Below are 133,417 nucleotides of genomic sequence, written 5' to 3'. Positions count from 1 at the left end.
CTCACAGCATTGGATTGCTTATGCGCCTGAAGTATTGCCAGAGCAGAAAGAGCACTTCATTTGTGAACCACACATTTTTCGGTTCTGAATTCAACTACCATTCAAGGGAGCCATTCTAAACAAATCATATATCTTAAGTGAATTGGCAGCTTAATTATTATTGTTGTTGGCAAAAAAATATGGAAACAATTCTTGTCGAGACTGTCGGTAAAGCAAAAAGTCTGCCCCTCGAAAAAAGTGAATCAGCGAAAATATGGTCATTTCTATATGCAGGATCAAATTCTAAACTGAAACTGTGTTCTGTCCGATTCAGGGTTCTTCACCCAGTCTTCTTTGGAAAGTCTGCTCTCATTTTCTCTCTGTAGTGCAATTTGTATAGGCCTCATTTAGAAGTTTATATAAACAGCAAGATGGTACCTGGTATATTAAATGCTGCCATTGCAAATTATGCAACGCTTCAAACATAATGATGAACTTGTCTTCACCATAACGTTCTGGCTAGTGCCATTGATATTGTGGCTATTCTCTAGATAGGCTGATCACCAACAATCACAGGAATCTTTCCAGGGTTCAAAACAGACACAATATCACTAGCTTTATCTATAACAAGTCTGATTGTGATTGTGGGCAAAAATGTTCATGCTCGGTTACGGATTCAATGATACCGATCTTTTGTAACCATTCATATTATGGCTGAAGTTGTAAAGATGAAACTGAAACAGGAACTTTCAAGGCTTGGATGTTTTTCAGTGAAAAAAACCCAGTGGTATGTTGGTAAATGAGTCAGGTAGTTCAGGAACTTTTTTAGCTTTCAAATGTAATGGGAATTTCTTCTGCACCTCACCTTTGTTATCCAATGTTAAATGCTGATAGGCGGAAGTACTAGTCCATGTACTTGTACATCCCACACTGTCTGTTCAAAAAATCATCCTCAACTGGATAAGCATATATGGGGCACCAAAGAGATGGATAACGGAGGAGAATTAAATAATGATAAAGTTGGAGACATGTGTGCAACTCTTCAACATGGAGGTGACAACAACAGCAGAATATTATCCATGGTCCAATGTTTTGTTGGAAATACAATCAATATAATGAGAAAACTCAAGCTAGATAGGAACCAAGATTGGGAAGCTACATTGAAGTGAGCACTGATGGGCAAAAATAGTTTTAGCGCGTATCAACTTTATGGAAGGAATCCAAATTGCCATTCACGCTAATAAGCCATTTTTCGCAAGCTGCGAGATCACGCGTGACCACGGTTTAAGCACCTTAGCAACCGATTGAGTCACGTGATACAGGTCAATATGGTAGCAACTACATTGTCCTACGTGTTGTAAACCTCATCTCAAAACAATATCTTTCCCAATGAGAGTCAGACAGCGCGCTTACGGCGAATGTAAGAGTGATCCTCGCTTTCAGTACAAAAATGACATGAATACTGTTTTTGGGGTTTTTTTTGTTGCGATTCCCGAAACCAAAAGCGCAGTCTGAAAAGTGCAGTGCCTGTTCTCAGACAGACAATTTTGGTCGACACAGAACCATCCAGGACATGTATGTATTTGTGTGGATGTTTGTGCGTATCATGGAGTGTCGACAGATTCCTGTTATCCATATGAACTACATGTAATATGTAAATCATGCATTATTTGCTGTTTCCCGTTATTTGTGAGGAAAAGCTGTTCACGCTAGTAATGGTGAAAGTAGCGGTAATATGAAGTATGTGCCTTTAGCATGTGATGCCAGTACACAGACAGATATTACATTTGAACATACTCATCGCCAAACAACTTAAAATCTTCGCACGATTTTTGAGCCCTGAGCTTTTTCCGGTCATAGATAACACATTAAATCATCGGACAGACCGAATAGTTTCAAAGAATCGATGAAATTGCAACCAAGTTTGCTAAGTCTTGAAGCGACGTATTTTTTTAGGATCATGGCGTAAAAAATCGGGGTCTTCCTTGAGCTCCAAATCGTGTGCAGCTTTAGCGATTACAAGAAGAATATTCTCTTTATAGTTTACGCAGGAAGTCTTTGAGCTGTGGCATGGCCATTCTGTTGAAGTCAGCCATGGTCGAAAAAGTGAAACTAATTGCAGCAATGAATCACTCGGAAATGTAACGCACAACACTAGGTATACGCACGATTTAGCGCTATTTTTGTTCAAAGCTTGACCTGTATCACATGACTAGCAACCGGTTGCTAGGTAAATGTAACGGTCTCACGAGATCTCGACCGAAGTGGAAAATAGCCTATCGATGAACCTTCAGCATTAGAAGGAACCACAAGAGCAAAGAGGTAGCCAAACACATTACTGCCCTATATGAAGCTAGAAAAGCTTTCACTGCTTAAATGCTCGGAACGAATTAGGAGAGATTTGGAAACAGACACGTTCAACAACAGACCCGTACACCACTGATGACAAGGTATATTACAAACGTCCTGATAACCCAGAATGGAAGGGGCCTGGAACGGTGATTGATCAAGAAGGAGCAGTAGTGTTTGTGAGACATTGGAGAACAATGGTTCGGGTACACCAATGCAGACTGCAGAATATCAGACAAACAAGAGAAATAGACACCAAAGAAAACCTGCAAGTGGACGCTACTAGTCGTACCAAAGATGTTGATGCTGAAGACAGCGAAATAAGTGAGAAGTTAAGTAAAACAGAAAGCGATGAATGTTGAAGAGCAACATCAAGCGTAGATACCAAGCGTGGAGAACAGTTTAGCAATCAACATACTGATGCAGATAATTCCTCAATCATAAGTAATTTTGAATCGCTGAGACTGATGCCAGGTATTGTGGTGAATTGTAAACATAAAAAAAATATCAACAGTTATTGATTCTATTAGATCCAAATTCAATATTAGAAAAGAGGACTGTGATGCGTTTCAGTATGTAGGCTCGGGTCTTGCAAGTAGTGAAGATCACGTCTACCTCGATCAGGATAATTATGTAGCCAATTTGACGCCTATTCAGTTTCATAAAAGCAGGGTGGAGCGGAAAGAAAAAAATCTGACAGTTAAATAGACAAAGTTACTGACGTGGGCAGATTCTTTGGGTTGCACATCAAAGCAGTCCTGGTATTCTTTTTGACGCAATGAACTTAGGTGCAAGTATCAAGAATTGAAAAGTGAGAGATCTTCTGGATTCAAATAAATTCATCAGAAAGGTGAAGTCAGAAAATCTACTTCTAAAGTTTCAACACTCAGATGATGACAAGTTATCCCTGTTTGTATTCAGTGATGCCTCTCTGGGCAATTTACCTGATGGAGCGAGTCAGGATGGTTATCTGTTTTTTTAGTGGATAAGGAAGGACGATTCTAACCGATATGTCGGAACTCAGAAGAGTGGTTCATAGTACCTTAGCTAGTGAGGCATTTGCGAAATTTATACCATCCGGTGTAACAATTGTCCCATTACCCTTGGCTCGGCTATCCCGCGCTGACACATCATGTCCATTCAGGTGTTGCTACCTTATTAATATTACTTTACTGCCTTTAATATAATAATTAGTAGGGCTTCATAGGGTAGCATTTGAAACAATTTACATTACAAAAAATAGTAAAACTAATATTGGATCCCACGCTGAGTTTAACAGCAGTGACATCACCAGTATGTCCTGGTTGTGCCTTCGACTGTCACTCTTTTAAATAAATATCTCTTGATGATTAAAACAGTACACAATACTCATCAATAATGAATAAGCAGTGTTTCATTCAATTAGGAACAAAAGCACAAAACAAATTATTGGATACTGAACACTTACTCTAGATTTGTGGGGGCTATTTTCATAATGTAACTATTCACAAATGTATTTCATCATGTTTGGAAGACAACATAATCATGAATTCCGAAAATATTAAAAACAGAGATCATTTTTAACAAACGATCAAAGAAGGAATATGCAATATTTTGGTGTAGACTGTCGGCATCTTGAAAAATGGCCGTCATATTGATGTTTTCGTCGGGTGACTAACGTGCTTGCATCACCAACCAAAATATCTTTCCATATATAGACTTAATCTGCTGGGGTATCATGTACACAGTACACGTTTATTTTGATATGTTAATGTTTTAATAACATAACAGTTATATATACGTTTGAAGAGACCCTGTGTCTTACCACTTGGGCGTGGTAAACCTTAACTTTCCCCTTAGTGACCATTGTCACTGAGCAAATAGAACAGTATATAACACGTAGTTGACTCTGCACAAGAGCCACCACGACATTAAAAATTACAATATCTCTAAAAAAATATGAGAATAGAACATATAACAGTTTTTACTCATAATAGCATATTCAATATGAATTGTATGAATTGCAATTAACGTGATGATGCAAATAAGGCCATAATTGTGAAATACACCGTCCCTTATTTATTATCTTCGATGAATAAAAAATACAGAACCTCAATTTCAAAATAAAGCATGAATTACATATATATATGAATAACAATACTATTATAAATACAAAACCAATAAATTGTATATACCAGTGTTTGCAATGGGTTGTGATAAGTGTCAAATAGTCTAATAGGTAGTCTAATCTTTAGCACTAAATTGGAAGCAGAGTATCACAAAAGATAGATTATGCCATTAATTTATCACTCTAAAATATTATATATTTGCTGATCAGTAAACAAATACAATGCGAAATGTAATATTTTAAAAATATTTTATGTAACTATAAGCCAAGGTTTTACACCTGTGATTTTACATGCAAGACAACACTAATGCAAATGTGTATTTAATACTACTGTACTCTCAAACTACAAACAATACGTGATTGAACATTGTTCAATAACCACGCGTTCAGTGTTATATAGTATGCTAGACTGTGACGTCATTAACAAACATAGGTTATTCTTCACTGTGAATTTCCGGTTCCGATGACGGGATCGGGTTATCCAGTTCCGAGTTAGGGGTTGCAGGGCCATCATATGCAAAGACAAAGGGCGCCCCTGATTGTTCAATCTTCTCCGCCTCTGGGACCGGGTTTGGGGTCATGTACATTCCGCGCTGGGGGGCATACACAAACTCTGTATCACCTGTATTTAAATAAACAAATACTCCTTCACCAATTAATCAAATAGACAGTCCGTTGGTAACTATGCATATAAACAGTCTGTATATAAATAAATCGTCATAATTATGGACATACAGTGCGTCGCTAATTCTGCAAATAATAAATATGCATATAAACAGCGAATATGCATATACACATTCTATCGCTAATTGTGCATATAAAAAAGGTTGTTACTAATCATGCATGTTAACAGTCCGTTCCTAATTGTACATGTAAACAGTCCGTTCCTAATTGTACATGTAAACAGCCCGTTCCTAATTGTACATGTAAACAGTCCGTTCCTAATTGTACATGTAAACAGTCCGTTCCTAATTGTACATGTAAACAGTCCGTTCCTAATTGTACATGTAAACAGTCCGTTCCTAATTGTACATGTAAGCAGTCCGTTCCTAATTGTACATGTAAACAGCCCGTTCCTAATTGTACATGTAAACAGTCCGTTCCTAATTGTACATGTAAGCAGTCCGTTCCTAATTGTACATGTAAGCAGTCCGTTCCTAATTGTACATGTAAGCAGTCCGTTCCTAATTGTACATGTAAGCAGACCTTTCCTAATTGTACATGTAAACAGTCCGTTCCTAATTGTACATGTAAACAGACCTTTCCTTATTGTACATGTAAACAGTCCGTTCCTAATTGTACATGTAAACAGTCCGGTCCTAATTGTACATGTAAACAGTCCGGTCCTAATTGTACATGTAAACAGTCCGTTCCTAATTGTACATGTAAGCAGACCTTTCCTAATTGTACATGTAAACAGTCCGTTCCTAATTGTACATGTAAACAGTTCGTTCCTAATTGTACATGTAAGCAGTCCGTTCCTAATTGTACATGTAAACAGACCTTTCCTAGGTGTACATGTAAACAGTCTGTTCCTAATTGTACATGTAAGCAGTCCGTTCCTAATTGTAGATGTAAACAGTCCGTTCCTAATTGTACATGTAAACAGTCCGTTCTTAGTTTTACATGTAAGCAGTCCGTTCCTAATTGTACATGTAAGCAGTCCGTTCCTAATTGTACATGTAAGCAGTCCGTTCCTAATTGTACATGTAAGCAGTCCGTTCCTAATTGTACATGTAAGCAGACCTTTTCTAATTGTACATGTAAACAGTCCGTTCCTAATTGTACATGTAAACAGACCTTTCCTAATTGTACATGTAAACAGTCCGTTCCTAATTGTACATGTAAACAGTTCGGTCCTAATTGTACATGTAAACAGTCCGTTCCTAATTGTACATGTAAACAGTCCGTTCCTAATTGTACGTGTAAGCAGACCTTTTCTAATTGTACATGTAAACAGTCCGTTCCTAATTGTACATGTAAACAGACCTTTCCTAATTGTACATGTAAACAGTCCGTTCCTAATTGTACATGTAAACAGTCCGGTCCTAATTGTACATGTAAACAGTCCGTTCCTAATTGTACATGTAAACAGTCCGTTCCTAATTGTACATGTAAACAGTCCGTTCCTAATTGTACATGTAAACAGTTCGTTCCTAATTGTACATGTAAGCAGTCCGTTCCTAATTGTACATGTAAACAGACCTTTCCTAATTGTACATATAAACAGTCCGTTCCTGATTGTGCATGTAAACAGACCTTTCCTAATTGTACATATAAACAGACCGTTCCTATTTTGCATATAAACATACCGTTCCTAATTATGCATATAAGACCATTCTAATTATGCATATACATAGACCTTTTTAATTCAGGCGTTTGTCCCCTAATTATTCATATAAATAGTTCTTCTCTAATTATGCATATAAATAGTCCGTCTCTATTTATGTATAAACGCAACCCGTAAGCATAATTTTAAATCGAAAATAAATAAAACTAAACGTGGGAATATTGTAACTTACTGTTGCCGTAAGATGGCGGTGGTTGTGGCACTCCAGGTTCAACTGAACCAGGATACTCGAAATCAGGTCCTTCCATTACCGTCACAGGGACTTCAGCCTGAAATAGTAATGTTGTAGTAATATTCAGTATAATGCAGTCATTACTTGAGAGTTAAAATATGAATATAATAAAAGTAATATACTCTATTGCTTTGAAAATATATAGATTTATTTCAAAACAGCACTGTCTGTGATTGGTCAATAATATACATATATATATATATATTTCAATTAATATATATATTTATTAATATATATATTTATTAATATATATATATTCAATTAATATATATATTAATATATATATTTCAATTAATATTTATTCAGGATGATGAGTCAATTTCAAAATTCTCATAACTCGTCTATTATATATACCCATTTTAAGAGTTATCAGTCTATATCAGCAAATCGTCAAATGCCCAACCCAAAGTAAGTGTTTCTGGCTGACATTACCTGTTCTTCGGATCTTGCGTAGCTACACAGTCCGATGCACGACATGGTGTCACGCGAAACACCCACTATAATAACCCGCTTAACTCTACAATTCAGCTCCTAAACTGGTAGCATAGAGAACATCAGTGCCTAGCTCAGCCGCTGCAACAGTTTCCATGTATTGGTGTATGACAGATAGTGAAGGCGTGGACATTACCACTATAAAGGAAAATTCAGCAAACACAATCAAAAGACAAATATGGTATATTGTTTACGTGAGAGACTGTGGAGCAAATCCTACGTAGTATTGGAATTAATAGAAAAAAATAACTCATGACGAGTAATCCCCTACCAATACTATTAAAATACTATTCAAAAATATAAAACAAACGCCCAGATGTAATGATTTTTACAAAACATGCAAGAATCGATCGTTGTTAATATCACCAGAAACAGTATTGTCATGTAATGGAAATATTGAGATATTTAAATTGAAAAAAAAGTGAATGCTAAATGACACGTCACATTTAGCATCGAGTGCGGACAGTCCGGATTCTGGTGTTGGTATACGGTATTCTAGTTTCCATAAGATACAAACACATTATAAACAAGTGTATAGGCAACCCAAATTATTACTCAGCTACTACATTTGTGTTGTTGTAATATAATAATGTGACCCCCCCCCCCAAATAGAGTTACGGTAGAAAACGTCGCATCATACCTTCTCGCTGGCGAATTTATATCCCTTTGCCATCGCTAGTGGTGCTCTATATATATAATCCTGCGATGTGAATGTGGAATTTATGATTATCACATCTCACTGCTGTTACGCATGCTATGATTGGTTGACTCGGTCACATGACATGGAATAAAAATGGATATTACATGGTATATTGCCCGCCAAGTGGATATTACATGGGTATATCACATGGATGACGTCACTGAAACTACTGCGCAACGATACTGCGCATAACAAATTGTCGTTCGCTGCACTGGTGCTGCTCTGGCCGCTGTTGCTTTCGGGGTTGCTTTCAGGGTTTTGAAGGAACTTTAGCCATCCGAAATAGACAGTGAACGTGCCAGAATGGATATTAAGTAAGATACTCTGTTTTGATGTATAGGGTATTTTTTATATGGAGCGAAAATGTACGGCAAAGCCGCCACTGAAACGTCGCAGCCGGGGTCGCTGCAGCGCGTTCTACGCGAAAACGCTCTAAACAAAGCTGTGTGGCTTGTAGGTGTGGTACGTTCGTGAGAAGGTAATTTCAGTCACTTCCATGGCACTCTGACATTTTTTATCTGTATAGTGATCAAATAACTTGCGTTTGAGAATTTCTCAGTTCATTTCAAAAATGTTATTCTCGATAATTTGAGTGATCCACACTGCTGAAACACGGTTCAAATAAATAGACTATACATGGCTGAAAATAACATTTACTGAGTGTATTTCGTTGTTTTTTCAGCAAACAATGTATGTATGTTATTAAGTAATGTGAAACTTGTTATAATAGATAAAATAAAATATTGCATACTTCAATATAAGAGTTGTTATTTTGTGGGAGAGCGGGTGTGAGTGATGTATGGTAGCTGTGATTGTCATGGTGGATGTCTGTTCGATGTGATAAAATAAATAACACATGGTTATTCGGGCAATATCACGATTTGTTGTCTGCCTTCGGGCTGTTGATCATGACCATAATTGATGATGCCCTCGCCGATATTACCCTCACAAGCATGTGTTATTATTTAAATATCATTTCTTGTTCTGCGGTCGCCCCGCCTTTTGTCCCATGTGTCTGGCAATCTGCTTTGTATACGGACGATGTAACTTGCTAGGATCAGTTTTGTTCCAAGGATATTTTTGGAAATAGCCACATTGTAATGTGGTGCCAAATAAATACAAATCAAATAGTGTTATTACAGTATATAAATCTGTAGTCTGAAAGATGTAATATTGTTTGTTTTTTTCTCTGTACAAAAAATATCTCTAGCCGTTTGCATACTATTTACATTAGTGTCTGTCTAGCTGGTATTACATATTAGTACTATATGACGGAATAAAATAATTGCTCCAAAAGCGTCGTTTAATGTTGTTTACTTGTGGTTTCCGTGATGATAAATACATGTTCTTCTAAGCCATTGCTCTAAACGTCTAGCTATTTTGAATACCTACTACGATTACCATATAATGTCAATGATATAACAAATAAATATAAATAATCAGTTTCTATGCCTCGGACAACTTCCCGAATAATTTCTTTTTTTGGGATTATTGAATACTATAAAATACTTTTCACTGAATCAACCCTTCAGCGAAAATAAATTCCAAGCGGAAATAAAATATTTTACAGCATTGGCCGATAATGAGGTAACTATTTGTTTGTTACACACCGAACAATTAATTTGCAGCGCAAGTAATGAGAGACAAGTTAAGCCATGGTGTTACTTGTCATAATTCCCCACTGCAAACCTTAAAGAAGCTGACATGAAACTTTCCGTAGAAGTCGTGGAGAGGGTGGTTATATTTTAAGCAGCGAAGTCGTTGTTCCGAGATCACAACACCTTTCTATCCTTTGGTGTTCCCTACATTTGTTTTGAATCAAAATAATATAAATTGTTAACTATGAAATAATGAACACTTGTAAAGCATTTCATTTGTCTCGATTGTTTTCAAGTTAATTTCAATTACACTAGAATTAAACAAAACATTAATCAATACAGTTTAATAAAAGTTTGAATAGATTGATGATATTTTGTGAATAGATTGGTAATTGTTATACTGTCATATGGGGCGAGGGATCTAGGAAATTATTACTAGTATATGGACGCCACAATTTAACGTGTTCTCATGTGAGAATTCCTGTTTGTTTGATCCGAACCCAACCCTTATTCGTCAAACTGTATTAATCAATATTTAAGTCCATTGATCAAATCCCATCAATGAATTGAACGTCACACGTCTTAACTTAGATGGATGTAAAACATTGTGATCACGAGGTATACTCCTCAACAAACTCCATGAACTCGAACACTGACAGAAAGATGTTGGTGCCCAACATTCGGGATCATTGAATGATATAATTTTCATCGTGAGGATTATAATGACCGTTTACTGCCTCGCAGTTATAGAACACTGTCAAACATGATACTATGTCGTCTCCGTCACGTTATTCGTATTTTCACAGGCATGTACGTAACGCCCTCTACGATGATAGGGAGACAGAACGAGTGCTCCATCTGAATGATCGTCAGATGCTATTCCCAAGTGGGCGTAAAAAAAAAAGCTAAGAGAGTATGCCACTCATAATATTTATCTAAATCGCAGCACGATTGTGATTGTGACTCCAATTTGAAATAAATTGAATCCATCATGATGTTTTAGACATTTTCTTGTAGACGCGTACGTGTCTTGTAGGATTGCTACGTCGGAACAGACCCAGTCATATAGGTGATATATACACACGTGCATGACCTTATCAAATTTGAATATTTTTTTGAGTATCATATCAAAATATTCTACAGGTTAATATTATGTTTATTACAAATATTTTTAATATTGATAGTTAAAAATATCAACAATTATTAATTATTATTTTAAGTTAGTGAAGCGAAGTATAAATATTTTAAGTCCGTCTTAGTATAGAGTGTGCGAATGTACAAATTTCACCTTCCCGGCACTTTATGTTTTTCTCTGCAGTTCAATAAACAGTCTAGATATGGCGCCCTCTGTGGCACCAATCGATCTCTCCAGTCTAACAAAAACCAAACAGTACTGCACTATAAAAGAACTGCTGTGATTTCAGTCGAACGCCTCACAAAACGTCATTGAATTACTTTTCATACAGCGTTGTTTCGTTCGGGTTTGGCGTGGGCGTCGTCCAGATTGAAAGTAGCTGCCAAATCCAACTTCTGAAATATTAAAGCAGATGAAAAAATGTATCAGGTCATTGATTAATTAATTAATATTTTGAGCACCACTGTCAAATACGCTGTTAACTTACAAGTCATTCTTACGAACAACCTGATCGGAAGGAGATTAGCAGCAACTTCAGTCATACAAACATACGCATGGAGACTTAAAATATGTTAAAATATTCTACCCACAGGAGATTTCTTTGTGAGACTGCATGTATATTTCTTAATATATTGGGAAAATAATATGAGCCTGGCGTAGAATTCTCAGACACCGTAATACAAGACAGCTACGTCTGTAAACATCAGTTTTAAAATATTAAACAGCATAAACATATCAATAAAGTACCTCTTTCTCTAGCGGGGTATAACAGCAATCGATGAAGTCCAAATAGTTGAGAATACTTATGGTTGTTAACAATATTCCCGTGCAACCAGAACTCATGTACAGGATATATGCCATGTGGGCTTCTGGTAGATGTTTTCTCAGCACTAAAGCTCCCCATGCACCGTAGATAAATGTAAACACACCACCCAAGGAGACGACGCAATACGCGATGTGCATCACAAAGTACTGTGAAAAGATATGTTTGTGAGTTTCGTTTTTGTAGAATGACTGCGTCTAAATGTGTACTAGTATTTGCTTACCAAAACAAAACAAAACTATTATGTAATTGTCTTCTTAATAACACGTGATGTACATACACGATTCTGCAAATCACCCAGCATGTTAGCCTATACCATAGACCTTGGAATGATTCTAAAGAATCAGTTATAATCGAACCACATACTGATGTCTAGTCAGTCTGTGAGAAATATTGTTAGTTTAAAAAAAAGTGCACATGACATAGTAAGTACGAGGCATTGGTATTACTCGTCCATAATGCGTTGCGTTGTGTCTCGTCATTATCTGTGGTACGCGTGCAGTCGGCCAATGACGTTACTCGTTTCAAGGCAATGGTTCAATGAACTCACCTCAGGGCGATGTTCGTTTTTCTTTGCATGTGGACTCACAGCGATTCCAAGAATACCTGCAATAATGGCCTAGAAGTAACCAATGGCAATACCTTAGTTAATACACAAATACAATTAAACGATTATCAGAAACTATGAATGCATATAATACGTTTACTCCGCAATTACTAAAAATCATGAAAACTGATTTTAGTTATTAGCTATTCACCCAACTCAAAATCTGTTGAAATTCACGCCATGGATAATTACGATGTTTTGTCTACCATGATAAAAACTATTTCACTGAAAACTACCTGAAATTCATACGTGTGTTATTTCACTTTTAAAAGTTGCATTTTTGTTCAAATTCTAGCATATATAATACTAATCGAAAATGACCTTTGTGAAACCGAATGATCCTATATTGGGTAAATGTCAGGACATTGGTGCCATGGAAATAACACTATTTAGCTGATTATTTCCATGCCATTATAATAAATATACATCATGTTATATGAAATTATATCTGGTATCATGAAAGTAATATTTTACTTAGTCGTACGTAGATTTACAAAATCAATCTACAAATTGAACTACTCTTGTGAATTTTGTATCAGTGGGTGCGTGACCGCACTACTTGTTATTAGAGACGGACATTCAATTATGAAATACGATACATATGAGAAAGTGTTTTTACTATACAATTCAGTACAGTACAGTATTGCATAATGCAGAGCGATATTGTAGTTGTGTGAACTTACCGTACTTCCCGCCCAGAGCGGCGCAGCGATGTTCCTAGGCAAAGAACCTGGGCAGTACACGTAACATGGTGCGCTGACGCAGATTGTTAGCAGTCCAGTCAATATCAATACAATACTTAGATCATCGCGATGTATCATGGTGAGTGGGGATGATGTTGTCTTGTTCAAATAAATACCTGTAAAATACAGAACAATAACATACCTTTAAATTGCTTAGGTCACATGATCATAGTATTTACCAGTATATATTTATATTTATTAGTTTTACAGGTCAGTGATATGACGAATTGAATTATGACATTTTAAGAAATGTGGCACACGTTTATTCTGGGGACAGTTTCTGTAGAACAGAGTAAGGCTCACATATTTTCAAAACTCGGATTTGAATATATATAAAACGACAGTATACTGCCAGTCACGACATACATTTTGCTATAGCATCGCTGCATGTCACCACATCGTAATCATGCTTTTTCCCTCTTTTGAATTGGCTCATTCTTGAAATATATGGCACACCGAGACGACTGCCATTCAACCATGTTGGGACATCGTTGACGAATGAAATATACATTGTATTACTATTGATCATCACTGTATGCAAGCTAGGGTATGTCTGTTTGAAACACGTTTTGAGAGTGTACATTTCAAAGCACGTACATTCTTGCTGCAATAGAGTGGGCGCCTTGTAGCTGAGTAGAAAATGAGCCGCTACGTACACTCTAACAAGCGGAGACATATGAGATGGTGATCTGTACATAATTCATTGCCATAAACCCGAATCTATGATACATTCGATGATAAATTCTCTGTGTCGCGGTTATTAGTGAGTAATTAGTAAGCCAACTACGAACAAAATGTATATTCGAATATACATGCATAACTACAACAAAAACGATTTTTATGACAGTTGCCACACACCACAATGATTTTAAGCACTATTTCATTTTGAATATTTATTCTTTTCAATGGAGCCATTGAACACATTGCCCACTGAAAGCTCCACCGACGTCGACATTTTAAACTCAATGGAAAAAAAGAAGCCATCAGACAGTGTGTTAATAATGGTTATGGACATAAACCGCACTTTTCTGAATAAAGAAAAAAAAACAAATCATGATTGTTACGTCATGTGCCCAAGACTGCTTAAAAGTACGGCAATATTGAAATGTCGATAACAGCTGGATGCCATCAATTTTGTACACTTTTAGCTAAATTGTGGAATGATTGGCCAACATCATATAAGTACGTGCTCATCGAGAAACTCGTGAGTATTACGAATTGCAGCTCCATTACAACGGCACGATTTGGAATATACTCTCAAATAGTACAAGACTGATGTGGAGACATACATTGATAGGTTAACGAATCAAATGTCGTATACGTACTTGTTGCGATTGGGGTCTTCAAAAATAACGCATCAACATGGACGAACAAATTCTATTTTGAATTAATTTTTAAAAACAAAAATCATAAGATTTTTGTCTGATCTGTTTTAAGTGAATAAATGAATCGACTTATATTTCTTGTGTTTTACATTCAGAAATATTTTCTGATTTTTTTTAATTGGTGAGTATAATTAAAAAAAATAAGTTTGTGTCTGAAACATTTTATATATATTTTTTTCAAAAAAAAACCTTATTTTACTGAAAAATGTCTCCCTATATTTTTTTTGTACATTTAGAAATGTTATATTATTAAGTGAATTAATTAAGAAAAAAATAATAACTGTTGTGTCTGAAACATTTAGTAAACCAATAAATTCACATTTATTATATATTTTGTCTGCGTACTAGCTCAAAATATAATGAAGAGTCATCCCCCTCAATTAAGTATACTTCTCTATTTACTTGTTATTTTGTTGTAGCATAGACCCTCTAAAAAGAGGGTCTATGGTTGTAGTGACCTTTTTAACTAAGCTTAGAAAACCTTGGTGTTGTATCATAATATTTTGTTTATATGGGTGCAGCACCACAGACCCGGAAGGTACTCGAAACATTTGGCCTGGTATGCCTTTTATAGTCTTTCTTTCATCTATTGGCTATGAATTTTATTTAATACGTGTGTCAGTTGTACATGTGTTGTGTATTTTTTTGTGTTCAGTATGATATTTCTACTTTCGTGCCGAGTGAACGGTTAGTTAAAACGCAAACGCTTTGCGACAACTGAAAGTAATAATCCATACTCTACTTTAACCATAGACCCTGGGGTATATGCTTTGAAAAAAACACAAAAGTACATACACACTGAAATTCAATAATATGTACAACAGAAAATATGAGTCATTCATTGGTTAGACGAGCAACAGAAAATCCATATGTATAATATCTTTCGCTCTGCATCAAACTCCCATGCCAACTGAAATAAATAATATTTTAATACTTACTTTGAGGAAATTTAGCGTATGATCCTAAAGCGTCTCTATGGTAATAAGGCGGAAAATCCCAATAAACGTCGTTATTTCTGAAAATTCAACCTTGAAATATGAATATGTAGACCACGCCGAATGTTTATATGTGCCGCGCGTGCTCAAGGTGCAGCAATAACGGCGCGCCCACTCAGTGCGCGTGTGTTTTACAGCGCGTCGCTCCAGCAGTAGAGCGCGCCTAGATGACCGTTGGCGGTCCCGCACCCGGGCTACAAACACAAATTCTGTTAACTGAACTTAGAGTTACGCGCCACATAGATTTTTTTAATTTTGCTTAATAACTCGAATTTCTTTATCTGTTAATTAAAATTCGAGTTACTAAATTGGAACGTTAAACAAAACAACAAATCTGTTTTGCCTGTAACTCAATGTTCAGTTAAGGTAGAAGCCTACTCATAAATTATAAAACCCAGGATTTATTTATTTTGCAATAAATTGTACTCCAAGGCAATACTAGTATAAGGATATTGACCTAAAAAACAGTTGGGGGTCACCAGCCTTTTTTTTCGAGAAATTGATGGTTGTATTTTAGTAGAAAGTCGCCATTTCGACACTATTATAACACTTTTACCCTAGGTTCCTATGGCAGTGATATTATGCAATATCTCAAAATCTAGCCTGTTAATGATGGGGTACCTTTTGTTGTTCTGAATTATTACAAAAATCTGGGTTTTAATAAGTGTCAAAAAATGCAATTTTTCTTTAACATTATGTTCTATGGAATTGGTCTAAAAATAACATTTTTTAAGAAATATTGGGACACGTTTCTCAAAAGGCATAATTGTAACACACAAAATAATGCTATTTCATTGTACCATGGGACATTATCTTCATGATTGTACATAATAAACTAATTAACATTGTCATGCGATTTATGACCAATTTTGTCAAAAATTATGACTAGGCTTCTACCTTAACTGAAGACCCGGGACGAAACCGGGTTTAGTCGGGCTCTTGTTAGGTGTCAAACATTTGAAATTATGGGGGGCAGTGCATTGTTTTCGCGGTGTATTTCTTGTTTATACATTTTTACTTTTCTTGAATTTTGTAAACAATTGTTCCTGCAACACCTTGCATACATTCTCTATCTCTCGGTGTCAAATGATCAGATTTCTTTCTTGTTTATCCGTTTTATTCATAATGTTTTGAGGGTCAGTTGTATACAGAGTTACCATCCAGCTATGTTACGAGGCTGCGGTACGGAGTTAGGTACAGTCACAAACATATGACGAGACACGGTTGTCGGAAATCAAAATCACCTAGCTTGGTGAAAATTTTGGATTCGACCATAAACTTCTTTAATCACACGTTTTCCATATAGGGAAGAAATGTGTTAATATTGAATTTTGCAAAGAATTATGGGATATACATTTGACTGATAGAGGGCGTTTTTTTTGGGGGGGGGGTCATATCTTTTCCATACAGCCCTGTGCTAACATCAACTAGTACTGCAAACCTCTCTGTTTTCAAGCAACGCGTTAGTTGTTTTAATTGGATGGTTATATTGTTCGACCTTCCCGTAATTTCACTGGAAAAATTGTTTTGGAGATTTGTTCTTGGATTTTTTACTGTTTTTTTTTTTTGGCTGCAAACTGTTTAACTGTAGAAACCATGAAGACAGGTAAGTGTATCCGTTGAATAGGTAAGTGTATCACAGTTGACAAAATGTGCATCTATCTTGTTTACTAAAAAGCTCTTAGAAAAATTCACGTGCGTTTCATAAAGACGTGGAAAGAGTGCTTCATTTTAACTAAAATAAGTTTCGTGTTTAAGGACCGGACCAATTGATAGATAATATGTATGAAACGCTTCAGTTGTCATTTACAGCCAAAACAAGGTCAGCTTGGACGTTCATTTGCGAGACGTAACAAAAAAAAACAAAAAAACAAAAAACGCAGCCAGTGATACATTTTGAAATTAAAAATACAAAAATAAACGCAATCAGAGGCGCCGACCACGCGCGTTGGTAGTAAATAGAACGCGTTGTGACACAGTCTCACCAGCCTCTTTCACTGACGCAATATAATAGGTGATTTTCCGTACAATTGCGAGATCTCGCGAGATGCATGAAAGACGCGCGTCGAACGTCTGCCACAAAAATCGAACGATTTGATTTTGAACTAGAATTTCTTTATTTCGTAGCTTACATTGACCGGCCGATCTTCGACAGAGGAATATTGCTTCCGAATACCCTTACTTAATCGAAATTGCCTATCATCAAATGTGTACAGCACATTATTAAGCATGGAAATGTCCCCCCAAATACTTTCGCGTTTGTCGAATCCCACGCGATGTTTGACGCGACTACGACGCTATGACCTTTGTTTGTCCTGTTTTTACGTTCGATTTCACGCATAACGCGTGATTCTCGCAGTGAACGGAAAATGGTCTATTATGCTATTTCCCAACGCACTGACGAAAAACACCACAAGAAAAATGTAAATCAGGCTTGTAATTACTAGTAACTCAACTCGAACGTGTCACACGCAACGTAATATTACCGTAATTGGTATAGTACAGGTGTGATGGTTCAAATACCAAAATGGCAACAGTAACAGAAAGACTTCCCTGGCGGCGATGATAAAATACGAATACGGAGCCAACAGATGAGGTTTCAACTGGTACTGGTATTATTATACTCTGCAAACATGAAGTACAATAACGCGGTAAAACTCCACTACTCCAATATCTAGATACTTCAACTCCAATACAATTCAACGAGATCTCCGATCTGATCTCAGTGCTGAACAACTCTCCTATATATACCCACACTGTCTATAAATAGACCATTACATCAGCATAGATAATGAGTCTGGAACTTACTACCAATTTCTAGAATGTTCCATTACCTTCTATTGCCTCCTACAGTGTTCTATTACCTATTCAACCAGTTTCTAAACAAAATCTAGAATATTCCACCCAGACACAGTACGGTTCTAGAACATTCTCAGTGACACGGAAGTGGTACATAAGTCGTATGCGACATGCTTCCATCCCCTCTCAAGAGTATTATAAAATATAATATTACATGACTAGCAACGACATCAATAATACGAATACGATAACAATTTCAAATAAAACAACAATACAACATATCAAATCGAACTGAATAAAGCTTTGAATACATAAATTCGAAAATCACTTACAGTAGAATATAATAAAATATGAAATACAGTCATAAACGAATAACATTCTACTATACTGTTCAAAAGTTCCTCAGTCCATCAATCTACTCAGGTAGTCCGCTACCACATTGTCCCGTCCAGGAATATCCTCAACATGATAATTATATCCTTGCAGAGTCATCGCCCATCTCATCACTCGGTCATTTACAAACTTGGCTTTATCCAGGTAAGACAATGGTTTATGATCCGTCTGCAAAATGAACTCCACACTGGCTAAATATAGGCGAAATTTATTCACGCCCCATACAATGGCTAAACATTCCCTTTCTACAGTTGAATATTTCTTTTCTGCATCAGATAACTTCTTACTTGCATAAGCAACTGGATGAAGCTTCTCACCATGATTCTGCATAAGTACTGCTCCAATTCCTACCTGAGACGCGTCCGTCGGCAACACAAATGGTTTCTGTGGGTCTGGCAACTTCAAAATCGGTTTGCCCAATAAGTATTCCCGCAAAGTGTTATATGCTTTCTCCTGGGCCTCTCCCCATACAACTTTGTTGGGTTGTCCTTTCCTTAGTAGATCACTCAGGGGTGCTGCAATAGTTGCGAATAAGGGGATGTGGTCCCTGTAGTAATTGACCAGCCCAAAGATTGATCGGACACCTTTCTTGGTCGCTGGTCTTTGCGTTTCTCGAATTTTTTCCATGTTGTCGTGACTCGGACTCACCCAATTGTGTCCAATTTCATGACCCAGGAATTCTACTGATATTGCACCCAGAACACACTTGGATGGTCTATCTGTTATGTCCGCTGCCCTTAGTCTTCGTAACAACTCAGATAATACTTGAACATGCTCATCCCAGCAGCTTGAATAAACTATCAGGTCATCTATATAGCTTCCAACCCCCTCTATACCTGACAATAATTTCCTGATTCCCTGCACCAGAGTAGCTCCCGAATTCTTCATTCCAAATGGCATCTTTAAAAATTCATAAGTTCCATCGGGAGTAACAAATGCTGTCTTTGGTATATCTTCTTCAGCTACTGGTATCTGCCAATAACCCTTACTTAAATCAATTTTTGACAGGAACTTACTATTATGTAGCCTCTGAAATATATCCCTGTTGTTACCATTGGCTCAGGGTCGGTTACAGTGACCTTATTTAATTTTCTATAGTCTACACATATGCAATTCGATCCATCCTTCTTCTTTACAATCACCACTGGTGACGCATAGGGTGATGTGGACTTCCTGATTACTCCCATTTTTAACATATCTTCAATAACTTGCCTAAGGTTCTCCCTTATTGCATATGGTAGTGAGTATGGTTTGGTTCGTATTGGTGTATCATTTGTCAGGTCAATCTTATGACTGATTATCTTGGTCTTTCCTGGCAAGTCAGTAAACACCTTATCATAGGTATTGACTAAACCTACCAGTTCTTTCCTCTGGTGTTCTGCCAGGTCTGTACCAATTTGAACATCTTTACCTGACTCCTTAGGTTTACAAGTTCCTAACTCTAGAAGATCATCTTCGTCTACAGCATTCTCTTCATCTGACTCATTGCACCCCGCTGTAGCTGCGCGCACAGCATTCATCAAGTCTATGGCCGTATTTGGTGAGTAACTTTTCTCACTTCCATCTGATTGAGGTGACGTCTCCCGCTCAACATACAACTTTAACATATTTACATGATACGTCTTCACTTTGTCACCTACCCTCACTCGATAATCGTTTTCGCCTATTACCTGCTCCACCACATAAGGACCCTTCCACTGCATCAATAGCTTGTTGTTGTCAGTTGGCAGCAAAATTAACACCTCATCTCCTTCCTTAAGCACTCGCTTCTTCGTTTTACGATCATAGTAACACTTGTATCGGTTCTGTGCCTTCTGTAATTCCTCTCAAGCAATCTCTAAAGTCTGTTCTAACTGATCTCTCAACTCAAACACATACTGGTAACTATTAACTATCTCAGGAATATCGCTCTCTTGGGTCCATAACTCTTTAAGGATCTTCATTGGGCCTCTAACCGTTCAGCCATATAACAGCTCAAATGGGGAAAAACCAGTTGACTCCTGTGGTACCTCCCTATATGCGAAGAGTAAAGCACTAATATACCGATGCCATTGCCTTGGTTGTTCATGGCACAACCGCTTTAACATCTTCTTCAAAGTACCATTAAACTTTTCCACTAGTCCATTACAAATGGGGTGATAGGGCGTAGACGTCAGTCTCTTAATGCTGAGCAATCTTGATACTTCTTGCATGCATTCTGACACAAATTGAGACCCCATGTCACTTAGTACTTCTTCTGGAACCCCCAATCGGCTATAAAAGTCAATCAACGCCTCGGCTACAGTCTCCGTATCTATATTTTTAAGTGGAACCGCCTCTGGATACCGTGTAGCATAGTCCGCCATAGTTAAGATGTATAGATGACCCCCGTCACTGGCTGGCGTAATTGGTCCAACCAAATCTATAGCCACACGCTTGAATGGCATATCAATTAAAGGCATCTTACCTAATGGGGCCTTCACAACTGATCCCTTTGAAACAGTCTTCTGGCACACATCACACGACCTACAAAAACTGGTAACATCTTGATGTAGCCCAGGCCAATAAAAGCTAGTCACAATCCGGCCTTCTGTCTTCTTTATCCCCATGTGTCCACCAAATATTGAATCATGGGCAATCTCCATAACACGAGTCCTCAACAGTTTCGGCACAACCACTTGACGTACCGTCTTACCTCCTGGAACTGGAATTTTTTAAAAGATGGACATTCAATTCGTATTCATCCCAACTTATTTGAATATTCTTTCGGAAATTTGGGACTTTGTTCAAAAATCCTGTACAGTTATATGTCTGATGTCAACTGATAATACGCAATTATCCAGCCAGTACTAGAAATTATTGCTGATAGTAAACGTGTTTTGTATTGGGAAGTTGGATACTTGAACGTGTAGTTCCCGGGCACAGTCAGCTGGCACACACGTGATAATAAAATAGATACAATATTTACTATATGGGGGCCGCCATCTTGAATGACGCATACAACTAAAGAGACTCTTATCCCCCCCCCCCACTCAGGATCCATAGGGGGCCGCATGCGCGTTCCCATTTTCTCGGGAAAGAGGGTACTTTTTGACGATCTGTCTCGGGAACATTTTCCCGAGAAAATCGTAAAAAAGGGGGTATTTTTTGCTTGTTTTCCCGAGATTCTCAAAATAGGGGGTGTATTTCAAAACACTTCCCGAGATATACAAAAAAGGGGGGTTTAAAAGGAGTTCTAGACTGAAAAGTTCCCTAGATAGGGGGTGAAATTCATCGGAAAAGCCCGTGAAGGGGGGGGTTAAATTTTCTTCTTTTCCCTAGATAGGGGGGGGGGTCAAAAAAAATGAGGGAACAAGCATAGGCCCCCCCTGTGTTCCCGGGCGTGTAGTAGACGAGCTTAATCGTACTGTCACATGTTTTTCGTCTTAGCCTTGTCTTTTCGTCTTAACTGTCGCAGTCCGCTTCATTGATTGTTTAGTTTGATAATTTATAAACATATATTCAGTGTGAGACTGCTGCTTTCAAGTTGTGTTAATACAAAGATGATTTAAACTTGTCCCTTCCGTTACCAACGTATTCAATATACGGAAATAGCATGTGTGTGCGTTTGCGAGAGTGAAAAATGCAGGAGAGATTTTTCGTCGCAACGTGTTCTATTTATTTCCAACGCGCGTGGTCGGCGCCTTTGATTGCGTTTATTTTGTTCTTTCATACTCGAAATCTATCGCTGGCACCGTTTATTTTGTCATGTCTCACAACTGAACGTCCAAGCTGACTTTGTTTTGGCTGTAAATTGCCACTTACACAATTATTTAAAAAGTGTGTCTGGTCTTGGAAAGAGTACAAAAGTAGGATTTACAACAAAGTGCTTAGCTACAATTTCCAAAATCCAGTAACACATTGAATATCTCACGTTTTGTCCTGAGTGATCTCTGGCCCCTAGACCAATAACTCCAGTTGCGCATTGGTCTGCGCGTTTATACACTGGCAAGAAATCGCCCCGATTTTAGGCAGTTATAAATAGCTTTACATTAATAAAGTTAAGTACAGTACGAATTTTAATTCTCGAATACAGCTTTTTAGGTGCAGCCATTTGTACGAGTAACGATAATATATAAATAAAGCTGCAAGCAGCAATGCCAGGGTCCATGTAATCGTGATTGTGCTATACTATATACTACACGCGATATGTACAACTTAACGACTGCTAGATGATAAACACACCCTGTGCACACATTCCAGGCATGTAAAGTGATGGGAATGTTTCTGTTTGCCTTCAATCTAAAATAACGACCATGTGAACAATAGTGACTAGATTGTCGAATATTAATGTACTGATATTTACTGAATTGTAGATTGATTTTCCAGTGATACGTCATCAAATAAAAGCAAGATTACCTAGACTCCCAAAGGTATCAGAGCAAAGTTACAAATATTTATGTCGACCATGTTTTAACAAAGAAATGAAACTGTCAACTCTGGAAGAAAATCTCAGAAACTCTACTCGACTGATCATTCAAGAGTTGAACTGTGCAATTTTCGTGATTTGCCACTCCCTGTCCTCATTGCAACATATTAACCCATCTTTTCCAGGTAGTAATGCCTCAATTGCATGGTTTTGGTGATCGGTGAAGCTTTTTATCTTGAAAACTGCGTGATCTACTTTTTTTGGGGGGGGGGGGGGTCGCTATTTTAAAAAAACCTGCTCTACTGTGTTTTGATACACGATACTGAGCTGATTGGCTGTTTATTTTGTTCGCATCTCCCCTTCTTGTCGTTAAGGGCGTCTATTAAATACACACTGTAGTGGTTCAATCTGCCAAGGGTTAGTTTGGAGGGGTGACCCGAAACAAATGCTCCTTGGCTGACGCTCCTTCAAGCGTGTACAAAGTTTCGTCATATATGCAAGAAGATCATACTAAAATAATTATGGAAATTAGCTAATTAAAATAGTAACAGTGCTTGAGATATATTATAGTTGTGCTTAGTCGATTAATCATATATGGTCATCTGATGTGTAACTCATATTCCGACACCTTTTGTTTGATTGTCCCTACCAGCAACAATGATTGCGATGTTATGGATATATGCATATAAATGAAGTCCCATGACCATATATGGTCATCTGATGTGTAACTCATATTCCGACACCTTTTGTTTGATTGTCCCTACCAGCAACAATGATTGCGATGTTATAGATATATGCATATAAATGAAGTCCCATGACCATATATGGTCATCTGATGTGTAACTCATATTCCGACACCTTTTGTTTGATTGTTCCTACCAGCAACAATGATTGCGATGTTATAGATATATACATATAAATGAAGTCCCATGACCATATATGGTCATCTGATGTGTAACTCATATTCCGACACTTTTTTGTTTGATTGTCCCTACCAGCAACAATGATTGCGATGTTATAGATATATGCATATAAATGAAGTCCCATGACCATATATGGTCATCTGATGTGTAACTCATATTCCGACACCTTTTGTTTGATTGTCCCTACCAGCAACAATGATTGCGATGTTATAGATATATGCATATAAATGATGTCCTATGACCATCTGTCGTCCAGTGGAAAAGCCATGTAATTATTATAGAGCTAATCTTTGAGATGTACAATCAACTAGTATAATCAACTAGTGGTAATTTATGCAAACTAAATTATTAAAACCTAACTATTAACTAATAAGGTGTGTCATTATGTGCGTTATCCCAACGCATATATCATTGAAATTTACATAAGGTACTAGAGATCTGAAACAATTAAAAAAAATCAGTATTTATTATGTAAATGTAAGATCAGATAATTATTATGCACATTTTATCCCAAAAATCACATCAGCGTATATTTATCAAGTTTGATTGGAATACGATAGTCTGTTTTTGAGATAACAGTGGCAAAGTTAAAAATTGGTTACTCAAAACTAATAAGATCTATAAGGTGGAGATATTGTCCCAGAGCATCTGCTTACCAAGCTACATTGAAATGCAATGATTAGTTCTTGAGATATTGGTGGAACAGCCGTACATATACACAAACAAGGTAACATCTTCGCCAGCCAAGATTAATATATTTGGTGGTCGCCTGAGCATTGTACTTTAGCAGAACTCATTGTCGACAAACTGAAACACAACAACGGTGTGTGCTCTGGTGCGTTTTCAAGCGTTGTAACGTGTTTCCATCGGGAATGGAACACGGGTAAAAGCGTTGTAACGTGTTTCCATGGGCAATCAAACACGGAGTCAAGCGTGGTAACGTGTTTCCATGGGGAATCAAACACGGAGTCAAGCGTTGTAACGTGTTTCCATGGGGAATCGAACACGGAGTCAAGCGTTGTAACGTGTTTCCATGGTGATTGGAACCCGGAGTCAAGCGTTGTAACGTGTTTCCATGGAGAATCGAACACTGAGTGAAGCGTTGTAACGTGTTTCCATGGTGATTGGAACACGGAGTCAAGCGTTGTAACGTGTTTCCATGGGGAATCGAACACTGAGTGAAGCATTGTAACGTGTTTCCATGGTGATTGGAACACGGAGTCAAGCATTGTAACGTGTTTCCTAGGGGAATCGAACACTGAGTGAAGCGTTGTAACGTGTTTCCATGGTGATTGGAACATGGAGTCAAGCGTTGTAACGTGTTTCCATGGGGAATCGAACACTGAGTGAAGCATTGTAACGTGTTTCCATGGTGATTGGAACACGGAGTCAAGCATTGTAACGTGTTTCCTAGGGGAATTGAACACTGAGTGAAGCGTTGTAATGTGTTTCCATGGGGAATCAAATACGGAGTCAAGCGTTGTAACGTGTTTCCATGGGGAATCGAACACGAAGTCAAGCGTTGTAACGTGTTTCCATGGTGATTTGAACATGGAGTCAAGCATTGTAACGTGTTTCCATGGGAAATCGAACACTGAGTGAAGCGTTGTAATGTATTTCCATCGGGAATGGAACACAGAGTGAAGCATTGTAACGTGTTTCCATGGTGATTGGAACACGGAGTCAAGCGTTGTAACGTGTTTCCATGGGGAATCGAACACTGAGTGAAGCATTGTAACGTGTTTCCATGGTGATTGGAACACGGAGTCAAGCATTGTAACGTGTTTCCTAGGGGAATCGAACACTGAGTGAAGCGTTGTAATGTGTTTCCATGGTGATTGGAACACGGAGTCAAGCGTTGTAACGTGTTTCCATGGTGATTGGAACACGGAGTAAAGCATTGTAACGTGTTTCCATGGGGAATCAAATACAGAGTCAAGCGTTGTAACGTGTTTCCAAGGGAAATCGAACACTGAGTGAAGCGTTGTAATGTATTTCCATCGGGAATGGAACACAGAGTAAAGCGTTGTAACATGTTACCATGGGGAATCGAACACGGAGTCAAGCGTTGTAACGTGTTTCCATGGGGAATCAAACACGGAGTCAAGCGTTGTAACGTGTTTCCATGGGGAATCAAACACGGAGTCAAGCGTTGTTATGTATTTCCATGGAGAATCAAACACGGAGTCAAGCGTTGTAACGTGTTTCCATGGTGATTGGAACACGGAGTCAAGCGTTCTAACGTGTTTCCATGGAGAATCGAACACTGAGTGAAGCGTTGTAACGTGTTTCCATGGTGATTGGAACACAGAGTCAAGCGTTGTAACGTGTTTCCATGGGGAATCGAACACTGAGTGAAGCGTTGTAATGTGATTCCATGGTGATTAGATCACGGAGTCAAGCATTGTAACATGTTTTCTAGGGGAATCGAACACTGAGTGAAGCGTTGTAATGTGTTTCCATGGTGATTGGAACATGGAGTCAAGCATTGTAACGTGTTTCCATGGTGATTGGAACACGGTGTAAAGCGTTGTAATGTGTTTCCATGGGGAATCAAATATGGAGTCAAGCGTTATAACGTGTTTCCATGGTGATTTGAACACGGAGTCAAGCGTTGAAACGTTTTTCCGTGGGGAATCCAACACGGAGTCAAGCGTTGTAACATGTTTCCATGGTGATTGGAACACAGAGTCAAGCGTTGTAACGTGTTTCCATGGGGAATCGAACACTGAGTGAAGCGTTGTAATGTGTTTCCATGGTGATTGGAACATGGAGTCAAGCGTTGTAACGTGTTTCCATGGTGATTGGAACACGGAGTAAAGCATTGTAATGTGTTTCCATGGGGAATCAAATATGGAGTCAAGCGTTATAACGTGTTTCCATGGTGATTTGAACACGGAGTCAAGCGTTGAAACGTTTTTCCATGGTGATTGGAACACGGAGTCAAGCATTGTAACGTGTTTCCTAGGGGAATCGAACACTGAGTGAAGCGTTGTAACGTGTTTCCATGGTGATTGGAACATGGAGTCAAGCGTTGTAACGTGTTTCCATGGGGAATCGAACACTGAGTGAAGCATTGTAACGTGTTTCCATGGTGATTGGAACACGGAGTCAAGCATTGTAACGTGTTTCCTAGGGGAATTGAACACTGAGTGAAGCGTTGTAATGTGTTTCCATGGGGAATCAAATACGGAGTCAAGCGTTGTAACGTGTTTCCATGGGGAATCGAACACGAAGTCAAGCGTTGTAACGTGTTTCCATGGTGATTTGAACATGGAGTCAAGCATTGTAACGTGTTTCCATGGAAAATCGAACACTGAGTGAAGCGTTGTAATGTATTTCCATCGGGAATGGAACACAGAGTAAAGCGTTGTAACGTGTTTCCATCGGGAATGGAACACGGAGTAAAGCGTTGTAACGTGTTTCCATGGGCAATCAAACACGGAGTCAAGCGTTGTAACGTGTTTCCATGGGGAATCAAACACGGAGTCAAGCGTTGTAACGTGTTTCCATGGGGAATCAAACACGGAGTCAAGCGTTGTAACGTGTTTCCATGGTGATTGGAACCCGGAGTCAAGCATTGTAACGTGTTTCCATGGAGAATCGAACACTGAGTGAAGCATTGTAACGTGTTTCCATGGTGATTGGAACACGGAGTCAAGCGTTGTAACGTGTTTCCATGGGGAATCGAACACTGAGTGAAGCATTGTAACGTGTTTCCATGGTGATTGGAACACGGAGTCAAGCATTGTAACATGTTTTCTAGGGGAATCGAACACTGAGTGAAGCGTTGTAATGTGTTTCCATGGTGATTGGAACACGGAGTCAAGCATTGTAACGTGTTTCCATGGTGATTGGAACACGGAGTAAAGCGTTGTAATGTGTTTCCATGGGGAATCAAATACAGAGTCAAGCGTTGTAACGTGTTTCCATGGGGAATCGAACACGAAGTCAAGCGTTGTAACGTGTTTCCATGGTGATTTGAACACGGAGTCAAGCATTGTAACGTGTTTCCTTGGGAAATCGAACACTGAGTGAAGCGTTGTAATGTATTTCCATTGGGAATGGAACACAGAGTAAAGCGTTGTAACGTGTTACCATATGGAATCGAACACGGAGTCAAGCGTTGTAACGTGTTTCCATGGGGAATCAAACACGGAGTCAAGCGTTGTAACGTGTTTCCATGGTGATTGGAACACGGAGTCAAGCGTTGTAACGTGTTTCCATGGAGAATCGAACACTGAGTGAAGCGTTGTAACGTGTTTCCATGGTGATTGGAACACAGAGTCAAGCGTTGTAACGTGTTTCCATGGGGAATCGAACACTGAGTGAAGCGTTGTAATGTGATTCCATGGTGATTGGAACATAGAGTCAAGCATTGTAACGTGTTTCCATGGTGATTGGAACACGGAGTAAAGCGTTGTAATGTGTTTCCATGGGGAATCAAATATGGAGTCAAGCGTTATAATGTGTTTCCATGGTGATTTGAACACGGAGTCAAGCGTTGAAACGTTTTTCCATGGGGAATCCAACACGGAGTCAAGCGTTGTAACATGTTTCCATGGTGATTGGAACACAGAGTCAAGCGTTGTAACGTGTTTCCATGGGGAATCGAACACTGAGTGAAGCGTTGTAATGTGTTTCCATGGTGATTGGAACATGGAGTCAAGCGTTGTAACGTGTTTCCATGGTGATTGGAACACGGAGTAAAGCATTGTAATGTGTTTCCATGGGGAATCAAATATGGAGTCAAGCGTTATAACGTGTTTCCATGGTGATTTGAACACGGAGTCAAGCGTTGAAACGTTTTTCCATGGGGAATCCAACACGGAGTCAAGCGTTGTAACGTGTTTCCATGGTGATTGGAACACAGAGTCAAGCGTTGTAACGTGTTTCCATGGGGAATCGAACACTGAGTGAAGCGTTGTAATGTGATTTCATGGCGATTGGAACACGGAGTCAAGCGTTGTAACATGTTTCCATGGTGATTGGAACACGGAGTAAAGCGTTGTAATGTGTTTCCATGAGGAATCAAATACGGAGTCAAGCGATGTAACGTGTTTCCATGGGGAATCGAACACGAAGTCAAGCATTGTAACATGTTTCCATGGGAAATCGAACACTGAGTGAAGCGTTGTAATGTATTTCCATGGTGATTGGAACACAGAGTCAAGCATTGTAACGTGTTTTCATGGGGAATCAAACACGGAGTAAAGCGTTGTAACGTGTTTACATGGGGAATCAAATACGAAGTGAAGCGTTGTAACGTGTTTCCATGGGGAATCAAACACGGAGTCAAGCATTGTATTGTGTTTCCATGGGGAATCAAACACGGAGTCAAGCGTTGTAACGTGTTTCCATGGGGAATCAAACACGAAGTCAAGCATTGTAACGTGTTTACATGGGGAATCAAACACGGAGTCAAGCATTGTAATGTGTTTCCATGGGGAATCAAATACGAAGTGAAGCGTTGTAATGTGTTTCCATGGGGAATCGAACACTGAGTGAAGCGTTGTAATGTATTTCCATGGTGATTGATTGGAACACAGAGTCAAGCGTTGTAACATGTTTCCATGGGGAATCAAACACGAGTCAAGCGGTGTAACGTGTTTCCATGGGGAATCAATCACATAGTCAAGCGTTGTAACGTGTTTCCATGGGGAATCAAACACGAAGTGAAGCGTTGTAACGTGTTTCCATGGGGAATCGAACTCGGAGTCAAGCGTTGTAACGTGTTTCCATGGTGATTACAACACGGAGTCAAGCGTTGTAACGTGTTTCCATGGTGATTGCAACACAGAGTCAAGCGTTGTAACGTGTTTCCATAGGGAATCGAACACTGAGTGAAGCGTTGTAACATGTTTCCATGGGGATAGGAACACGGAGTCAAGCATTGTAACGTGTGTTTCCATGGTGATTACAACACGGAGTCAAGCGTTGTAACGTGTTTCCATGGTGATTGCAACACAGAGTCAAGCGTTGTAACGTGTTTCCATGGGGAATCGAACACTGAGTGAAGCGTTGTAACATGTTTCCATGGGGATAGGAACACGGAGTCAAGCATTGTAACGTGTTTCCTAGGGGAATCGAACACTGAGTGAAGCGTTGTAATGTGTTTCCATGGTGATTGGAACACGGAGTCACGTGTTGTAACGTGTTTCCATGGTGATTGGAACACGGAGTAAAGCGTTGTAATGTGTTTCTATGGGGAATCAAATACAGAGTCAAGCGTTGTAACGTGTTTCCATGGGGAATCGAACACGAAGTCAAGCATTGTAACATGTTTCCATGGGAAATCGAACACTGAGTGAAGCGTTGTAATGTATTTCCATGGTGATTGGAACACAGAGTCAAGCATTGTAACGTGTTTTCATGGGGAATCAAACACGGAGTAAAGCGTTGTAACGTGTTTACATGGGGAATCAAATACGAAGTGAAGCGTTGTAACGTGTTTCCATGGGGAATCAAACACGGAGTCAAGCATTGTATTGTGTTTCCATGGGGAATCAAACACGGAGTCAAGCGTTGTAACGTGTTTCCATGGGGAATCAAACACGAAGTCAAGCATTGTAACGTGTTTACATGGGGAATCAAACACGGAGTCAAGCGTTGTAATGTGTTTCCATGGGAAATCAAATACGAAGTGAAGCGTTGTAACGTGTTTCCATGGGGAATCGAACACTGAGTGAAGCGTTGTAATGTATTTCCATGGTGATTGATTGGAACACAGAGTCAAGCGTTGTAACATGTTTCCATGGGGAATCAAACACGAGTCAAGCGGTGTAACGTGTTTCCATGGGGAATCAATCACTGAGTCAAGCATTGTAACGTGTTTCCATGGGGAATCAAACACGAAGTGAAGCGTTGTAACGTGTTTCCATGGGGAATCGAACACGGAGTCAAGCGTTGTAACGTGTTTCCATGGTGATTACAACACGGAGTCAAGCGTTGTAACGTGTTTCCATGGTGATTGCAGCACAGAGTCAAGCGTTGTAACGTGTTTCCATAGGGAATCGAACACTGAGTGAAGCGTTGTAACATGTTTCCATGGGGATAGGAACACGGAGTCAACCATTGTAACGTGTTTCCATGGTGATTACAAGACGGAGTCAAGCGTTGTAACGTGTTTCCATGGTGATTGCAACACAGAGTCACGCATTGTAACGTGTTTCCATGGGGAATCAAACACTGAGTGAAGCGTTGTAACATGTTTCCATGGGGATAGGAACACGGAGTCAAGCATTGTAACGTGTTTCCTAGGGGAATCGAACACTGAGTGAAGCGTTGTAATGTGTTTCCATGGTGATTGGAACACGGAGTCACGTGTTGTAACGTGTTTCCATGGTGATTGGAACACGGAGTAAAGCGTTGTAATGTGTTTCTATGGGGAATCAAATACAGAGTCAAGCGTTGTAACATGTTTCCATGGGGAATCGAACACAAAGTCAAGCGCTGTAACGTGTTTCCATGGGAAATCGAATACTGAGTGAAGCGTTGTAATGTATTTCCATGGTGATTGGAACACAGAGTCAAGCGTTGTAACGTGTTTCCATGGAGAATCGAACACTGAGTGAAGCGTTGTAACGTGTTTCCATGGTGATTGGAACACAGAGTCAAGCGTTCTAACGTGTTTCCATGGAGAATCGAACACTGAGTGAAGCGTTGTAACGTGTTTCCATGGTGATTGGAACACAGAGTCAAGCGTTGTAACGTGTTTCCATGGGGAATCGAACACTGAGTGAAGCGTTGTAATGTGATTCCATGGTGATTAGAACACGGAGTCAAGCATTGTAACATGTTTTCTAGGGGAATCGAACACTGAGTGAAGCGTTGTAATGTGTTTCCATGGTGATTGGAACATGGAGTCAAGCATTGTAACGTGTTTCCATGGTGATTGGAACACGGTGTAAAGCGTTGTAATGTGTTTCCATGGGGAATCAAATATGGAGTCAAGCGTTATAACGTGTTTCCATGGTGATTTGAACACGGAGTCAAGCGTTGAAACGTTTTTCCGTGGGGAATCCAACACGGAGTCAAGCGTTGTAACATGTTTCCATGGTGATTGGAACACAGAGTCAAGCGTTGTAACGTGTTTCCATGGGGAATCGAACACTGAGTGAAGCGTTGTAATGTGTTTCCATGGTGATTGGAACATGGAGTCAAGCGTTGTAACGTGTTTCCATGGTGATTGGAACACGGAGTAAAGCATTGTAATGTGTTTCCATGGGGAATCAAATATGGAGTCAAGCGTTATAACGTGTTTCCATGGTGATTTGAACACGGAGTCAAGCGTTGAAACGTTTTTCCATGGTGATTGGAACACGGAGTCAAGCATTGTAACGTGTTTCCTAGGGGAATCGAACACTGAGTGAAGCGTTGTAACGTGTTTCCATGGTGATTGGAACATGGAGTCAAGCGTTGTAACGTGTTTCCATGGGGAATCGAACACTGAGTGAAGCATTGTAACGTGTTTCCATGGTGATTGGAACACGGAGTCAAGCATTGTAACGTGTTTCCTAGGGGAATTGAACACTGAGTGAAGCGTTGTAATGTGTTTCCATGGGGAATCAAATACGGAGTCAAGCGTTGTAACGTGTTTCCATGGGGAATCGAACACGAAGTCAAGCGTTGTAACGTGTTTCCATGGTGATTTGAACATGGAGTCAAGCATTGTAACGTGTTTCCATGGGAAATCGAACACTGAGTGAAGCGTTGTAATGTATTTCCATCGGGAATGGAACACAGAGTAAAGCGTTGTAACGTGTTTCCATCGGGAATGGAACACGGAGTAAAGCGTTGTAACGTGTTTCCATGGGCAATCAAACACGGAGTCAAGCGTTGTAACGTGTTTCCATGGGGAATCAAACACGGAGTCAAGCGTTGTAACGTGTTTCCATGGGGAATCAAACACGGAGTCAAGCGTTGTAACGTGTTTCCATGGTGATTGGAACCCGGAGTCAAGCATTGTAACGTGTTTCCATGGAGAATCGAACACTGAGTGAAGCATTGTAACGTGTTTCCATGGTGATTGGAACACGGAGTCAAGCGTTGTAACGTGTTTCCATGGGGAATCGAACACTGAGTGAAGCATTGTAACGTGTTTCCATGGTGATTGGAACACGGAGTCAAGCATTGTAACATGTTTTCTAGGGGAATCGAACACTGAGTGAAGCGTTGTAATGTGTTTCCATGGTGATTGGAACACGGAGTCAAGCATTGTAACGTGTTTCCATGGTGATTGGAACACGGAGTAAAGCGTTGTAATGTGTTTCCATGGGGAATCAAATACAGAGTCAAGCGTTGTAACGTGTTTCCATGGGGAATCGAACACGAAGTCAAGCGTTGTAACGTGTTTCCATGGTGATTTGAACACGGAGTCAAGCATTGTAACGTGTTTCCTTGGGAAATCGAACACTGAGTGAAGCGTTGTAATGTATTTCCATTGGGAATGGAACACAGAGTAAAGCGTTGTAACGTGTTACCATATGGAATCGAACACGGAGTCAAGCGTTGTAACGTGTTTCCATGGGGAATCAAACACGGAGTCAAGCGTTGTAACGTGTTTCCATGGTGATTGGAACACGGAGTCAAGCGTTGTAACGTGTTTCCATGGAGAATCGAACACTGAGTGAAGCGTTGTAACGTGTTTCCATGGTGATTGGAACACAGAGTCAAGCGTTGTAACGTGTTTCCATGGGGAATCGAACACTGAGTGAAGCGTTGTAATGTGATTCCATGGTGATTGGAACATAGAGTCAAGCATTGTAACGTGTTTCCATGGTGATTGGAACACGGAGTAAAGCGTTGTAATGTGTTTCCATGGGGAATCAAATATGGAGTCAAGCGTTATAATGTGTTTCCATGGTGATTTGAACACGGAGTCAAGCGTTGAAACGTTTTTCCATGGGGAATCCAACACGGAGTCAAGCGTTGTAACATGTTTCCATGGTGATTGGAACACAGAGTCAAGCGTTGTAACGTGTTTCCATGGGGAATCGAACACTGAGTGAAGCGTTGTAATGTGTTTCCATGGTGATTGGAACATGGAGTCAAGCGTTGTAACGTGTTTCCATGGTGATTGGAACACGGAGTAAAGCATTGTAATGTGTTTCCATGGGGAATCAAATATGGAGTCAAGCGTTATAACGTGTTTCCATGGTGATTTGAACACGGAGTCAAGCGTTGAAACGTTTTTCCATGGGGAATCCAACACGGAGTCAAGCGTTGTAACGTGTTTCCATGGTGATTGGAACACAGAGTCAAGCGTTGTAACGTGTTTCCATGGGGAATCGAACACTGAGTGAAGCGTTGTAATGTGATTTCATGGCGATTGGAACACGGAGTCAAGCGTTGTAACATGTTTCCATGGTGATTGGAACACGGAGTAAAGCGTTGTAATGTGTTTCCATGAGGAATCAAATACGGAGTCAAGCGATGTAACGTGTTTCCATGGGGAATCGAACACGAAGTCAAGCATTGTAACATGTTTCCATGGGAAATCGAACACTGAGTGAAGCGTTGTAATGTATTTCCATGGTGATTGGAACACAGAGTCAAGCATTGTAACGTGTTTTCATGGGGAATCAAACACGGAGTAAAGCGTTGTAACGTGTTTACATGGGGAATCAAATACGAAGTGAAGCGTTGTAACGTGTTTCCATGGGGAATCAAACACGGAGTCAAGCATTGTATTGTGTTTCCATGGGGAATCAAACACGGAGTCAAGCGTTGTAACGTGTTTCCATGGGGAATCAAACACGAAGTCAAGCATTGTAACGTGTTTACATGGGGAATCAAACACGGAGTCAAGCATTGTAATGTGTTTCCATGGGGAATCAAATACGAAGTGAAGCGTTGTAATGTGTTTCCATGGGGAATCGAACACTGAGTGAAGCGTTGTAATGTATTTCCATGGTGATTGATTGGAACACAGAGTCAAGCGTTGTAACATGTTTCCATGGGGAATCAAACACGAGTCAAGCGGTGTAACGTGTTTCCATGGGGAATCAATCACATAGTCAAGCGTTGTAACGTGTTTCCATGGGGAATCAAACACGAAGTGAAGCGTTGTAACGTGTTTCCATGGGGAATCGAACTCGGAGTCAAGCGTTGTAACGTGTTTCCATGGTGATTACAACACGGAGTCAAGCGTTGTAACGTGTTTCCATGGTGATTGCAACACAGAGTCAAGCGTTGTAACGTGTTTCCATAGGGAATCGAACACTGAGTGAAGCGTTGTAACATGTTTCCATGGGGATAGGAACACGGAGTCAAGCATTGTAACGTGTGTTTCCATGGTGATTACAACACGGAGTCAAGCGTTGTAACGTGTTTCCATGGTGATTGCAACACAGAGTCAAGCGTTGTAACGTGTTTCCATGGGGAATCGAACACTGAGTGAAGCGTTGTAACATGTTTCCATGGGGATAGGAACACGGAGTCAAGCATTGTAACGTGTTTCCTAGGGGAATCGAACACTGAGTGAAGCGTTGTAATGTGTTTCCATGGTGATTGGAACACGGAGTCACGTGTTGTAACGTGTTTCCATGGTGATTGGAACACGGAGTAAAGCGTTGTAATGTGTTTCTATGGGGAATCAAATACAGAGTCAAGCGTTGTAACGTGTTTCCATGGGGAATCGAACACGAAGTCAAGCATTGTAACATGTTTCCATGGGAAATCGAACACTGAGTGAAGCGTTGTAATGTATTTCCATGGTGATTGGAACACAGAGTCAAGCATTGTAACGTGTTTTCATGGGGAATCAAACACGGAGTAAAGCGTTGTAACGTGTTTACATGGGGAATCAAATACGAAGTGAAGCGTTGTAACGTGTTTCCATGGGGAATCAAACACGGAGTCAAGCATTGTATTGTGTTTCCATGGGGAATCAAACACGGAGTCAAGCGTTGTAACGTGTTTCCATGGGGAATCAAACACGAAGTCAAGCATTGTAACGTGTTTACATGGGGAATCAAACACGGAGTCAAGCGTTGTAATGTGTTTCCATGGGAAATCAAATACGAAGTGAAGCGTTGTAACGTGTTTCCATGGGGAATCGAACACTGAGTGAAGCGTTGTAATGTATTTCCATGGTGATTGATTGGAACACAGAGTCAAGCGTTGTAACATGTTTCCATGGGGAATCAAACACGAGTCAAGCGGTGTAACGTGTTTCCATGGGGAATCAATCACTGAGTCAAGCATTGTAACGTGTTTCCATGGGGAATCAAACACGAAGTGAAGCGTTGTAACGTGTTTCCATGGGGAATCGAACACGGAGTCAAGCGTTGTAACGTGTTTCCATGGTGATTACAACACGGAGTCAAGCGTTGTAACGTGTTTCCATGGTGATTGCAGCACAGAGTCAAGCGTTGTAACGTGTTTCCATAGGGAATCGAACACTGAGTGAAGCGTTGTAACATGTTTCCATGGGGATAGGAACACGGAGTCAACCATTGTAACGTGTTTCCATGGTGATTACAAGACGGAGTCAAGCGTTGTAACGTGTTTCCATGGTGATTGCAACACAGAGTCACGCATTGTAACGTGTTTCCATGGGGAATCAAACACTGAGTGAAGCGTTGTAACATGTTTCCATGGGGATAGGAACACGGAGTCAAGCATTGTAACGTGTTTCCTAGGGGAATCGAACACTGAGTGAAGCGTTGTAATGTGTTTCCATGGTGATTGGAACACGGAGTCACGTGTTGTAACGTGTTTCCATGGTGATTGGAACACGGAGTAAAGCGTTGTAATGTGTTTCTATGGGGAATCAAATACAGAGTCAAGCGTTGTAACATGTTTCCATGGGGAATCGAACACAAAGTCAAGCGCTGTAACGTGTTTCCATGGGAAATCGAATACTGAGTGAAGCGTTGTAATGTATTTCCATGGTGATTGGAACACAGAGTCAAGCGTTGTAACGTGTTTCCATGGAGAATCGAACACTGAGTGAAGCGTTGTAACGTGTTTCCATGGTGATTGGAACACAGAGTCAAGCGTTGTAACGTGTTTCCATGGTGATTGGAACATGGAGTCAAGCATTGTAACGTGTTTCCATGGTGATTGGAACACGGAGTAAAGCGTTGTAATGTGTTTCCATGGGGAATCAAATATGGAGTCAAGCGTTATAACGTGTTTCCATGGTGATTTGAACACGGAGTCAAGCGTTGAAACGTTTTTCCATGGGGAATCCAACACGGAGTCAAGCGTTGTAACATGTTTCCATGGTGATTGGAACACAGAGTCAAGCGTTGTAACGTGTTTCCATGGGGAATCAAACACTGAGTGAAGCGTTGTAATGTGATTTCATGGTGATTGGAACACGGAGTCAAGCGTTGAAACGTGTTTCCATGGGGAATCGAACACTGAGTGAAGCGTTGTAATGTGTTTCCATGGTGATTGGAACATGGAGTCAAGCGTTGTAACGTGTTTCCATGGTGATTGGAACACGGAGTAAAGCGTTGTAATGTGATTTCATGGCGATTGGAACACGGAGTCAAGCGTTGTAACATGTTTCCATGGTGATTGGAACAGGGAGTAAAGCGTTGTAATGTGTTTCCATGAGGAATCAAATACGGAGTCAAGCGTTGTAACGTGTTTCCATGGGGAATCGAACACGAAGTCAAGCATTGTAACATGTTTCCATGGGAAATCGAACACTGAGTGAAGCGTTGTAATGTATTTCCATGGTGATTGGAACACAGAGTCAAGCATTGTAACGTGTTTTCATGGGGACTCAAACACGGAGTAAAGCGTTGTAACGTGTTTACATGAGGAATCAAATATGAAGTGAAGCGTTGTAACGTGTTTCCATGGGGAATCAAACACGGAGACAAGCATTGTATTGTGTTTCCATGGGGAATCAAACACGGAGTCAAGCGTTGTAACGTGTTTCCATGGGGAATCAAACACGAAGTCAAGCATTGTAACGTGTTTACATGGGGAATCAAACACGGAGTCAAGCGTTGTAATGTGTTTCCATGGGGAATCAAATACGAAGTGAAGCGTTGTAACGTGTTTCCATGGGGAATCGAACACTGAGTGAAGCGTTGTAATGTATTTCCATGGTGATTGATTGGAACACAGAGTCAAGCGTTGTAACGTGTTTCCATGGGGAATCAAACACGAGTCAAGCGGTGTAACGTGTTTCCATGGGGAATCAATCACGGAGTCAAGCGTTGTAACGTGTTTCCATGGGGAATCAAACACGAAGTGAAGCGTTGTAACGTGTTTCCATGGGGAATCGAACACGGAGTCAAGCGTTGTAACGTGTTTCCATGGTGATTACAACACGGAGTCAAGCGTTGTAACGTGTTTCCATGGTAATTGCAACACAGAGTCAAGCGTTGTAACGTGTTTCCATAGGGAATCGAACACTGAGTGAAGCGTTGTAACAGGTTTCCATGGGGATAGGAACACGGAGTCAAGCATTGTAACGTGTTTCCATGGTGATTACAACACGGAGTCAAGCGTTGTAACGTGTTTCCATGGTGATTGCAACACAGAGTCAAGCGTTGTAACGTGTTTCCATGGGGAATCGAACACTGAGTGAAGCGTTGTAACATGTTTCCATGGGGATAGGAACACGGAGTCAAGCATTGTAACGTGTTTCCTAGGGGAATCGAACACTGCATGAAGCGTTGTAATGTGTTTCCATGGTGATTGGAACACGGAGTCACGTGTTGTAAAGTGTTTCCATGGTGATTGGAACACGGAGTAAAGCGTTGTAATGTGTTTCTATGGGGAATCAAATACAGAGTCAAGCGTTGTAACATGTTTCCATGGGGAATCGAACACGAAGTCAAGCGCTGTAACGTGTTTCCATGGTGATTTGAACACGGAGTCAAGCGTTGTAACGTGTTTCCATGGGAAATCGAACACTGAGTGAAGCGTTGTAATGTATTTCCATGGTGATTGGAACACAGAGTCAAGCGTTGTAACGTGTTTCCATGGAGAATCGAACACTGAGTGAAGCGTTGTAACGTGTTTCCATGGTGATTGGAACACAGAGTCAAGCGTTGTAACGTGTTTCCATGGAGAATCGAACACTGAGTGAAGCGTTGTAATGTGATTCCATGGTGATTAGAACACGGAGTCAAGCATTGTAACATGTTTTCTAGGGGAATCGAACACTGAGTGAAGCGTTGTAATGTGTTTCCATGGTGATTGGAACATGGAGTCAAGCATTGTAACGTGTTTCCATGGTGATTGGAACACGGAGTAAAGCGTTGTAATGTGTTTCCATGGGGAATCAAATATGGAGTCAAGCGTTATAACGTGTTTCCATGGTGATTTGAACACGGAGTCAAGCATTGAAACGTTTTTCCATGGGGAATCCAACACGGAGTCAAGCGTTGTAACATGTTTCCATGGTGATTGGAACACAGAGTCAAGCGTTGTAACGTGTTTCCATGGGGAATCGAACACTGAGTGAAGCGTTGTAATGTGATTTCATGGTGATTGGAACACGGAGTCAAGCGTTGTAACGTGTTTCCATGGGGAATCGAACACTGAGTGAAGCGTTGTAATGTGTTTCCATGGTGATTGGAACATGGAGTCAAGCGTTGTAACCTGTTTCCATGGTGATTGGAACACGGAGTAAAGCGTTGTAATGTGTTTCCATGGGGAATCAAATAGGGAGTCAAGCGTTATAACGTGTTTCCATGGTGATTTGAACACGGAGTCAAGCGTTGAAACGTTTTTCCATGGGGAATCCAACACGGAGTCAAGCGTTGTAACGTGTTTCCATGGGGAATCGAACACCAAGTCAAGCGCTGTAACGTGTTTCCATGGTGATTTGAACACGGAGTCAAGCGTTGTAACGTGTTTCCATGGGAAATCGAATACTGAGTGAAGCGTTGTAATGTATTTCCATGGTGATTGGAACACGGAGTCAAGCGTTGTAACGTGTTTCCATGGAGAATCGAACACTGAGTGAAGCGTTGTAACGTGTTTCCATGGTGATTGGAACACAGAGTCAAGCGTTGTAACGTGTTTCCATGGGAATCGAACACTGAGTGAAGCGTTGTAATGTGATTCCATGGTGATTAGAACACGGAGTCAAGCATTGTAACATGTTTTCTAGGGGAATCGAACACTGAGTGAAGCGTTGTAATGTGTTTCCATGGTGATTGGAACATGGAGTCAAGCATTGTAACGTGTTTCCATGGTGATTGGAACACGGAGTAAAGCGTTGTAATGTGTTTCCATGGGGAATCAAATATGGAGTCAAGCGTTATAACGTGTTTCCATGGTGATTTGAACACGGAGTCAAGCGTTGAAACGTTTTTCCATGGGGAATCCAACACGGAGTCAAGCGTTGTAACATGTTTCCATGGTGATTGGAACACAGAGTCAAGCGTTGTAACGTGTTTCCATGGGGAATCGAACACTGAGTCAAGTGTTGTAATGTGATTTCTTGGTGATTGGAACACGGAGTCAAGCGTTGTAACGTGTTTCCATGGGGAATCGAACACTGAGTGAAGCATTGTAATGTGTTTCCATGGTGATTGGAACATGGAGTCAAGCGTTGTAACGTGTTTCCATGGTGATTGGAACACGGAGTAAAGCGTTGTAATGTGTTTCCATGGGGAATCAAATATGGAGTCAAGCGTTATAACGTGTTTCCATGGTGATTTGAACACGGAGTCAAGCGTTGAAACGTTTTTCCATGGGGAATCCAACACGGAGTCAAGCGTTGTAACGTGTTTCCATGGTGATTGGAACACAGAGTCAAGCATTGTAACGTGTTTCCATGGGGAATCGAACACTGAGTGATGCGTTGTAATGTGATTTCATGGCGATTGGAACACGGAGTCAAGCGTTGTAACATGTTTCCATGGTGATTGGAACACGGAGTAAAGCGTTGTAATGTGTTTCCATGAGGAATCAAATACGGAGTCAAGCGTTGTAACGTGTTTCCATGGGGAATCGAACACGAAGTCAAGCATTGTAACATGTTTCCATGGGAAATCGAACACTGAGTGAAGCGTTGTAATGTATTTCCATGGTGATTGGAACACAGAGTCAAGCATTGTAACGTGTTTTCATGGGGAATCAAACACGGAGTAAAGCGTTGTAACGTGTTTACATGGGGAATCAAATACGAAGTGAAGCGTTGTAACGTGTTTCCATGGGGAATCAAACACGGAGTCAAGCATTGTATTGTGTTTCCATGGGGAATCAAACACGGAGTCAAGCGTTGTAACGTGTTTCCATGTGGAATCAAACACGGAGTCAAGCATTGTAACGTGTTTACATGGGGAATCAAACACGGAGTCAAGCATTGTAATGTGTTTCCATGGGGAATCAAATACGAAGTGAAGCGTTGTAACGTGTTTCCATGGGGAATCGAACACTGAGTGAAGCGTTGTAATGTATTTCCATGGTGATTGATTGGAACACAGAGTCAAGCGTTGTAACGTGTTTCCATGGGGAATCAAACACGAGTCAAGCGGTGTAACGTGTTTCCATGGGGAATCAATCACGGAGTCAAGCGTTGTAACGTGTTTCCATGGGGAATCAAACACGAAGTGAAGCGTTGTAACGTGTTTCCATGGGGAATCGAACACGGAGTCAAGCGTTGTAACGTGTTTACATGGTGATTACAACACGGAGTCAAGCGTTGTAACGTGTTTCCATGGTGATTGCAACACAGAGTCAAGCGTTGTAACGTGTTTCCATGGGAAATCGAACACTGAGTGAAGCGTTGTAACATGTTTCCATGGGGATAAGAACACGGAGTCAAGCATTGTAACGTGTTTCCATGGTGATTACAACACGGAGTCAAGCGTTGTAACGTGTTTCCATGGTGATTGCAACACAGAGTCAAGCGTTGTAACGTGTTTCCATGGGGAATCGAACACTGAGTGAAGCGTTGTAACATGTTTCCATGGGGATAGGAACACGGAGTCAAGCATTGTAACGTGTTTCCTAGGGGAATCGAACACTGAGTGAAGCGTTGTAATGTGTTTCCATGGTGATTGGAACACGGAGTCACGTGTTGTAACGTGTTTCCATGGTGATTGGAACACGGAGTAAAGCGTTGTAATATGTTTCTATGGGGAATCAAATACAGAGTCAAGCGTTGTAACATGTTTCCATGGGGAATCGAACACGAAGTCAAGCGGTGTAACGTGTTTCCATGGTGATTTGAACACGGAGTCAAGCGTTGTAACGTGTTTCCATGGGAAATCGAATACTGAGTGAAGCGTTGTAATGTATTTCCATGGTGATTGGAACACGAAGTCAAGCGTTGTAACGTGTTTCCATGGGGAATCAAACATGGAGTGAAGCGTTGTAACGTGTTTCCATGGGGAATCGAACACGGAGTCAAGTGTTGTAACGTGTTTCCATGGTGATTGGAACACGGAGTCAAGCGTTGTAACGTGTTTCCATGGGGAATCGAACACTGAGTGAAGCGTTGTAACGTGTTTCCATGGTGATTGGAACACGAAGTCAAGCGTTGTAACGTGTTTCCATGGTGATTGGAACACGGAGTCAAGCGTTGTTACGTGTTTTCATGGTGATTGGAACACGGAGTCAAGCGTTGTAACGTGTTTCCATGGGGAATCAAACACTGAGTGAAGCGTTGTAACGTGTTTCCATGGTGATTGGAACACTGAGTGAAGCATTGTAACGTGTTTCCTTGGTGGTTGGAACACTGAGTGAAGCGTTGTTACGTGTTTCCATGGTGATTGAAACACGGAGTCAAGCGTTGTTTCGTGTTTCCATGGTGATTGGAACATGGAGTCAAGCATTGTAACGTGTTTCCATGGTGATTGGAACACGGAGTAAAGCGTTGTAATGTGTTTCCATGGGGAATCAAATATGGAGTCAAGCGTTATAACGTGTTTCCATGGTGATTTGAACACGGAGTCAAGCATTGAAACGTTTTTCCATGGGGAATCCAACACGGAGTCAAGCGTTGTAACATGTTTCCATGGTGATTGGAACACAGAGTCAAGCATTGTAACGTGTTTCCATGGGGAATCGAACACTGAGTGAAGCGTTGTAATGTGATTTCATGGTGATTGGAACACGGAGTCAAGCGTTGTAACGTGTTTCCATGGGGAATCGAACACTGAGTGAAGCATTGTAATGTGTTTCCATGGTGATTGGAACATGGAGTCAAGCGTTGTAACCTGTTTCCATGGTGATTGGAACACGGAGTAAAGCGTTCTAATGTGTTTCCATGGGGAATCAAATAGGGAGTCAAGCGTTATAACGTGTTTCCATGGTGATTTGAACACGGAGTCAAGCGTTGAAACGTTTTTCCATGGGGAATCCAACACGGAGTCAAGCGTTGTAACGTGTTTCCATGGGGAATCGAACACCAAGTCAAGCGATGTAACGTGTTTCCATGGTGATTTGAACACGGAGTCAAGCATTGTAACGTGTTTCCATGGGAAATCGAATACTGAGTGAAGCGTTGTAATGTATTTCCATGGTGATTGGAACACGGAGTCAAGCGTTGTAACGTGTTTCCATGGAGAATCGAACACTGAGTGAAGCGTTGTAACGTGTTTCCATGGTGATTGGAACACAGAGTCAAGCGTTGTAACGTGTTTCCATGGGGAATCGAACACTGAGTGAAGCGTTGTAATGTGATTCCATGGTGATTAGAACACGGAGTCAAGCATTGTAACATGTTTTCTAGGGGAATCGAACACTGAGTGAAGCGTTGTAATGTGTTTCCATGGTGATTGGAACATGGAGTCAAGCATTGTAACGTGTTTCCATGGTGATTGGAACACGGAGTAAAGCGTTGTAATGTGTTTCCATGGGGAATCAAATATGGAGTCAAGCGTTATAACGTGTTTCCATGGTGATTTGAACACGGAGTCAAGCGTTGAAACGTTTTTCCATGGGGAATCCAACACGGAGTCAAGCGTTGTAACATGTTTCCATGGTGATTGGAACACAGAGTCAAGCGTTGTAACGTGTTTCCATGGGGAATCGAACACTGAGTGAAGCGTTGTAATGTGATTTCTTGGTGATTGGAACACGGAGTCAAGCGTTGTAACGTGTTTCCATGGGGAATCGAACACTGAGTGAAGCATTGTAATGTGTTTCCATGGTGATTGGAACATGGAGTCAAGCATTGTAACGTGTTTCCATGGTGATTGGAACACGGAGTAAAGCGTTGTAATGTGTTTCCATGGGGAATCAAATATGGAGTCAAGCGTTATAACGTGTTTCCATGGTGATTTGAACACGGAGTCAAGCGTTGAAACATTTTTCCATGGGGAATCCAACACGGAGTCAAGCGTTGTAACGTGTTTCCATGGTGATTGGAACACAGAGTCAAGCATTGTAACGTGTTTCCATGGGGAATCGAACACTGAGTGAAGCGTTTTAATGTGATTTCATGGCGATTGGAACACGGAGTCAAGCGTTGTAACATGTTTCCATGGTGATTGGAACACGGAGTAAAGCGTTGTAATGTGTTTCCATGAGGAATCAAATACGGAGTCAAGCGTTGTAACGTGTTTCCATGGGGAATCGAACACGAAGTCAAGCATTGTAACATGTTTCCATGGGAAATCGAACACTGAGTGAAGCGTTGTAATGTATTTCCATGGTGATTGGAACACAGAGTCAAGCATTGTAACGTGTTTTCATGGGGAATCAAACACGGAGTAAAGCGTTGTAACGTGTTTACATGGGGAATCAAATACGAAGTGAAGCGTTGTAACGTGTTTCCATGGGGAGTCAAACACGGAGTCAAGCATTGTATTGTGTTTCCATGGGGAATCAAACACGGAGTCAAGCGTTGTAACGTGTTTCCATGTGGAATCAAACACGGAGTCAAGCATTGTAACGTGTTTACATGGGGAATCAAACACGGAGTCAAGCATTGTAATGTGTTTCCATGGGGAATCAAATACGAAGTGAAGCGTTGTAACGTGTTTCCATGGGGAATCGAACACTGAGTGAAGCGTTGTAATGTATTTCCATGGTGATTGATTGGAACACAGAGTCAAGCGTTGTAACGTGTTTCCATGGGGAATCAAACACGAGTCAAGCGGTGTAACGTGTTTCCATGGGGAATCAATCACGGAGTCAAGCGTTGTAACGTGTTTCCATGGGGAATCAAACACGAAGTGAAGCGTTGTAACGTGTTTCCATGGGGAATCGAACACGGAGTCAAGCGTTGTAACGTGTTTCCATGGTGATTACAACACGGAGTCAAGCGTTGTAACGTGTTTCCATGGTGATTGCAACACAGAGTCAAGCGTTGTAACGTGTTTCCATGGGAAATCGAACACTGAGTGAAGCGTTGTAACATGTTTCCATGGGGATAGGAACACGGAGTCAAGCATTGTAACGTGTTTCCATGGTGATTACAACACGGAGTCGAGCGTTGTAACGTGTTTCCATGGTGATTGCAACACAGAGTCAAGCGTTGTAACGTGTTTCCATGGGGAATCGAACACTGAGTGAAGCGTTGTAACATGTTTCCATGGGGATAGGAACACGGAGTCAAGCATTGTAACGTGTTTCCTAGGGGAATCGAACACTGAGTGAAGCGTTGTAATGTGTTTCCATGGTGATTGGAACACGGAGTAACGTGTTGTAACGTGTTTCCATGGTGATTGGAACACGGAATAAAGCGTTGTAATATGTTTCTATGGGGAATCAAATACAGAGTCAAGCGTTGTAACATGTTTCCATGGGGAATCGAACACGAAGTCAAGCGGTGTAGCGTGTTTCCATGGTGATTTGAACACGGAGTCAAGCGTTGTAACGTGTTTCCATGGGAAATCGAATACTGAGTGAAGCGTTGTAATGTATTTCCATGGTGATTGGAACACGAAGTCAAGCGTTGTAACGTGTTTCCATGGGGAATCAAACATGGAGTGAAGCGTTGTAACGTGTTTCCATGGGGAATCGAACACGGAGTCAAGTGTTGTAACGTGTTTCCATGGTGATTGGAACACGGAGTCAAGCGTTGTAACGTGTTTCCATGGGGAATCGAACACTGAGTGAAGCGTTGTAACGTGTTTCCATGGTGATTGGAACACGAAGTCAAGCGTTGTAACGTGTTTCCATGGTGATTGGAACACGGAGTCAAGCGTTGTTACGTGTTTTCATGGTGATTGGAACACGGAGTCAAGCGTTGTAACGTGTTTCCATGGGGAATCAAACACTGAGTGAAGCGTTGTAACGTGTTTCCATGGTGATTGGAACACTGAGTGAAGCGTTGTAACGTGTTTCCTTGGTGGTTGGAACACTGAGTGAAGCGTTGTTACGTGTTTCCATGGTGATTGAAACACGGAGTCAAGCGTTGTTTCGTGTTTCCATGGTGATTGGAACACGGAGTTAAGCGTTGTTACGTGTTTCCATGGGGAATCAAACACGGAGTCAAGCGTTGTAACGTATTTCCATGGGGAATCGAACTCGGAGTCAAGCGTTGTTACGTGTTTCCATGGTGATTGGAACACGGGGTCAAGCGTTGTTACGTGTTTCCATGGGGAATCGAACGTTATACACGTGTATTTGTCAGTTAAGCTATGACGTGAATTAAAATATCATAACATATTAGTTTAAATTTGAAGTTGTTATGAGTTGTTGTTACATGAACACTGATAGATGAATCCATCACCCTGGCGCCTCTACTTTTTCTATGTCAGCAGATACTGCCCTCTCTATGTCAGCAAAATTTTTCCCTTGTCTGTGAGGAGACGCTTTCCTCTCTATATGAAGTGATACTGCCATTTCTATCTGAGGAGATACTGCCTTCTTTATGTGAAGAGGTACTGTCATTTCTATGTGAGGTGACACTGTCCCTTATATGCGAGGAGATATTGTTGTTTTTAAGTAAGGAGATACTGTCCTCACAATAGAGGATATTTTGTCCTCCCTATGTGATGGGATACTGGTCCTCTCTTCGTGAGGAAACACCGTCCCCTCTATGTGAGGACATCCTAACCTCTCTATACGAGGAGATACTGTTCTATGTATGGTGAGAGACACTTTCCTCTGTATATGAAGAGATACTGTCTTCACTTTGTGAAGAGATACTGTACTCTCTATGTGGGAATATTCTGATCTCTTTATTTGAGGAATACTGTCCTCACTATGTGTGGAGATACTGTCCTCTGATGTGAGGAGATATTGTTCTCTCTATGTGAAGAGATACTGTTCTCTCTATGCAATGAGATAATGTCTTCTCTGTGTGAGGCGATACTGTCCTCTCCATGTGAAGGGATACTGTCCTCTCTATGTGAGGAGATACTGCCTATTTTATGCGAGGAGATACTGTCTTCATATAGGAGATACTGTCCTATCTATGTGTGGAGATAGTGTCCTCTCTATTTGGTGAGATACTGTCCGTTCTATGTAAGGAGATTCTGTCCATCTGAGGAAATAGTATCCTGTCTATGTGAGGAGATACTGTTCTCTCCATGTGGGGATTCATGAATAGTAAGAAACTAGTATTACCAAGCAATTTTCCTTTTCAATATTTTCTTAAAAATGTGTAAAAACAAATGGTGTGACACATACTGTAGCACTGGGCATTTTTATTTTTACGGAATTCGCAGAAAAATATATCATATAGTATATAGTATATGTTTTTGCAAACTTGCGGGCGATGTATTTCTTTTTTAAGAATATTTTGTTGCAAAAATAAAAGGTGTGACAGATACTAGCACTGAGAATTATTTTCAGTTTTATTTTCGCATAATTCGTCAGAATATATTTTGTTTGCATCTGGTATATTGACTGTGCTGTTGTGGGCGCTGTAATTCTTATCATTACACTTGGTATGAATTGTGTCGGCCATTGTTGTGACCTTGTTTCCCGGATAATTTCGATCGTATCAAAGACGTATTTCTGTTAAATATGGCACTAAATGCTGCTAATAATTTTAGACGATATTTCACAGGATATTTCAACGTCGATACATAAAAAAGACCACATATTATCTTGTATTCATACTCTGATCGTGACTTTAGATTCTAGATACTGGTTAACGGCCCAGAGAAAGTATGTCTTGTTACCTAAACGGAAGTTAACCAAAATATTCAATTGAACTCTTATTACAATAACGCTGTTAAAGCCACTTTTTTGGACTTGATGGTGGAATCACCAGTACAGTATGTGTTTATGCATGCTGCAATATTGAAATGGATTGTCCTATTGGCTCTGTGTGGAAGGTGCTATCCAATGAAATGTGTCGTTATTGTTACTGTTGATTGATATTTCGTTAATAGTAAACATAAGATTAGATATTTCGATTTTCTAGTAATTGGATTCTTCAAATTGAAATATTTGATAGGGGGTATAAACTTTACTGAACATGGGTGCATGAGTTCATAGTCAACAGTAAATGGAACAGCGGGTAATGGCTCTTCCGACCCATGGTTGCCAGTCGCTGTCCTGTCAGTGGTTTGTGATAACACATTTTTGTGAACCGTACTAACCGCACATTCTCTACATTTATATAAATATTTATAAATTTCAATTTCTTTTGAAAACGTTTCAAGGTTATTCAATAAATCAATATAAACCGTTTGTTTTAGTTTGAATTGTGAATTTTTATAAATACTTATGAAGATGAAGGGAATCACTTTGTTTCGCCAAGATTATGTCGTTTTATATTCACGTTCATCAAACGCTATGTTACACATATTTATAGATGATCCAGGAAATGATTATGATTACAGAAACAATAAAAATACTTTGTTTTGGCGACAACTGATGAGAATTTCAATATAATACTTACTGAGGAGGAATAGAACAAAAGGAGAAGAAAAGGTTCATTAATTAAACGGGTTTATTCAAGTATGATAGAGACAAAATCGTTACCGTCATCCGAAATATTTGGTCGTAATTATAATATGTAACAACAACTACCCTGTTTTAAACGAGGAATGCCAGTATGATGGTCCAGTGTATCATGGTCCAGTGTATCATGGTCATTGTTTGAAATGGATTATACCCATAAACGTTGCGTTGACATGCCTAGTACCATCTTGAAGGGACACAACATAAAGCCAATGCCGGTTCTATGCGATTGGTCCTTATACCATCATTGTATGTTCCATTTCATTTCACTGTCGTCGAATGCAATATGAATTGTGTTATAAGTCACCAGTTATTTACAAGAATGAAACTGGTAAAACATAATTATTGCGAATATACAAAGCAAACACGTGAGTTTAGGTTATTTTAGGTCCTATAAATTGGGTCACATTGAGCGATCTCTAAGCGGACCATCTCTGCAGTATATGATAGCGTCACACACCCTCTTCAGCTTGAGGCGCTTTCTTATATTCCGGTGGGTTTTGTAAAGAAATGTACTCGGGCGGAACCTGGTTGCCGCCGACGGGGATGTCACTTGATCCGTTGTCCTGTCCCGTCAACTTTGTGCCTGGCGGCACCGTTACTTGTACTTGCCCTTGAACATAGAAGGCAGCTGGTTGAGCGCGTGGAGGAACCACTCGGCTAAATCCGGACATTTTCGCTTTCAAGTGTTGCTGTTGTTGGTTCATTAACATCTGCAAAAGAAAAACAAATACTCGTTACATTTTCACAATTGCTGGAAAAGAGGCAGCTGCCTTTCAAAAAGTTTGTCAAATAGGCATTTTCGTGTTGCAGTGGTATATAACATGTTGGTCAAAGTACGTTATCAAATCCTACATTTTGTGTTTCCTATGTCGTAACTGGCCGTGTTAAAAATTGCTAAATAGTACACCAAATATCTATCTTTCGCATCACGACTTAGCGGTCGATATACATTGAAAAGCTCAAAACTGGAGCTTTGTTTATAAATGTTTTTATACAAATTTGTAAAAGACGATCATCAACTTTCTCACTCAAATTCTGCTATTTGATAGTGATTGGTCCAGAAGCTGAACTTTGTTATACACTCGTAATACGCATGCACGCCTTAACATGGCATAACAACTATGGCCTCCTACATATTCAAAATGAGGCGCTTGCTGATTGGATGATGTTGAACTATCTCAATTAGAACAATTTCACAATACTATTTCAGGACTGGAAACCAACAAAGGTTTCATGTCACTGACGCATATACCAAGCACACACACACTAACGTTACTCCAATACTCTATACCTGGCGTTCACCTACTCCGCACCAATACATACAAGCCGCGATGCCGGAGATTATCAGCACCACCAGTCCCGCCAGTTCGACAAGGATATACAAAACAAGCCCACCACTCTCGTACAATATAGCGATAGTAGCCTCCCAGTAAGCACCGATGGCGGATAGGACCATGGAGAAGAGGGCACACACGATGACTAAAATATTCAGAAGTAGGAATGTGAATGACTGCAAACAAAAATAAATACAATTGTGAGAAAAATTAAAGAGAAACACACACATAAACAATAACATGTACCTACAATACAACACCTACCCACCCTCTGAGTGAATGGTTTGGTTCAAACCGGAAATTGGATTTTTTTCTGTCATGTTGATAATTCCCCCCGATTGATTAATCAGTCCAAAAATCAATCAATGTGACTCCTTCATAAATATGAACTGCATTTATTTAGGGTGCATAGTGTTCAATATAGTTTATGATATATAATTTCAAATCACAAAAATTGCATTTCAACTCTTTTATATCGGCGATTTGAGTGTTAAATGCAACTGTAGATAAGATCATTGAAAGTGCATGTATTCGCTTTCGGTGATCTTTGATGTGATATTGCCGACAGACTTTCATCAACTTTTCGTAGAGACGCCAGACGTCAACTATATCGTGAGTATAATCGGCAAGTATTTCAAGCTTGAAGGCAGAAAAAAAAAACAATCACTCAATGAAATTAAGCAACGGCTGTATACACCCACTCCCAGTAAATGTAAGAAAATAGCCAGGCACCATGTTTCACATTCTGTCAAGGTCAAGTTGATTTGACGTAAAATGAAATTATTATCATGGCATATCACAAGTCGCCATTCACATGTACTAGTATTAAATCTATTTTCTTTGCGACTCTGTCATTTAATTAATGCGAATGCAGAGTCAGAATTGCCAGGTATTGACTTTTTACTTTGTTAGTCCTTAGGGTGCGCTCACCACGCATTGTTGTAGAGCGCCCACCTCGTATCCAAACGTCTACTACAATGGATATCATTAACAAAGTATATCAATAAGTTCGACTAACGTGCGCACTCAAGCAAATGATTCCATATCTTACTTGTATTACTTATAATAAGACACAGTGTAATGTATACGTCGTGTATTATATCAACAGCTTTTCTCGTATATTACACGGAATTCTTTAAGTGTATTGATGTCGGGTAACGGTAAAAATATGTAATAATAAAATGGCCATCACTGCGCCAGAATAACCTCAATAATGAATTCATTACGGAGAAGCACGAGACAAATTATCATAATGTAGGGGAATAGCGGACGTTTTGTTTTGATTTGGTTTTCTGAGTTCCGTTAATAAGCGCTGCATACAGATATTGTAAATTCAACATGAACAAAGTCAATAGTTCCAAAATATCATAAATTATATTCAATGTTATCATTGGTAGCTTTGCATTCAAGTGCATTTAAAATTATCACTATCAGAAGTGCATTCAATATTATCACTATCTGAAGTGCATTCTATATTATCACTATCAAAAGTACATTCAATATTGTCACTATCAGAAGTACATTCAATATTATCACTATCAGATTTGCTTTAAATATTATCACTATCAAATTTGCTTTCAATATTATCACTATCAGATCTGATTCTATATTATCACTATCAGAAGTGCATTCAATATTATCACTATCAGATGTGCATTCAATATTATCACTATCAGATGTGCGTTCAATATTATCAGTATCAGATGTGCATTCAATATTATCACTATCAGATGTGCATTCAATATTATCACTATAAGATGTGCATTCAATATTATCACTATCTCATGTGATTTCAATATTATCACTATCAGATGTGCATTCAATATTATCAGTATCAGATGTGCATTCAATATTATCAGTATCAGATGTGCGTTCAATATTATCACTATCAGATTGCATTCAATATTATCACTATCAAATTTGCTTTCAATATTATCACTATCAGATTGCATTCAATATTATCACTATCAGATGTGCATTCAATATTATCACTATCAGATGTGTGTTCAATATTATCACTATCTCATGTGATTTCAATATTATCACTATCAGATGTGCATTCAATATTATCACTATCAGATATGCGTTCAATATTATCACTATCAGATTGCATTCAATATTATCACTATCAAATTTGCATTCAATATTATCACTACCAAATTTGCTTTCAATATTATCACTAACAGATCTGAATCTATATTATCACTATCAGAAGTGCATTCTATATTATCAGTATCAAAAGTACATTCAATATTTTCACTATCAGAAGTACATTCAATATTATCACTATCAGATTTGCTTTAAATATTATCACTATCAAATTTGCTTTCAATATTATCACTATCAGATCTGATTCTATATTATCACTATCAGAAGTGCATTCAATATTATCAGTATCAGATGTGCATTCAATATTATCACTATCAGATGTGCGTTCAATATTATCAGTATCAGATGTGCATTCAATATTATCACTATCAGATGTGCATTCAATATTATCACTATAAGATGTGCATCCAAAATTATCACTATAAGATGTGCATCCAATATTATCACTATCAGATGTGCATTCAATATTATCAGTATCAGATGTGCATTCAATATTATCAGTATCAGATGTGCGTTCAATATTATCACTATCAGATTGCATTCAATATTATCACTATCAAATTTGCATTCAATATTATCACTATCAGATTGCATTCAATATTATCACTATTAGAAGTGCATTCAATAGTATCACTAGCAGATGTGCATTCAATATTATCACTATCAGATGTGATTTCAATATTATTACTATCAGAAGTGCATTCAATATTATCACTATCAGAAGTGCATTCAATATTATCAGTATCAGATGTGCGTTCAATATTATCACTATCAGATTACATTCAATATTATCACTATCAAATTTGCTTACAATATTATCACTATCAGATCTGATTCTATATTATCACTATCAGAAGTGCATTCAATATTATCACTATCAGATTGCATTCAATATTATCACTATCAAATTTGCTTTCAATATTATCACTATCAGATCTGATTCTATATTATCACTATTAGAAGTGCATTCAATATTATCACTATTAGAAGTGCATTCTATATTATCACTATCAGAAGTGCATTCAATATTATCACTATCAGATGTGCATTCAATATTATCACTATCAGATGTGCATTCAATATTATCACTATCAGAAGTGCATTCAATATTATCACTATCAGATGTGATTTCAATATTATTACTATCAGATGTGCATTCAATATTATCACTATGAGAAGTGCATTCAATAGTATCATTATCAGAAGTGCATTCAATATTATTACTCTAAGAAGTGCATTCAATATTATCAATATCAGATGTGCATTCAATATTGTCACTATCAGATGTGCATTCAATATCATCACTATCAGATGTGGATTCATTATTATTACTATCAGAAGTAAATTCAATATTATCACTATCAGAAGTGGATTCAATATTATTACTATCAGAAATGCATTCAATATTATCACTATCAGATGTGCATTCAAAATTATCACTATCAGATGTGCATTCAATATTGTCACTATCAGAAGTGCATTCAATATTGTCACTATCAGAAGTGCATTCAATACCATCACTATTAGTTGTACATTCTTTATTATCACTATCAGATGTGCATTCAATATTATCACTATCAGATGTGCATTCAATATTATCACTATCACATGTGATTTCAATATTATCACTATCAGATGTGCATTCAATATTATCACTATCAGATGTGCATTCAATATTATTACTATCACATGTGATTTCAATATTATCTCTATCAGAAGTGCATTCAATATTATCACTATCAGAAGTGCATTCACAATTATCACTATCAGATGTGTATTCAATATTATCACTATCAGATGTGTATTCAATATTATCACTATCAGATGTGCATTCAATATTATTACTATCAGATGTGCATTCAATGTTATCACTATCAGAAGTGCATTCAATATTATTACTATCAGAAGTGCATTCAATATTATCACTATCAGATGTGCATTCAATATTATCACTATCTCATGTGATTTCAATATTATCACTATCAGATGTGCATTCAATATTATCACCATCAGATATGCATTCAATATTATCACTATCACATGTGATTTCAATATTATCACTATCAGAAGTGCATTCAATATTATCACTATCAGATGTTTATTCAATATTATCACTATCAGTTGTGCATTCAATATTATCACTATCAGAAGTGCATTCAATATTGTCACTATCAGAAGTGCATTCAATATTATCACTATCAGAAGTGCATTCAATATTGTCACTATCAGATGTGCATTCAATATTATCACTATCAGATGTGCATTCAATATCATCACTATCACATGTGATTTCAATATCATCACTATCAGATGTGCATTCAATATTATCAATATCAGATGTGCATTCAATATTATCACTATCAAATGTGCATTCAATATTATTACTATCAGAAGTGCATTCAATATTATCACTATCACATGTGCATTCAATATTATCACTATCAGATGTGCATTCAATATCATCACTATCACATGTGATTTCAATATCATCACTATCAGATGTGCATTCAATATTATCACTATCAAATGTGCATTCAATATTATTACTATCAGAAGTGCATTCAATATTATCACTATCACATGTGATTTCAATATTATCACTATCAGATGTGCATTCAATATTATCACTATCAGATGTGCATTCAATATTATCACTATCACATGTGATTTCAATATTATCACTATCAGAAGTGCATTCAATATTATCACTATCAGATGTGCATTCAATATTATCACTATCAGAAATGCATTCAATACCATCACTATTAGTTGTACATTCTTTATTATCACAATCAGATGTGCATTCAATATTATCACTATCAGATGTGCATTCAATATTATCACTATCACATGTGATTTCAATATTATCACTATCAGATGTGCATTCAATATTATCACTATCAGATGTGCATTCAATATTATCACTATCACATGTGATTTCAATATTATCACTATCAGAAGTGCATTCAATATTATCACTATCAGAAGTGCATTCAATATTATCACTATCAGATGTGTATTCAATATTATCACTATCAGATGTGCATTCAATATTATTACTATCAGATGTGCATTCAATGTTATCACTATCAGAAGTGCATTCAATATTATTACTATCAGAAGTGCATTCAATATTATCACTATCAGATGTGCATTCAATATTATCACTATCTCATGTGATTTCAATATTATCACTATCAGATGTGCATTCAATATTATCACTATCAGATATGCATTCAATATTATCACTATCACATGTGATTTCAATATTATCACTCTCAGAAGTGCATTCAATATTATCACTATCAGATGTTTATTCAATATTATCACTATCAGATGTGCATTCAATATTATCACTATCAGAAGTGCATTCAATATTATCACTATCAGAAGTGCATTCAATATTGTCACTATCAGATGTGCATTCAATATTATCACTATCAGATGTGCATTCAATATTATCAATATCAGATGTGCATTCATTATTATCACTATCAGATGTGCATTTATTATTATCAATATCAGATGTGCATTCAATATTATCACTATCAGATGTGCATTCAATATTATTACTATCAGAAGTGCATTCAATATTATCACTATCAGAAGTGCATTCAATATTATTACTATCAGAAATGCATTCAATATTGTTACTATCAGAAGTGCATTCAATATTGTCACTATCAGAAGTGCATTAAATACCATCACTATCAGATGTGCATTCAATATTATCACTATCAGATGTGCATTCAATATTATCACTATCAGAAATGCATTCAATATTATTACTATCAGAGGTGCATTCAATATTTTCACTATCAGATGTGCATTCAATATTATCACTATAAGATGTGCATTCAATATTATCACTATCAGATGTGCATTCAATATTATCACTATCAGATGTGCATTCAATATTATCATTATCAGATGTGCATTCAATATTATCACTATCAGAAGTACATTCAATTTTATCACTATCAGAAGTGCATTCAATATTGTCACTATCAGAAGTGCATTCAATATTATCACTATCAAAAGTGCATTCAATATTATCACTATCAGATGTGCATTCAATATTATCACTATCAGAAGTGCATTCTATATTATCACTATCAGATGTGCATTCAATATTATCACTATCAGAAGTGCATTCAATATTGTCACTATCAGAAGTGCATTCAATAGTATCACTATCAGATGTGCATTCTATATTATCATTATCAGAAGTGCATTTAATGTTATCACTATCAGAAGTGCATTCAATATTATCACTATCAAAAGTGCATTCAACATTGTCACTATCAGATGTGCATTCAATATTATGACTATCAGAAGTGCATTCAATATTGTCACTATCAGAAGTGCATTCAATAGTATCACTATCAGATGTGCATTCTATATTATCATTATCAGAAGTGCATTTAATGTTATCACTATCAGAGGTGCATTCAATATTATCACTATCAGAAGTGCATTCAATATTGTCACTATCAGATGTGCATTCAATATTGTCACTATCAGAAGTGCATTCAATAGTATCACTATCAGAAGTGCATTCTATATTATCATTATCAGAAGTGCATTTAATGTTATTACTATCAGAAGTGCATTCAATATTATCACTATCAGAAGTGCATTCAATATTATCACTATCAGAAGTGCATTCAATAGTATCACTATCAGATGCGCATTTTATATTATCATTATCAGAAGTGCATTCAATATTATCACTATCACATGTAATTTCAATATTATCACTATCAGATGTGCATTCAATATTATCACTATCAGATGTGCATTCAATATTATCACTATCACATGTGATTTCAATATTATCACTATCAGAAGTGCATTCAATATTATCACTATCAGATGTGCATTCAATATTGTCACTATCAGAAGTGCATTCAATATTATCACTATCAGAAATGCATTCAATACCATCACTATTAGTTGTACATTCTTTATTATCACAATCAGATGTGCATTCAATATTATCACTATCAGATGTGCATTCAATATTATCACTATCACATGTGATTTCAATATTATCACTATCAGATGTGCATTCAATATTATCACTATCAGATGTGCATTCAATATTATCACTATCACATGTGATTTCAATATTATCACTATCAGAAGTGCATTCAATATTATCACTATCAGAAGTGCATTCAATATTATCACTATCAGATGTGTATTCAATATTATCACTATCAGATGTGCATTCAATATTATTACTATCAGATGTGCATTCAATGTTATCACTATCAGAAGTGCATTCAATATTATTACTATCAGAAGTGCATTCAATATTATCACTATCAGATGTGCATTCAATATTATCACTATCTCATGTGATTTCAATATTATCACTATCAGATGTGCATTCAATATTATCACTATCAGATATGCATTCAATATTATCACTATCACATGTGATTTCAATATTATCACTCTCAGAAGTGCATTCAATATTATCACTATCAGATGTTTATTCAATATTATCACTATCAGTTGTGCATTCAATATTATTACTATCAGAAGTGCATTCAATATTATCACTATCAGAAGTGCATTCAATATTGTCACTATCAGATGTGCATTCAATATTATCACTATCAGATGTGCATTCAATATTATCAATATCAGATGTGCATTCATTATTATCACTATCAGATGTGCATTTATTATTATCAATATCAGATGTGCATTCAATATTATCACTATCAGATGTGCATTCAATATTATTACTATCAGAAGTGCATTCAATATTATCACTAATATTATCACTATCAGAAGTGCATTCAATATTATTACTATCAGAAATGCATTCAATATTGTCACTATCAGAAGTGCATTCAATATTGTCACTATCAGAAGTGCATTAAATACCATCACTATTAGTTGTACATTCTTTATTATCACTATCAGATGTGCATTCAATATTATCACTATCAGATGTGCATTCAATATTATCACTATCAGAAATGCATTCAATATTATTACTATCAGAGGTGCATTCAATATTTTCACTATCAGATGTGCATTCAATATTATCACTATAAGATGTGCATTCAATATTATCACTATCAGATGTGCATTCAATATTATCACTATCAGATGTGCATTCAATATTATCATTATCAGATGTGCATTTAATATTATCACTATCAGAAGTACATTCAATTTTATCACTATCAGAAGTGCATTCAATATTGTCACTATCAGAAGTGCATTCAATATTATCACTATCAAAAGTGCATTCAATATTATCACTATCAGATGTGCATTCAATATTATCACTATCAGAAGTGCATTCTATATTATCACTATCAGATGTGCATTCAATATTATCACTATCAGAAGTGCATTCAATATTGTCACTATCAGAAGTGCATTCAATAGTATCACTATCAGATGTGCATTCTATATTATCATTATCAGAAGTGCATTTAATGTTATCACTATCAGAAGTGCATTCAATATTATCACTATCAAAAGTGCATTCAACATTGTCACTATCAGATGTGCATTCAATATTATGACTATCAGAAGTGCATTCAATATTGTCACTATCAGAAGTGCATTCAATAGTATCACTATCAGATGTGCATTCTATATTATCATTATCAGAAGTGCATTTAATGTTATCACTATCAGAGGTGCATTCAATATTATCACTATCAGAAGTGCATTCAATATTGTCACTATCAGATGTGCATTCAATATTGTCACTATCAGAAGTGCATTCTATATTATCATTATCAGAAGTGCATTTAATGTTATTACTATCAGAAGTGCATTCAATATTATCACTATCAGAAGTGCATTCTATATTATCATTATCAGAAGTGCATTTAATGTTATTACTATCAGAAGTGCATTCAATATTATCACTATCAGAAGTGCATTCAATATTATCACTATCAGAAGTGCATTCAATAGTATCACTATCAGATGTGCATTTTATATTATCATTATCAGAAGTGCATTTAATGTTATTACTATCAGAAGTGCATTCAATATTGTCACTATCAGAAGTGCATTCAATAGTATCACTATCAGATGTGCATTCTATATTATCATTATCAGAAGTGCATTTAATGTTATCACTATCAGAGGTGCATTCAATATTATCACTATCAGAAGTGCATTCAATATTGTCACTATCAGATGTGCATTCAATATTGTCACTATCAGAAGTGCATTCTATATTATCATTATCAGAAGTGCATTTAATGTTATTACTATCAGAAGTGCATTCAATATTATCACTATCAAAAGTGCATTCAATATTATCACTATCAGATGTGCATTCAATATTATCACTATCAGAAGTGCATTCTATATTATCACTATCAGATGTGCATTCAATATTATCACTATCAGAAGTGCATTCAATATTGTCACTATCAGAAGTGCATTCAATAGTATCACTATCAGATGTGCATTCTATATTATCATTATCAGAAGTGCATTTAATGTTATCACTATCAGAAGTGCATTCAATATTATCACTATCAAAAGTGCATTCAACATTGTCACTATCAGATGTGCATTCAATATTATCACTATCAGAAGTGCATTCAATATTGTCACTATCAGAAGTGCATTCAATAGTATCACTATCAGATGTGCATTCTATATTATCATTATCAGAAGTGCATTTAATGTTATCACTATCAGAGGTGCATTCAATATTATCACTATCAGAAGTGCATTCAATATTGTCACTATCAGATGTGCATTCAATATTGTCACTATCAGAAGCGCATTCAATAGTATCACTATCAGAAGTGCATTCTATATTATCATTATCAGAAGTGCATTTAATGTTATTACTATCAGAAGTGCATTCAATATTATCACTATCAGAAGTGCATTCAATATTATCACTATCAGAAGTGCATTCAATAGTATCACTATCAGATGTGCATTTTATATTATCATTATCAGAAGTGCATTTAATGTTATCACTATCAGAAGTGCATTCTATATTATCATTATCAGAAGTGCATTTAATGTTATCACTATCAGAAGTGCATTCAATATTATCACTATCAGAAGTGCATTCAATATTATCACTATCAAAAGTGCATTCAATATTGTCACTATCAGATGTGCATTCAATATTATCACTATCAGAAGTGCATTAAATAGTATCGTTGTGAGAAATATAATCAATATTATCTTGATGTGCATTCAATATTATCATTGTGTGATGGTCATATTGAGGTTGACATAAGATAATTTATACACCATAATATATTTGTAATATGATATATTGTATCTAAATATACACACACTTGGTGATTTATATCACAGAAAAGACAGTATTGGTGATTTCATTGTAGAATATGTTAATCTATTGAATAGCACAATAATTTTATCATATTGCTGTATACGTGCTAACCCATGATACATTTTTTAAACTTTGTATATATAAGTAGTTAAATCATATGTGGAATGTGCACTGTTTTAAATGCCAGATGTAGATTCCTCAAATTATAACAGACTAAAAACTATGTAAACTATTCCCAAAGTGTAGTTTTGAATAAAACATGGTCATTATTTAATAAACGGTAGCCATTTTGTTTTCTTGGATTATCCAGATCAATATGATCAAAGCGAAACAAATATGTATGAGATTGTCAGGCTTGTTTGGAACATGAAATGCAGGTAAAAATTTACCTTGTTGATTTTAGTGTTGATTTTAGATTACAAGGAGGCTATTTTTTTCGTTTCAAGATCGAGCATCAAATTCCAGCTTGCATGCAGCAGATTAGAAATCAGCGCCTTCGAATTATGTTAAAACAAGTGTATGCCAATTAAACTCCTCTCCAAATGTTCAGTCCAAATCAGTCATATATGTAATTTTCTATATCATTATTTATGTATGACCTATGACATCACTCGATATGTTACAATAGTGATGACTGTATAGCATCATGGTATACTTGAAACGGCATGGCCGCCATTAGTTGTTGCCAATAAATATATTCAAGCACAGAGTTTCTCGAATTAATTTATTAATACAGACGTTACAATATACTGCTTACTTGCAATTAATATAACCATACGTATTGAGCAATGATCGGGGGGGGGTCATGCTATTGTCGGATTAAGTAGCTTCATCAATCCTAGCAGCTGTTGTTTAATTTAATATAAATTAGAGTCACATATAAACACATGGAACTCACTACGCCAGAATACACATGTAATAATAATAATGTAATAATATATTAGCACTTTATTGTGCCCCTTGAAATTAAACGAACGTTGGGATCTGGTACAATTATGTGGTCGTGTTCCCAGTCAAAATCACAGAATCATTTCGACCGAGTGTTGCGGCGCCAAGTGTACCAAGTTCTATGTGTGTCACTTATATTTTTACCTGAACACATGAATTCGTCTTTACTAGGTTTAGTAGACGTGATTAGTGTGCAAGGTCTTTGGGGAATATTTGCCAGTCACGTAATCCGGTCCGATGATTCTCCGAAGACAGGCAATATTTATTTGTATATTTAAACAGTATTAGGTCTTCTCAAAAGATAAAGATTACAATATATTCCTAGCGAAATCCTTGAATATTTGCCATAATAGTTTAATGGAGGTGTACGTTACGGAGACGGACAGGTACTGAAGTAATATTGTTAATAAACACAGAAAGGTTTACATACAGTTCATGTCGTTGTTAAATAATTGTAATGTAACTTTAATTACTACAGTCTTATGTTTGTTGAAGATAATGTGAGTGTTTGTGATGTTCCGTAATATGCTCCATCACAGAACTATTACCGTTTATTATTACAGTATTAGTGACATACAGATTACCATGAACATATTTTAACAGTGACTCGTGAATACATTATATAATACTTACTATACAACGTGTTTACTATGAACTAGTAACATTCGAGTAACATTCATCAAGTAAATAATTGCAAGGGGAGATATAATGTCAGGTAAGTAATTCAAATGTTTTTTTTTCAAAGAATGATAACTGCATACTGTTCTTTCATTATCCTTGTAAGACGATTGATTCTATATGATTAAACAACTAAAAACTAAAATAATTATAATGTCAAAGCTAAATAGAAATACATGAATTATTATAGAACTAGGACTTTTCGTTGAAGTGTATCTTCACCATCCCTTGTCATACCTAGCCAGTAGATTACAGATCTTGATTTATATTTTCAGTTTTTAACGATTTGATCAGTTTTCAATAATGTAATCATTATGTTATTATATTTTTACATTATGTTTTATCCTGATGCTTTTCTGTAATTTGTATGGGACTGAATGAACTACTGTATCCATTTCCTCATAAATATGCTCACGATCAGCCATAACCTTTCTTTGTTTAGTACATATCTGACATCCTTTGGTATTTTTTCAATCTTCTTATCTTGTGTTATAGTCTGGGTGGTGCTTTGCGAAAACCTCCAAGTTGAATTTGCACATTTCAGTTTATTCGTTTACTGGTCGGAACGTTTTTGTATCTCCCCAAAACCGGTGGTTTTATTCTGATCCATTCTTCTCTCGTTTAGTGGTTGTCATTTGGTAATAGATATTTTACCATACCATAGATCCTTCTTGTTTCCTGGTTGTGGTAGCTGTACCATGGCTTTTACTTTGTCTTCATCAGGTCCTTAATCTATTAATATGTAGCCTTTGCATTTTACTTCACATTTATATCTTCTTTTTGTTTAACTTAACATTGCATTCGCTGGCTAATTATTATTCATTATTCTCTCAATATTTCATTTGCTTCTTTTCACTTTTTCTGGTTATGTGGTTATCGACTATCGCGTTAACTCTAATTTGTTCATTTCGTTTTTGAAACACTTCGCTAGCAGAACTAATGCAAAATGACGGTATCTTCCAAATTGAAAGTGATTTGTTACGAGCTTTGTTCATCAAGCCTAATGCGAAAATATCAAGTATGAAATAATCTGGGGTTTTTTTGGTCAGAATTCTGAAATTTTATTGCCTTAGTCAATTCTCTAGGATCCACACATACTCTTATTGATTCATTTGTTTTCTCTACTATGACTAAACTTGTCCAAGTTTGTCGACATTTGCATTGACATCACTGGATTCAATTGAACCTATCCTATCTTTTAGTTTCTCTTTTAAACTGATTGACTGGTCTTTCAAATTCAGCTCTATGTGGCATTCCTCTGATATTATAACGACGTTTGCTAAACGCCTGCATCGAGTTTCATTTATAATTTCAGACCATTTTTCAAGCGTACCAACCTTCCTTTTTGACATTGGTCTTTCAACCATGGATGCCAACGAATTTGATTTCTCCGAGAAACTAATCTTCATTCATCTCTAGCAAGCACACTTTAGCAAATGTTTGAGCAAATTGTTTTCACTGAGCAAAAGTTCACGATTTTGATTCTCTGTACTATTCAGAATCGTTCGGTCTCTCTGATTTGGTTCGTCAAATGCGCATGACTTGGTTCTTGTTCTCAAGTGTCTCAAAAGTTGGCCAATGCTTTCCTCTTCATTTTCGGTGGTGTCCCATAATGCGTAGCGTTCAATCTGTGTTTTTACGGGGATCTTTTATCATCTGGTGATTAAAATTTGAAAGTATTATAAACTTCAACTTCGTTATCACATGTACAATGAAGTAATAGAGCCATTTTCGTACCTCCATCTGCTTTGGTGGCTGCACCCGTGGCATTCAAATATATGTTGAATCGTTTACATCTACGCCACTTTTCAGATAGGTTTTCGTAAATGACAAGATACCTGGGTTCTTGAGTTAAACATTGAACTTAAAGCTCGTGTTGCTTTGCGATACTTGATACAGTGATGAGACTGTTAACAGCCCTCTCACGCCATGTGATGTTTTGTAATAGTTTCTACCAAGAGTTAAACTATTACCGTCTAAGACACAACTTAATTTGGTTAATTTCTACTACAGTAATATGATACGTACACATTACTATAACATACTTTGTCTGAGACTCGTGAATGCAATAAATGGCACTTATTATCATATCTCAATGTTTGAGACTCAGTCACATGACTGAAAATGGATATTCCATGATATATTGCCCGCTAAGTGGATATTACCTGATACATTGCCCGCTAAGTGGATATTACATGATACATTGCCCGCTAAGTGTATATTACCTGATACATTACCCGCTAAGTGGATATTACATGATACATTGCCCGCTCAGTGGATATTACATGATACATTGCCCGCTAAGTGGATATTACATGATACATTGCCCGCTAAGTGGATATTACATGATACATTGCCCGCTAAGTGGATATTACCTGATACATTGCCCGCTAAGTGGATATTACCTGATACATTGCCCGCTAAGTGGATATTAGATGTAACATTGCCCGCTAAGTGGATACTACATGATATATTGCCCGCTAAGTGGATATTACATGATACATTGCCCGCTAAGTGGATATTACCTGATACATTGCCCGCTAAGTGCATATTACATGATACATTGCCCGATAAGTGGATATTACATGATACATTGCCCGCTAAGTGGATATTACCTGATACATTTCCCGCTAAGTGGATATTACATGATACATTGCCCGCTAAGTGGATATTACATGATACATTGCCCGCTAAGTGGATATTACATGATATATTGCCCGCTAAGTGGATATTACATGATAAATTGCCCGCTAAGTGGATATTACATGATACATTGCCCACTAAGTGGATATTACATGATATATTGCCCGCTAAGGGGATATTACATGATACATTGCCCGTTAAGTGGATATTACATGATATATTGCCCGCTAAGTGGATATTACATGATACATTGCCCGCTAAGTAGATATCACATGATACATTGCCCGCTAAGTGGATATTACATGATACATTGCCCGCTAAGGGGATATCACATGATACATTGCCCGCTAAGTGGATATTACATGATACATTGCCCGCTAAGGGGATATTACATGATACATTGCCCGCTAAGGGGATATTACATGATACGTTGCCCGCTAAGTGGATATTTTATGGTATATCACATGGATGGCATCACTGAAACTACCATGCAACGATAATTCGCATAAGTAAGTCTTCAGCTCAGGCAGCATCAATATTATGGTCATGACCATGGTGGTCCTTGGGCAAACAAACCGTGGTATTGCCCTCACAAACATGTGTTATTATTTAATATACACACTATGAACTCAAACATATATGTACTTTGAACTCATATATTGTCACAGTATCGCCAGATTTACTGTAGACTCGGAATATATGTGTGGCCAGTTTTTTTTTTTTTTTTTTTTCGTTGCGGTGTACATCGAGTAAGAATTATGTGTATGAACGTATATTGTACTGCACAGTAACTGCACCGATCACGGCATCGGATCAACCCGGAATGTGTGTTTGTGTAGGTTTAAACATTCGTCGTGTAGAATGTATGTGTGGTTAGATTGACTGTACAGTAACCATGGAGTTACCCACATCATACGTGTAGATCGGTTTACTGTACAGAATCCATGGCGTGGACACTATGAAATCGATATATCCAGAATGTGTCTGTATATAGACAGGACTAGCAAGAAATCGATACATTTTAAAAGATTAGATTGTATAACGTAATTCGTTATTAGTATACAGCGTCATGGGTGTAGCCCCTGGGTGTTTGGATGTTTGTCGCTTTCTTCTACGAAGAACCTGCATAGTGATATTTTGAAGCTTGGGAGATTAACGTACGCAATTCCTGCAGTTCAAAAACAACTGTTTTTGCACCTACAACTACAAATGCAGTTGACTCCTGGAAACGTCCTGTTATTTTGCCCGGTGTTATAGTCTTAGAATGGATATAATTAGAATGATTGTCACTTGGCAGAGGAGTGCATTATTAGTGATTGTGTTCGTTTGTTGTGAATAATTTAGAATGTGTTAATCTGATTTCTGTGAATAATATATAAGTCAGGACTGCGGACATTGACATAAATTGTAGTCTGACACAGACACAGCTGAAGAACGGTATTATTTAAAAACCACGGATTATGGAAACAATACATATTTGATGTTATGAAAACCCGCCTGTAGCCTAAGTCTTGCTAATTTGAACCGAGGTAGAGACATAAAAGAAATCAAACGATGAAAACACAAATAATTTAGTTGAAAGAGAACATGAAAATGTAAGGCGTGTAGAAAAAGAAAGGAAAGTAACCTGTTGAAACGATATATTGAAATCATTTTATTTTTATTTGTCATTTTCATGATGAACAAGTTATTATTTTTCTACAACCAGCGTGATGTAATACAATTACTGTCGTGACTGCCTTCAGATTGCTCATTTAATATCCCATTAGCGTATTAACAGAGACCTCATGATACTTTAGAAAATCGAATTTTCACAACACGTTATTCACGTTTAGTCGAATGTGGTTTTTACTCGAAAATTACTATTCAATGATACATTTTATTTTCAAAAGATCAAGACTTCTATCAAGGATTAGTGATTAGAATTCTGTAATTGCTGTTCTGTTCTTAAATGGCTTTTCATTTGAATGTACTAGTATTAGTTTCTTTTGAAATTGTAGGAATAGGCAGCTGTTTCGGCAGCTAGATTATCGCCCGAGTACACGGCTTCCCATAATTCGCTCTGTACGTCATATTATATTGTAATCAGCTCGTCATATTCTGATTTTGCCATCTGTGTTTGAACATGTACACGATAATTATGTCGCTTTAATAAACATCTGTCCAAGCAAAATGAGGTCATGGTAATTTGAATTGCTCGGTCGTCAGGGGTATGGACACCGTTTAACAATATAACAATTTCCAAATTACAATAAACTATGCTTTCTTAGCTTATATTACATTAACTTTAAACTACATTCAGTCATTGTGGCTACGGAGCAATTTGTTGTGAATGGTGAGGACGCAGTCAGAATGAGGGGGTATAATCGAATAACGATTGCCGGAGGCAGACCGTGGTTGTTATCGATTTAGCATTTCCCAGTGACTATATTGTCCAGACAGACATGCGTAATCTTACGCACACATAAGCTATGATAACTAACAATTTAGGGATTGGAAGTCTATAAACCAACTGTGTCGACACATTCTGTTGGGCATCAGAATGAGAGCCACATTTGGAAGATTGAATTTGTTTATTCTCATCAATATAGTACATTAACCAGTTTTCCCGTCGTGCGGCGCACGTCTGGATTCTCTTTCACGATACCCAGAATACAATGTATGATTCATGAGCTAATAGCTTATGTGACTTGTGTTTAAAATAAAGCTACACCCATTGTTTCTGACTCGGCGATATTCAAAATAAAATCACTGAATCTTTACTGTATCCAGGATAATCCTTTACGAATTACTAGAGCATAGTGAATCCGAATCAGCACGGATATTGTGATAACGTGTGTCTCAGAAGACTTTCAACGCCAGAAGCAAGTTGTGTTTTCCACCAAAAACGTCAATATTTGAAAGGATATAGTCTTATTATGACGGTTCTCTGCTACTAATTGCATGGTATGGCTTGTTTTGAACATCTGCAAATACACATTTCTTTGATAATTGGCATAATAAGACTGCTTGTCAAAAGGAATTACTTTCATACGTAGAACATCGCTTGAGGGCGAACCTTATCCGAACAGTAAACAGAAACACCGCAGGTATAGAAACGTTGTTACGTGGATTCAAACAGTGTGTTTCACTCAGTAATACATACGCACTATTGAGTAGTCTACTATAATTCTGGTTGACAACTACATAGCGGCCATCATGTCGCGTTGATATATATTGTGCAGTCTTCACGCCTGTCAAAACAGCCTTTATACAAAACGTTCAGTGAGTTGGCATCTTATACACAGATATGACATAATCAGTAGAGTATTACATGCCACCACATAATGGACGTATTCATGCGAAGATATTGAATTAGGTTCCATCGCCCGATTTGTCGTGTGAGTAAGTCTCAACGGTGTGTCGTGAATTGCAAGAAGTACGTCAATACATGTGGGATTACACATGTAGATGAAACGCATGCACTTTTGTGTCAGTGGCGTGTCATGTGAGTACTTGCCAGATATTTGATTGGCGGGTAGAGTATGTGAATCGAATAACCAATGAATCGATTGAAGTACGTTTATATAACTCATTTGCACATTTAAACTCTAATGGTCATTTTCTCGTTACATCGAAATGCCTCATACTTTTCTGACTATTAATTCTTATATGCAGCCATCTCTTATCGTATATTGTTATCGTCGACAACGCTTATAAACGTGATGATATATGAAAATCAAACATCGGGTATTCAGTATCTGCACACGTTTGCGTCTCATCAATTGACTTATCGACGACTTATTAATAAGACAATTGAAAAAAACGGTAACACTTCGAAAATTACCTTTATCATAGAAATAGGGGGAAAATATGCATTGCATGGTGTCTTTTACCTTAATGGAGATAACTTATATACCGTGATTCACTTTGCACAGACCACTCTAAAATATTCGTTTTTTCAGTTCAACAACTATTTTACTTTTGTATAATCTGATTCTAAGTAGTCTGGAAGGGGTTTATGACTTCATCATGATTTTACGCAGATTGTGCAGTTGTATTGTATTTTGAACATTGAGCAGTGAATGCACTCAATTAACTAATGGGGGATGTCTCACATATGTGTATCGGCCCAATCATTTTCAACACTTCATATGTCAAGGGTGCGGGTTTGCTTGGTAGAAAAACTCTAGAACACAGCAAGGTATATATATTTATTATATTTTAAATAAATTATTATATTATAAATTTTTGTCTCTCAAACAATAACATATAAACATGTCATCAATCGTTATTCTAATTCATATGCAGATCTGATGATGAGAAGTTACTGATGCACACTAGTTTGTTGCTAGATGTTATTCAAAATGGCGCAATGGGGTGAGCCCGTTTTTGTTTTTGTTGTTTTTCAGTTGTTGTTTGAAATCTATTTTTGTGACTTCCGTCTTTCTGATTTTAATAATGGGTCCTTACTTCACCGTGTTGTTATTACATGGTGTGTTATATATTGCCCGTACATACTTATAATGTAGTATTTTCATATAGAATATTGTTTATTTGTACATTTAATAATGTCTATATTGATCTTCCGTCTTATTTTGCTTTATGATTATTGGGTATGTATGTATTGTCGTCACTCATGGCTAAACGCAATTTGGAATAATATACAGATTTTTTATTATGAGCTTTGTAAAATTATGTTGTAAATTCTGTTTTTCTGAAATGCGGACTTCCCTAAATTTAGTCTAGACTGAGCCTTTGAACATTTAAGGTTTTTTAGTCTTTTCCAAGTTTCCATAACAAGTTTATTTGTCTGTACTAGAAAGATACCACCATTGTCAATTTCAATTCATTTCTTATGTTAAAATGTGAAAATACAAATAATTTATATGGCGTCTGATGACAACTTTTACCATTGCAAATTTTATTTCATTCAAATCGTGAAATTCACGTTGAAGAATTCAACAACGATTCGGGGTTAGACTACCACGTACACAAACTCGCAACAAAACAGTTAACAATACTAAAGCGACTTTTTAAATTTATGAATACGATTTTAATTTGTTTGGTGAATCCGCTATTTGATAATGAGAAATGCATTAGGAACTGTGTAAATATGAAGATTAGATGGCGCACCCAGTTTTTGCGTTTTTGATTTTTATTCGTCAACATCTCAACTCGTACACTATTTTTTCCATGAATACAACATACAAACATTGTTGTGGTAATGATAATCACATACATACATCCACTTTAATACGTACTGGGTGCATATGTTCCCAGATATTCTACATTAAAAATGTTCATATTATAGAGTTCCTAATAGGGAAAATATAAAAATATAAAATGAAGCAGAGCATCATGGGTATTCTCTACTTAACTGTGTACAAACCCCAAATGAGTTAATGAGTTGCTATGCCACTTTACAATCGCTTTCCACCAAGCGTTCAACATGTTATTACATTATCGGTTCTTTTTGGTGACATTAACGGTTGAATTTGTTAGTTACATTATTGGTTGCGAGTTGTTACATTATCAGTTTTTATTACAATGTCGGTCAAATCTTGTTACATTATCAGTTTTTATTACAATGTCGGTCAAACCTTGTTACATTATCAATTTTTATTACAATGTCGGTCAAATCTTGTTACATTATCAGTTTTTATTACAATGTCGGTCAAATTTGGTTACATTATCAGTTTTTATTACAATGTCGGTCAAATCGTGTTACATTATCAGTTTTTATTACAATGTCAGTCAAATCTTGTTAAATTATCAGTTAATGATAAATTATCGGTGATTATTACATTATCGGATCCAAAAAGTCACATAAATCAGTTCTGTAACCAGTAACATTGTTTCTAGACATGTTGATATTTTGGAACAAGGATTATGATATCTCTTACGTCGATTATAATTATACATAGAAAGTGCATTGTTAATAGGACCATGCAATTGAAGAATAATTGGACAATTTATAAAGAAAAGTACGTGCCTCGAATGGTAATCGACTATACGTGCCCATTGCGCAATGAGATTTATATGGACAAGCGGCAAGGGATGTGTTTTGAAGTGAATTTAAAGTGGTCCGGTCACAAGTAGTTATCAATTCTGACAATTAAGGCGATGTATATTCCATTCTGAGTAAAGTAGTTGGCATAATGAAGGCCTGTTAATTTATCTGGCAGCATTTCTTACTTCTCTCCCTCATAATATCAAAGGATGAATGAAGAATAGATGCCCTAAATTAGATAAATAGATATTGCCATCCATGTATTTATAAGTAAGATAATATGACGACTTTTCTAGGTAAATTCATTCATATACAGGGTTTTACCGACTTAACTGATTTATTATGCCACACAGAAACGGTTGTATTGAGTAGATGATGGTTGGTTAGGTGATACTTTGCTGATGTTACGTGCGTGTCACTCTAAATAAGATTTGTATCAGTATCCTTGGCGCTGATTTAGTTTCGATACTCGTTCACTCAACAGCTTTTACTGAATACATAGCATCTGTATCCCCGTGGGAACACAATGTATTTCCGAAAATTACACGTAGCCATCTATTCTAAAAGGGATTGTACCTAGACTTACACGGGATACATTCATATTTACAGAATGAATTACGTTGTATTCTGATTCACCAAATTTACATGCAAGTACATGCATTAGTAAGAGAATTGTTTTTGGTTACATTTACTAAAATAAATGAATACATCCGGAATCATTTGAATTCACGTCTCCAAACTTGCTCGGAACATCGTTTTTTTTAATTTTTTCAAACCACCGCCATATCAGGCATGATATAACATGTGACAATGTTGAGTCATACGGTCAGTTTGTCGCGATGAAAGTATATGGGGACCATCCTGGCATTATTGCAAAACTGATATAATACAAAATGTGTCAGTTCCAAATACGAAACCAAGAATTATATACAAATGTAGTGACAGCAAACTCTGAAAGGAGCGTACATAATATAATATAATCGTTTCGATCTAAGATAACCAAATACATTGTCTGTTATCCGTCGTGCCTGCTTCGAATGTATGGTATTTTTACACACTGCCTTCAAGTTGGTTGCCAGTGTTCACGCATTTGTGTGTCATCACATATTGTAAATTGCTATACGAGAATAAAATTATGAATTTTATTCGGAACAGTCACCATCACTTTACGCGAATTAATGTTGCATGATGGGTATTGAAAGTCGAGGTATAGATTAATTTTGTATTTTGTTGTATATCAGTTATATATAATTCTACTATAAATACTACTGTTTGCAGCGCAATACCTTAATTCCTATTCTTATATATTGTTATTTCTAGACTACTAGCCATTTATATCCATTTGTACCACACTGCATAAGGCAGCACTCGTTGAGTTGTATGAAAAAGCAATTAGTCTGTCAACAGATCACGTAGATATCTCGAATCTCTGGGATGTTCATTTTATGAAGGTCATCCTGTACTAGGAAATTACCTCTTGATTTGTTGTCGTATATATGTTTTTAAATAATTGTTAAATAATTCCTCGTTTATTGAAATTGTCACGAATGTCAAACATTAAATCATGTTTATGTTGTATGTCGTGATGGTGGCGTTTTGTGTTTGTCTTACGGCGATAGATAGGCAATGTTGTTTTTGGCGATAGATAATTGTTAAATATAGAGTGGCAAGATGTTTCTTTTAGTCAGCACTAGGGAAGCGGACTTTGATAGAACCCGATCTGAACGTTCATGTGATCAAATGTGGATGTCCGATCTTGTAGGTACCACAGTAAGCCATTGAATAATATTGCATCATGGGAGTTTGTAATCTATTCTGGAGGACGTCGGTTTTGCAAGTAACGTTAGAACAATACACTGTGTATTGTCATACAAATTAATGTATTGTGATCTACGGAATGTGCATCATAAAGATAATTCTATTGGCCAATTCCGGCCTACTGCAGTTAACGAGTGGGGAAACTCGCCAGTGAATGACATTCCCGATTTTGGTTCTGAACTGGATGTGCCTTCTAATTTATGTTACTGGCTACAGAGGTGTACTGCGGCGCAAGGGAATCCACCCGGACCACTCTCCTTCTACAAGTTACGAATATTGGACAGATAAACTCTGTAATTGATTGGTATCGTGCTCGACTGAGTGTGCAGCGTGTATTCTACGACTACAGTGCTTCTGACTGTGTTCTGTAATTACCGTCGTCGCCACCGTTAGCAGAGACTCGCTGGAAAATACACCGTTATCACGCAAAGACCCGTTTTCATCTAGTTTGAAGAAACTGTATGTAGGTAGGGCTGTGTCCGATCGCCAGTATATTATTTGCGTCCGTTGTTTGTTATGTACGTTTGTCTCTTAGTTTTATGCATGCATGCAAGATTCTATGTTAGACAATTACTTACATTATCGATTTAGGCATTTCCCCGTAATAGTATAACGTAATCCACTACCCCTTTATAGAGGGTTTGGCATTTCTTTCCTACCCTTTTCCCGTGTGGAAATATTACAATATTATTACTGAATTATATTTCTAGTGTTATATTTTTGTGTAACAAAACAACGTGTACCCCACTACCCCTTGTAACGGGTCAGGCATTTCCTGCCCATCTTTTAGGTGTGTGGAATAAAGTACGTTGTTTAAGCCTTACTCGTGTAGCGTGTACTTGTTGTTTATGTCGCATATAAATTATACAACTGTCTTAAGTTTCGAATTATTAAAGGACCCAGTTCACAGGGGTGTTATGGGTGTCATTTGTTTGGGACAATTTGAAACCTTAGCTCAACCCAACTAGCACCCTGTGACAGAAATATATATTAAACACCATGTCGTTGTTTTTCGTACTGCAATATTGCTGTTCTCAAATTGTGTCTGCGCAGGTGACGACTCCCCCGCTTTAACTATTAATTATTCATATAACATCTTAGGTAGTGAGACGTTTAAAAAAGTAAAAACTGGTAAATATTGGCACAGGAACTGAACTCACTGGTAAATATTGACACAGAAACTGAACTCACTGGACAGGTACATATAAACACAGGAACAGGACTCACTATTAAATATTAACTCAAGAACAGAGCTCACTGGTAAATATTGACTCATGAACTAAACTCAATGGAAAGGTAAATATTGACACAGGAACTGAACTCACTGGTAAATATTGACACAGGAACTGAACTCACTGCTAAACATTAGCACAGGAACAGGACTCATTGTTAAACATTGACTCAGGAACAGGACTCATTGTTAAACATTGACTCAGGAACAGGACTCATTGTTAAACATTGACTCAGAAACAACTCACTGTTAAATATTGACTCAGGAACAGAACTCACTGTTAAATATTGACTCAGGAACAGAACTCACAGGTAAATATTGTCTCAGGAACTGAACTCACTGGTAAATATTGGAACAGCAACTGAGCTTACTGGTAAATATTGGAACAGGAACTGAACTCACTGTTAAACATTGACTCAGGAACTGAACTAACAGGTAATATTGACACAGGAACTGAACTCGCGGGTAATATTGACACAGGAACTGAACTCGCGGGTAATATTGACACAGGAACTGAACTCGCGGGTAAATATTGACTCAAGAACTGAACTCACTGTTAAACAATGACTCAGGAACTGAACTCACTGGTAAAGATTGACTTAGGAACCGAACTCTCTGTTAAACATTGACTCAGGAACTGAACTCGCAGGTAAAAACTGACTCATGAACTGAATTCACTGTTAAACATTAACACAGAAACAGAACTCAATGTTAAACATTGACTCGGGAACTGAACTCACAGGTAAATATTGGAACAGGAACTGAACTCACTGGTAAATATTGACTCATGAACTGAACTCACTGGTAAACATTGACACAGCAACTGTACTCACTGGTAAACATTGACACAGCAACTGTACTCACTGGTAAACATTGACACAGCAACTGTACTCACTGGTAAACATTGACACAGCAACTGTACTCACTGGTAAACATTGACACAGCAACTGTACTCACTGGTAAACATTGACACAGCAACTGTACTCACTGGTAAACATTGACACAGCAACTGTACTCACTGGTAAACATTGACACAGCAACTGTACTCACTAGTAAACATTGACACAGCATCTGAACACTTTCGTTGAAAAGAAAACGTAACAATGGGCACAACTTTTAACTGCATTCTCTCAATTTATTCAGTGATTCATAAATCACTTACCATGGACTCGACCTTTTCATTTTTCGCCATGTATATCCCACTACTCCCTGTCACGACTGCCTGTATGAAAAAGAAAACAAGTTAGTTTATACGCATATGACATGCTGGGTTTACAGGCATGTGGATTGCATTGAACTAGTGTTTGCCTGCTGTGATATCTTACGCCGTGAGTTCAGGCAGTATAACGTGACAACCAAATGTGACAGCAATGTGATTATATGTATGATAGTTTCCGTGCTATATCTACTTCTGTGCTTTTCATTGATATAATTTTATATCATCACACTGCATGATAATTAATCGTACTTCCTAACTGATCGGCTCTTTTGCATTTTCGGATCGAGCAAGGTAATTCAATTTAAACGATTAAATTTTTTATTTCTTTTTCCAGTGTACTCGTTTCTGAAAATGTTCAAGTTTCTATACACATTTAATGTTATTCTCAGTACTCCATGTGCATAACAATACGCCAGATTTTGTGAACCCTCCTGGGCATGCGTACTGTACCCCTCCAAGTAAACAGATTATACGTTTGACGTTATCAAATCTCCTCAGTCAAAATGTACTCAGGGTTTCCAAGGTTATTTGAAAAAATACGCACACTTCAAAATAAAATGTTAGACATTTGTCGTATTAAAGATAAAAAATGCTTTCTCGCACTCGAATGTATCTACAGCATAGCTGTCTTGTCAGAAGTATTTGAGAGCTTTCACTAATCCGATGTACCGTAAAATTGGAGTCACGACGTGAGTGAAACATGTGTACACAGTCATCTAGAATAACAACTCAACGTACAACGTCTTTTTCAACATAGCCTGCATATATATTATGCAGACTATGTTGAAAAAGACGTTATACGTTTATATATATATAGACAATCACATAATCATGTTTATACGTTAAAACATTACAACCAATCACCTCAGTTAAATTACCGAAGAGTGTTGAATAGTAATACTGTATAGTGGCATATGCATGCTACGAATCAAATCCTCTTAACCCTATATTTTATCTCGCTTAATTATAATAACGCGTTCGATGAATGCTCTGTTGACAAGTTGAATACATTAATGGCAAAGAGAGGGGTTGATATTTTGCAATGTTGAAGGCATGTACATCTCACATCGTAATTGTTTCATAGGGTTATTCAGAGTTCACATGAATACATAGGATGGTACGATCCGATTTTCAAACTATGCATTCTTATTCGTTTATTCTTGAAACATATGGCAAGCACATATGGCATATTACATTGTGGACTTGATTGATGTTGCCATGGTATCTGAACAAGATCATGATTGAGTTTATCTTTCCAATGATGTTGTGTTATTTTAACTCGTCTCTTCCTATCATCTTCAAATAAATATTGTATTGGACAGTTTTGGACACGGGGAGATGTTCAAAATAATTATGTTGTGTACAAGAATACAATCCAAGTGAGGTGTATGCTCGTATAAGTCATTGTGATGAAGCTCTGACGGCAAATATGAAAGCAAACGACTTGCTGGAATATAGAGGGAAAACATAGTCATTGGTGGTTGTTTTGTGATGAACTGGTTGATTGGTATTGTCGTTATAATATAAAGCTGGCACTATGTGTGACTTAATAACACAAAATCTGTTATTGTGTTGGTTTATTTGCTCCCTTTCAAATTGACATGCCACAGTTATTGAACCATGTGGTGTTCTATGCGGCTTTCAAATGTCGTATATTCAAACGCGACGACTATGGCGCGTTATCATTTGAACATCACGATATCTCCAACTGACATGACAATGGACTATAAACATGAATTTCCTCAGAAAACTACAGGACAGGGACAGTTATTAAGGTATACATTGAATTACCACGTCTCTAGCAATATAGTCCCTGCTTTAAACTGCACCGTAATAAATGTGTTCACAAACTCATTGTCAGCCGGAGATTCTATTGATTATTGTCCTTCAGCCGTTTACGAGTCTAGAAAAAAAAGAGTTACTTCAAAATAAATAGAATTTCACATGATCGAACGACATTTATGCGGATTAACTGCAATTGGCAGATCTCGTTCTATAAATATTTCATTTCTATGCTGTTTTTTTCATCGACTTTAATCATTTATAGTAAATCAGACAGAACCCACGGGCTTAGTCGCACAAACTGTATTGCGAATGCACGTTTTTGCCTCAAGGTCAAATACTTCACTGTATCGAACTCTATATATTAATGATCATGGTAAAATCACAACATGATGAACCATCACATTGTTTTGCTGTGAGATATATTGAATATCATCCCGATATCTGACTTCGCAACTAAATCATTTATTTTTGTAGTGCCATAGAATTTAAAGCTCATCTTGCGACGTGATTGTCGATGTGAGACAAAATATATAGTCTAAATCTCAAAACACGTTGTCCAAACGAGATTCTGGGTATAGTTGAGATGTGATGGGAATGACTCTTTGCAGAGAATACGTATTTCATATTTTGCATCATTGAAATTACCTCCAATTGTGCACTCTTATGATGACAATTATATTTACGTATTCAAATAATTATGCCATGCCAAATGCATTCATGTCACATTCACTCATCAATTCATATGTCTGTAAATTGGTGGGTTTACCGGTTATTGCGTGATGAATCTGTTTTGTATTTATGGCTTCAGAGAAATTTGCATTACACTGAATCATCTTCACTAGTAAGCATCGTTCTATGACTTGTTTTACGAGGTGTGAGGATTGTAATAAAAAAAGAATTGCGTGTTGAGCACAAACGATTTATTGCTGTTTTTATTATAACAGTATAAACTAATAACAGCCCAGACCAGGTACGATTTATTGCCCGAACACTACACGTACACATGTCCGATAGTTAGTCGTGCTGCGTGCCGAGGTGTCGCCCCTAATTGCATACTGGACGTCCGGTCATTGGACGAGTATCCATGGGATGAATGTACATGTATTGTAAACCAAGTAACGATTATAGCACAATAGATTGAGTGACTGGTACTCAAGGTTCGACTGACTGGAGGATCCACACTCCGAACAGAGTGGATCCACTAGATGATAAGAAAATTATTGGGTGTTTGGGGGTTTAAGAGCGATGGTCGTCACGCAACGCCCGTGCGAGATATGGGTCATATATAAACAAAGACGGCAACTTTGACTACTTTGTAGACCAAAAAGTACAGACTGAGAGGTTGCCAAGTTTTAATTAGGCAATATTTTGGTTATTGCAAGGTATCGAAGAAGTCGCCAACGGTAATTAGTGACAGTCACGCCCAGGTCAAAACTCCTACCTGTGATTTCATTAGAAAAGTGCATGGGAAAATCAATGTTTGTCAACACAGATGTCCTAATATTTGACCCATGTGATTCTGTTATATACAATATCTGTATTTAACTACTATTGTAAGACATTTGTACGGTACACAGAGCACAGATAAAGACACATTATTTTCGAGATGAATGTAAAAACAAAGATTTACATAATTGTTCGATTATGTACCATTGTTTAGTTTTATATTAACGAGACTGGAACACCATAAACGGACATCGACGTTATATAAACTCCAAGCCAACTAAATAAACATATTTCACATCGTGATGTGTTTTGGAAACTCAAATCAGAACATCAACAAATGTAAAGATAATTGTCTTGGAAACACTGCAACAGTCACAAGGTAACGTATAGACTGATATGCCAAGACGGCAATCAAACAAATAAAGATACAATTCCATAGCATACATCAATGGATAACTGGATATATATTTGATATGAATAAAACACCGAGGATCTGACAAATGCATATTTACAACTTTACCTGTACAAAATAATGACCACACACCTTAGTGATGTTACTTATCAATAGTTTATTCGCAACGTTTTGAACGTTTAACGTTACTTGATATAAGTGTGCAATGGCCATGTTTCTATTATAGGCTACTGAGATTTGCGTGTAACGTCATCAGTTTTCATTGTGATCAGACGTCGCCATCAAACTCCGAATCGCGTTAAAAGTAGTATGTTGAATGTTCAACAAAATCTGAACTAGAACCAACACCATTACTGACTCAACATATATGGGATTAGATGGGCAAATGCAGCGTATGTACTTAGTCGGTGTTCACATTTATTACTGAACACAGTTAACACATAAATTGGATGCGATATCAATAGCGTGTACAAATCAAGATAAAAAAAAGAATTACATCTGTAAAATATACTAATATGGCTGCATGGCAGTTTTGTTAACGTTTACAATATTGCATCACATCTTGCTAGCAAAATATATGTTAATGTAACGCACGTCGCTCGCAGCAAATAAATATCAATTCCATGTCTAACTCGTTTGAACAAGAATGTTGGAGATACATCACTCTTAGGATCGGATCACGCCGTAGATAAAAACACGCGTTCCTTTTAAGATCGATATGTACGGTAACTTGAGCTGTATACTGATCAGAGATAACAACGTCACTGCGTGCATTAGATAATGTAACACCACATCTGTCTATATCGAACATAACTGTTTCCCTATCCGCAAACATACCTTGCCAGATTCATTTTTAAAAAAAAATTCGGTAATGTATCAGCTGACATTTGGAGCAGGTATAGATGTACATGAGCAGAGAGAACATTTAAATCTTTGACATGGAATATATATACATTTGTAGTGTAACTAGTTGTTCATATGTCCCCCAGTTGTTTTAGTTTTGACCAAGGCAATTACTAATGAATAATAAATACCACAAGCGGCTTGCAACGTAACATATTGATTCCTATCAAAGTATTATATATTTTATTGCACTACGTGCTGCTAACGTACCATAAAATATATGCTTAAATGGCATACACCAGCGGCAAAGTAGATTTTGAATTGTTTATTCAAATACGCGTTTTCTATGAGCAGAAATAAATGCTTCAGTTTTAATATTCATGATGTAATATTGCAGCCGTCTAGATTGCCAGACGTGCTCAAAACATCTCCTGTACTATCTATATATTTCTATGGAGTTGGTACTATGTCCTTGCTAGACAACGCTTTACATACTGCGCTATACAGACGGCAAAATGCAACGTGGACTAATTTTCTAACTATCAACGCCGACGATCGTTGTGGGCTCTGTATTCGTACAATCTATCTACATGACCATAAACGATTTACCGCTATTTTCTCTATGCCGCTAATTATCTACGCGTCGTATTTCTGTGGGGACATTTAAAAACATGATGTGCATGGCTAATAACGTACCGAATAAGATATCCTTGAAATAGGTTTCAAGGATAAAACGTACTTAATAATGTGATAGTTGACATCAGCAATATAAATCGATACATGTATTTAAATGTCAAAATTTCTGTATTGATTCATACTGTCAGCAAGCAATTCTATATTCATCAGAACTGCAGACGACAACTAAATAAAACTCGGGTCTTGGTACACTTCTTTTGCTGTACGTGTTTTCCAACGATATATCCGATTGCCTCGTTCTATTTTTTTTTTTTTAATTGGCAATAGTTGTATTCTCTTTGCACAAAGTACAATCATGTCGAAATGCATGTCGATGTGCTTAAAAAAACAAGGAAAATACACGTATATTGTTCCATTATATGCGAACCCACATTTACAGCATCTTGCTGAAGTTTCCCACTAGCACAGCATAAAAGGTGAATCACTAATATCTGGATTGTATTTATTTGCATTTAATTTGAAAATGAAATGCAGACAATATAATCCATAGGCGTGATCTCTCCAAAACCGCTAGAAGATTGCAGCAAACTATTCATTCTTGGATGAATACATACACTTTACATATACGTATTAGCGACATGGAAAGCCCACCACGCGGTATCAATCACATTTCCTCCCAGGCTGTCTTTAATATGACGTCACGTGATACATTGCACTTCATTATCACGCGAGTTATATTCTATATATATTAGCACTACATTATCCGGGGTATTACTCATATTGTTGTAATTCATGAATAGAAGTCTGAGTACTGAAATCATGGATTGCGTGCACACAGTCTACATCCGTTGCCAGTGTCTTGTTCGTTGCACGACTTTAAGATATCTTACAAATTCCCCCCTCCCACCACCACCACCATCTCCAAGACCATACCAACGTTTACGTTATCAGTATTGACTGACACATTTATAACAATTTAATGCGGGCATATATTAATTGGATTGGATGATTGATGACACTGCACTGTGCTAAACTGTCGCAATACAAAATTCAAAATTATATTTGTATCCAACGTAATGGGCTTCACCTGTAAAGAAGTAATGAGCTTCACCTGCAAAGAAGTCAAAACAGCAATCGGGCTGATTTGTTATAAAACCAACGTATAAAATAAAAGTTTTATTTGGTTGCAAGTAAAAACACACTTTGCTCCCTGCAGTAATTTATTAAACAGTTCGTTGACCTTATTCAAATCGTATTTACTATTTTTGCAGATATTGAAAATCACAAACAGATGTGACTGAATTATGAGTGTAATATCATATGATTCTAATCCGGACATTATGACTGATTGAAAACAGGTCATGTGTTTTTGACGTATTTCAATATATGACAATACATCCCAATCCATCCTCGTTTATCACTTTCATATTTATTATCACGTGATTTAACATGATGCTGAATAAGCATATCGATGATTATCGATAATTCTTTGATGGGCGATTGGCTGACAGAATTGTACCACTACTGTATACGATCAACATTATTTTCAATGTAATGTACTCGCCGACACCAAGTATTTTTAGGATGGCTATGTTAATAACTTCGTCTTTTAAATCTTAAAATGTGAAAAACGCGGTGATTCTGCTCGGGAATGTTGTCAAAACGGTTCAGGGAAATGACCGCCCAATTATGCAGGGATATCCATTACAAACAAAATATACATATATGAGTGCGGAAATCGTTGTAACTTACGTTGACTGCATACAACAGCCAACAGTATTAGCATCAGTAAAACATTGGGTGCATTGTGTAAATTACATTACAAAATGATTACCACATCTATTGTTATACCATCATCATACTTCGTCTATTGTTATACCATCATCATACTTCGTCTATTGTTATACCATTATCATACTTCGTCTATTGTTATACCATCATCATACTTCGTCTATTGTTATACCATCATCATACTTCATCTATTGTTATACCATCATCATACTTCGTCTATTGTTATACCATCATCATACTTCGTCTATTGTTATACCATCATCATACTTCGTCTATTGTTATACCATCATCATACTTCGTCTGTTGTTATGCCATCATCACACTTGGTCTGTTGTTATGCCATTATCATACTTCGTCTATTGTTATACCATCACCATACTTCGTCTATTGTTATACCATCATCATACTTCGTCTATTGTTATGCCATCATCATTCTTCGTCTGTTGTTATGTCATCATCATTCTTCGTCTGTTGTTATGTCATCATAACACTTGGTCTGTTGTTATGCCATCATCACACTTGGTCTGTTGTTATGCCATTATCATACTTCGTCTATTGTTATACCATCATCATACTTCGTCTATTGTTATGCCACCACCATTCTTCGTCTGTTGTTATGTCATCATCATTCTTCGTCTGTTGTTATGTCATCATAACACTTGGTCTGTTGTTATGCCACCATCACACTTGGTCTGTTGTTATGCCATTATCATACTTCGTCTATTGTTATACCATCATCATACTTCGTCTATTGTTATGCCACCATCATACTTCGTCTGTTGTTATGTCATCATCATTCTTCGTCTGTTGTTATGTCATCATCACACTTGGTTTGTTGTTATGTCATCATCACACTTGGTCTGTTGTTATGTCGTCATCACACTTGGTCTGTTGTTATGCCATCATCATACTTCGTCTAATGTTATGCCACATCATACTTCGTCTGTTGTTATGCCACCATCATACTTCGTCTGTTGTTATGTCATCATCATTCTTCGTCTGCTGTTATGTCATCATCACACTTGGTTTGTTGTTATGTCATCATCACACTTGGTCTGTTGTTATGTCGTCATCACACTTGGTCTGTTGTTATGCCATCATCATACTTCGTCTATTGTTATGCCACCATCATACTTCGTCTGTTGTTATGTCATCATCATTCTTCGTCTGTTGTTATGTCATCATCACACTTGGTTTGTTGTTATGTCATCATCACACTTGGTCTGTTGTTATGCCATCATCACACTAGGTATGTTGTTATATCATCATAACACTTGGTCTGTTGTTATGTCATCATCACACTTGGTCTGTTGTTATGCTATCATCACACTTGGTCTGTTGTTATGTCATCATCACACTTGATCTGTTGTTACGCCATCATCACACTTGGTCTGTTGTTATGCCACCATCAAACTTGGTCTGTTGTTATGCCACCATCACACTTGGTCTGTTATGTCATCATCACACTTGGTCTGTTGTTATGCCATCATCACACTTGGTCTGTTGTTATGCCAACATCACAATTGGTCTGTTGTTATGTCATCATCACACTTGGTCTGTTGTTATGCCACCATCAAACTTGGTCTGTTGTTATATCATCATCACACTGGGTCTGTTGTTATGCCATCATCACACTTGGTCTGTTGTTATATCATCACCATACTTGGCCTGTTGTTATGTCATCATCACACTTGGTTTGTTGTTATGCCATCATCACACTTGTTCTGTTGTTATGTCATCATCACACTGGGTCTGTTGTTATGCCATCATCACACTTGGTCTGTTGTTATGCCATCCTCACACTTGGTCTGTTGTTATGCCATCATCACACTTGGTCTCTTGTTATGTCATCATCAAACTTGGTCTGTTGTTATGTCATCATCACACTTGATATGTTGTTATGTCATCATCACACTTGGTCCGTTATTATATCATCATCATACTTGTTCTGTTGTTATGTTCTCATCACATTTGGTCCGTTGTTATGCTATCCTCACACTTGGTCTGTTGTTATGTCATCATCACACTTGGTCTGTTGTTATGCCATCATCAACACTTGGTATGTTGTTATGCCATCATCACAATTGGTCTGTTGTTATGTCATCATCACACTTGGTCTGTTGTTATGCCACCATCAAACTTGGTCTGTTGTTATGTCATCATCACACTGGGTCTGTTGTTATGCCATCATCACACTTGGTCTGTTGTTATGTCATCACCATACTTGGCCTGTTGTTATGTCATCATCACACTTGGTTTGTTGTTATGCCATCATCACACTTGTTCTGTTGTTATGCCATCATCACACTTGTTCTGTTGTTATGTCATCGTCACACTGGGTCTGTTGTTATGCCATCATCACACTTGGTCTGTTGTTATGTCATCATCACACTTGGTCTGTTGTTATGCCATCCTCACACTTGGTCTGTTGTTATGCCATCATCACACCTGGTCTCTTGTTATGTCATCCTCACACTTGGTCTGTTGCTATGCCATCATCACACTTGTTCTGTTGTTATGTCATCAGCAAACTTGGTCTGTTGTTATGCCATCATCACACATGGTCTGTTATTACACCATCCTTACACTTGGTCTGTTGTTACACCATCCTTACACATGGTCTGTTGTTATGTCATCATCATACTTGGTCTGTTGTTATGCCATCATCACATTTGGTCTGTTGTTATGCCATCATCACACTTGCTCTGTTGTTATGCCATCATCAACACTTGGTGGGCTGTTATGCCATCCTCACACTTGGTCTGTTGTTATGCCATCATCAAACTTCGTATCTTGTTATGTCATCATCATTCTTCGTCTCTTATTATGTCACCATAATTCTTCGTCTGTTGCTACATCATCATCGCACTTGGGCTGTTGTTACGTCATCATTACACTTGATCTGTTGTTATGTCATCATCACACTTGGTCTGTTGTTATGCCATCCTCACACTTGGGCTGTTGTTACGTCATCATTACACTTGGTCTGTTGTTATGCCATCCTCACACTTGGTCTGTTGTTTTTCCATCATCACACGTGGTCTGTTGTTATGCCATCCTCACACTTGGTCTGTTGTTTTGCCACCATCACACGTGGTATGTTGTTATGCCATCATCACACTTGGTCTGTTGTTATGCTATCATCACACTTGGTCTGTTGTTATGTCATCATCACACTTGATCTGTTGTTACGCCATCATCACACTTGGTCTGTTGTTATGCCACCATCAAACTTGGTCTGTTGTTATGCCACCATCACACTTGGTCTGTTATGTCATCATCACACTTAGTCTGTTGTTATGCCATCATCACACTTGGTCTGTTGTTATGCCATCATCACAATTGGTCTGTTGTTATGTCATCATCACACTTGGTCTGTTGTTATGCCACCATCAAACTTGGTCTGTTGTTATATCATCATCACACTGGGTCTGTTGTTATGCCATCATCACACTTGGTCTGTTGTTATATCATCACCATACTTGGCCTGTTGTTATGTCATCATCACACTTGGTTTGTTGTTATGCCATCATCACACTTGTTCTGTTGTTATGTCATCATCACACTGGGTCTGTTGTTATGCCATCATCACACTTGGTCTGTTGTTATGCCATCCTCACACTTGGTCTGTTGTTATGCCATCATCACACTTGGTCTCTTGTTATGTCATCATCAAACTTGGTCTGTTGTTATGTCATCATCACACTTGATATGTTGTTATGTCATCATCACACTTGGTCCGTTATTATATCATCATCATACTTGTTCTGTTGTTATGTTCTCATCACATTTGGTCCGTTGTTATGCTATCCTCACACTTGGTCTGTTGTTATGTCATCATCACACTTGGTCTGTTGTTATGCCATCATCAAACTTGGTCTGTTGTTATGTCATCATCACACTTGGTTTGTTGTTATGCCATCATCACACTTGTTCTGTTGTTATGCCATCATCACACTTGTTCTGTTGTTATGTCATCGTCACACTGGGTCTGTTGTTATGCCATCATCACACTTGGTCTGTTGTTATGTCATCATCACACTTGGTCTGTTGTTATGCCATCCTCACACTTGGTCTGTTGTTATGCCATCATCACACCTGGTCTCTTGTTATGTCATCCTCACACTTGGTCTGTTGCTATGCCATCATCACACTTGTTCTGTTGTTATGTCATCATCAAACTTGGTCTGTTGTTATGCCATCATCACACATGGTCTGTTATTACACCATCCTTACACTTGGTCTGTTGTTACACCATCCTTACACATGGTCTGTTGTTATGTCATCATCATACTTGGTCTGTTGTTATGCCATCATCACATTTGGTCTGTTGTTATGCCATCATCACACTTGCTCTGTTGTTATGCCATCATCAACACTTGGTGGGCTGTTATGCCATCCTCACACTTGGTCTGTTGTTATGCCATCATCAAACTTCGTATCTTGTTATGTCATCATCATTCTTCGTCTCTTATTATGTCATCATAATTCTTCGTCTGTTGCTACATCATCTTCGCACTTGGGCTGTTGTTACGTCATCATTACACTTGATCTGTTGTTATGTCATCATCACACTTGGTCTGTTGTTATGCCATCCTCACACTTGGGCTGTTGTTACGTCATCATTACACTTGGTCTGTTGTTATGCCATCCTCACACTTGGTCTGTTGTTTTTCCATCATCACACGTGGTCTGTTGTTATGCCATCCTCACACTTGGTCTGTTGTTTTGCCACCATCACACGTGGTATGTTGTTACACCATCCTTACACATGGTCTGTTGTTATGTCATCATCATACTTGGTCTGTTGTTATGCCATCATCACATTTGGTCTGTTGTTATGCCATCATCACACTTGCTCTGTTGTTATGCCATCATCAACACTTGGTGGGCTGTTATGCCATCCTCACACTTGGTCTGTTGTTATGCCATCATCAAACTTCGTATCTTGTTATGTCATCATCATTCTTCGTCTCTTATTATGTCACCATAATTCTTCGTCTGTTGCTACATCATCATCGCACTTGGGCTGTTGTTACGTCATCATTACACTTGATCTGTTGTTATGTCATCATCACACTTGGTCTGTTGTTATGCCATCCTCACACTTGGGCTGTTGTTACGTCATCATTACACTTGGTCTGTTGTTATGCCATCCTCACACTTGGTCTGTTGTTTTTCCATCATCACACGTGGTCTGTTGTTATGCCATCCTCACACTTGGTCTGTTGTTTTGCCACCATCACACGTGGTATGTTGTTATGCCATCATCACACTTGGTCTGTTGTTATGCTATCATCACACTTGGTCTGTTGTTATGTCATCATCACACTTGATCTGTTGTTACGCCATCATCACACTTGGTCTGTTGTTATGCCACCATCAAACTTGGTCTGTTGTTATGCCACCATCACACTTGGTCTGTTATGTCATCATCACACTTAGTCTGTTGTTATGCCATCATCACACTTGGTCTGTTGTTATGCCATCATCACAATTGGTCTGTTGTTATGTCATCATCACACTTGGTCTGTTGTTATGCCACCATCAAACTTGGTCTGTTGTTATATCATCATCACACTGGGTCTGTTGTTATGCCATCATCACACTTGGTCTGTTGTTATATCATCACCATACTTGGCCTGTTGTTATGTCATCATCACACTTGGTTTGTTGTTATGCCATCATCACACTTGTTCTGTTGTTATGTCATCATCACACTGGGTCTGTTGTTATGCCATCATCACACTTGGTCTGTTGTTATGCCATCCTCACACTTGGTCTGTTGTTATGCCATCATCACACTTGGTCTCTTGTTATGTCATCATCAAACTTGGTCTGTTGTTATGTCATCATCACACTTGATATGTTGTTATGTCATCATCACACTTGGTCCGTTATTATATCATCATCATACTTGTTCTGTTGTTATGTTCTCATCACATTTGGTCCGTTGTTATGCTATCCTCACACTTGGTCTGTTGTTATGTCATCATCACACTTGGTCTGTTGTTATGCCATCATCAAACTTGGTCTGTTGTTATGTCATCATCACACTTGGTTTGTTGTTATGCCATCATCACACTTGTTCTGTTGTTATGCCATCATCACACTTGTTCTGTTGTTATGTCATCGTCACACTGGGTCTGTTGTTATGCCATCATCACACTTGGTCTGTTGTTATGTCATCATCACACTTGGTCTGTTGTTATGCCATCCTCACACTTGGTCTGTTGTTATGCCATCATCACACCTGGTCTCTTGTTATGTCATCCTCACACTTGGTCTGTTGCTATGCCATCATCACACTTGTTCTGTTGTTATGTCATCATCAAACTTGGTCTGTTGTTATGCCATCATCACACATGGTCTGTTATTACACCATCCTTACACTTGGTCTGTTGTTACACCATCCTTACACATGGTCTGTTGTTATGTCATCATCATACTTGGTCTGTTGTTATGCCATCATCACATTTGGTCTGTTGTTATGCCATCATCACACTTGCTCTGTTGTTATGCCATCATCAACACTTGGTGGGCTGTTATGCCATCCTCACACTTGGTCTGTTGTTATGCCATCATCAAACTTCGTATCTTGTTATGTCATCATCATTCTTCGTCTCTTATTATGTCATCATAATTCTTCGTCTGTTGCTACATCATCTTCGCACTTGGGCTGTTGTTACGTCATCATTACACTTGATCTGTTGTTATGTCATCATCACACTTGGTCTGTTGTTATGCCATCCTCACACTTGGGCTGTTGTTACGTCATCATTACACTTGGTCTGTTGTTATGCCATCCTCACACTTGGTCTGTTGTTTTTCCATCATCACACGTGGTCTGTTGTTATGCCATCCTCACACTTGGTCTGTTGTTTTGCCACCATCACACGTGGTATGTTGTTATGCCATCATCACACTTGGTCTGTTGTTATGTTATCATCACACTTGGTCTGTTGTTATGTCATCATCACACTTGGGCTGTTGTTATGTCATCATCACACTTGGTCTGTTGCTATATCATCATCAAACTTGGGCTGTTACGTCATCATCACACTTGGTCTGTTGTTACGGCCATCATCACACTTGGGCTGTTGTTAAGCCATCATCACACTTGGGATGTTGTTATGTCATCATCACACTTGGTCTGTTGTCATATCATCATCAAACTTGGGCTGTTGTTACGTCATCATCACACTTGGTCTTTTGTTATGCCATCATCACACTTGGGCTGTTGTTACGTCATCATCACACTTGGTCTGTTGTTATGCCATCATCACACTTGGTCTGTTGTTATGTCATCATCACACGTGGTCTGTTGTTACGTCATCATCACACTTGGTCTTTTGTTATATCATCATCAAACTTGGTCTGTTGTTATGCCATCATCACACTTGGTCTGTTCTTATGCCATCATCACACTTGGTCTGTTCCTATGCCATCATCACACTTGGTCTGTTGTTACACCATCCTTACACATGGTCTGTTGCTATGTCATCCTTACACTTGGTCTATTATAATGTCATCATCACATTTGGTCCGTTGTTCTGTCATCATCACACTTGGTCTTTTGTTACGTCATCATCACAATTGGTCTGTTGTTATGTCATCATCACACTTGGTCTGTTATGTCATCATCACACTTGGTCTGTTGTAATGTCATCATCACACTTGGTATGTTGTTATGCCATCATCACACTTGGTCTGTTGTTATGTTATCATCACACTTGGTCTGTTGTTATGTCATCATCACACTTGGTCTGTTGTTATGCCATCCTCACACGTGGTCTGTTGTTATGCCATCATCACACTTGGTCTGTTGTTATATCATCACCATACTTGGCCTGTTGTTATGTCATCATCACACTTGGTTTGTTGTTATGCCATCATCACACTTGTTCTGTTGTTATGCCATCATCACACTTGTTCTGTTGTTATGTCATCATCACACTGGGTTTGTTGTTATGCCATCATCACACTTGGTCTGTTGTTATGCCATCCTCACACTTGGTCTCTTGTTATGTCATCATCACACTTGGTCTCTTGTTATGTCATCATCAAACTTGGTCTGTTGTTATGCCATCATCACACTTGGTCTGTTGTTACACCATCCTTACACATGGTCTGTTGTTATGTCATCATCATACTTGGTCTGTTGTTATGCCATCATCACACTTGGTCTGTTGCTATGTCATCCTTACACTTGGTCTGTTATTATGTCATCATCACATTTGGTCCGTTGTTCTGTCATCATCACACTTGGTCTTTTGTTACATCATCATCACACTTGGTCTGTTGTTATGTCATCATCACACTTGGTCTGTTGTTATGTCATCATCACACTTGGTATGTTGTTATGTCATCATCACACTTGGTCCGTTATTATGTCATCATCACACTTGGTCTGTTGTTATGTCATCATCACACTTGGTCTGTTGTTATAGCGTCATCACACTTGGTCCGTAATTATGTCACCATCACACTTGGACCGTTGTTATATCATCATCATACTTGTTCTGTTGTTATGTTCTCATCACATTTGGTCCGTTGTTATGCTATCCTCACACTTGGTCTGTTGTTATGTCATCATCACACTTGGTCTGTTGTTATGCCATCATCAACACTTGGTATGTTGTTATGCCATCATCACAATTGGTCTGTTGTTATGTCATCATCACACTTGGTCTGTTGTTATGCCACCATCAAACTTGGTCTGTTGTTATGTCATCATCACACTGGGTCTGTTGTTATGCCATCATCACACTTGGTCTGTTGTTATGTCATCACCATACTTGGCCTGTTGTTATGTCATCATCACACTTGGTTTGTTGTTATGCCATCATCACACTTGTTCTGTTGTTATGCCATCATCACACTTGTTCTGTTGTTATGTCATCGTCACACTGGGTCTGTTGTTATGCCATCATCACACTTGGTCTGTTGTTATGTCATCATCACACTTGGTCTGTTGTTATGCCATCCTCACACTTGGTCTGTTGTTATGCCATCATCACACCTGGTCTCTTGTTATGTCATCCTCACACTTGGTCTGTTGCTATGCCATCATCACACTTGTTCTGTTGTTATGTCATCATCAAACTTGGTCTGTTGTTATGCCATCATAACACTTGGTCTGTTATTACACCATCCTTACACTTGGTCTGTTGTTACACCATCCTTACACATGGTCTGTTGTTATGTCATCATCATACTTGGTCTGTTGTTATGCCATCATCACATTTGGTCTGTTGTTATGCCATCATCACACTTGCTCTGTTGTTATGCCATCATCAACACTTGGTGGGCTGTTATGGCATCCTCACACTTGGTCTGTTGTTATGCCATCATCAAACTTCGTCTCTTGTTATGTCATCATCATTCTTCGTCTCTTATTATGTCATCATAATTCTTCGTCTGTTGCTACATCATCATCGCACTTGGGCTGTTGTTACGTCATCATTACACTTGGTCTGTTGTTATGTCATCATCACACTTGGTCTGTTGTTATGCCATCCTCACACTTGGGCTGTTGTTACGTCATCATCACACTTGGTCTGTTGTTATGCCATCCTCACACTTGGTCTGTTGTTATGCCATCATCAACACTTGGTATGTTGTTATGCCATCCTCACACTTGGTCTGTTGTTTTGCCATCCCCACACTTGGTCTGTTGTTATGTTATCATCACACTTGGTCTGTTGTTATGCCATCATCAACAGTTGGTATGTTTTTATGCTATCCTCACACTTGGTCTGTTGTTTTGCCATCATCACACGTGGTCTGTTGTTATGCCATCCTCACACTTGGTCTGTTGTTTTGCCACCATCACACGTTGTATGTTGTTATGCCATCATCACACTTGGTCTGTTGTTATGTCATCATCACACTTGGTCTGTTGTTATGTCATCATCACACTTGGTCCGTTGTTATGTCATCATCACACTTGGTCCGTTGATATGTCATCATCACACTTGGTCCGTTGTTATATCATCATCATACTTGGTCCGTTGTTATGTCATCATCAAACTTGGTCCGTTGTTATGCAATCATCATATTTGGTCTGTTGTTATGCCATCATTACATTTGGTCTGTTGTTATGCTATCCTCACATTTGGTCTGTTGTTATGTCATCATCACACTTGGTCTGCTGTTACACCATCCTGACACTTGGTCTGTTGTTATGCCATCATCACACTTGGTCTGTTGTTATGCCATCCTTACACTTGGTCTGCTGTTACACCATCCTCACACTTGGTCTGTTGTTATGCCATCCTCACACTTGGTCTGTTGTTTTGCCATCCTCACACTTGGTCTGTTGTTATGCCATCCTCACACTTGGTCTGTTGTTTTGCCATCATCACACTTGGTCTGTTGTTATGTTATCATCACACTTGGTCTGCTGTTACACCATCCTCACACTTGGTCTGTTGTTATGCCATCCTCACACTTAGTCTGTTGTTATGCTATCATCACACTTGGTCTGTTGTTATGTCATCATCACACTTGGTCCGTTGTTATGTCATCATCACACTTGGTCCGTTGTTATGTCATCATCACACTTGGTCTGTTGTTATATCATCATCATACTTGATCCGTTGTTATGCAATCATCATATTTGGTCTGTTGTTATGCCATCATTACATTTGGTCTGTTGTTATGCTATCCTCACATTTGGTCTGTTGTTATGTCATCATCACACTTGGTCTGTTGTTATGTTATCATCACACTTGGTCTGTTGTTATGCCATCCTTACACTTGGTCTGCTGTTACACCATCCTCACACTTGGTCTGTTGTTATGCCATCCTCACACTTGGCCTGTTGTTTTGCCATCATCACACTTGGTCTGTTGTTATGTTATCATCACACTTGGTCTGCTGTTACACCATCCTCACACATGGTCTGTTGTTATGCCATCATCACACTTGGTCTGTTGTTATGCCATCCTCACACATGGTCTGCTGTTACACCATCCTCACACATGGTCTGTTGTTATGCCATCATCACATTTGGTCTGTTGTTATGCCATCCTTACACTTGGTCTGCTGTTACACCATCCTCACACTTGGTCTATTGTTATGCCATCCTCACACTTGGTCTGTTGTTTTGCCATCATCACACTTGGTCTGCTGTTACACCATCCTCACACTTAGTCTGTTGTTATGCCATCCTCACACTTGGTCTGTTGTTTTGCCATCATCACACTTGGTCTGCTGTTACACCATCCTCAGACTTGGTCTGTTGTTACACCATCCTCACACTTGGTCTGTTGTTATGCCATCATCACACTTGGTCTGTTCTTACACCATTCTCACTGTTGGTCTGTTGTTATGCCATCATCACACTTGGTCTGTTCTTGCACCATCCTCACACTTGGTCTGTTGTTATGCCATCATCACATTTGGTCTGTTCTTACACCATTCTCACACTTGGTCTGTTGTTATGCCATCATCACACTTGGTCTGTTGTTATGCCATCCTTACACTTGGTCTGCTGTTACACCATCCTCACACTTGGTCTGTTGTTATGCCATCCTCACACTTGGTCTGTTCTTACACCATTCTCACTGTTGGTCTGTTGTTATGCCATCATCACACTTGGTCTGTTCTTGCACCATCCTCACACTTGGTCTGTTGTTATGCCATCATCACATTTGGTCTGTTCTTACACCATTCTCACACTTGGTCTGTTGTTATGCCATCATCACACTTGGTCTGCTGTTGCACCATCCTCACACCTGGTCTATTGTTACGCCAAGGAATGATTTCTAGTAGACTATGTGACAATAAAATAATAGTGAGTAATATTTTCCTGCACATGATGCGTTTATTTTCCCAGCTTGTTCGAGATGCTAGAACTGCATAGACTTTCGGCCTTCTAAGTTACTGAGCTAAAGTTTTGTTTTTATTTTCTTTACGAGAACGTATTATCTCAATATTCAACGGTTTCTATGACAATGTAGAATGTTCCATGTATATTTCAATTGTACTTTATTGAAATCCCCATACAACTATTTTGAACAGTCATTAAGTACTGTGAAACTGTTTAGCAATTGTTTATCTATTGATTGGTATATTTCTGTAGATTGGGTGACATATAACTGAGCTGGAAACACTTCTCTGTAATTATTCGATAAACATAGACCATATAAGAAACTATTGAATAGAATATATTATAGGGTTTATGACACACTTGCATGTACTTAGTAACACTCAGTGTATCCCGTAAATTCCATCCGGAAATACTGCACTGTTTGCGGGAAATTATTGGTTTAGTCATTTTGACAACATCCGGTGTTTAGTCTTTCACATGTCACCTGGTTCGAATGTGTTCTTCTGTATCTATGCTCTTACACAATATTTTATTGAAGATTTCACAGGACATCGAAGTATGTAATATCATATATATATATATATATATATATATATATATATATATCTATATATATATATATATATATATATATATATATATATATATATATTCAATATTCATGTACATGTTTATTAATTCCTCCATCACCGTTTTCACCCGCTCTACATATACTTTGTATTGGGCACTTTTGTTTTGGAATAATCGACTTTCGTATCTACACTAGATATATATATATATATATGTCTTCCATCCATTGGTGTATATCATTGGACTTGAACTCTCGCTGAACGAATAGAATATGTCCACGCAGGGTGTTATAAAAAGTTGCTGATGCGAAGAATAATAAGCGACAGTGACCAGCAAACATGATCGCGAAAATGAGAATAATTGTACTTAATAATATACCGTGATCGCCTGTGGAGTGCGTGCCCGTGCATGTATGTCCAATTACAACCAGTCGGTTCCGTCTAATTTTAAAAGCTGACGCGGCTTATTTTACCGACAGTAAATAAGGAATACATAACAATATATTGAAAATAACTTCAATTGTATACCCCCGAGTTGTGCAGTGTAACGTGGATCCACAGTCGATGATCGAGTTAACCAAGATGTGCACAGCGGCATACTAAAGTACATACACGATACACAATGTTGATTAGCCTTAGTTTGAGTATTAGGCATACATAAAATGGAGAACGGAATATTCACCAGTTGATTGTAAACGTATTAGCCGCACGTCAAATTATTTTCTATTATATTCGACTTATCGGTTGAGACGTCATTCATTTATAGCAATTGTCATTTCTGTCTACTTTTCCTATAATTGAAGTCTATATTCTGATGTGTATTATATTAAGAAGAACTGATTTAGAGCCATAATCTTTCAATGATGGCACGCTGTCCCTCAACTATGGCTCCGGTAAAAAAAAACACTGGCCTCATTTAAGTCTTTTATACCGCTTAAAGTAACTGCCATACAGCCTAACCGTTGCAACTTAAGTTTTCATGGCCCCATCAATATTTTGTGTACGAGTATTCATTTGCGCCTTGTTTATTATTTTCATTTTTGGTGAATTAACATTTTCACAAACAACCTCTGAACTTGAAACCCCAATATATTGACGAGATTGTATGGATTAGTGATATTTTAAATTTCAATTGTCTATTTTTATCTCAACTAACCGCGCAAAATTCAAGATTTTTTATTTGTTCTACAGGACTTTTCGTATCAGTGTTCTGATTAACTAATACTCCAGCAAATGACAAGGTTGTCATGGTTACGCTATTGTTGTTATTGTTATTGTTATAGTGTTCATCCGACATACAGTGAGCACAGACCAATTGTAGTTAATATCCGTTGTATAATTGGGTTGACAGGCTATAGTGTTATATTACTGTACACTTGGGATATTGAAATGCATTACTAGAAGAAACTGCCACAATAAGAGTCGGGATTTGAGCTCAATACAGTGGTTATTTTAAAGGGTTTATATATTTTAAATATAAATTTAATGAATGACAAGCATACGTTTAATCTATCCCTTGTATTCTCGAATTTAATCTAACTCGCAATACTGTTTCTCAATTATTTTATTTCAATTTCCAAGATTTGTATTTTGAAAGGAGTTGACGCGACCTCTACAATGCCTAGCAGAGAAATTACTTGTAAAACGTTTTAACTCATAATTCATTATAAATTTACTCATTTGTGGATGAGCTGAGCGTCGGTGAGTTTTATTGTGTGATTTAATGCTATCAAGTATGTGTTGTCGCTATGGCAACACTGTTACAAAAAATATGCTCACGTACGTTTGTGGTTAAACATTACCTATAATGCTTGGCCGAAATGCGCATTTCAAAGAAAGGTTATGACAGTAATTGTGCAAACAAAAAAAGAATCGTCAATCATTAAGCTTTTTATCACGTGGTCTCCGAATCTGTGACGTCAGCAGCACGCTGTATTTTGAAAATGGTGATCTCTGACAGAAGTTGTTTACTAAAAATATGCTTTTCTGATTTTTTTTTCCAAATCAACTTTTACATCATGATTATGGATTTTTCATGACTGCCGTGATGTGAAACGATCATAGTCAACATCCTTCCAGTGACTGTCACAGCTGAAACGTTTTTTTTTTTATTTCGGTTAGCATGCAACATTTGATCTGATTTAACTACCCTCTATATTTTTTTTAAATGATGTTTCTAATTATTTCAGTAGGTATTTCTGATCAGTGTAATTCTTGGCATATTAAATAAAATATGTTCTTGAAAATTCAGCCAAAGAACACTGATTCAATTAATTTGACTAAAAATAGTGGTTGCATGTACAAGTTTATGCCATTGCTTCATTACATATCAGCACGACACATTTGTTATCCCGATAAACCAATTGTAAACTAATATACCCTAGAGGCTGTGTTTACTTTAAGGAGTTCGCATGCCGATCGGTAAAGTGGCACAGCCGAATAAGCACATAATAACTGTTCAGAATACGTCATTGAATAATATTATCCGCTTTTTTCACGTAGAAACGAGTTGGGTAAAGAACATTCTGGACTCGATCTCTGCGCACCTCATCTAATTTGTACTTTCGATTTTTTTTATCGGTCTCAATGTTTACACGCATTTTAGGCTATTCTCCTACATTTGCATATTAAGTTATTGTAGGTGGAGGAATTATATTCTATAATCAGCTGATGAATATCCATAACTACATTGTGAACGTAACACAATACGAAATCCCACTACTAATAATAAATTACTTGTAGACCAAAGGACAAGGAGTTTAGAATGTGGAGCTCGAACCCAACACCGGCACCAGGAATTTTCTGAAATTATATAATGAGAGTGCATAGTCACGACGTGGCGGTGCAATAGATATGTACTGGTAAGGATATAATCATGCATATAATGTACCCTGTGACTAAGTCAATAGGCCAGAGAGTTGTAAACTATGTGAATTCATGGTCGGAGTTATTACTGAGAATATTTCATGTGAACACATACCAGTCCTTCAATAATTATTACAAGTGAAATGAATGTGTCAATCGAGCTCCTGTTGTGATATATATTTTCTGTCTAGTCACTCTCAATATAGAATTAATTTGTACACATATAAAGAATTATGTTTATTAATAAATGCTACTGTGCTTACATTGGAGGTCAAATGGTGGCTAATACCTTATCTCTCCCAGGCCTGTTTTTAATGCGCATATAATGACGACTATATTGAAAATATGCATGGATGATTCACATTCACGGTGCATATGAACCGTATGTACTACTGGTTATAGCATATGATTTTCACGATGTCATTTTATATCAGTCCACAGCGTTATTGTCGTTAGTTAAGAAGGATACGATGTATTTTGGTCGCTGGTTAACTATTCTATGTTAGTCCAAGCTCATTTGGTTAACATATAACACAACATTTGTGAAATGATTAAATATCTCTGTACGTTTTTTTTCCAAATACTAATAAAACACCACTCGCATGTGATTCAGTACTAACATGTAGGCTGATAGTCGTCCTTTATATCCGCGGATTTTACAGCTAAGAGTCTAATAGAATACAGCCTTGTGGATTATAGTGTCAGCTCGCGCCACGCCGAGTTTCCTCGATAAATAATACTTGCCCGATATAAGCTCAAAATGGCTAGCACTGAAGCTGGGTTTTGTTTTAAATATAACGCCCAACTCAAATGGATTACTCGATGGATGGCCAATTCACCACATGATGGTTAAAAAATCAAATTTTGTTTGGTGTTTTATGCCTCAGTTTACAACGAAAAAGCATACAATGAGCGGTGTTGTTTCACGGCAGGCAGAACACTACAAATATTGCGACATTACTTCGAAAATAGGATTCGTAATGACCGAATTAATGCGACGTTCATTTATACAATATTGTAGCTCTGGAATATCAAACGATAATACGTTAGATTTGATGCGCAACATGCGCAGGCTGTCGGGGTAATAGCAAACAAATAATGTGGTGACTTGACCTTAATTCCATGCTGGGATTCCACGAACACGTTCTGGATTATTTATGTTTGACATTCGCATGCTAAAAATACCGAATCACCCCAATTAAGATCCTTAGACGGGAGTATACTCCAAATGTTTGTGGCGTGGGCAGACCCGCGGCACTTTGTTCATATCTACTTGACGAAGCACACGACCAAATATACAGCCTGAGCGAAGATAAAAAATAGAACACGAGAATACTCAATTGATTTCTGAAGAGGGAGTAAGTATTATAGGACTCGCATAATATATGGATCACATGACCTGAGTGGTTGAAGCGATTTTAAAAAATATTATGAAGTACTCTCACTGATTTGAAGTTAGCATATAATATAATATTGACATTGGTTTCGATTATTTAAAAAACAAGAGTTGAAAATTTATTATTTCTTAAAATACGTGCACCATTAAAACAATCCTGAAATTCATAGTACATAAATATCCGATATATGCTATTTATGGCGTGAAACATTCAAATGACAGCTACGATACAGGCGCTGTCACAGCTGCTGAATTCGTATTCACACTGGAAAGGTGTAGTGATTGCATGATTGGGAAAAAATCAGCTCCACCTGTATCCATCTATGCTATTCTGTTTTGCTTTAATCGGGTCGTTCATTGGTGGTGCGCGCGTCAGCGTCCTTTCTATGGTTATTTTAACAAATACTTTCCTAGGGTTTTTAGCACATTATGCGTAGGATTGAACACTTCAAAGATACTAAATGAAAGGAAATATTTAATTGTTTATTATTATTGCCCAACAATCCATACTTGTCTGTAGAACAAATCGGATTATGATTTTTAACATGATCTAAAAATGTCACGTTTGCGGGACCCAACAGTATTTGTCAGATGAAAAACAATAATACGCATGCGCACTGACTGTTATTGTTCGTGACATAAGAGCCGACACTCGCGTGTATTGGAGAATTTCATTGTTTCATCGAACGAACACTCAAATGTGTGTTATGAAGAAAGGTGTATTTATGTCAAAACACATCATTTGTGAAGTCATATAGCTATATTTCAACCTCACATACAGGGGCGGGGATGTGTGTATGACTGTGTCACCACACCGCCTGTTGTGCTGGTATATTATCGTATGCGATGAGATAGTTATATTTTGCCAAAGAATTCAGCTCGCACATCAGTCTTTTGAAATAATTTGCCAAGGAAAATAAATAGCCTTATAATTTTGTTGACAACAGTTGTCTATAGTATAGCAAAATTAACCCCCCCCCCGCCAACATGTTGAGGACCTATTTACTCAGTATTTGTTCGTTTCAGTATAATGATAAATTATTTCAAACAATGGCTGTGCTGACCTAATTATTTGTTACAATGTAAATACATCAACGTACACATTTATGTCCAGTGTACCCGTTAATTTTACATTTGATCATTCCCACAACAAGGAACAGTATAAATAATTATTCGCCATTTAATACACGGCGTTTGGCGTATTTAGGTGCGAATAGTTGCTTCATGTTTGATACAAAATAAAACTTAACAACAAGGATTGTCATCCATGACAAGATTTCCGTACTTTTATTTTGATTCCAATGAAACCAGCGTCGCATCAATTAATAATTCCCACACACCATTTGGAATTATAATTTAGATTCTAAATACCAATATCGACAAATTACTAACTACAGACAGGTAGAATCTTTAAATTGCTTGAATGCACTTACAGACGTGATTGGTAGCTGACATGTGCGGAAAGTAGAGAGAATACATACTTTATGTATGCCGTACTGTTTACAAACATGTTACAATGCCGTGGCATAACGCGTATAATCACTATATATAAATGTACTTACTATTATTCCAGTCCATACAGGGGAACCAGCATCGCGGTAGAAACCCGAAAGGGAACACACAAATAAGCACGGCGCGCCAACCATAACTAAAACAACACCGCCAAATATAATGGCAATGCTGATACCGTACATGTTGTCTTTGGTGTACGGCATCGTGAACGTTACACGGTTCAAGTTAGCGAGATCGCTCCCAAGATGTGAAATCCGCTGGATATACCGTCCTTCCAAGACACGCCGATCTCTGAGCCTCTCCCTCTTTGCTATACGTTTTACTGTATGAATACCCTCATTAAATAAAATGATAGCATATTGTATCCAGAGTACAGTATTGAATCGCCGACCTCGTGTGCAGATAGCGCATTAGCAACAAATCCCATTCATAAAGCAACTGTGGTGTGCAACGGTCGTGTTGCTGTTCTGTAAACAGTAGCACCGTGGAGACAGATGGCGTATAAACGCACACGGTCGGTGCTCACATGAACTTAGCACATAGGTCAGCCCGGCACGTTTGAATTTCGCATAAATAACTCTCGTTTGTGTGGACTTTAAAACGAACACGTCGATTTAGCTAACGTCCAATAGTTTGAACCAGGCTGCTTTTTATAATTTTCCGTTGCAAACCGATTAATGATTTTACTAGGGAGGCACAGCTCCCAGCTGAGGGTGATCTATCGTCAGCTCCGTTGCGAGATACAACCACATTTTTTAACTGGATATGTCCTATTTGTGATGTTATTGGCAATTATGTTTCTATTTACTCATTTAGCAGCGACTGGTTCCAAAGACGATTACATTATGTATGTATGAATGTGCACCCTTTCACTAATGTCCTTATATTTGTATATTTCATAAGAATGATGAAAACGTGTCACCTTTCATCCGAAAGTATGTTTTATCCCTCGCATTTTCATTTCATTGTAGCCTCGATATCACCAACTTTAATCAACAACCCACTGATATCATTTTATGCTGCATGTGCGCCCCCGCGCGGCCGACGGCGCTGTGTCGAGTATTTTATTATAGTACTATTAAATAACTATTTTTGAGCAAGACGGATAATTGTTCATACAATTAATATACCATATATTTGTAATAAATACAACGAATTAAGCGGGAACTAATCAATTTTTAAATGAACCATCAAATATGCAATGATAGCAATTCAGTTATCATGGTTGTTATCAATGATAACAATTCAGTTATCATGGTTGTTATCAATGATAGCAATTCAGTTATCATGGTTGTTATCAATGATAACAATTCAGTTATCATGGTTGTTATCAATGATAGCAATTCAGTTATCATGGTTGTTATCAATGATAGCAATTCAGTTATCATGGTTGTTATCAATGATAGCAATTCAGTTATCATGGTTGTTATCAATGATAACAATTCAGTTATCATGGTTGTTATAATTGATAGCAATTCAGTTATCATGGTTGTTATCAATGATAGCAATTCAGTTATCATGGTCGTTATCAATGATAGCAATTCAGTTATCATGGTTGTTATCAATGATAGCAATTCAGTTATCATGGTTGTTATCAATGATGCAATGATAGCAATTCAGTTATCATGGTTGTTATCAATGATGCAATGATAGCAATTCAGTTATCATGGTTGTTATCAATGATGCAATGATAGCAATTCAGTTATCATGGTTGTTATCAATGATGCAATGATAGCAATTAAGTTATCATGGTTGTTATCAATGATGCAATGATAACAATTCAGTTAACATGGTTGTTATCAATGATGCAATGATAGCAATTCAGTTAACATGGTTGTTATCAATGATGCAATGATAGCAATTCAGTCATCATGGTTGCTATCAATGATGCAATGATAGCAATTCAGTTATCATATGGTTGTTATCAATGATGCAATGATAGCAATTCAGATATCATGGTTGTTATCAATGATGCAATGATAGCAATTCAGTTATCATGGTTGTTATCAATGATGCAATGATAGCAATTCAGTTATCATGGTTGTTATCAATGATGCAATGATAGCAATTCAGTTATCATGGTTGTTATCAATGATGCAATGATAGCAATTCAGTTATCATATGGTTGTTATCAATGATGCAATGATAGCAATTCAGTTATCATGGTTGTTATCAATGATGCAATGATAGCAATTCAGTTATCATGGTTGTTATCAATGATGCAATGATAGCAATTCAGTTATCATGGTTGTTATCAATGATGCAATGATAGCAATTCAGTTATCATGGTTGTTATCAATGATGCAATGATAGCAATTCAGTTATCATGGTTGTTATCAATGATGCAATGATAGCAATTCAGTTATCATGGTTGTTATCAATGATAGCAATTCAGTTATCATGGTTGTTATCAATGATAGCAATTCAGTTATCATGGTTGTTATCAATGATAGCAATTCAGTTATCATGGTTGTTATCAATGATAGCAATTCAGTTATCATGGTTGTTATCAATGATAGCAATTCAGTTATCATGGTTGTTATCAATGATAGCAATTCAGTTATCATGGTTGTTATCAATGATGGCAATTCAGTTATCATGGTTGTTATCAATGATAGCAATTCAGTTATCATGGTTGTTATCAATGATGCAATGATAGCAATTCAGTTATCATGGTTGTTATCAATGATGCAATGATAGCAATTCAGTTATCATGGTTGTTATCAATGATGCAATGATAGCAATTCAGTTATCATGGTTGTTATCAATGATAGCAATTCAGTTATCATGGTTGTTATCAATGATAGCAATTCACTTATCATGGTTGTTATCAATGATAGTAATTCAGTTATCATGGTTGTTATCAATGATAGCAATTCAGTTATCATGGTTGTTATCAATGATAGCAATTCAGTTATCATGGTTGTTATCAATGATAGCAATTCAGTTATCATGGTTGTTATCAATGATAGCAATTCAGTTATCATGGTTGTTATCAATGATAGCAATTCAGTTATCATGGTTGTTATCAATGATGCAATGATAGCAATTCAGTTATCATGGTTGTTATCAATGATAGCAATTCAGTTATCATGGTTGTTATCAATGATAGCAATTCAGTTATCATGGTTGTTATCAATGATAGCAATTCAGTTATCATGGTTGTTATCAATGATAGCAATTCAGTTATCATGGTTGTTATCAATGATAGCAATTCAGTTATCATGGTTGTTATCAATGATAGCAATTCAGTTATCATGGTTGTTATCAATGATAGCAATTCAGTTATCATGGTTGTTATCAATGATAGCAATTCAGTTATCATGGTTGTTATCAATGATAACAATTCAGTTATCATGGTTGTTATCAATGATAGCAATTCAGTTAACATGGTTGTTATCAATGATGCAACTAAACGGAAAAGCTGTACATTTTCAAAACGAATATTGAAAATATTTTACCGACTAATAATAATAATTATTCATATATTTTGTTTTGGTGTGATTTAAATATTGAATAAAACAATTGTCTTCATTTGCATACGAACTACTTTAGTCAGTCGTAAAACATTCAAGTCAATATAGACATGTCTCAAACTGCAAGTCTCATTGATTATACACAAATCATGTGTTCCTCATGTCGATAAATCCACACAATTTACAGGTTTTGTCGTCACTTATTTATAGGACTCATTATATTTGTTGAGACATGACGCAATCTTGTCGTGCGTGTAGATCATAGTAATAGTGCAATAGTTATACACGGCGTTGTTCTAAGCTCTTCCATTCAACCTCATTCTATCCAAAGTTTTGTCGACAACACACTTATCTCTTCCATCTTATGGACCGTTCATGCCCATACTCTAAAGACAAAATTTGAATAAAAACAGACAGCATTGTTGATTAATATAATTGAGAAATAACATAAAACAGATACAACAGCTCCAGATGACTGATCACTCTATAATGCATAGGTTTAGAATTGCAAACAAATCCATAAGTGAATCTGTTTCTATGGCAATTTCTTCGATGGCGAGAAGTGAGTAGAGCTCAGAGATAGCATAAATATAGTAATGTAATTATTGGAATCCATTGTCGAGCTGTACGTGTACCACCTGTATATGCCTGTTCCCCGCCTTTCGCGAGACAACTATCAATAGCTCAAATATAGCATTAACACTTGTCAGTAATAAAAGAAAAAAACTCTGTCTGAGGAACAATGTTTGTTCGCCTGACTCATGTCTGTTTTATTCATCTAATACTATTCTATTGAAATAACTATTGTTTTGATATTATTCTATTGTTATTATAATACTAAAATAAATGTATAAGTCGGTTAGTAAATAACACTGATCTAATATTTTTACAAAACGATTTTGTAAAACGTTTCTTAATTAATTTGTTATTATTATTAGAGCGGCAGAGCGGTACCAATTGCATTAATACGTAGCATACGAGTCGGTACCTACAAAGTGAGCAGACGATAACGTGGTCGGTCATATTAAAACCTCTCCACTCTACTTTCTGTTTATATGTGTGAAAATAATGAGTCTGAAATCCGGAATTTAAAGAAGTGTTGATATGAATACGAAAACCTGGTAAATCAATGTTGAAATAAACCGCAAGCAGCATTGCAATGGTTCAAACTAATATGTGTCAACAAACGTAGGCAATTTCTACTTTGTAGAAAGCAATTACGAAACACACAACACGAAAAAGGAAGGAGAGCCTGAGACTGCTTGAGCTTAGTTTCTACACTGGATTTCCAATAGGCAGATAGAAATATTTACGCGAATTAACAGATTTTCAGAATTTTGTCTAGTTTGCATGCTCTCTTGAAATCTATGGTACTTTTGGATGGCATCACTTCTGTAGATTAGTGTTGAATGGCGTAAATACAAAACGCAGATCTCGTCTCACTTGTACTGTTCATCGCATTTGTGAGTGTTTTGGCATCTTAGACCGTCATAGTTGGCTCCTATATTCCTTGTTTGAATACTGTGTCCTAACGTATTAATGCAGTTGTAATGATTATCTTAGGCTGCGAATTTACATCTACAGTAAAAGTTGTAGGTTTCAATGGATTAACAAAATTGACATGTCGAATCGCTGCAATAGATGATGCTAAAACACAGATTATCCCATAAATAAAATAGAGAACTTGCAGTTGATAAGTTGTATTGAGCTTTACTTAGTACATATGAGATCTAGGGGTTCCCCGAGACACCTGCTGTTTTGTCAAATAACAAACCCTTACCCTGTATGTGATGTGAACTATGCATAATTCTATATATTTCAACTCAGAACACATTGTTTGACAGTAATGTACTACAGCAAATACCTGGTGTATTGTAATTAGACACAAATATATAAGGATTTATTTTTAGGCATAGATTTGCATTTTTAAATGTGTTTTGCATTATGCATACTGACACGTATTCTCGCGAATAAGAAAAGCCTCTATCTGCAATCCCACAGTCTTGCCGTTAGGACTGTTGGGTACGTTTCATGTGCACACATAGTGTTCCTGAAAATTAAACAAAAAACTCGAGAGTGCTAATCTTCTCTCCAGGTAGGATTTAGTTCCATAAATCCTGTGTCAGTCCGCTACTCATGCACTGAGGACAAATATAGCACATTGTATTCTCTTAATGAATGCTATATTCTTAACTCTGCATACTGTGAGACTTGCTTTCGTTTCAGTATTAAGTGTGCAGTATTAAGTCTCGGGGGTATTATACTGGTTATTGATTATTGTAGGCATATCAATCATATTTAGTAAATAACTAAAATTGGTTAAAAATCCTTACCCTTACAAATCGTGTTGATATTAGGATCTCCAAAATTTGAATTTCAGAACAAATTTAATGTTAATATCACTCATTAAAATGTGTCTCCTCATACATGTTGTAAGACACAACTTGAAAAAAAATCCATAAACTTAATTTTCAGTTCTCTCCCAGAATTTCAGTATTGTACATACCAACGTTTAACAAAAATCTATAGTTATGTCTTCACAACAATAGTTTCAATTAACAATAGCGTAACACAATTTGTTTTAAGATATTCATCTCCTGCTGTTTTTTCTGGGAACGCATTGTTTTGATATTTGTAACAACACAGCAAAAATAAACAAAATTATTAAAGTGTTATATTTGTAAAAACTTCAAATTAACCTTTTTTATTTATTCTTGTTATATTACAATGGTGGCCAGCATAAAAACCTGTAACGAAGGGGAGTCAATTAAGACAAAATTGGATGATTGAAACTGGTAATGCTAAGAATAGACAACATAGTTAAGAACGAATATAATTTTCAAAATAGATATGACATTATTTACGTCATTATTTATCAGCTTACTAAAAAAAATCTGATTTGAAAGGTCACAATTCAATATTACCTCCGGACTTTTGTTGACACACATGACGTGTTTTCCTATTGTACTTTATTATTGTCACAACTACCTCCACGTCACACATGGGCAAGGTGTAGTATCTGTATGCCTTGGGTGTCAAGTTCCACACAAAAAGTTTGAACACATGGTCGAAAAATTACTGCACAAACAGATCCGCATAGGTGGACAATATTTCATGTAAATATGTATATATATATATATATATATATATAAGTTATATATATATATAAGTTTATATTAGCATTTGGCAGGGGTGGTCGTAACGTAATCTCTTGCAATGAGAACCGGTCTAACTGGCTTGCCAACGGGGTGTCGGTGCTAAGGGTTTAATAGTGAAAGTCATCGCTACATCGTCTAAAAACTGAGATACAGTCGAACACAGCCACGGCAACATTATGCAGTGAAATTATTATCACCACCTGTCACGTATTACAAATGAATAAAAGTAAAGGAAATGAAAAGCACACTCCCACTCGGATGTAAATTAACAATAGTCAAATTCATAATAGTATGTGGGAGTGTTAAATTTTAAAGAAATGCGTGAAACATTTTATAAGTAATAAAGCGTTGGGTGGGCTGTATTCATTTGTTTAGCATTCAGAAACAAATGCAAAGAACTACACGAGTTTAATAAATCTTATCTATGAATGAATTTAGTATCCTGTTTATTAGCCAATGTACAGATGTATCTTGTCAATAGCGCCACCTTCACACAATCATAGTCAACTGCATCAATGTCGGACATCCTGGAATATACTTCCAGTGCTCTACCAGTCAACAGCGCACTCAATTTTGTGGCCCATCCATCTCTATGCCAACTCGCATTCGTTGCAAACCTCTCAAACCGTAATAAATAACTATCAAGTTCGTCCTTACCATCAACAAATGCAGGCAACTTTGGTGACTGTGCATCACTGACCACATTTCGCTGACCGCCAAAATCAGCCTGTTGGAACCCCGGCATTGCTGCTTGAAGCTCTAATCTCCTCAACTCAAATTCCCTTTCCTTTTCTCGCTGTTCTGCTTCCGCTTCCAGTCGTAACTTTTCCTTTCTTTCCTCAATCTCCATTTTCCTTACCTCTGCTTCCCTTTCTTTTTCTCGCTGTTCTGCTTCCGCTTCCAGCTGTAACTTGTCCTTTCTTTCCTCAATCTTCATTTTCCTCACCTCTACTTCTATTTCCATTTTTGCCTTTCTTTCTTCCCTCGCCACTTGTCTGTCAGCCCGCTGAGAACTCAATTGCTCCAAAATAAATTTCCTTTTGTCTTCTCCAGTCATTCCCAGTTCATCCGCCCATTCCATCAACTCTTGTTTCGACATATCTTTTATCTCGCTGGCCATGTTGTCTTCTATATATCTTCACTGTTCCCGGACAAGCCCCCAGATGTCACACGCAACATAATATTACCGTAATTGGTATAGTACAGGTGTGATGGTTCAAATACCAAAATGGCAACAGTAACAGAAAGACTTCCCTGGCGGCGATGATAAAATACGAACACGGAGCCAACAGATGAGGTTTCAACTGGTACTGGTATTATTATACTCTGCAAACATCAAGTACAATAACGCGGTAAAACTCAACTACTCCAATAACTAGATACTTAAACTCCAATACAATTCAACGAGATCTTCGATCTGAACTCAGTGCTGAACATCTCCCCTATATATACCCACACTGTCTATAAATAGACCATTACATCAGCATACATAATGAGTCTGGAACTTACTACCAATTTCTAGAATGTTCCATTACCTTCTATTGCCTCCTACAGTGTTCTACTACCTATTCAACCAGTTTCTAAACAAAATCTACAATATTCCACCCAGACACAGTACGATTCTAGAACATTCTCAGTGACACGGAAGTGGTACATATGTCGTATGCGACAAACCCCCTGGATTGCTAGGTAACCAACTCTCGCGGGTTTCAACGAGTTCTTCCTAGCGGTTCTCTGCAATGGCGTCTATGCGAGTAGTACATTGCTGACGAGCTCCAAACTGATTTAGTCATAAGATCTCTCTTTTTGACATTTCTCTGGCGACATAGGTTCTTTCCATCTAGGAAACTGTGTTGCTTCCTCTAAGTGAATTTATCCACTTTTCAACGACTTTTCCTACACGTCATGTTGTCAACCATTGGCCCATTTGAGTCCACGTGATTACTGCATGGGCAGGGCGTAGCGGTGTTCTTGTTAGGAGATCGTGCCATCACAAAATCGCTACTATTCAATGATTTCCGTAACATTTGGCGGCAGTGGTGGGATAGGTTGACAAGATTTCTTTATTTCCTCATGTTTTTCCCTAAAGTTGGTTTTGATTTTTAGGGATTCAGATTTAGCTGTTGGTCACGTGATTACTTGACCTTTGTTCTTGATTTTATCCATCGTTGTTTATCACTGAGGTGATTGTTTTTGCTGTTTGTTAAAATTGAAAGTTTTAATTATTTCGTTATATTGCATTTTGATGATACAGTCAAATGTAAAGTAAGTAATGACACTGGAAGTGGATTTGGAGGATCACGTGGTATAGTTACCCATGGCAATAATAATGAACGTGGAAACACTGCTTCATTTGAAGCGGAGGGTGATTTTACTGATATGCCATGCTTGGGAAGTACTCCATAAGGATTATTAAATAGGAGAAGTGATGAACGTATCGTTTGACATACATGGTCGAGAAATTGTGTGCACTACAAACTCAGTCATTTCTTAATAGTCAACGTGAGCAACCGTTAACCAGTACCCCATTTCAAAGTGAAAAAGGGAGGGTTGCGTGACTGATATTGGAGGTAGTAAGGATAACACTGCTAGTGGTATATTGTCCTCAATTGTATTCAGTACAGCTCAGGTTGACAGAAATAATATGACATTAACACCATCTTTGCACACACCTGATGTTACCACAGTTGCTATGACAACTACACAATCTAAGAACAAGTCTCCTAGTGTACAGCCGGAGTATTACGATAGTAAGGTACATGTGAAACCTGAAAGTTATGACGGATCTTCTGATTTCAGGGAATATCAAACTCATTTTGATATTTGTTCAGAATTAAATAATTGGTCACCTAGTACAAAGTACAAAGTAGGATGTTGATGTCTATACTACGAGGTAGAGCTCTGCCATTTATTTCACATGGAGGTCTCTAGCTTAGTTCAAACTAGGAATTGTGTAAATTGTTTGGTACGCTAGGCCAGGAGGACATGTTTCGTCTTTCTGCTAAAACCGTAGTGAGACAAAAGGGGCAGTCCCTTAAAGAACTTGCTCAACAAGTAAGAATTATGCTCAAGGCATACCCAACTGCTGAGGGTCAATTACTTGAACGACTCTGTATTGATACTTTTTTTGAGGCTGTTCCTGATATTTAAGTGTGCAGAGAAAAAAACAATAAAGCTGGGCGTGAATCGCATGCCACATTAGAATCAGTTGTCCAGACTGCACAGGTTGAAGAGAGTTTCAAACAATTACAAAGACAGTCTAGGAGTAGGTCAAATGTCAACAGTGCAGAGGTCACATTGAGTGAAAATAATGGTGACATGCCGGAACTGCTAAATAAACTGTTGGACAGACGTGAAAAAGTTGAGAAAAAGCTTTATCAAAGTAGTAAAGTAACCACTAATCGATATGAAGATAAAACATGCTGGAAGTGTGGTCAGACAGGACACCTTAACTTAAAGTGCCCATTGTATAAACCCCAATCTAATCAAAGAGTGCTAAACAGTTAAACGAAAGTGGACTGGGTGTGTTGACCACCACACAGTCCAACTAGCTCAGTCTGGCAGTGTCATTCCAGGCAAGGTCGACAATAGGTCTTCGCTGTTGCAAAATGGTGAGAAAAATATATCTGTTGAACCAAAGGCAAGTGATAACAGTGGAGATAAAGTATATGCTTGTACTAGTGAGACTGGCTTAGTTAAAGGGTAAAAAGTCAAGATGATGATACTTGAGGTTGGCCTTCAGGTGTAACTGAACAACTGTTAGTTGATACAGATTGCACTAATACTGTAAGTTCTGATAAATAGTTTTACAAAATTCCAGAAGACAAATGCCCATGTCTTGTTGATACAGATCAGTTTTTAATATAAGCTGATGGCTATGTGATGCATTTAAAGGGAAGTGTGCCACTGCAAGTCACAGTTGAGAACAAAGTTAAAATTGCACCCTTATATGAGGAATGAAAGATGGATCTGCTGGAGTGCTAGGCATGGATTTACTAAGAGATTTTGATTGTGTGATTGACTTGCAATTGGCTACTGTCACAGTTGGGGACAAAGTGCTACCCACTGGTAATGACGATTTGAATCCCTTTTGTTGTCGAGTGCAGTCATCTTCTCATCATGATGGGTACAGGAAGCGATTCCGTGAAATTATACTTGAAAGTTCCGAGAGTCCTGACCAGTTAATTGTGCGGCTTAAGAATTATTTTGCTAAATGGGTTGAGTTGTCAGGCACTGCAGCAACATATGATGGTGTTACCGACTTGATGGTAAAGGAGCAGTTTATTGGTGCCTGTACAAAAGATCTTGCAGTTTATCTTAAAGAAAGAGCACCCAAAGATTTAGATGAGTTGGCAGTAATAGCAAAGCAGTACCTAGTGGCACATGGTCGACAGTTATCCACGAAGGACCAGGTGAAGCGTAACGATAATAAGACTGCCATTAGAAATACTGATGTGGGACAGGGTAGTAGTATCTGGTGTTATGTATGTCAGGGTGTTGGTCATCGAGCAGCACAATGTCCATCCCGCGTTACTGATGTCAAAGGTGATCAGTGCCTTCAGTGTGGTGCCATAGGACATGTGGCTAAGTTCTGCCGTAGTGGACAACACAAGGGTCAAGAAAGAAAGAGTGTCAAACCCAGCACTACTACTGGTGCAGCTGCAGTGGTTAAAGAGGAGTCTAATATCAGTGCTAGTTGTGCTGTTCAAATTAACAGTGATGTGCCTAAAACGATTGAGAAGGACCATTTGTTGTTAGCATCGGGGGAGCAGTTAAAGGTTGTGAATGGTGCATGTATGGAACGGAGTGGCGTTGTGGAGGACAGGACTTTGCCTGTGGGTCAAGGGAAGGTTGGTGACACAGTTGTGACCATGTTGAGAGACACTGGGTGTAATGGCATTATAGTAAAGAAGAGCTTGGTACCAGATGACCAGTATACAAAAAAGATGGGTAATATATTGATGGTTGATCGTACTGTAAGAAGGGTTCCAGTCTCCATGGTGGAAATTGATACGCCATATTTGAGAGGCATGGTTGAAGCAATATGTGTGCAGGACCCAATCTTTGAGTTAATTGTTGGGAATGTGCCCGGAGCAAGACCACCAGATGACCCGGATCCAGTGTGGAATATGAGTGGAGCAGTAACAACCAGAGCGCAAGTGAAGAAATCTGGTAAGGTGAAGCCGCTCAAAGTGTGTGATGTAAAGACTGGAGCACATGAAACAAAAGACAAATTAATCGAGATGCAGCAAGCAGACACATCGTTGAAGAAATATTATAATAAGAGAGAACCAGAAGTGAGAGGGCACCATACAACCGAGTTCCAGGTATATGGAGGCTTGCTATATCGTGTGTTTCGGGATCGTTCAGTTCCAGGAGGCAAGACGGTACGTCAAGTGGTTGTGCTGAAACTGTTGAGGACTCGTGTTGTGGAGATTGCCCATGATTCAATATTTGGTGGACACATGGGGATAAAGAAGACAGAAGACCGGATTGTGACTAGCTTTTATTGGCCTTGGCTACATCAAGATGTTACCAGTTTTTGTAGGTCGTGTGATGTGTGCCAGAGGACTGTATCAAAGGGATCAGTTGTGAAGGCCTCTTTAGGTAAGATGCCTTTAATTGATATGCCATTCAAACATGTGGCTATAGATTTGGTTGGACCAATTACGCCAGCCAGTGACGGGGGTCATCGATACATCTTAACTATGGCGGACTATGCTACACGGTATCCAGAGGCGGTTCCACTTAAAAATATAGATACGGAGACTGTAGCCGAGGCGTTGATTGACTTTTATAGCCGATTGGGGGTTCCAGAAGAAGTACTAAGTGACATGGGGTCTCAATTTGTGTCAGAATGCATGCAAGAAGTATCAAGATTGCTCAGCATTAAGAGACTGACGTCTACGCCCTATCACCCCATTTGTAATGGACTAGTGGAAAAGTTTAATGGTACTTTGAAGAAGATGTTAAAGCGGTTGTGCCATGAACAACCAAGGCAATGGCATCGGTATATTAGTGCTTTACTCTTCGCATATAGGGAGGTACCACAGGAGTCAACTGGTTTTTCCCCATTTGAGCTGTTATATGGCTGAACGGTTAGAGGCCCAATGAAGATCCTTAAAGAGTTATGGACCCAAGAGAGCGATACTCCTGAGATAGTTAATAGTTACCAGTATGTGTTTGAGTTGAGAGATCAGTTAGAACAGACTTTAGAGATTGCTCGAGAGGAATTACAGAAGGCACAGAACCGATACAAGTGTTACTATGATCGTAAAACGAAGAAGCGAGTGCTTAAGGAAGGAGATAAGGTGTTAGTTTTGCTGCCAACTGACAACAACAAGCTATTGATGCAGTGGAAGGGTCCTTATGTGGTGGAGCAGGTAATAGGCGAAAACGAGTATCGAGTGAGGGTAGAAGTCAGATGAAGAGAATGCTGTAGACGAAGATGATCTTCTAGAGTTAGGAACTTGTAAACCAAAGGAGTCAGGTAAAGATGTTCAAATTGGTACAGACCTGACAGAACACCAGAGAAAAGAACTGGTGGGTTTAGTCAATACTTTTGATAAGGTGTTTACTGACTTGCCAGGAAAGACCAAGATAATCAGTCATAAGATTGACCTGACAAATGATACACCAATACGATCTAAGCCATACTCACTACCATATGAAATAAGGGAGAACCTTAGGCAAGATATTGAAGATATGTTAAAAATGGGAGTAATCAGGAAGTCTACATCACCCTATGCGTCACCAGTGGTGATTGTAAAGAAGAAAGATGGATCGAATCGCATATGTGTAGACTATAGGAAATTAAATAAGGTCACTGTAACCGACCCTGAGCCAATGGTAACAACAGGGACATATTTCAGAGGCTACATAATAGTAAGTTCCTGTCAAAAATTGATTTAAGTAAGGGTTATTGGCAGATACCAGTAGCTGAAGAAGATATACCAAAGACAGCATTTGTTACTCCCGATGGAACTTATGAATTTTTAAGGATGCCATTTGGAATGAAGAATTCGGGAGCTACTCTGGTGCAGGGAATCAGGAAATTATTGTCAGGTATGGAGGGGTTGGAAGCTATATAGATGACCTGATAGTTTATTCAAGCTGCTGGGATGAGCATGTTCAAGTATTATCTGAGTTGTTACGAAGACTAAGGGCAGCGGACATAACAGCTAGACCATCCAAGTGTGTTCTGGGTGCAATATCAGTAGAATTCCTGGGTCATGAAATTGGACACAATTGGGTGAGTCCGAGTCACGACAACATGGAAAAAATTCGAGAAACGCAAAGACCAGCGACCAAGAAAGGTGTCCGATCATTCTTTGGGCTGGTCAATTACTACAGGGACCACATCCCCTTATTCGCAACTATTGCAGCACCCCTGAGTGATCTACTAAGGAAAGGACAACCCAACAAAGTTGTATGGGGAGAGGCCCAGGAGAAAGCATATAACACTTTGCGGGAATACTTATTGGGCAAACCAATTTTGAAGTTGCCAGACCCACAGAAACCATTTGTGTTGCCGACGGACGCGTCTCAGGTAGGAATTGGAGCAGTACTTATGCAGAATCATGGTGAGAAGCTTCATCCAGTTGCGTATGCAAGTTATCTGATGCAGAAAAGAAATATTCAACTGTAGAAAGGGAATGTTTAGCTACATTGTATGGGGCGTGAATAAATTTCGCCTATATTTAGCTGGTGTGGAGTTCATTTTGCAGACGGATCATAAACCATTGTCTTACCTGGATAAAGCCAAGTTTGCAAATGACAGAGTGATGAGATGGACGATGACTCTGCAAGGATATAATTATCGTGTTGAGGATATTCCTGGACGGGACAATGTGGTAGCGGACTACCTGAGTAGATTGAAGGACTGAGAAACTTTTGAACAGTATAGTAGAATGTTATTCGTTTATGACTGTATTTCATATTTTATTATATTCTACTGTATGTGATTTTCGAATTTATGTATTCAGAGCTTTATTCAGTTCGATTTGATATGTTGTATTGTTTTATTTGAAATTGTTATCGTATTCGTATTATTGACGTCGTTGCTAGTCATGTAATATTATATGTTATAATACTCTTGAGAGGGTAGGCATGTCGCATACGACTTATGTACCACTTCCGTGTCACTGAGAATGTTCTAGAACCGTACTGTTTCTGGGTGGAATATTGTAGATTTTGTTTAGAAACTGGTTGAATAGGTAATAGAACACTGTAGGAGGCAATAGAAGGTAATGGAACATTCTAGAAATTGGTAGTAAGTTCCAGACTCATTATGTATGCTGATGTAATGGTCTATTTATAGACACTGTGGGTATATATAGGGGAGTTGTTCAGCACTGAGTTCAGATCGGAGATCTCGTTGAATTGTATTGGAGTTTAAGTATCTAGTTATTGGAGTAGTGGAGTTTTACCGCGTTATTGTACTTGATGTTTGCAGAGTATAATAATACCAGTACCAGTTGAAACCTCATCTGTTGGCTCCGTGTTCGTATTTTATCATCGCCGCCAGGGAAGTCTTTCTATTACTGTTGCCATTTTGGTATTTGAACCATCACACCTGTACTATACCAATTACGGTAATATTACGTTGCGTGTGACGTTGCGTGTGCGTATGTAATTGTATATACTCTTATATCTACTCTCACATTCCAGAAAGTACACTAGAAAGTCGAGACACGGGAGAAGTACCGTGTTATCCAGTGAAGTACGAAACTCCGCCGTTGACTGAAAAGATTGGTGCGTAGAGTCCTACAAGAGAATTATAGTGAATTGAAGATTTAATATATGTTGAAATGTTGTTTTAGTTTCAGGTAAACATAAAGGGCATGTGAAATGAATATATTTTTCGCGATAACAGTGTTGAAACCAAGAACGCAAACACACATGCAAAACACTATTCTATAAATGTTGTGCCAGTGCCAGTGTGAAAGATTTGTTAATGCATAAGTGAAAAGACTAATAAGACACCTTGCGCCAAATCTGTTTCAAGTAATTCAGAAAATGATCACACATGATTTTTGCAGTCTAAAACACCAGACTATAAGTAGTTCATAAAGTGATGTTTAAAATAACACGTATGCAATGTTTCAATAAATAATAAGATAAATAAAAATAAGTGTTCATGTACAATAACAACAATAGATAGTATCGACAACTTGCTTATTATATCAAATTAATTAGCGTATTTTATAGAATTAACATAGCAACACAATGATTTTAGTATTTTTAATAAACAGCTTTACGTATGCTTGCATTGGAAGTTCATCGCATACCACGAACCAGTCGCAAGTTTGGTGACAGAAGAAATTAAACTTGTACGATGTTGTTTTACAGCTCCCAGGGAATATTGTTGTGAATACGATATAAATAGACATGTAAATGATATGGTAAATAACATTTCTAATGTCAGCTCCTTTTTTTGAAAAGACATTGTAATATGGTCTGTCTTCAGGTGTCGTACAGCTAAGGCATCCACATTGAATTAGCGAAGCTGACCTAGAAAAGTACATAGCCACAAGGCGATACTTAGAAGACTTAATTAAAGATAACAATTGTAGATGTTGAAAAGGAAATACAAATCTTTACTGACGGATCGTCGGAAGAAACCGGTAACACCATGTTATTTTATTCAAAGAGTGCGCTGACCAACAAGTGGCAGTACTTGTTAAATAAATGAATGAATGAATGAATGAATGAATGAATGAATGAATGAATGAATGAATGAATGAATGAATGAATGAATGAATGAATGAAGAAATGCAGAAATGAAGAAATGAAGAAAAGAAAGACTGAAGAAATGAATGAAGAAATGAATGACTGAAAGAATGAAGAAAATATATAAAGAACAAGTGTCATCAATTACTTTTAAAAGATGTTATCTACGCAATATTTCACTGTGGCCATTAACGAAAAATTCTAGTCATTAAATCTAATCCCTTGGCAAAATACTAAACTCCAAAACAATCCAAATATAAAAGCTAATTACCTGAAAAACACTTAACTCATATTCGTGATTCGTGTCACACGTCCCAGGGGATAGTTAATGTAGCACTTGTCAGTACATTTAAGGGCTGCGTGACCTACGTGAACCACAACGAATTAGTGACCTATTTATAGTTAAATTGAGACCGTAATAGTGACAATGCGTCTTAAATTATTTCTATTACTATAAGAGTAATAAGTTTTACGAATTTTACGAGTCAGTGACAGTCTAGAAAATTTGTCTTCATGAATGCCAAATAATCATCTACTCGCGACAATTAAACACTTTACATACTGTGAAATGTATTATGTGTACACGTCTGGTGATTGATTACATGCGTACATGATTCAGAAGTTGAGTTGAAACGAGTGTCTACAATCATATGTGTCCAAGGTCTAGATATTCCGAATATTGTTACACACCGTTTATTCCGTGTTCATACTAACATTGTATATCATGTATTTTCATAATCATTTGCTGGCTATTCACATTGAGTTATGTCCTATGAATTCACTCATATTGAATCTGTCATAATTGTTACATTATTATTAATTATTATTATTATTAAGTTTTAACATGTTTTTAGCCATAAATGATTTTAATAAAGAAAATCTGTAAACCTATTCCATGGAAATCCATTTTACATAACAATGAATATCGAGCCTTATAAATATCGACATATCATTTTTGTGTGGCGGTTAAACAAACACTTATTTTTGTAGATGTCTGACTCATTTGTTAAATTTCATCAATTAAAACTACATTCTCGAGAAAATCTGATAAATTGATTCGATGGCAGGAAACTACACTAAACAAAAACATATCTACTTGTTCCGATTGTTTGTCCATGACTTTTTATCGAGATGACTTACGCTAATTTTGTCTATACTAGTAGTTAGCAGGCTTTCTAAATTCTCGACACGTTAAGTTCGGCAAATGGAGCTTGATTCTATTACATTACATCATGGAACATCTGGAATTTGAACCATAGTTCACAATTGTTTTTCACTTGATACATAAACTCAGCATTGTATTTATTTATTTATTTATTTATTATGATGTTTTTTTTTTAAATTAACATATACGGTTCTACTGCAGGTAGAATGGTTTAGATGACACCATCGATGACACGGTGCGATAATAAAGAAAATCACCACCTCTTCTCGCTACTGTATTTTTTTTTTGGTGACATTAACATGTCTTGAAGGCAACTAAACATGAATTGCTTATATTATATGTGCAAACTGCTGTCCAGATCCATTTTTTATTCAATTAAAACCAAAACAATGCACAGTGAATATTTGCATATGATGCAATAGCTGAAACCGAATGATATTCATCAAATTTAAACTGCCATGAGCCATCAAAATTTTCCAACCATTTCCAATCTATTTTATAATATATATTGCTTGACACAATTTGACAAATTATGTTGATACAAGCCGTGTATATAATTAAATTGTAGAAAAAAATTATAGTAATTATAACGTAAGGTAAATTCCACATGCAAATTACGCTAATATTACTTTGCTTTGTAATTATGCATTGTGAGGCACCCGGTGATTTAGTTTGCCGTCAATGAATCAATTATTTCTCAGCATTTTGTTACAAATAAAGATCTGAATATGAATTACATTAAAATATAACTTGTAGTTGAGCAGCGTTATATTACAGAAACATAAAATTGACTTAACATTATAAAATATCTCAGATGACACAGGTAGATGTATTAGCAAACTGTAGTTTACATTCAGTAGTGTAATCTGTGAGGTGAAATGCCCATTTCTGTGACAGTTGTTACTATGACAGTTATCATATTCACGCGCCGTATTCATTTTGGGATTATTTTTCCTATTGTTGTTATTTATTATTTTTGCTTCAATCTATGTTACGTCTTGTCTAGGAATGTCTGTGCTTTCCTGCTGCCAACCCTACAATGCCTATATACAGAACATTATGAAAAAAATAGGTTTGAATTTTTAGTTTTCAATGTATGTATTTCCATTTGTATGTATATTCAATAGATTCTGTACATCGATAACTTGAATATATGTTGTATATGTAAGCATTTATGATCGGTAGTGTAATGTTTTGTTACACACATTATATGCAATGTATCCTCCAATGTATCCTGCACTCCTCAACTCTTGAAAACGATACAGTTTTAGGCAAGTCACTTCTGTTGATTCCGCCGCACAAATTGATATATTTAGTCATTAAATTCAACTGATACAAAGTGCCACCGTGTTATCTTCTTCCAAAACTAATAATAAAGTGAAAAGGATAGAATAGTTGAATTCCTTGCACTGTGCCATCAAAAGTCGGGTTGACGGATCCGTGAAATTCACTGACACTATAGAGCTCGTCAAATATGAGAGATCAAATTAGTTTTATATAACACACCAAGCTCAAAACTTTAGGAAATAAACCATTGTTTGAAGTCAGAGAGGTTTTGAGCTTCGTGTGTTATATACAAAAACTAATAATATTTTTTTTTCTCCAGATTCTGTAATTGACCCATTATGGTAATTCTGTTACGTGACATGCATAGTAATGTACGCACTATATGCTACTATCATTGAATTTCACGTTTGATTGCATATGGTGTATTATGACGCGGAAATTACGCAGTTTAAGATTACTGTGTAATATCAGATGAAGGAAAAAGTTATATAAGACGCCTCCACACCTTCTAGAGCTGATGAATGGCATCATTAACATATGCTAATTTGCATCATGATGTCATCAGGTTTACTTATTGATGATTGGATCGGATTGAAAAATCAAATGACTTTAAAAAAATAGAAACCCATATGACCAGAAATTAGAAACAATGTTTAGGAAGACATTTATCATATACTTACTTCATCTAGATATTTGCATTGCCTAATGCAGTGTGTATATTTCTACATTTTTATAAAAATGCATGTCTAAAATTAATAGTTCTCGTTTTTCCGGGAGCCAACTAACAGTTATTGCATTATGTTTATGTTATTCTCTGAACACAACGTGAATAGAATTGCTGGGATTACCGGCTTCACACACATCGGCCAACACCACAGGATTATCATAGAACAACATGGTGAAATAGAGTCTATATTCAGGCTGCTTTGAATTACGTTCACGAGATACTATTATAACGAATGATCGTGCATTTCAAAGATCGTATTTTCCATCTGTCATATTGTCATTATAACAATTGTGTCTGATGTCTGTAGAATATGGAATACGTCGTAATGTCGCGTATGTTGAAAACCGTTTTTGACAAATTCATTTCTGATTACCTGGTGATTAGAGCACACGGTGAGTACACGACTCCAAGCGTTGAATGGATATACATAGTACGGCAGTAGTTTTATATCGGCTGTGACATCGGTTGCATCAAATACCTTACGGTGATGTATTGAAGGAACGTGTTTTTATAAAATTTAATTTCCGAACTAAATGAAGAACAAGTAGTAAACCAGTAGGCATATTAGCGATCCGCTAGGGCCACAAACAATCATTTTGTTTGTCGTTGCCCTGGCAACGCTGGGACAGGAAATCTTTGTCATTGTTGTCCACCTAACTAGAGTGCAGGTGTGGCCAGCCTATCAAGTTTGAACAAAATGTTAATACGTGCAGAAATACAGACAAGCCGAAATACTGGTCGACTCTCTTCTAAACTTGACAATACTTACTTTGAACCGACTTCAGAAAATGACTTTATGAACTTGGTTGCTTGATCTGATCACATAATGGACTTGAACGTTCAATGAGCTCCAAGACACGGTAAAGTTGGATGCCTTATAGACATTTGAATGCTCGACGAACTAAGTGATGAAATATTCAGTCATATAATCACTGGCCTCAAAACAAAATGGCAACTTATGACACACACTCAGGCAGAACAGAATGAGATATTTTCGAATTGTTTACTCAATGATTTACTTCGTGCAAAACCAAGGTTACACGTTCAGGGTTTGGGTGTTGTCATGGTAATGATGGACATATTGATTCCAGCTCAAATTTTTTTGCAGCATTATATATACAATAGTGACGTTGGGAACACACTCTAACACAGTATGACATCAGTTCTGGCTGTTGTCATGGCAACGTTGGGACAGGATTTGTTTCAGATTTCCCCCACCTCACCAAGTACAGAAGTCAACTTTGATTGTCATTTCCATCATAATACTTTCAAAAAATAACAAATTTACATAAAAAAGAAGCGTGTCACAATAACATGGTAGCAGTTTTACTCCGTCCATGTTCTTTTTTTTGTTTCACGGTGAGACACAAATAAAATAAAACTATGTTGAGTAAATGACCGATTTCTAAATAATATTTTCAAAATGAAAAAGTGTGTGTTACTATCGTATCTTACATATGCCCTGTCAAGTCGTCAAACAATATGGTTGTCATAGTACGGCATAACTCGGCATAAGTCCCTTGTCAACTATGGATTACTCGAACGCGGTGTGCTCCTCAATCTTAACGATGTCTGACTGGATACTTATTATGGTCTATTGATTGTGGCACCACAGTTTGCTTAAACCCTATAGCCTACTATGCTTTATACTATAATTTTCAACCCTCGTGTGATGTATTATTATTTTTTTGTCTTTCAAAAACGAGGGGTGGTTTAAAGCATTATTCATCAACATACTAAACGATGGGCGTTCTGTACATAGTTGGAAAGAAATAAAAAAAAAAATGGAATCCGGGTGATGATTTTTCTCAGTTTTATTGAGTATTATTGAGCCACACTGCTAAACGCGGTTCACCGTGTCTTATTTCCCACAGACAACACTATAGATACATGAGAGTGAGTCGCAATCAATTTGATTCACCGTTTTAAAATAATGATCGGCGCATATGGTATTCACAAAGCTGAGTCTGAATGTCAGACAATCCGTTGCTTATTTTCAGAAGCCGGTTCGTAACACATCAATGAAGATATTGTATCCGCATTAGTATTAGTCTTCTCAGTGCTTTAAAACCTTTCTACGGTGTGAATACTGAGAGGATGGGGTGACCACTTTAACAGTCGACTCTTAATTACACTTGTAATACATTCCTTTGGGACTCAAGTCTGTAATGTCCACTACACGGTTACTATGCCTCCTTGATTAGTTAATCAGCAAAACACAAACTCGTCATGAAATATTTATACCATCATTACTCTCCAATATCGAATCACTATTGTGCTTAAATGGATACACAGGCGGAGGTTGATTACGTGTGTCGAATCAATGAGTATGTGTTTATGAATATATATAAATGCACGATATATAATATTCTTGGTAATAAAGCTATGGTTACTTGGTTCGTGTATACGTGTTGGTGATTTATTTATTTATTTATTTATTTATTTATTTATTTATTTATTTATTTATTTATTCATTTATTCATTCATTCATTCATTCATTCCATTCATTCATTCATTCATTCATTCATTCATTTATTTATTTATTTATTTATTTATTTATTTATTTATTTATTTATTTATTTATTTATTTATTTATTTATTTATTTATTTATTTATTTATTTATTTATTTATTTATTGATTTATTTATTGACAAGCTGATCGCACACGACTATGTACCAAGCTCTTTCAGAGATGAGGGCGCAAAATGCATTTTTAAATCATCTGGGTGGAACATAACATATTTGCCAAACATTATAATATCCAATATATGTCCATTTTGAAACACAATAATGAATTCAGAAATACCATTATTTTCGACCGTGCTGCGAATATGAAAGGCGAGCTTTTTGTAATTTGTGATGTTGCTGGAACCAATATGATGGCCTATGCACGCAAGCCATTTTATTCGTGAATTGGGTATCAGTGTAGATAACCGGCACTTTGTCTACTGTAGAAGTTGTTGTGTGTGATTTAATGGATTCTACTCAGTTACAGCGCCACCTAGTGATGTCGATACCTCTTCCTAATAATTAGCTCAACTGGTGCATTATGGGTAATATAATTGGCTGATATAAACCGGGCTTCCCGCATCTGCCTCATCATACGGTATTATGTGAAACTATGGAGGTAATTTGGTGACACATGATATCGTAGTGAAACTTGTTTTGGTTTGTGTGTCACCTTGATCGACTCAATTTATGCACTAAAGTACTGCGCATAACACTTAGCATGTGCGTTGCGTTATCATTGAATATAACGGGTAAAAATGTTATATTGCAATTTGTTTAATGAATGACGTAGTTCTCTATACATGTACCAACGCGAGAGGACGGTTACAATTTTTTTTGTTTGTGCCAGGCGACAGTTCAGTACATTGAGTGTCATTGTTGTTTTCTCCTGACTTTTTTTTTGTATGTGCAAATGCAAGTACTAGTGCTGACACGTAGTCATGTTCATGTTTGGGACTACATGACAGGGCTGTGTGGCCATCATCATCTATCACGGCGTCAACCAGGCTCGGTCGAACACAAGCACTTGCAGATCTTAACCAAGATTCCCCCAAAGTCGTATTCGTTATTGAATGAATATTGACCAGTGGAATTGCCCTTCCCATTGAACTTTAGTCTACCGATCATGAGTCTGGTGCGACCATCACTATGCTACTAGTGACCAGTTACAATTATTTTACGCTTGAAAGATGTAGCGAACTTTTCACTTTTACAACTCTCTGCTACAAAATGAAATCCATATGTTTTTGGGAGATGTATACATGGGAAATTCACTGTCATAAAATCAATGTTTATGTGAAGTTGAATATTGTTTATGACTTTAAGACGAGTATTTTTATACACGGTCTGTTTTTCTTCCTCGATACCATTGTAGGTGTGTTGCTAACAAAGAAAACATGTCCGTGAAATCCTAATAAACTTGTCTACTAATGTGAAGTGGGTTTTCAAGTAGTGTTTTCTGTTCCATAGCAAAAACACTTCCTTGACAACGACATTAATTGCATTTTTCTGCATGTACGTTCACAATACAAATGTTTTATAAATCCAAATATTATGTATTCATTTATTTGTATAATCTTGCACAATTATGGTCGTCCAAGTGTTTCAAAAATGGCTAGATTAAATCGAGGACGCTATTTTTATTTCGTGCACGATAAAACTCATTTGGGTATGCTGAATTTATATTCGACAACGCTAAATTTTCATTGGTGCACGCTAAATTTTCATTGGTATGAGTTAAAATTATCGAACATGCTAAGTTCCATTGGTAACGTTAATAATATAGCGCCAGCTAAACTTGGATTCGATAGTGCTGACAAAATCGAGAGCGCTAACAAAAATCGATAGCGCTAACAAAAATTCGATAGCGATAGAAATTTTCTAGGGAGCTAATTATTGCACACAAAGTTAAGGTGTCTCAATCTTTAACCCAGAAATAATATTTGTAAATCTAGGCCATTGTTTGCAGCGCGCGTTTCTGAATGGAGCCGATTTTGAAAGAACTTGGGATGGAATCCCTTCTATCCCATTTTATTAAGGAAGAGGTAAGGGAATGTCGATTTTTTTACTAGTTATACTTTACGTATCAGGCGTAATTTCGTTTTGGTCACGAGCGAAAGAACTGCGTACAGAAGAAATGTCCGGACATCGGGACAAGATGTACGTTGTTTCTGTTACAGTCACTTGTTACCTATAACATAGAGCTAGAAAGCTCCTAGCTGCGGTTCCGTAGCTCTTTGGTGCGACCTACAATCGAATTTCGCCCTAACAATTTCATTTGGACGTCTTCTTTTTAATTTTGTTGTTGTACGTCGAACATGAGCCGGTCAGAGTCAGTCACGTAAATAATGCGGTCGGCAACATAGGGCTATGATTCCACAGCTAGAAAGCTCCATGCCTATAACAAGTCTTTTATTAACAATCTGAGGTCCGTACCGCCCCTACTACGCATAAAAATAGACTATAGTCCGATTGTTAATAAAAGACTTGTTATAAGAAACAAGTGACTGTGCTTTCTGTGATTTTGAAGCAGACGTGTATAATGCCAATTTTAGTCACGGCGATTCCGATGAGAGTAGAATTATAATCAAAATCTTAAAAATGGTAAACATGGCAATAAAATGAGAACATATAAATTGTTTAAATCGTTTTTGAAAATAGAAACTTACCTGACCGAAATAACAAACTTCAGCCTTCGGAGAATTGTGAGTAAATTTAGGCTTAGTGATCATAATTTAGAAATTGAAAGAGGCAGACAACAACGACCAACAATTCCTGCGGATGAGCGATTTTGTAAAAAATGTAATACAAATTCAGTTGAGGACGAACAACATTTTATCCTAGATTGTGAATTTCTCAATAAAGAAAGAGGGGAGCTGTTTCAGGAAATAGGAATTAAAAATAAACTAAATAAAACAGATAATTTCATTAAAATAATGACGTGCTTCATACCCCTGGCAAAGTTTCTAAATAAGGCAAAACAGAAATCAGGTATATGATAGCTATCACCTTTACATTGGGAGAATCCTGTAACTATCCTTAATTTGTTTTTCCTATTAAGCTTTTAACATCTTTTATTTTTAATTTTATCTTATAGTCTAGCTACTGTATTTTTTCTTATGATTTGTATTTTATTTACCATACTGCGCCCTCTGATGGCATAGTAGTGTAATAAAGTTATTATTATTATTATTATTATTTTTACCAGATCTTAACTCACCAAAAACAAATAATTTCTTTAATTTAAAAGTATTAACGACGTGACATGGGCACGTTTTTTCTGTAGATTTAGACTTGTTTTCAATTTACATTATCAAACAAGGGGTGTCAACAGTCAATGTCATAAAGCTGGCGATGTTATAAATGCCTCATTAATATACATTTTTATAAATCTGAATGAATGGTAGCAATCATATTCAAAATCAAAATGAGGTGCAGTTAACTCGCTCATTGTAATTGATGAGTGGTTTGATTTTCCATGGTGATTTAACCCCTTCCCTCCAAATAAACTTCTACAGATTTGTTGAGTAATCATGACTTTTGGGGTATTTCAATACCAGTATTTCAATAAACAATATTATTGTTCAACTATATTTATTTACCTCACACAGATACATAAATACAACAAGTCATTGTCAATGGCATAGTCCCTGTCATGTTTTTAGTGACTGTCAAACAATGAAAAGCATAGTCAAATCATGTTTAAATATTGGGATAGTATTTAGCATATTAAAACAATGCTTGATCAATAATCAACGTGCACACTGTGGTGCCATCAGACGTGCCTAAAAAACAGTTGATGACATGTTCAAATTTTGCAATTTTATCCACTGACAAGGCTGGAATGGTTGATTTTAACCAGTAACACATGCAAAAACATATAAATACTTCTTGCATTTCTCAAAAGTTTGCCAACTTTCTTTCGGAAGGAAGATTTCAGGACTTGCATCCATTTGAAGGGAGTCAAAAATTCATCATAAAAATTTTATATTCGAAATAAATATAATAATATATATGAAATAAAGTCACAAACATCATTCAGTCATGCTCTACTTTAATTTTCAGCTAGTTCACAAAACTAGAAATAAAGAGTACTACTTAGGATGCTGAGATGTTTGATGCAGTTATATTGCAATACATTACGTTTAATACAAAATTTTATTTACAGATAACCCCAGAAATGGTGTCTTCATTGACAGCCGACGACTGGTTAAAGATTGGGGTTACCATCGGAAAAAGATTAAAAATTATTGAAAGGTGTAGAGCTTTTGTAGGTGGGTGATCTTCATTCTTGTCAATCAACTGTGCAAGGACTGTTTACATTGAAACTGGTCTGAATTATGTATTCTTCTCTGACAACTTTGATAATTTTTATCTAGAAAATGAAGAAGAAGGAGAAATTGAAAGAGAAGTTCCAAATATATTTAGAAGACGAGAGTCTGTGTCATGCCGTGCAACAGAAGCAGGTTTGATGGCCAATAAAGCCATTGATAAATTAAAGTGGTGTAAAAAGAAAGAAAGGCTTCCGTAAAGGCAGAGACAAAATCATCTCAGCCCCCAAAAAGTTTGCATCTGTGAAAGAAGAGCAGAAGCGTCTCATAGCATTAGCATGTCCAGTAGACACAGATGATGATGATGACTATGATAGAAAAGTGACCAAAGACAAAATATTATTTGATGGAATGTGGTGTTTAAACATGATTTTAGTGAATCTGAAATCAGGGAGGAAATAGTTGAGCAACTGAGGTTGAAATGTAATTCATTTACAGATTTTTCTTGTGTTGTTTCCTCTGATTTTTCCTTCACACGTGTAATTAACCACAAAATACATACTATTGATGGACACCCAAAGCTAGATGATAAAGGTATCACCAAAGTATATCCCACTGGCAGTGTGTATGTGCAACTAAAGAAGGATTTCAGGGTTTTCAGTGTAAGGAAATATACCAGTAGTTTTTATAATATATCTCTGTATAGATTAATTTCATGCAGTGTAAATTGTTATGTACCAATTACAATAACAAATACAATGTCATAATGACAATTTGTATTGCCACTGATTTTTCTGTGCATGTGTTTTTTCAGATAAACAGTGATGAGGAAGAACAACCTGACAAAAAGATGAATAACGAGCAGATAAATGAGATAGTGGTTAGTGTGTTATATTGGTTTGACATAGTTAATTAATATGTATGCTATTATAAGTTAATAGCATCTAAGATGTAAGAATTCTAAAGTCACTAATTACTTTTGTTCATGTTTATTGGATTTCATCATACATATTTATGTTTGTACCGGTAGAAGCCAGATAGTCAGTCTAAAACATCTACTATCGACCCATCTACATCTGGTTCTTCTACTACTCCTGGTTCGTCTCTTATACCTCTAGCTGGTCCACATACTGATACTTCTGGTACATCTGTTATCCCTTGTGTTTCTGCCATCCCTGGTCCATCTGTCATTCCTGGTCCATCTGCTATGCCTGGTACACCTACTGTACCTGGTGCATCTGCTATACCTGTCATACCTGGTACATCTGCTCTACCTGGTACATCTGCCATACCTGGTACATCTGCTCTACCTGGTACATCTGCTCTATTTGGTACATCTGCTCTACCTGGTACATCTGCTCTAACTTGTACATCTGCCATACCTGGTACATATGCTCTAACTGGTACATCTGCTCTACCTGGTACATCTGCTCTATCTGGTACATCTGCCCTATCTGCCATACCTGGTACATCTGCTCTAACTGGTACATCTGTCATACCTGGTACATCTGCCATGTTTGGTACATCTGTCATACCTGTTACATCTGCCTTACCTGGTACATCTGCCATACCTGGTACATCTGCCATACCTTGTACATCTGCCATACCTGGTACATCTGCCATACCTGGTACATCTGCTCCACCTGGTACATCTGCTATACCTGGTACATCTGCCATACCTGGTACAACTGCCATACCTGGTACATCTGCCATACCTGGTACATCTGCTCCACCTGGTACATCTGCTATACCTGGTACAACTGCCATACCTGGTACTTCTGATATGCCTGATCCATTTATATCGCAGGTATTTATCTATACTATATTGATATAGTACATAATTTATTTATTGTTAGCCAGTATTTAAGTACATATAAAAACTAATACATGAAAGTATGCATGTATAAAACTAAGTGTCTGATCATGTTGTCCATTTTAGTAGCCTTGGCGATAGAAATTGCTTCCTTGTCCACTTACAATTATCACATGAGAGCCAGCTGTCTACAACTTTTAGAAGAACTATTGTTGGGCTTGACTAACCAATAATCACATAGCTCTTTATTGCTATGTTCACACGGCCATTTTTGCTGGCTCGATAAATGCTGTTATGTGAACGTAGCATATATTGTGATACAATGTGTGTTCATTTCTGCTAAGAAAAATTAGAAATTAAGCCTGTTTTAAAGCTGTAGTTTGTGAGTCAATTTTGGATAAAGCCAGTGGTTGTTACTGGCTACTAGTATATTATTTGCTTGATAACTGGAAGTCAGAAGGTAAATATCCATCTCTTCTTTCTCTCTTCTATCTTAGGAAAAATTGTTGACATTAAATAGTGCATTTCCGGATATGCCAATAATGAAGATCAGGAAATTACTTGAGGATCAACGGGGAGACATGGACAGAGTGGCAAATTTCTTGTTAGATGTGACAAGTAAGTGGATAACCCATAAAAAAAATTCAGGATACCGTAACCTGGCAAACAACATATTGTTAGGTTATAACTTAGGTTGTATTTTCTCTCTGGTCAGTTTGGAAATAATAAATCAAACAACATGTTTATTCATGAGAAGGCCTATAGACCATGTTTATTCATGAGAAGGCCTATAGACCATGTTTATTCATGAGAAGGCCTATAGACCATGTTTATTCATGAGAAGGCCTATAGACCATGTTTATTCATGAGAAGGCCTATAGACCATGTTTATTCATGAGAAGGCCTATAGACCATGTTTATTTTGAATTTAGCAACCTAGCTGTGTCTGCTGTAAATTTGAAAGATTATAAACTCCTGTTGAGAGTCAAGTACTTTCGATCTAAACAAGTGAAGTTGCATCTGCCAACATGCTTTAGTTTTGTTTGTGGGTGTTGTATCATTTACTTCTATTTTGTAGCCTCTGGTGAAGTTTCTGATATTGTAGTTTCAGATAATAGTGATGATGATATTGATCACTATGGGACAGTGAATATGAGACTTGCAGGTATGTTTTTTTTTGACACACCTATTAAATGCAGTGTTTTATTTGCATGATTCATCAATACTAGTATTTGTTTGTTGAAACATGTTTGATTACTAGGTGTTGATTTCTCTAAACCCTTTCAACTGTTGGGATTTATGAATGTAACAGTGCAACATCTGGTTGGAATACACATATGTATATCATGGATTGTGCCTCTGGTGTCAATGAGTGTACTCATGAATGTAACCTGAATGTAATTGAATTTTATTGAAAGTATGTGATAAGTAACTGTCTTGTCTGCCTTTCTTCATTAGTGGGTTATCTAAACATTCTAAAAATAATTTGCAATGAATTGATAGCTCAAAACTCGGTAGGGAGGATAAGTGAACATGTCAAATTTAGAGCAAGCAGAAATGTCAATATCATGATACTAGTAATACATTTATTTCCAATACATTTATAACATATTTGAGCTTTCTTTAAAATCTAATTTCCAATATTTATCTCAAAATATTGTATCAGCCTTGTTGATGGCCATGTTAGTGTAACACACATTGTAATGGTCACTATCTAAGTTTTGATAGATTGAATGCAGTACATTAGAGTCAACAAAGATCTAAACTAACTGGTGTACATAATACAAAGAAAAAAAATACCTTCTTGATATCACTGATGTTCAACTCCATATGACTTTAACCAGAGTTAGTAATCATTGTTTTAAAATTGAAACAGACATAAACAGATTGCAGTTAATTCTAGAATATGTGATCAATGTACACAAAACAAAAATGAAAACACTCTCTTATGAATTGCCCAGCATAGTGTTATTACACATAATATGTTCCTGCAAATATACTAGCACTATGCCACTGTACAGTGACATTTAACAGTATTGGTACATTATTTTATTTATTTCAGATGACCCAATACAGGCATTATCATTTTACAGGCGAATTCAGAAAGATGACAAAGCTAAATCAACCAAATTTTTGATTGAAAGAGATGATGAGGATATTGATATAAACCTAATAAGCCTATATAAAGGATCCATAAATATGTCATCCCCATTGAAGGTTCGGTTTGTAGGTACCGTAGGTTAAGATATCCCATGCACTTTTTACTATATTTCAGTTTCAAAAGGTATTGCAAATTGTGTTGATTGTTTTCATTTCATTTCATTTGTATTTGATATTCACTACATTTGTTGTCTTATATCAATGTTTTTAATAGGTGAATTGGGAGTTGGACTTGGCCCTTTGAGAGAATTGTTTGACATTCTGAGTGATCGATTATCACATGGGTTTCATTTGCCTGATTTATTGACAGGTTAGTTCCACAGTATAGGCACACTGCATAATTAATGATACGTGAAGGGAACAGAAAGTTAATTCTAAGTAATTTACAGACAGGTACAAACAAAGTTCGTAATTGCAATACAAATACAAAATCTTGAAAATGCTTTGGCCATTATTTATATTGGAAAAGGTTTTGGTTCAATTCCATACTCAATTAGATATTCTTTTCAAATGTTTTAATTAATTTTTAAGGCTTGTTTGGGTAAATTTTGAGACTGGGTCTTTATAAGAAACTCACAATGCACTAGCATACAACATACGATACCGATACAACTGGTCAATTTGGTACTGAGGACCTGACTGATAGATAAAGTGAAAAAATTAATTCAACATTTCAACAAAGATAGCAAAAAGCTGATTTTAATCTAAGATTTGTGACTCTGATTCTTGCTGGAAGGGGGACACTATGGTACCAATTTTTCTCAAAATTGGGATTGAACTTTGACCTACTTCTACATGTCTCAGAATCCCCAAAAAATTAGACATAGTGTTTACATGGCCAGATATTTTTATGAAGTTTTCTGAAAAGCCTTTTTAAAGCTTTCTTTGAGATTATAGATTGACAGTTGTACATGTACATGTTGTAATATGTAGATTAATCTGCAATTAGTTTATGGTGTTTCTAAAAGTACTTGTTGTAACATAGCACAATGTCTGTAAGTGTAAGTAAGTAAATCTCTATTGCTATCGTATCCCATTTGAGATCTTGACATGAAATACAATAAAGTCAGATACATGTAATAAAAAAGAAAGAAAAAAACAAATAAAAGGAAATACTAATAATACTGTAAATAAATTAAGTAAATACATATCTCAAAATAAGAAATAGTAAATGAATAATTGTAATACAATGCATAATGTAAATAAATTTAAATTTGTGTGTTTTTGAGGCAGCTGGTACTGAAGTTATTTTTTGATTTTCTGCTCTCTAAGCATAAAGCAAGTATAAATGTGTTTTGAAACGTCTTTAATTATGTGATCGTTTTTATTATTCAATATGTTTATTAATGTCTCTCCATACATTTTATGTTTAGTAAAAAGGCTGGTTCTTTCTTTATCATATAGCTGGCACGTGAAAAGAAAATGTTTCTCATCTTCAATTTCTCCAAGATCACAGACAGGACATATTCTATCAGAGATGGAGATGTTTTTGTATCTGCCTGATTCAATCTGTAAACGGTGGGCACTTATTCTAAATTTAGTCATTGCAGCACGATATAGTGGATGTTTAATTATTTGGAGGCATTTCTCAAAAGAAAAATCAGTTTTTATTTCTCTGTATGTTCTCAATTTGTTTTTGTGATGCACGCCCTTATCATCATCAAACATGCATTCTTTACTTTTTTTCTGGAATTGCATTTTAAGTTTTTCTGTAATGTTTTCAATAACATTATTTCTGTATTTAATTTCTCCATCTTTCCAGATATTACTTTTCACACCAGATACCCAGTTTTGAGTGCCAGAGTCATGCATCTTTATATCTAGCTTGTGTGCTTCATATACTAATGTATTTTCAGGCATTTCTTGAACCCTCATCCAATATTTGATCAATTGTTTTATACCCTGTATTGTAAGAGGGTACCTCCCTAATTCAATTAAACATGGCAAGTTTGAGGCTCTGCTGTTCACATTCAATAAAAACTTGCAGAATTTGGTATGGAGTTTTTCCATGGGTGTTGTCAAATTCCAGAGCTGTTTTGTGTGTGCAATAATATCACTATCTTTATGGTGATTTCATTCTCTTTTAGGTGTTAGTAAAACACGCCTTTTTGATGGTCAGGACAACCATCTGGTTCCAACGACTAACTCAGCAGTTCTTGAGAATGAAATTATGAAAGTCACTGGCAGGATGATTGGCCATGGAATTTTAAATGGTTTGCCCATTGTATATGGTATATCACCAGCGATAACTAGCTATATGATTAATGGTGATTGTGGTACAAATATATGCATCGATGATGTTCCAGACTTGGATGTTCGTGAAATCATAATTGCGGTATGCAACTTATTCTTTTTTGTAAAACAAGATGAATTCCTTTTTTCAGCTTCGCTCTGAACGAAGTTGAGCGGAGCTTGTAGTATTACTGATTGCCGGTTGGCGGCGGCGGCGGCGTCATCAACTTTACATTTTCAACTTCTTCTTAAAAACAAAATGTATAGCTGTGAAAATTTCTAGGAAGGTTCCTTGGGTGGTTCTCTCTCAGATTTATTCATGTAAAAATCTTAAATTCTCAATTTTTGGTGAATATTTTTGTTATTTTTGGTAAAAACTGATATTTTCATCTACTTGTTAAAAACCGCAAGTCTGATTGTTTTGATAATATATATATATAGGTACTGTAAAATGACTAATTTTCACTGGGTTTAAATTTCACTGATTTACCATTTCAGGCATATTCAGTGGGTTTTAAATTCACGGTTTCGTCATTTAGATAATGTGTCCTATGCTAAATTTTACATATTCACTGTGTTTTAATTTAGCGCATTTTTCCAGTCAGCGAAATAAGCTAAATTAAAACCCAGTGAATAATTACCCCCTTTACAGTACCTCAGGTAGACCTCTCTCAGATTTGTTCATTTTGTGAAGATATATCGTTCTTCAGTTATCT

At 37.4% G+C, this 133,417-nt stretch overlaps 4 protein-coding genes across 4 annotated transcripts in view; 2 read left to right on the top strand and 2 right to left on the bottom strand.

Annotated features, from left to right (window-relative positions):
• Positions 1-3,703: 3,703 nt before the first annotated feature.
• Positions 3,704-8,265, bottom strand: LOC102807794 (uncharacterized). Its single transcript, XM_006815340.3, has 4 exons — positions 8,150-8,265; positions 7,450-7,647; positions 6,958-7,054; positions 3,704-5,057 (listed from the first exon to the last, which is right to left on the bottom strand). Exons 2-4 carry the CDS (start codon positions 7,492-7,494, stop codon positions 4,870-4,872), a joined length of 330 nt encoding a protein of 109 aa, XP_006815403.1. The 5' UTR covers positions 7,495-7,647; positions 8,150-8,265; the 3' UTR covers positions 3,704-4,869.
• A 40,501-nt stretch (positions 8,266-48,766) lies between these two features.
• LOC102807438 (uncharacterized) lies at positions 48,767-100,640 on the bottom strand. The gene is made up of 4 exons (XM_085501618.1): positions 100,223-100,640; positions 75,025-75,084; positions 50,090-50,308; positions 48,767-49,508 (listed from the first exon to the last, which is right to left on the bottom strand). Exons 1-4 carry the CDS (start codon positions 100,373-100,375, stop codon positions 49,248-49,250), a joined length of 693 nt encoding a protein of 230 aa, XP_085357744.1. The 5' UTR covers positions 100,376-100,640; the 3' UTR covers positions 48,767-49,247.
• Positions 100,641-124,176: 23,536 nt separating this feature from the next.
• On the top strand, positions 124,177-126,777 carry LOC144344242 (uncharacterized). Its single transcript, XM_085501617.1, has 3 exons — positions 124,177-124,270; positions 126,394-126,499; positions 126,605-126,777. Exons 1-3 carry the CDS (start codon positions 124,208-124,210, stop codon positions 126,754-126,756), a joined length of 321 nt encoding a protein of 106 aa, XP_085357743.1. The 5' UTR covers positions 124,177-124,207; the 3' UTR covers positions 126,757-126,777.
• Positions 126,778-130,635: 3,858 nt separating this feature from the next.
• The window catches only part of LOC146740182 (uncharacterized), a 3,202-nt gene continuing 420 nt past the window's right edge, over positions 130,636-133,417 (top strand). Inside the window, exons 1-2 of the mRNA XM_085501582.1 lie at positions 130,636-130,779; positions 132,557-132,804. Of these exons, the coding sequence (XP_085357708.1) occupies positions 130,671-130,779; positions 132,557-132,804 (357 nt within the window). The 5' untranslated portion in view covers positions 130,636-130,670. The remainder of the gene's footprint in view (positions 130,780-132,556; positions 132,805-133,417) is intronic.

This window comes from Saccoglossus kowalevskii, chromosome 7 (assembly GCF_978046115.1).
Source record: "Saccoglossus kowalevskii chromosome 7, keSacKowa6.1, whole genome shotgun sequence".
In the NCBI taxonomy this organism is placed as follows: Eukaryota; Metazoa; Hemichordata; class Enteropneusta; family Harrimaniidae; genus Saccoglossus; species Saccoglossus kowalevskii.
Note: the sequence above shows the minus strand (reverse complement) of the source record. Positions and strands in the feature narration are given on the sequence as shown.

Coding starts and splice junctions, on each gene's coding strand:
- LOC102807794 (XM_006815340.3), bottom strand. CDS start 7,494: ATGTCGTGCATCGGACTGTGTAGCTACGCAAGATCCGAAGAACAG. Junction 7,055..7,449: donor ACGCAAGATCCGAAGAACAG/GTAATGTCAGCC, acceptor TTACTATTTCAG/GCTGAAGTCCCTGTGACGGT. Junction 5,058..6,957: donor ACCGCCATCTTACGGCAACA/GTAAGTTACAAT, acceptor ATTTAAATACAG/GTGATACAGAGTTTGTGTAT.
- LOC102807438 (XM_085501618.1), bottom strand. CDS start 100,375: ATGCCGTACACCAAAGACAACATGTACGGTATCAGCATTGCCATTATA. Junction 75,085..100,222: donor CTGTATGGACTGGAATAATA/GTAAGTACATTT, acceptor TTTTTCATACAG/GCAGTCGTGACAGGGAGTAG. Junction 50,309..75,024: donor ATGAAAAGGTCGAGTCCATG/GTAAGTGATTTA, acceptor TTTTGTTTGCAG/TCATTCACATTCCTACTTCT.
- LOC144344242 (XM_085501617.1), top strand. CDS start 124,208: ATGGAGCCGATTTTGAAAGAACTTGGGATGGAATCCCTTCTATCCCAT. Junction 124,271..126,393: donor CCCATTTTATTAAGGAAGAG/GTAAGGGAATGT, acceptor TTTTATTTACAG/ATAACCCCAGAAATGGTGTC. Junction 126,500..126,604: donor AAGGTGTAGAGCTTTTGTAG/GTGGGTGATCTT, acceptor ATTTTTATCTAG/AAAATGAAGAAGAAGGAGAA.